This window comes from Sabethes cyaneus, chromosome 1, assembly GCF_943734655.1.
Source record: "Sabethes cyaneus chromosome 1, idSabCyanKW18_F2, whole genome shotgun sequence".
In the NCBI taxonomy this organism is placed as follows: domain Eukaryota; kingdom Metazoa; phylum Arthropoda; class Insecta; order Diptera; family Culicidae; genus Sabethes; species Sabethes cyaneus.
In genome coordinates this window covers 107,858,962-107,999,923 of record NC_071353.1, presented here as the reverse complement: position 1 = coordinate 107,999,923, position 140,962 = coordinate 107,858,962, and the positions used below count along the sequence as shown (strand labels likewise).

General features: G+C 41.2%; 15 protein-coding genes across 20 annotated transcripts; 7 read left to right on the top strand and 8 right to left on the bottom strand.

Moving 5' to 3' along the window:
- The first annotated feature begins 7,229 nt into the window (after positions 1-7,229).
- On the top strand, positions 7,230-8,421 carry LOC128746074 (uncharacterized). Its single transcript, XM_053843125.1, has 4 exons — positions 7,230-7,505; positions 7,570-7,627; positions 7,687-8,157; positions 8,213-8,421. The coding sequence occupies exons 1-4, from the start codon at positions 7,230-7,232 to the stop codon at positions 8,419-8,421; spliced, it is 1,014 nt and encodes a 337-aa protein (XP_053699100.1).
- Positions 8,422-16,146: 7,725 nt separating this feature from the next.
- LOC128735995 (activin receptor type-2B) lies at positions 16,147-24,063 on the bottom strand. The gene is made up of 7 exons (XM_053830484.1): positions 23,369-24,063; positions 18,649-18,813; positions 18,273-18,586; positions 18,028-18,213; positions 17,626-17,965; positions 17,187-17,485; positions 16,147-17,128 (listed from the first exon to the last, which is right to left on the bottom strand). Exons 1-7 carry the CDS (start codon positions 23,406-23,408, stop codon positions 16,943-16,945), a joined length of 1,530 nt encoding a protein of 509 aa, XP_053686459.1. The 5' UTR covers positions 23,409-24,063; the 3' UTR covers positions 16,147-16,942.
- Positions 24,064-36,800: 12,737 nt separating this feature from the next.
- On the bottom strand, positions 36,801-43,115 carry LOC128740725 (uncharacterized). Of its 2 annotated transcripts, none has more exons than XM_053836324.1 (4): positions 42,386-43,115; positions 39,560-39,642; positions 37,771-39,468; positions 36,801-37,710 (listed from the first exon to the last, which is right to left on the bottom strand). In XM_053836324.1, exons 3-4 carry the CDS (start codon positions 39,178-39,180, stop codon positions 37,108-37,110), a joined length of 2,013 nt encoding a protein of 670 aa, XP_053692299.1. In that variant the 5' UTR covers positions 39,181-39,468; positions 39,560-39,642; positions 42,386-43,115; the 3' UTR covers positions 36,801-37,107. The 2 variants fall into 2 exon arrangements, with proteins under 2 accessions (XP_053692299.1, XP_053692366.1); XM_053836391.1 differs by lacking the exon at positions 42,386-43,115 and adding an exon at positions 41,749-42,045.
- Positions 43,116-51,579: 8,464 nt separating this feature from the next.
- Positions 51,580-59,201, bottom strand: LOC128740721 (eukaryotic translation initiation factor 4B-like). 2 transcript variants are annotated; one of them, XM_053836289.1, is made up of 5 exons: positions 59,159-59,201; positions 54,049-55,470; positions 53,675-53,777; positions 53,094-53,322; positions 51,580-53,007 (listed from the first exon to the last, which is right to left on the bottom strand). In XM_053836289.1, the coding sequence occupies exons 1-5, from the start codon at positions 59,172-59,174 to the stop codon at positions 52,951-52,953; spliced, it is 1,827 nt and encodes a 608-aa protein (XP_053692264.1). In that variant the 5' UTR covers positions 59,175-59,201; the 3' UTR covers positions 51,580-52,950. The 2 variants fall into 2 exon arrangements, with proteins under 2 accessions (XP_053692264.1, XP_053692271.1); XM_053836296.1 differs by having other exon boundaries at positions 53,675-53,759.
- A 7,409-nt stretch (positions 59,202-66,610) lies between these two features.
- Positions 66,611-68,205, top strand: LOC128745140 (uncharacterized). The gene is made up of 2 exons (XM_053842134.1): positions 66,611-67,048; positions 67,103-68,205. Exons 1-2 carry the CDS (start codon positions 66,893-66,895, stop codon positions 67,613-67,615), a joined length of 669 nt encoding a protein of 222 aa, XP_053698109.1. The 5' UTR covers positions 66,611-66,892; the 3' UTR covers positions 67,616-68,205.
- A 9,889-nt stretch (positions 68,206-78,094) lies between these two features.
- LOC128742178 (kinesin-associated protein 3) lies at positions 78,095-93,841 on the bottom strand. Of its 2 annotated transcripts, XM_053838478.1 has the most exons (10): positions 93,576-93,841; positions 93,335-93,452; positions 92,733-93,120; positions 91,563-91,699; positions 90,351-91,487; positions 90,124-90,289; positions 82,591-82,934; positions 82,292-82,530; positions 79,507-79,546; positions 78,095-79,448 (listed from the first exon to the last, which is right to left on the bottom strand). In XM_053838478.1, the coding sequence occupies exons 1-9, from the start codon at positions 93,728-93,730 to the stop codon at positions 79,507-79,509; spliced, it is 2,724 nt and encodes a 907-aa protein (XP_053694453.1). In that variant the 5' UTR covers positions 93,731-93,841; the 3' UTR covers positions 78,095-79,448. The 2 variants fall into 2 exon arrangements, with proteins under 2 accessions (XP_053694453.1, XP_053694535.1); XM_053838560.1 differs by lacking the exons at positions 78,095-79,448; positions 79,507-79,546 and adding an exon at positions 82,182-82,221.
- A 7,769-nt stretch (positions 93,842-101,610) lies between these two features.
- LOC128741446 (soma ferritin-like) lies at positions 101,611-103,175 on the bottom strand. The gene is made up of 3 exons (XM_053837273.1): positions 103,006-103,175; positions 102,809-102,911; positions 101,611-102,715 (listed from the first exon to the last, which is right to left on the bottom strand). Exons 2-3 carry the CDS (start codon positions 102,897-102,899, stop codon positions 102,153-102,155), a joined length of 654 nt encoding a protein of 217 aa, XP_053693248.1. The 5' UTR covers positions 102,900-102,911; positions 103,006-103,175; the 3' UTR covers positions 101,611-102,152.
- Positions 103,176-105,886: 2,711 nt separating this feature from the next.
- On the top strand, positions 105,887-106,843 carry LOC128745351 (uncharacterized). The gene has a single exon (XM_053842396.1). The coding sequence runs from the start codon at positions 105,893-105,895 to the stop codon at positions 106,841-106,843; it is 951 nt and encodes a 316-aa protein (XP_053698371.1). The 5' UTR covers positions 105,887-105,892.
- A 237-nt stretch (positions 106,844-107,080) lies between these two features.
- On the top strand, positions 107,081-108,145 carry LOC128745029 (pyrimidine-specific ribonucleoside hydrolase RihA-like). The gene has a single exon (XM_053842038.1). The coding sequence runs from the start codon at positions 107,086-107,088 to the stop codon at positions 108,037-108,039; it is 954 nt and encodes a 317-aa protein (XP_053698013.1). The 5' UTR covers positions 107,081-107,085; the 3' UTR covers positions 108,040-108,145.
- A 67-nt stretch (positions 108,146-108,212) lies between these two features.
- LOC128745045 (UPF0184 protein AAEL002161) lies at positions 108,213-108,857 on the bottom strand. The gene is made up of 2 exons (XM_053842040.1): positions 108,659-108,857; positions 108,213-108,593 (listed from the first exon to the last, which is right to left on the bottom strand). The coding sequence occupies exons 1-2, from the start codon at positions 108,789-108,791 to the stop codon at positions 108,382-108,384; spliced, it is 345 nt and encodes a 114-aa protein (XP_053698015.1). The 5' UTR covers positions 108,792-108,857; the 3' UTR covers positions 108,213-108,381.
- A 3,798-nt stretch (positions 108,858-112,655) lies between these two features.
- LOC128742245 (ribonuclease P protein subunit p40-like) lies at positions 112,656-117,465 on the bottom strand. 3 transcript variants are annotated; one of them, XM_053838552.1, is made up of 5 exons: positions 117,335-117,465; positions 116,679-117,027; positions 115,973-116,114; positions 115,742-115,906; positions 112,656-113,569 (listed from the first exon to the last, which is right to left on the bottom strand). In XM_053838552.1, the coding sequence occupies exons 2-5, from the start codon at positions 116,811-116,813 to the stop codon at positions 112,896-112,898; spliced, it is 1,116 nt and encodes a 371-aa protein (XP_053694527.1). In that variant the 5' UTR covers positions 116,814-117,027; positions 117,335-117,465; the 3' UTR covers positions 112,656-112,895. The 3 variants fall into 3 exon arrangements, 2 of the variants coding, with proteins under 2 accessions (XP_053694527.1, XP_053694519.1); XM_053838544.1 differs by lacking the exons at positions 112,656-113,569; positions 115,973-116,114; positions 116,679-117,027; positions 117,335-117,465 and adding an exon at positions 113,779-115,448 and having other exon boundaries at positions 115,742-115,814; XR_008412253.1 differs by lacking the exons at positions 112,656-113,569; positions 115,742-115,906; positions 116,679-117,027 and having other exon boundaries at positions 116,007-116,114.
- A 97-nt stretch (positions 117,466-117,562) lies between these two features.
- Positions 117,563-118,593, top strand: LOC128737113 (NFU1 iron-sulfur cluster scaffold homolog, mitochondrial-like). The gene is made up of 2 exons (XM_053831681.1): positions 117,563-117,676; positions 117,738-118,593. Exons 1-2 carry the CDS (start codon positions 117,609-117,611, stop codon positions 118,471-118,473), a joined length of 804 nt encoding a protein of 267 aa, XP_053687656.1. The 5' UTR covers positions 117,563-117,608; the 3' UTR covers positions 118,474-118,593.
- LOC128737124 (tubulin-folding cofactor B) lies at positions 118,572-119,579 on the bottom strand. The gene is made up of 2 exons (XM_053831692.1): positions 119,347-119,579; positions 118,572-119,288 (listed from the first exon to the last, which is right to left on the bottom strand). The coding sequence occupies exons 1-2, from the start codon at positions 119,470-119,472 to the stop codon at positions 118,686-118,688; spliced, it is 729 nt and encodes a 242-aa protein (XP_053687667.1). The 5' UTR covers positions 119,473-119,579; the 3' UTR covers positions 118,572-118,685.
- Positions 119,580-121,613: 2,034 nt separating this feature from the next.
- Positions 121,614-128,215, top strand: LOC128738958 (cell cycle control protein 50A). The gene is made up of 6 exons (XM_053834465.1): positions 121,614-121,805; positions 122,032-122,165; positions 122,229-122,768; positions 122,833-122,968; positions 123,037-123,202; positions 123,266-128,215. Exons 1-6 carry the CDS (start codon positions 121,754-121,756, stop codon positions 123,309-123,311), a joined length of 1,074 nt encoding a protein of 357 aa, XP_053690440.1. The 5' UTR covers positions 121,614-121,753; the 3' UTR covers positions 123,312-128,215.
- A 1,987-nt stretch (positions 128,216-130,202) lies between these two features.
- On the top strand, positions 130,203-131,065 carry LOC128746073 (uncharacterized). Its single transcript, XM_053843123.1, has 2 exons — positions 130,203-130,318; positions 130,528-131,065. The coding sequence occupies exons 1-2, from the start codon at positions 130,203-130,205 to the stop codon at positions 131,063-131,065; spliced, it is 654 nt and encodes a 217-aa protein (XP_053699098.1).
- The last annotated feature ends 9,897 nt before the right edge of the window (positions 131,066-140,962 follow it).

Below are 140,962 nucleotides of genomic sequence, written 5' to 3'. Positions count from 1 at the left end.
CCTTCGTCTAATATGCCGCCAAGAATTGATCGCAGGATCTTACAATCAAAAACGTCAAGAGCTCGTCGCTCGCTCTCTTTCAACGTCCACACTTTGTGGCCATATGGTACCACCGGACGTCTTATAGAGTGCGAGTTTTTTACGGAGTTGCAGGCTACGGGACGTCAGCTATCTACGTAATTCGCAGAATGCCCTGTTGGAAGTCGTTATCCGCATTTTTACTTCACGACTCACATCGTTGCCACATGTCACTAACGTACCAAGGTAAACAAATTCGTCGACCACTTCAGAAGTATCTCCATCCATCACCAGTGCAGTTCCAACACCCGAAGGGCTACCACGATCTCTACTAGCCATCATATAGGGTAACCAACCTATTTTGGACTCCATCAGCAGCTGTACATAATTTGGACACTTCCATTTGATTTTGCTGTAAGTGTCCAAATTATGCACAGCTGCTGATGGGGTCCAAAATACGTTGGTTAGCCAACCTTGTTTTGGTAGAATTTTTGATAAGCCCTATGCTCGCAGCTTCCTCTTTAAAATGCGTGCACGCTTCTTCCACAGCTCTACGGTTAACACCGATGATATCAATGTCGAAAGTCGTACGCAAACCCTAGGAGCATATGAGATTTCAAGCTGATGATACCATTTTTCTGCACGCCTGCCCTTCAAATAGCACCTTCCAATGTAATGTTGAACGCAAATTCGATAGTCTGTCACCTTGCTTCAAACCAGCTAACGTCACAAACGAGTCCGATGTCTCACCTGCTATCCTAACGCTTGAGTATGAACCATCAAGTGTAGTACGTATCAGCCTGATCAATTCTGTTGGAAAATGATGTTCAAGCATAATCTGCCACACCTCACAGTTTGACTGAATCGTACGCCGCATGGAAGTCTATAAACAAATGGTGAGTCTACAAGTTGAATTCCGGTAATTTATAGAGCATTTATCTCAAGGTGAACATTTGGTCCGTCGTGAAGCGTCCCTCTCGAAAACCACACTGGTATTCGCCAACATAGGTTTTCTGCAAGCGCCTCAGTCTGAGAAACAGGATGCGGGAGAGAATTTTGTATGCAGAATTGAGGAGAATAATGCCTCGGTAATTGCTGCATTGCACAGTGGTCCAGAAACGAAAGTTAAGTGGAAACTTACTTTTGCGGCTAAGCGATTTATAATAGCTCCCTACAATATTCAGCAAAGTTGTACAACTCTAAAAGACAATTAATGCGAAGTCAACGACTAAGTTCCAGTTTGGCTTGTAAACTCATAATCCATAATAACTTTTTATAAGAAAGAGATAGAAAGATAATTTCTTTGACAAAGTTGTAGCTAAAGATTATATAAGTAACTTTGCCAAAGACATAGTAGGCGTATTTTTAGGCGTTTCTAACTTACAGGGTGTTTTACAACCAGACCTCTCAAAAATCATTTTTTCGCTGATTTCTTCAAATGCAGTGGTTTTATTGCATCGTAATGTTTTACAAAGTTGGTAATCTTATCAAAAGACATATTTTTGTAGAACATTGTATGTTGAAAACTCATACGTATAACGAGTTCTAACGTTTTTCCTGTATTTTTTAGTCTATTTTGGAATAGAATATCTCAAAAAGGGCAAACGAAAAAAATCAAACTTGGCCGTTTCTGAAAGCTTAGAGTTTTATCTCAAACATATGTGAAAATAAAAAACTGGTTTTTTCTCTAACTCGAGTAATTTCAGTTTAATTATTTCATGTTTGACCATTTTCTACTATGCAGTATTTTTCAATATCTTCTTGAAGACGATTAAAGTCAATATGTCAATAGTAAAAAAGAAATTTATCGTACCTTGACACAATTTCTTCTGATTGTCACGTAAAATAGCCTTCGAACTCCGAATATGACATCAGTTTTCTATCAGCACCAACTGTTTTTGATAAATATCTATTTTTCAATTTTCATTATTTTGCAAATATGCTCAATCTACCATCTACCAATCCACCAAAAAAAATATTGGCTATTTCATACGTAATATTGTTAACTGTTATTTTAGTTATGTCATTTTTTAATCGCAGGTAAGTATATCAAAACAGGCAAAGAGGTAAAAGAGAAAAAAACCTTTAGATCCTTTTCGCAAACTTCAACCACCTTATATTAGAATATCGTTGATTTGGAAAACAAAAAGGGTAGTCATTTATTTGAGAGATTCAAAAAATGTTTTGTTTTCGAAATATTTTATTATTGTTAGCAATATAATAATTTATTATATTATTAATTGGTTTGCGCTTGGTGGAAGCTCCAGAGTATGTGTACAATACGTACGATTTTGTATTGCAATGACTGGATCGGACGACAGCAGGAGGCGTTTGAATACATCCTCCAAATTGGCAATCCGGTTAAATTTTCTGGCGTGAAATTCCCTGAACTTACGAATGTATTTATTTCGCGTTTCCTGTACTTCTTCGCTTAATAACCCTATGGGTAGTGCCGTAGCCTTAATAATATCTGCGCCGTGTACTAGCATTTTATGAACAATTGGCGATATAGCTAATATAGAATTAAATGGGAAAGAATCTCCTAAACTACCGAATTACTTTCACGAACATTTTAGATACTAATTTAAAATAACAGTAACGGTACCCTCAAATCTTTTGACGAAAAACTCCAGGATTCTAATAGGATTTGCTTGAAAACGTGCCTCCTTTTTTACTACGATTATAGTCATGTTCCTGTTCCTGAATACGTATAAGACATCAATTTTAAGACTTCTCAGCTTTCTGACACTAAAGTAATTTAAAAGATTACTTTAGACTAGAATCAGAAATATCAATATAAAATTTAATTTCATGTGCATATATGCAAGTGAAGATTTCCATGACTATTTGTAAAATAATGAAAATTGTAAGATAGATATTTATCAAAAACAGCTGGTGCTGAGCTCCATTTGCAGAGAGGACGATACGACAGTGATTATTTGAAATCCAGGATAACTGCTAACCAGAGTACAGTAGTTCTGTGGAGACCAAGGCCCTTCACTCTAAACCACCGTCGAACTAACTACGCGCGCAATGAACCAGCCTGCCGCTGTATGCAGCTAATGAACAATTTTAGAAACATACTAAACTTAAACATGTCGACTGATACTACTAAGAAAAAACTTTCTGACTATTTCTGAGAGGTCAATTACATGTACACTAAAACCTCTGCATTTTATATTATTTTGTATTTGGTATTATAATTTTTATATTTATGTAGGGATTGGATGATGGGCGAAGCCCATATATCTTGACAAAAAACAATTGTAAAAACTACCGTTATAAAAACTTATATAATGAATATTTTAGCAGTGGTTCGAAAACTAGCACATGGTCGAAAAACTAGATCGCTTAACTTATCCGGAGTTCGAATTGTGTCATGGTACGACAAATTTCCTTTTTGCTATTGACATGTTGACTTTAATCGTCTTCAAGAAGATATTGGAAAATACTGCATAGTAGAAAATGGTCAAACATGAAATAATTAAACTGAAATTACTCGAGTTATAGAAAAAACCAGTTTTTTATTTTCACATATATTTGAGATAAAACTCTAAGCTTTCAGAAACGGCCAAGTTTGATTTTTTTCGTTTGCCCCTTTTTGAGATATTCTATTCCAAAAAAGACTAAAAAAACACAGGAAAAACGTTATAACTCGTTATACGTATGAGTTTTCAACCTACAATGTTCTACAAAAATATGTCTTTTGATAAGATAACCAACTTTGTAAAACATTATGATACAATAAAATCATTGCATTTGAAGTAATCAGCGAAAAAGTGATTTTTGAGAGGTCTTTTTATAAAACACCCTGTAAGTTAGAAACGCCTAAAAATACGCCTACTATGTCTTTGGCAAAGTTACTTGTATGATCTTTAGCTACAACTTTATAGAAAGAATTATCCTTCTATCTCTTTCTTCTAAAAAGTTATTATGTGTTATGTGTTTACAAGCCAAACTGGAACTTAGTCGTTGATTTCGCATTGATTGTTTTTTAGAGTTGTACAACTTTGCTGAACATTGTGGGGAGCTATTTTGAACCACAAAAAACTTTCCACTTAATTTTCGCTGCTGGACCACTGTGCATTGGAATCGATGGTCCTTTTTGTAAATAGGGCGTATGCGACCTTCCAACCAGTCCGTAGGTAGTTCCTTCTCAGCCCATACCTTTAGTATAACCACAATACAGCCGTACGCTATCGACTTTCAAAAATTCAGCGGGGATACCGTCCTTTCCACCTGCTTTGCCATTTTTCAGCTCTCTCGCTGCTTTTCTGACTTCGTCCAGAGTTGGTGGATCCACTGCTTGTCCATCATCCTCAATTGTTATCCTATTTCTGTTAACCGCTCCATCTTGTGCACCATTCAACGCATCGAAATGTTGTTTCCAACGTCTAGCCACCTCTGGTCTTTCGGTAATCAGGTTCCCCTCCTTGTCGTTGCACATTACAGTAGTTGGCACTGTCTGGTTCCTGATTCCATTGAACGAATTGAAGAATCTTCTCGTATCGTGCTTCTCGTATCGTGCCTCTCTAAGCAATTCTCCGCCCCTGCAAGAACGCGATCCCAGTGCTGGTGTTTCTTACGACGGTGATATCTCCTTTCGGCAGCTCTAGCATCTCGGTATCTCTCTCTGCTCTGGCGTGTCACCGTTGCAGCCAATATGTGACTACTGGCTCAATTCTGCTCATGAGTCACTCTGCGTCAAACCACTCACTGGAAGTGGCTGCAGCAGTAGTACCGAACACTTCTTGCGCTGCAGCGTTGCACTGACCGCGTCGTGAATGTGCCTCCACTGCTCGTTCAGGTTCTCTCCAAGTTGCTTACCGATCCGCTCATCAGTCTTCCGAGAGTGATCTGCAGCAACCCCTTCCGCTGATAACCGCTGAATGTTCAACCGTATCTTCATCGTTGGTTTCGATTTGAATATATTGGACAACCAGGCACGGATCTTCCTTACTACGAGATCCCCGGAAAGATCGTACGTCTGCGGCATCAAAAAAGTGCCGGCCATCGTTCGTTCAGATACGAACAGTTTTGCGAACTATTTTTGGCAGAGCGCAAACGGAAAACGATGCGACTGGCAGCTGGAAGGCTAAGGTCCACTAATTGGGAACTGTATTGCGCCTGAGGTCCAGTTATTCGCTTTCCATTGCTATAAACTATGAAATACTTACTTACTGGGCCATGTCCGCCGGCCAGGCAGAACAAATCGATGAAATCAGAGATCTCCACTGCCGACGGTTTTTTTTTTGAATGCCAGAAGGTCATTGAGTTAAAAGGCCACTGCGACAGTCTTAATGATCGTCTTTTGTGGCAAAAACTGCCGACGGTTACCCGTCATGGCTATCACCTGTCGCCAGAACAGGTTCACGTCAACAACCCGGATATCGTTGGTTACGCTGCATTAGCCTCAGGGTCTACCTCGTTTTCGTTGTCCTTGCGGATTTCAGTGGAGAGTTTCTTTGCAGATCCCGTTCGCCCCTTTCCTCAAGGTGTGTCTGCTCCACTTCCACCTACGTTCTCAAATTTCTGTTACTATCGGCCGTTGATAATATCAGCGATGGAGTTCCTCGTTGAAGGGTTTCTCGCTGGCAGCGATTTTTGTCTCCGCTGAGACGCACAACGTTTCGCAGGCGTACAGCAATACGCATTTAATGTTTGAGTTGAAAACTCGGTGTTTCGTATGTTGAATGATCTGGTTTGTGCGCCAAACTTGCACTTGCACAGTCACCCCTGGTCTTTATGATTCGAGTGTGTATATCAGTCTTGGTATCTCCATCGGGTGTTGTCTGGCGACTAACACCAATGGTGTTCACCTGCTCAACCTGTTGTCACGCTACTGTAAAGTGGGCGGAATTGTGGCGGTTCACTATCTTAGACTTAATCTTTGCTATATTGGCTGTGAGACCCGCTATCTGGCAGTTCTCTGAGAGGTCATCTAACTTGCACTGCATATTGATTCAGCGTTGTGTGAGTAAGACAATGTCGTCGGCTACATTCAGCTACTCCATGGTTAGAGGATTCCAAGGCGATCCTCGATTGGGTCTGCTGTCAATCGTTCCAACGCTTCCATCCATAGCGATGAGAAACAGTCACGGCAATAAGATGCAGCTCTGTCTCACATCATCAGTTATCCTGGTAGAGTCGTACAAGACGCCGTTGTGCAAAACCTTGCACAGGAACGCCTCGTACTTAGCTTCCATAAGATGGGCTAGCTTTTTCTCATGGATTCAGTTAATTACCTTAATTACCTTAGAGTACTTCAAGAATAATACAAAGCAACATGGTGCCATGCCGGTTACTGAATTCAGTTGGGTCTCCTCTTTTAGGGACCTTGACCCTGCATCCATTCTACCGGAAAAGTTGCGGTTTCCCATATATCGCTGAATAGCTGATGCATCATCTGGGCTGACAAAGATAGGTCAGCTTTGAGCACCTCGCGATTAATGCGACAAACTATTGGCGTTATGCCTTGGTTTTGTTGGTCTCTGGCGAGAAATATCGTACAACAAACGGATATCACTATTGGTGGCGACGGTTTGTTTTTCTTTGACCAGGGAGGTAGTTCAGACCCACTTGTTTCGCCTACAAGCTATCCAGTTCGGCGTATCATTGATGGGCAGCTGTCTCAGTCACTCTGACTCGCATTCGCTCAATGCCGACGTTCGCCTCTCTCCGATCGTCGATCATCTTCCAAGTTTCATCCGAAATCCACTCCCTCCAACCGCTGCACACTTTGCCAATAGTTTCGTTACTGGCGAAAAAATAAATTATGATTTAGTAACATGGAATTTGGCATCAACATTTGGATTTGTTCTGTAGATGTAGTCGAACCCGTACATGTCGAGATTTCTAGAAATAAATGTCAAACTTGTTTGCATGCAATGTAGCTGAACCAAAAATATCATAGCTACTTTTATTCCAGCATTGCGTATATTATGTTCGGTATGCCACATGTATTTAACAAAACGCATGGGTAAAATCTAAGATTTTATTAAAAATATACAAATGTCGACACTTGCGGCTTTCGTCCAAAGTTACGCCATCTTAGCATAACAGTTGTTTCGAGTTTTCATTCTGAAAATTTTGGCACTTAGGGAATAACTGCTTCGTAAACGTAAACCTCAGTAGTTACACTCTTATCGCGATATATGTATGTTGGAAACCATTATCATTAGTGGCATAAGTGTTTCCAAAGACTTTCCAGAATGAAGAAAAAATGTTCTAAAGTCATTTACCTCTACCTTCTTCCTCACTATCCAATTCAGCAGGACTACCTGGACGAAGCAAACGGCAACACGCTACTGTCCAGCAGCAATCCAGCAGCGTCACCTGGACTAACGGTAGCGGAACCAATTGCGGCAACGGTAGACAACGAAACACTAATCATTCAATCACCCTCGAACGATGACCTCAGCCAGAGCCTTTCCGAGTATACGGATGCCGACGAAAGCATTTCTGCCCCAACGGAGCTGCTGGCGGAGGTAAACCACACTAATTGGTATGCATTTTATCGATTAAAATTTTATAACCAATCTATTCCCGTAGTTCTTGTCGGCGGTGATGTTGCGTGATTACATCAATGCACTTAAATATTGCAAACTGAGTAGGTCAACCACTATACAGGCGAGCTTGTGGCGATCGATAATTTGTACTTTTTTTCAGTTTTGCAATATGAGCCTAACAACAGTACGGCCAGAGATTTTTACCCACATATCCTGTCGAAGATTGCTTCGGAAACAGTGGAACTGGAACAGACCTCAGGCGAAAGTGATGAAAATTACAACTTCAACTATAACACATCATCTTCCAACTCGGATGATATAAACATCGACGAGGTGGTCATGGTGTGTAGCAGCGACAGTGATCAATCCTCCGATTGCAGCTCGTTTCTTGATTATTCGAACACGAGTAGCAGCGCCGTTAGCGACGATGATTTAATGGACGAAAAGGTGCTGAACCAAATAAACTGCAACAGTGCATCGGACCAATCGGATCAACTGCCACCGTCACAGTCTGTTACCGACAACAACACCTCTCATTCGTACTCTAGTCTTCTTTTGGAGGAGGAAGAGAAGGATTTGACGCTGTCCGATATCTCCAATTTGAACATCGAAGATGACGAAAATGGAGATGGTAAAATGATTCGTACACTGGTTCAGCAGGATTCACATAACTTATTCTCTTACAGATTCCGGGGACGGAGTAGTACACTCGCATCTGTCTACAAAGGTTGAAAATAATCTTTCTGCTCAACAGTTGAAGCTTCAAAATGCATCTCAACAGGCATCGTTGACCAAACAGACTCCGCCTCAAACGAGCAGTGCACCGCTTGCATCCAAACTAGTCGCTTTGCTTCGAGCCAGAGTTATACCTTCTAAGTCTTCTGGCAACGACTAAGAGGAGACATTGGCGTATACAAGTTCTTTATTGTACCTTTCGCCTTGTTATAAATGGAGTGAGCAGGAAGGAAAAAATTTTCAGCTATTGTTCGGCTCAATGTTCGATAATTGTTTTGCAATATTAATTTCAGTAAATTTTTGGCAGATTTGAAATTGTTCCAACTTCGGAAGAAAGATGCAAAAACTGAAAATATGGACGAAACCTTTTTCTTTCTCGAAACTGCTATACTTTCATATATAATCATTCTACTATGAACAAGACGAACGTTGGTTTGACGTCTCTCTCTAAACCTGAATATCGTAGCTGTAGTCATTATGTACCTTAACGATCCTTATTATATTCGCTCTTTGCTACAAATAGTATTTTAACAATTTCTGCAACCGGATGGACTGGGTATGCTATCTACCTTTCTGTAGCAAAATTCGAAGAGATAATCATAGGGAGACCAACATCATCTTACGCAGACCATTGTAGAACCACTTTTAGGTGCATTTTACAGAAACTATATAGCGGTGTACTGAAAGAGAAAACAACAACCTGACTGAATGACCCCAATATTGCAATTGTCCCCGGGGAAGAAACCAAATACAAACAAATATTAAACATAAACGTAACACAACTCAGATTCGCTAGGATCGAATCATTGGCTGTAGATTCCGCAATCCTTATTCGGAGCTATTTATTGTAGGACTCTTTAGACGAAAATATAAGAGCGTAACTTAAAAAAGCAACATTAAAATTTGTACTCGTTTTGTAGGTAGGATTACTAGAGTGTAAAAGAATGATGAGTTTTATCTTTCGGTCGCACATATCTAGAGAGTAACTGGTTCCTTGTGTGTAAGAAAATAATTATACATCATCTATATTTACATGCATAGAGAATAGGCTCATGTCAAACATCAGAAATCGGATCGCTTAGTTTGATAGAGGGAACAGTATAACTATTTAAATGGTTTTTTCCTATTAATTTTATATTAGTAGGTTTGAAGCTTGAAAGTAATTTATACTGCAAATTTATCAACTTACAAATGACGAAATTACACTAGTCAGCAATGGGTTCAATAACATGCAAACATGCACAATACACAATTGTTTGAAACAGTCATTCGGCCTATCGAATGGACTAAAAGTGCAAATTGTTTTATGTTTCTAAGGTTATGCATCAACAATAAGCAGTTAAGTGCGATTGAAAACTTATGTAGAATATATAATACCAGTTAGGCATTGGATCTCGCAACAAGTTCTATGATATAATCATTGTGTGTAAGAAGAAGAGTGTGTAATAAAATATATGACTACTATCTCACATTGAAATTTTGCTTTTTGTCACAACACTCTTATTGGCGTAATCGTATTCGAACTTCGAAGGTGACTTATATCGGGTTACAGCAATCGCCAACCCTTGCTCAACTCTGCCTCAAACCTAACAAAAATTTATTCTATTCAATTTTTAGCTTTCCACACGATAAGTTCAATACGTTTTTATAGTTCCTGTTTCCGCTGATAGTTTTTTAGTCCTCTCAAACTACAAATTACAAGAGATTATGGGTGACTCACGGAAGGAATCTGCCCACGGAATAATTCCGTTTTCCGGGACTGAATACGAAAATGGGAAACCGCGTGGAGAGATACCTGTACAGGCTATCGAACTGTTGGATGCGGTAACCAAGGACGCACCGAGCGTTGCCGTTGAATCGGAAAAAATCCACAAAATGGACGACAAGGCATCGAACGTGATCATTTTTTTTAAGCACGATGACCTGTTAGACCTAACCCGGGAGAAGTATTCTGTGAAGGAAATCTGAACCGTGCTGGAACACGTCTACGCAAATGTTTTATTCAATGCAGACAGGAGGACACTCGGATTTAGATTAATAAAAATCACTTATTAGAACGAGTACATTTATTAAGTCCGCTCACATACGCGCTCGGTTAGACACTGGTCTCCAGCCACGTAGCCAGAAGGGGGGGTGGGACGGGGGCCCAATTTTGATTTTAACTGTTTTATATGCATACTAGCTGACCCGACAAACTTCGTATTGCCACAAATTAACGTGTGTTATACATAAATCATGAATCTCGGATGATCTTTGTCACAACCTCGAGTTTTGCAAGTTTCTGAGGAGTTCAACCTTAGATGATTCATTTGGGCAGTTACGTAACTAAGAAAGCATCCCAGGTAACCAATAAGCATCACCAATGCTATTCAAATGTAGGCCAATAAGCATTTAAGTCGCCTTAAATGCTAATTAAATGCAATTTTGGCAAAATATACAGCTACTTTACTGATAACCTTCTTATAGTGCTGACAATGCTAATTTACAGCTAATTACCGACACGAAGAATTTGAATACAATTTTGGATGCCAATTTACAACACCTATGCAGTCAAAAAGCTAATATGCAACAACGTGCAGTATAAAATGCCAGATATGCTGATTTGCTGCTTATGTTAATGCTTATTAGTTACCAGGAATGGGTAGTTTAATATACAAATTTGCAATTTTTCCTCACAGTAAAGTAGAAAACAACTCCCCTGTCCCCTCATTGCATAGCCAGAAAGCGGATAGTAATATTCGCCATGATTGTACACCATTTTGCCGAATATCATTTTGCGAAAAACCTTAAGCGGGATGTACCATTTCACGGAAAACTTTTTTGTGGAAAGTACCATTTTGCGATCCTCTCCTTACTCGCTGTCGCTCGTTCCAGGCAACCCAGGTAGACCTAGGAAAATAAATAAACCTAGACAGTAGTGATTTCTGCGGGGAGTTGCCTCCCCACAGTGGGCGGCGCTTCCGACGGCGGGTCGCCGGAAATACTCGCGGCCGTCTCGTCCTGAATGATCTAGTGTTACTATAGATAGTTTTTGTGGTCTTGTTATTGATTAATGTTTTATGGAAGAGTCTCGAATTTCTCGAGTTCGATTAGTTTTTAAGTTTCGCAAAAATTTCTGTTTTATTTGTATGAGAGTCCATATCCCTCTACCACAGGGGTATCATAAAATCATAAAACTATCATAAAATAAATTCAAGACTCAAAAATCTCCTACATGCCAAATTTGGTTCCATTGGCTTGATTACTACACAAATAATACGGAAATTTGTATTTCATTTGTATGGTAGCTCCCCGTCTTAAAAGGGGAAGAGGTCGTAATTCACCATAGAAAGAAATTCTACCTTCTAAAACTCCCACATGCCAAATTTGGTTCCATTTGCTTGATTAGTTCTCGAGTTATGTGGAAATTTGTATGGAAGCCCCTCCTCTTAAAGGGAAGATGGGTCATAACTCGCTTTCTAAAGCGGAGAGGGGTCTCAATTCACCATAGAAAAAACTTGCCTCCAAAACCACTTACATGTCAAATTTGGTTCCATTTGCTTGTTTAGTTCTCGAGTTATGAGGAAATTTGGTTTTCATTTGTATAGGAGCCCCCCTCCTAAAGTGGGGAGGGGTCCTAATTCACCATAGAAAGTTTTATTGCCCTCGAAAACCTTCACATGCCAAATTTGGTTCCATTTGCTTAATTAGTTCTCGAGATATGAGGAAATTTGTATGGAAGCCCTTCCTCTTAAAGGGGAGAGGAGTTATAATTCCCCTTATAAAGAGGGGAGGGGTCTCAATTTACTATAGAATAAATTCTTGTCAACAGAACATCCACATGCCAAATTTTGTTCTATTTGCTTGATTAGTTCTCGAGTTATGCAGAAATTTGTGTTTCATTTGTATGGGAGCCCCCCCCCCCCTCTTAGTGGGGGGAGGGGTCTCTAACCATCACTAAAACCTTTCCTGGCCCCAAAAACCTCTACATGCAAATTTTCACACCGATCGGTTCAGTAGTTTTCGATTCTATAAGGAACATACGGACAGACAGACAGACAGACACAGAAATCCTTTTTTATAGGTATAGATTTTATCGTTTAGAACTACAATACATTTAATGTATTATAATGTATTATAGTTATAAGCAATATGATATGCATATAATGTATTTGGAGCCAAGATGGGACTCCTGGCCCCCACCTCTGGCTGCGTGGCTGCTAGTCTCGGTGGTTTTCTAAAGATTGCGTAATACAATATTGCCGGGGGATAACTAATAGTAATTACTACAACATTGCAACATCTTCCCTTTTTTCGAATAACTAATATTATGCACTACAGAGTGTTTGTATTTAGTTGGTAAACGGGATTCTCTCTTCGGACGGGTTTTATCTGATGATGTAGATGACGATGGTTTCGGTGTTCTGGTAGCAGAAGCAGAAACTAGCTCCTGAGGAAATGATTTTGTTTGTTTGGAGCTTCGCTGGTAATGGTGAACTGTATACAGCATCTGCCTGATCGAGTGAAGTTTGTGATGTCTTTGGTACCTCCAATAGTACAGCTGTTTCGGGATTGTTTGAAGGAACTGCTTGAACAACTGGTTCTGTAGTAGTTTGCGCACCGGCATCATAATGCCCTTCTGGAATGACTTGTTTATGAAATAGCGGTGACGATGGTTCTTTACGCAACTTGACGTTAACAGCATCACGACGGTACTTAGCACCATCTACATTGAAGAGATATGATCTGTCACTCAAACGATCGGAGACGAAACCAGGTGTCCACAGCTTAGACGTATCGGGCCTCAGTTGGACGTACTCAGGTGAGCCTATGTCTAATTGCGGAAGCTCCCGCGATTGTTTGTCATAATGGAACGAATTGACTCGGGAACTGATTCTACCACCTTGGGAATCAGGTTTGTAGCTGGCATCGGAATTCCACACCTTATGTTTCGGAATAGTAATCGGAACGATGGAGAACTGCCGATTTTATTTGGAGTATTTCTCCAATGCTCCAGCATGAACCAGAAATCCTCACCGCACTGCTCTGATTTCTTAATTAATTGTTTCGCGATTTTCACCGCTGCCTCCGGTTTGCCATTGGATTGTTGGTGGTGTGGAGCAGATGTAGAGTGCTTAAATCCCCAAGACTTGGCAAAACGCGTCATTTGTTCATTGACAAAATTTGAGCCATTGTCTGTAACCAGCAGTTGAGGGGTTCCGTGGCAGGAAAAATGACGCTTGCATGCCTCTATTACAGAGTTGGGTGTCATATCCTTCAGCAGGTTCACTTCAAAATAATCTGAATAGTGGTCTACCATTATAAGAAATTTTCGCTGCTTTCCTTTGTACCAAACATAAAAAACGTCCATCGAAACCAGCTGAAATGGATAGGATGAGACTTCATTGGCGGGTTCTGCTGAGAAGATGAAAATTTGGTACAAACGGAACATTCTTGAACAAGATGTTTAATTTGATTATTCATCCCAGGCCAAAACACATTTTTTCTGACCAACTTCCAGGTGATTCTATACCAGTATGACCTAAGAATCGCGATTTTATCATTTCGGAAAATTAACCCATCTTGCGCAGATAGTTCGTGACGATATTTGTAGAAGGGTTTGACTTCCATTGGAACTTGATCAATTTTATCTGGCCAACCTTGACGAATGTATAGCAGCACTGTTTGGAGCACATTATCTTCCTCAGTCTTCTCGATGATATCGTTAATTCACTCATCGCTTATATTCAGGAAGCTACTAATATGGATGTTTTCCACTTCGCCGAAGATACCGTAGATGTTCGTATTACAGAATTTGTCCGATCCGGTTGTAGAGGGACTGACAGCTCTAGACAGCGCATCCGCTACCACGTTGTTTTTACCAACGACGAATTGCAAGTGAATGTAATAGCGCTGTAAATTGAGAAGCATATGCTGAAGCCTTTTCGGCGCCTTCAAGAGCGGTTTTTTGAACACATTGATCAGAGGTTTATCATCAGTCTTCAGAGTAGTCTTTTTATTTCCGATGATAAGTTGGTCGAATTTCACACAGGCAAAGAGGACCGCCAGTAGCTTCTTTTTAATTTGGGCATAGTTCTTCTCGGTTTGAGTGAGTGTTCGAGAAGCATATCCTATGACACCGTTTTCCTGATAGACGACGGCTCCCAAACCGAACGAGCTTGCGTCACACTCTATCCATAAAGGCTGATGTCTGTTGTAGTATCGTAAAGTATTTACATCAGCGACCAACGCTTTACCTTTCTCGAACTCGGCGTTTTCTGTTGGTCCCCAATTCCAATCGATCTTGTCAGAGATCAAACGGCGAATAACGTGTAGGTTACAGCTAAGATTGGGTATAAACCAGCTTATATAGTTAACCATTCCTACAAATCTGTAAAGCTCTTTGCGGTTTTTTGGTGTAGGATAGCTTCTGATTACTTCGATCTTTGATTCGTCTGCTCTGAGACCACCATTGGTGAGAGTATGTCCAAAAAATTTCACTGAAGATTGAAAGAGGACCATTTTCGTTTCATTGGGCTTAACATTACATCGATCCAGATGAGCCAGCAACTTTTCTAGGCAGCGATTATAATCCTTCATATCTTCCTTTAACGAATTACCTCTACCAGATACGAGCATGTCATCGGCTAAACACTCCACCCCTTCCCAACCGTCGATGACTTCACGCAGCTTCGCCTGGAAAATTTCGAGCGCCGATGATATTCCAAATGATAATCTGACCCATCTGTATCTTCCGAATGGTGTCCAGAAGGTCGTTAAGAGGTTGCTTTTTTCGTCTAGCACTATATGCCAGAAGCACTTTCTGGCATCGACGGTGGAAAACACTTTTGCATTGCCCAGTTCGGGAAGAATCTCATCGACAGTATTGAATTGAAGATGGGGACGTTTGATGGCTTTGTTCAGTGTTATAGGATCTAGGCATATTCTGACTGACTCACCTGAGGTCGACCGGTTGACGAGAAGGATATTGCTTACCCAGTCCGTGTGCCGCTACTCCTTTACTACGATTCCATCCTTTTCCATTTTGTTCAATTCATTCCGTAACTTGTCACGTTGTTCGTAGCTTGGCAGCTGGAAAGGGTTATTCCACGGAAGTCTCCGAAGAGCAAAACGAATGAATCTCCGCTGCACTGACTCGATTCGGCTAACTCAATTTTGATAGTATGGACTCCAAACTGAAGCACAGTATTCAAGATTGGAGCGGACTAATGCACAATAAAGAGCTTTCAAGCAGTAAACATCGTTGAAGTTCTTGCCGATGCGCCTAATGAAGCCAAGGTTTCTGCAAGCTCTGTCCACGATGAACGCGATGTGCTGTTTGAATGTAAGTTTAGAGTCGAGCAGTATCCCCAGATCCTTGACGCAGTTTTCACGACATAACGGCGTATTTGACAGCTTGTAGTCGAAAGCGAACGGGCTCAGCTCTCTGGAAAATGTGATGACTTCACACTTGTTGGGGTTAAGCAGCATGCGGTTGTCGACACACCATTTGTCAAAGGTCGATAGTTCCTCCTGAAGGACAGCGGCGTCGGATAGATTTTCGACTTTTGAGTATAACTTGAGGTCGTCAGCAAACAAGAGTCGCGGACCTTTAAGCAGGTAGTTGACGTCATTGAAGTAGATAAGGAGTATTAAAGGACCAAGATAGCTGCCTTGTGGTATTCCAGAATGAGTAGTGAACGATCCAGAACAATGCTTTATTAATTTTCAGTTTTTTAGTAGTGTGTGCTTTGAAATCAATAGGTTTCTTTGCTGAAGTTGATGCGTAGAAGATTATCTGATCAATCGACGCAAAACTATTGATAATTGATCTAGAAACCCGAAAATCATTCACCGCAGAATTGGTCATTCGAAGTAATTTTAATATATATTTTTAAGTCTACTATTAAGATATTTATTATAACCTAATCATGGCATATAACTACTATATTGGAGGAAAGTTCTTATAAAAATATACCTTATTACGCAACCTGCAGACGCTTTGCGGTTTTTTAAAACCTACCTTACACACTGGTTTGTTTTGTGAATGATGCGGCAAATAGATCCGCAATTGCCGAGTTATGCCCAATAAATGTTTTACGTTTTTTTCCTCAAGTAATTGCATATTTAAACAATAAATGTTACTGCTGATTCGACAATCTCTTTGAAATTATAAATATGTTATTTTTTTAGTCCTTACAGGATATACCTTCACATCAGTCCAAACTATATTATCAATCGCTTGCGATTGCAAAGGCCTCAATCAGAAAGAAAATTTCTGCATATCAAAAGATTATTTTTTAAGTCAGATGAAAGTCAGTTAATAAAAAAACAAGTTCAAACAAACAATATTACAATTACTCCAGTTTGAATTGTAACATTTAATCCTAAAATAGCATCCCTGAGCGACAAGTTCGTTATGTACTTCTCCGTGGATTCGTCTATACTCAGTCGCAATATTTTTGATCTACGTTATCGTATTTTCATCGATCTAAGGAAGAAGGCTTGTATCTCTTTTTTACTAAACAAATGGATAAACTCATCGCTGTTGTACAAGTACCGAGTACTGGAGCACAAGCTCAGTAATAAGTATGTACCAATAAATAGTAATAATCATATCGTCTTACATATTTCCAGCGCTATATCTGGCTCCCCTGAGAAAAAAGGGAGCACGTCGTTTGTAAAAGGGTAAGAGTGCTTCCTTACACACTTTCGGAAACGACCTTCGGCGGCAGGTCGTTGGTAGTATTGGTTTCTATGAGCAGCGGCGTGGTCGGCTGGTAACGACCGTGATGAGAAATGCGCTCCATTACGCATGAAGAAGAAAGTCGCGCTTCAGCGTCGTGATCCCAGCATTCCTCCATTGTGTCACACAGCGCGTTAAGACCCTAATGAGAGATAATTATTACTTGAGGTGAATGAGTGACTCTTTGAGATAACCCTTACATTGTGGTTTCGCCAATGGTCGCAGATGCGCGGACGTAGCTTTTTTGTTACCACATTCTCTTGCATTTCCTCCAAAGTAGGATGTGAGCCAAGCTCCGCCTCAAACGGCAGCCGATATTCCTCAACTGCACCACCATGCGCTGTGCAGCGTGAAACTAATTCCCACAGTACCAAGCCGCAAGCGTAAACATCAATCCGCAAAAATGCATCGCGTGTAAAGTTGATGGCCCCTTCTAGAATTTCTGGAGCCATATAGCGACGTGTTCCAACCTGTCCGTGAGTATCTCCACAAGGTTTTCCTATAAAAAGCGAAAAACATAAGGTTAGTAATGATGTTTTAATCATCTAATCTCTTAGCTTCTGTTTCGGTACTAAACGTATTACGACCAGTCAATTACTATTAGTTTCATAATCGCAATCAGCAAGCGCAGCATTTTACCTGGTGTAAAAATAAGCGCCAGTCCGAAATCGGCGATGCATGCTGTCAAGTCGTCCTTTAGCAATACATTTTTACTCTTAAAATCGCGATGTGCAATCGACGGTTTCAATCCCTCGGTTTTACTGCCTTGAATCTCCTCGTGCAAATGCATCAGTCCACGGGACATACTTTCGGCAATGATACGTAGCTCCTGCCAGGTAACAGTATGTGATTTGAGATAGTCGCACAATGACCCATGTTGACAATAAGCCGTGATCAACCAAAAATCTGTACTCATTGGTGAAACCCGTTTTTCACATCCAATGAATTGAAGTATGTTGGGATGGTTCATGCGTGGCAACTGTTGAGGGTAATAGTTCAATTATGTTTTCATCACACGTGTATAACTTTTATCACACTTACTCTGAAAATTTCTTGTTCAGTAATCCAGGATTGCTTCTCTTGTGTTTGAAAAATTTTCACGGCAACCTCCTGTGACATCAACTGCGCCTTCCAAACTACTCCAAATCGACCACGCGCCTTGATTTCAATCATCTGAATTGGTCTCAATGCTATATTTGGAGAAGAGCTTGTAATTTCTGGCTCAGTCTGAAAAAAAAAACTTAAAATCAGAAACTATGGTTTTGCTTGTTAAATCTCATAACAACCGTCGGTACTTCGTTAAACATCGATTGCTTGTGATGACGATAAAATAGTCCGATACCAATAAAAACAACGAGTAAAATAATTGACACGACCGTTGCAATGTTAAAGAAGATATTTGAGTCATTAGCGGCTTGGTGAATTACATCCGGGGGCTTGGTGACCACCGGGACCCACTTGTGCTCACGGTTGCACATGTTCGCCCGACAGCAGCAGTAGTTTAAGTTATTTTTGGTACCTAACGACGTATCAACGCACTCGGTGTTGTTGCAATCGGTTGGGTTCAGAAAACATCCTTTCATTGTCACCTTTACCTCATCTGCAATGGAGCGGCATAAACAATAGAATCAAATTTTAACAACTTTTAAAATAGGTACTTACTCGTAACGTTGTTGGTGCTCCAAACCACAAAACATCCAACAGGTTTATCCGCGTCGCCTTCCTCGCAGGATTCGATTCCAATCGAACATTCGCCATCCTTACAGTCGTACGTTTCACACACTAATCCACTTGGTTCGGCTAGAGAGGCTTCCAATTCGGCGGCCGCTGTGAATGGAATAACAGAAGGCCATATACAGATTGTGGCTGGATTGTCTTTATACGCGTTTTGTGCATATTATTCTGTGCGTTGAGCAACATCTTTAAACATACATTTAACTTAACAGTACATAAATCAGAAAATCAATTGTTGCCCAAGTCACCAAACAGCGTCAAATAGCTGTGCTGGTAAAAAATAATGGAAATCATCTACCCATGCATACCCAACGCAAATACCTAAAAACATCGCTATAAACTTATTTTTCCATGCTGGAAAAACTATAAATATGAAACATCATCAGAATCATAATCGTCTGCAAAGAGCGTAAAGAAAGAAAAGCAAGATGAAAACCAGTCACGGACGAACAACCGATGTCGTCGCCACCACAGACGAAATCAATGGAAAACATTGAATTGCACTACCCTGCCAAACCTACAAACCGTATACGGATTAGGTGGAAAACAGACAAGCTCAGCAAACTAGGGATGTCAGCTCTGTCAGCTAAGCTTAAAACAAGGACAATATATTACACGATAACCCAGCGCTGATCATTCTGAATGGACGCGTCCCGCATCACTAAAATCCAGGTGTTTTTAGAAAAAGCCTAGCAGAACAGTAAAGCAAAGCCTTGGGCGTAACCGTCTTTAAACATTAGCCTTCTTTATCGACAGACTTCGCAGCCGGTTGGTAGAGTACAGAACAGTTACGGGGCTAATGTAAGAATCCTACTGACTCTATCTAGCAGCACCGCCTAGCCGAGATTCAAACATACGACGACTGGCTTGTTAGACCAGCATCGTATCTCGAAGCTAACTGGGCGGTTACTAGCAGAATAGTATATGAGTCTCCATAGGGTCCATCTCCAATGTGAGAGAAAAGTTTCTAAAAAACCTTGCAAAAATTGTGCCGGTCAGTGACATCGGCGGCCTTCAGGGAGAGGGATTCACACTTTCGTATGCCATCAATGGGTTTAAAAACCGGGTGTCTATCGTTTCAACAGCTTCAACTCTGACCTTGATGAGCCTCCTTGCTTTCGCTTCAAAGATACCGGACAAATTGTGCCCCGATCGCAAGGCGCTGGGGTAGACGTTTGCAGCATGGAGATAAATTGTGCTCCGGTAAAAACGGTTGACCTGATCGGTTTCAATGGTCCCAACACAGACTAGTCTAAGGTCCCAATCTTGCTGTTTCCCATTAAAAAGACCTCTGCTCTACGGTTGATTCCGATTATATCGACGTCATCCGCAAAACTAAGAAGCATGTGAGATGATAGTCTCGTTCCTTTTTACGTTTGCTCTTCGTATTGCACCTTTCAAGGTAATGCTGAATAGCAGGTTAAATAGTGCATTCCCTTGATTCAGTTCATCCAACGTTACGAAAGCGGCTCAAAATAGAGCAATACTTAGTTCAGTAATCTTGTGGATAATAATTGGATCTCAAAATGCCCCATACATAACTTTTTCGAATAACACTTGGCTGAGATGTTAGAGTTAAATAAGCGAAATCCGTGCTCTAAGTGCATCACGTGTCCTGATGCAATTAGAGCACGGATTTTGCTTATTTGAATACATATGCTATATATGCCTTTTCCTATAAAGGCATCATCCCAACATAGTAGTATGTTGTGAATAAATTGTGCTACTTTTTGAGGAGAATTAGCCTCCATCTATCATCATCATCATTATTATTATTATCATTAAGCTTTCCCATTAAAAATCAAAGCCTATGTGCTACACTCCGTTATCAAAACTTGACCTTCTGTTTTTATTCGACAGACTTCGCAACCAGCTGTTAGAGTGCAGGACAATCGCAGGGCCAGTTGCTACGATCCTATTGACTCTAACAGCCTCTCTCAGTCGAGATTCAAACATACGACGACTGGCTTATTAGGCCAGCGTCATACCTCGAAGCCAAACTGGGAGCCAACAATTCTGGCTTTAGTTTTCAGAAGGTCGCATAATGCATGCAAAAGGGTTGATTATGCGACCTTTTGAAAACTAAAGCCAGAATTGTGGTCTTACTAGAATCTATATTTGGTCCTTCTTTTTGCACCATGAAACTGTTGTATCAAATTTGCCACGGACTATAATGACTACAGCATCTGCAAAACCGATCACTTCCTTGCCTTGCAATTCACGGTTGTTTAAAAGGTCATCTACCGTTAGCGACCAAAGCAGTGGATAAAACCTCCTGTGGACCACCTTTGACAGCTATACTGCCGGTGGAAGCATATCTGTCCCATGTTACAAAACACGAAAATGAGAAAATCGCACTCAACAAAAGCTGATTTTTCTAAAATTATTTAGTTTTGATGTTATTATTTTTCTAATAAAGATTCGCCAATATTGGAAAGTATCTCTCGTTTCGACAGCATTTCAAGAATCCACTCAACCAAGCAGTTTACAAAACCATGTCTTTTCATTGCATTTTCCATTCAGATATAGGTAGCATTATCAAACTGCACCTTGTCGTGGTGTAGGGAATTTTAGCTAATGTTAGTATAATATTGTAAATTCAAGTGGGATTCGGACTAAAAATTACCAAATGTGATTGTTGCGTTGTTCAGAAAGTGCCTTCATTCTGAATAAGGATAAGGCCAGGGATCTGCGAAAACTAATAGTTCTAAATTAATCGAACACATGAATATTCATAAATCTCATAAAAATCTCTTAATTAAATTTTATATGCAGAAGGCGGCTAGGAATTTAATGTTACTAAGCAATAATGAACAAAGTCTCTAGATATCTGGTTGGATTATGAAGCAGCCGCTAATTGACTGAACATATTCATAACTTTTGGTAAAATTGCTAGGCAACCTGTGAAAAGCAAGTAAGCGAAGGGCGAAGTAGGCCCGATGTCCTGCTTGAATACGCCGCTGGATTTCCTTATTTGTGTTGCTATCCGCGGCCACTAACGATCCATACACGAACTCATCCACCACTTCTGGTTCGTCACTGTCAACGATTGTCGACCGCGAAAAGCGCACGTTGATCTCGTTTGAGCCTATTCCATACATGCGAGCGATTTTGAGAAGCATGCAGGATAAGTTGTCAGCTTGTCTCGACCTTCACCGAGTGCCGATACCAACTGGGCGGCAACAGCACATTTGTTTTGTTTCATTTCGATTTTTTGTTAAATGAAGAGCACTCAATTTTAACCTAAATAACTTTTAGTTGGGAATAATTTTCCATTTTCCATTCCCATGAGTAAACAACTGCTTAAGGTTAGGCTGTCATTTTTTTTTGTTAACAAGAAACTTTTCTGGCTACGCTCCTGGTGAATAGTATCAACAGATAGGTGAAAACAAAACAAAGAAGCCAGTTGTCATGTCTCGTCTTAGGTGTTAGGTGGACCTGACAAAATCTCCACTTCTTCACTATACTTTATTTTACAACTCAATAGTACAAGATGTCCAGGGTAAAGCACATTTACAAATTCGCTATCTATCTTTTTTCCTTTACACCTCTTTCCATCGTTTACCTGGCAAAGTTGGGAGACTACGGTCGGTCGGCCACGTCACAAGGATGCCGAACGAGTGTGCAGTGAAATCCGTTTTCTTCAAAACCCCCCGCCGACTTACGAGTGTCGAGACGCGCAACGATTTGGCAACGAGTAGCCCAAGACCGAGTACAATGGAGAGGAATTCTTGATACGGCAAGAGTCACCCCGGCTCTCGGCAGGTAAAGTAAGTGCCATTTTTACTCTAACCAACATCATCATATTTACAATATGACATCTTGGCCTTTGGTAGAGATCTCAGAGTCAGTTCGCGGAGTCCGCACAGGGCCAGGCGAGCTTAGGCGCTCCTGCGAGCACAGGCGTCACGGCCATGCTTTGAATTCTACCTGTGTTTTAGCGGGCGACTTTGCTTGTCTCGTCAGGTAGAACTAACATTTGAGGTTTTCCTGATACTTTGAATATGACAACACAAAAGGGCAAAGAGTTTTATATGCTATTAAGCGACCAACTGGATAACTCGAACAAACTGTGGCGACACCATGTTCCAAACAGTGCCTAATTCTGGACAGTTGCAGATTTGACTTACATATTAACAAAATTCTAGCTATTTTAATAAGTACATGTGATGATTTTGTATTACTAAAATGGTTTTAATAGCTAGAATGTTGTCAAATCAGCAACTGTTCAGAATTAGGCGCTGTCTTGAATATGGTGTTGGCACGGTACTTATTCAGCAGGTAGATTATATGACACGTTACAATTGAATTCAATCACACACCTGAACCTAGCATCAAACAGACATCAAATGATTGGAAAATAAATGTTTGTCTAATTTTGGAATATTTCCTATCGACACGTAAACAAACTGCGTGAAACTTTATTTCCCTTCGCTATCTGGTAAAGAATAATTCTCACATGGTTAGTTTACGTTTTTCGATAGAAACTATTCAAAAATCAAGCCAAAAAGGTCCGGGCAACCCAGAAATTTGATTTCAAACTATAATCACAGACTATAATGCTACTGAAACACTGTGTGATTTTGAACATCCCAAGCTAGCCCACACTAATACATACATTTGAGAAGTAAGCAAACAGTATACTCACATAATGCCAGACCGATTGCTATGAATAGAATGATACGCATTCTTGCTAACAGGCTATGTTTGCTGCCGCTCGGAACACACGCCTATCTTGCGGTACCACGATTGCTTCAGTTAATGCCAAGCTGGACCATACTATTCCGCTAGCCGATGGCAGCCACCCACATCCGTACGGGCACAAATAACCCACAGCTGTTGTAGAAAGTCACAGGCTCGGAGCGATTACTGGCATGGCCTTAAGCTGCGCCACAGTCTCGTTGTTTTGTTACACTTGTGATGCCAAAACATAGAACTTTCACTGCACTGAGTGAACGTTAAATCCGCTTTCTGCTAGCTGGATAAGTAGGTATTTCACGCCGCCCAAGTACAATACAAAAAGATCCACAATTTTTTCCAAGCCGCACTATTCACAGTTTGAAATTTTATGCTTTTATTTCTTGGAGTTCACTTGTGATGGTGTAGCCTTTTCAGAGGATCTGTTTAGATCTGTCTAGCTACTTGTCTGGACTCGAAAATTTTAAAAGTGGCAATAAACTGAATGTTTTTGATTTTTTTTCCTGGATTGCACTTCACACTTCTAGCACAGAACAAGTGTTAACTATGGACTATGAAAAGAAAACTGAAAAACACTGCAATAATAATTCAAAAGCAAGCTGCGTAGAGGAAAAAATTCAACATTTTGCTGCCTGGAAAATTATTTCGTTTGAAGTCTTCCTTCAGATCCATCCAGCGCAGCCAGTTTTCACTTTTCATTGTATTCATACACTCTTAAAGTATTCACCTAAAAATTTGATATCGATCTAACCCAAGCCCCTGGCAGACAACCATGTTCTCGCCGCCAACATCTCGTGCGTGCGAAAATGAGATAGCAATTCAGCACTGCGTTTCACTCAACTGCCAGCAGTCTGATGTGGGCCCGCTGTCAAATTTTGAGCCCCGGACATGCTGTCGCTGACGTTTACTGCAGCTCGATCACCCCATCGACATCTTTATATCGAGCTACAGTAAACGTCAGCGACAGCATGTCCGGGGCTCAAAATTTGACAGCGGGCCCAAATCAGACTGCTGGCAGATGAGTGAAACGCAGTGCTGAATTGCTATCTCATTTTCGCACGTACGAGATGTTGGCGGCGAGAACATGGTTGTCTGCCAGGGGCTTGAGCTCGATATAACTCGTCAACGCAACGCAAATGAGATAAAGGTGCCAGTTAGCTGTCGATGGGGTGGTCCAAGGGGTTTCCAGCAAGGCGTATCCGTGCGTTGTAACCAGAGATTATTTTTGTAATCATTTACGAATTAATTAGGTAATCAATGGTAATCAGTATAGTAATCAATGATAATCTTAAGTAATCATTGGTAATCATGATTAATTTTTAGTAATCACAAGAGATTGATTACTGGTAATCAGAGGTAATCAGTAAAGTAATCAAAAGTAACTTTTTTCTAAGGTGCGTAGTAATCACTGCTGTTGGAAACCCCTAGGGGTGATCTAACCGCTGCACCACAGAGAACAGACATCCAAGCGAAAGGTTCCCACTTGGATAAAACTTATGTCAAATTAGTTGAGAGACTATAGTGATGGTGTCGCTGAAGGCACATGAAATTCTACACTAAACTCTCAACAGCTAGCTTCTGGCGCTAGCATAACGCATATAGTCCATATATACTAGCGCCAGAGGAGCCAAAGGTTGTCAGTGTGCAAATCAAATGAATCATAATCATAAGTGTCATTCAAGTTATTGGTGTTATTGGCTGCCATCAAGCACCTTTTATTCCACACCGGCTCTTGGAGGTGCTACTGATACGTTTGTACGATGATTATTCGACACATATTCCACAATTCCTCTTAGCAATGCAGCTGATGCATTTGGGCAACTTTCATTCCAATTTTATTCCCCGCTCGCTCTCAGTAATGCTGCTGATACGTTTGCGTAATGCTCATTCCACTCTTATTCCACTTTTACTCCACAATTGCTCTTGACTGACACGTTTGCACCACGTCTATTCGACATGCATTTTCATGGTAGCTTTTAAACGACCATTATTCCACACCTACTCTTAAGGCCCAGACACAATGCATACGGATTTTATTACGTTGCGGATATTTGACAGAAACCCCATGCACGCTCAACCTCGGCTACTCAAAATTGAGTAAAGAACTACTCAGTTTCGGAAAAACCGTGGGTACGCAAAAATGAGTAAATGAGTAAAGTGACAGCACTCAAAAATGAGTAGCCATACATTTTCTCCAAAATGAGTAGTTTTTGCTCAGTTTTTTTTTACTTGGATAAATGGGTGGAAACTACTCATTTTTGAGTAACCGGGCATTTTGTCAAAACAGAGTAGTTTCTACTCAGTTTAATTAACTAGATTAATGAGTGGAAACTACTCATTTTATTGAGAGGAATGGTTAGAAACTACTCATTTCGAATATGATTTTATGATTGTGAATTTTATGATGTATTCTTCTGAATATTTATTTGTAATTAATAAAAAAAACAATTGTAACGACGTATAATGATACGAAACCCTTATCAGACCGGTATTTTGTTATGGACTTGAAACTGTGACGCTGCTTACCAAGGGCCTAAGCACCCTTGCCGTGTTCGAGCGAAATGTGCTGCGGACAATATTCGGCGAAGCACAAACTGAAAGCGAGTGGGGGAAAGAGTGGGGGAGGCGTATGAATCATGATGTGCTTCAGACACTGCTTGAAGAGGTTCCCATCGTACATCTCGCGAAAGTCGGTAGGCTGCGGTGGGCAGGACACGTCGTAAAGATGCCGGACGACAGTGCGACAAAAACAGTTCTCTTCAACAACCCCACCGGCATCGGGAAACAGGAAGGCTCGAGGTGCGAGGTGGTTCGACCAGGTCGAAAGTAATATGACGATTTCACAAGGGTAAACTGTATTTGATGCAATTCTGCTGTATAAATTTGATCAAATTCGCCTCGATGATAAATACTATAATTATTGCAGCTTACTTCATCCAGTGCTAAATGTTTGAAGAGGGTATCTTTCAACTTGGGAAACGATCATTTTAGAACGATCATTTTTGCGAGCTTCCGTTGCTCCTCGGATGTTGAGTATCTATAAAAACATAAAATAAATTAACAAATAAATGATATAACATGTTAAATTTACTCTAATATTATTCTTTTCCATTCCGAAAATTCGAACTATATTGCTGATTGCAAGAAAAATTGTCCGAAGTGCACAATCCCTCATAAACGTTATATTGTACATTAAATCGTTTCGGTATCTTCGGTGCACTTTTGACGTAGGACTACGTCTTACGGAAAGGTTTGGGATAGGGTGTCATTTCAAAAAATCTTTCTCGAAAAGTGGTATGGTTTTGAACGCTAATAGTTCAGCGGTTTCCCGATCGATTTCCAATATTCTTACACCAATCGCTCGGAAAATCTTCTAAGAATTAACCCAAATGAGGAAAAGTGTGGATTCTTGATGTTGAACTATTGAAAAATTGAAAATAATGAACCTATGTTTAACCAGAATTCTCGCTTCGTGATTACTTACTTATTTAGGTGGCTTGTCGTCCTAAGACAAACCCTATTGAACAAAGTTTCTCCATGTAACTCGGTTGAGGGCTATCGCTCTCCCATTCCTCGGACACCGAGTACTCTCCGCCAGATCTCGCTCCACCTGGTCTAACCATCTTCCTCGCTGCACTCCTGGTCGTCTTGTTCCTACCGGATTTGAGGCGAGCACCATCTTTGCAGGGTAGTTGTCCGGCATTCTTGCAACATGCCCTGCCCGTCGTATCCGTCCAGCTTTAGTCGGTACATAACACCTTGTAGCGCTATGTTGAACAGCAGGCATGAAAGACCATCACCTTGACGAAGCCCTCTGTGTGATTCGAATGAACTTGACAATCCACCCGAAATCCGAACACAGCACTGTGTACCATCAATCGTAGATTTAATCAGTTTGATGAGCTTCCTGGGGAAGCTGTTCTCGTCCATGATTTTCCATAGCTCTTTTCGGTCGATGGTATCATATGCGGCTTTGAAGTCAACGAACAGATGGTGCGTGGGAACTCGGTATTCACGGCCCTTTTGGAGGATTTGCCGCAGTGTAAATATTTGATCCGTTGCAGACCGACCTTCGACGAAGCCGGTTTATCAATTCCCACAAATCTGTTCGCAATTGGTGATAGTCGGCGGAAAATGATTCAGGACAGCACTTTATAGGCGGCATTGAGAACAGTGATCGCTCGATAGTTCTCACAGTCCAACTTGTCGCTCTTTTTATAGATCGGGTTCTTTTTCCAGAGCGGTGGAGCGGCCAACGAGCTGGGAACGGGCTTTGTAGTGTTGGGCAAAATGCAGGATCGCGTAATGGACTGGAAAGCGATCAACGGGAGGATGTGCGTATTAAGGATAAAAGGTTGTTTCTTCAACTACACCATCATAAACGCAAGGAGCGATAAAATATTTTTATAACAACCTGAAAATATTGTTTCAAAACGAAATTCTATTTGAATCAAGAAAATAACAATTTTGAATTAAAAGTAAAGTATTTTCAAATTTGAATTTAAAATTGATATAACAATAAATATTTTCATTTCAATCAAACATTCCAGTTTGAAACCACATGAAGTTCCTGTTTGTGCGTAAAACAATCATAAATATGGTTGAAACTACATTTTTATTCTCCGTGCGTACATTGCATTGTCCACACGAAGGTAGACCCGACAACGAGACGGAGGCGTTCTATGACAGCTGCTCACGATGGACATCAAGATCGTCTTCGGGGATATGAACGCCCAGGTCGGCAGGGAAGCAACCCAAGTAACACACTTGGTTTTAAATAAGAATTGACAGCGGATTTAAAACAAATCGAATTGCTAACCTTTCGTTTCCACATACTTAATTACGACCGGATTAACACTGAAACAGCGCAAGAAACGAGCTAAAATGTAACATGTTTGTGAAATATTTCAAAGTGACGCCTATGCGTTGCATGGTTTTTGTACTACCAACTGAAAAGCTTAATCGCGCTGTTGACAGGAATTTTTTTTTTTTCTGATATTTCCCTGAAGTTATATTTACATTTACAAGCAAATAATGACAGACATTTTTCGCAAGATAAAATGGCTAAAGTTAGATTTCGGTAATTCATCAATCACTCAAAGCAACATTGTATAGCCTTCAAATAACCCAAACTAAAGTGCAATTTTAAATTTATCGTGAACTTTGCCATGCTACTTCCGAAAAATTGATGCGCTCAAGATTTACTTTTATAAGCAAAAGTTGAGTGGAATCGAAATAAATATCATTTTTTGACAATCTCACAAAACATGCTAATCTCTTTGAAAACTGGTGGGATATTTTATTTTAATTATGTTATATGTCCCTTGTATATATAAAATCATTCTACGACACAAAAATAATGATCTATTACATTATATTTTGGCGCAGTCATCGGCCATGTTTATACAAGATTGCGTTCAAATGAGCACACCGATAACTGAAAAATTCGAAACCAATAAAAAGCTTTACTGTATGCATTTTGTTTCGCGTTAACTTACAACTGATTCACAGTTAATTTTTATTTGTGAAAGAACTTAAATTGCGCTCAAAAAATACCCAGAATACTCATAAATTGGAGCATTTAGGCTCAATAAAATATTGCAATGTTGCGAAAATGTGTCAAAGTTATGGATCTGTGCTGTACTCATTGTCATCGCTTCGCCGCTGTTCAATGCCGGCAATTCGCCACTACGAAGTTGCTGATATTGGTTTGATTTTTGTGTGAGAAAAAAAGAGAAGGAAGTATTTTTGCTTTTGTTTTCACGTAAGTTTTTGACAATTCGGCATGGGGTTTCGTGTGAGTGCGAACAGACTTAGAAATCTCTTTTACTTTCGTAGTCGCGAATACTCAGTTGTAAATGTTCAATAAAAACTTAGCTTTACAACCGAAATGCAACTTTAACCTGTCATTCTGGCTGAAAACATCGGCGTTAGAAATAAAACATTTTTATAACATCTTGTTTTCCATGAAACTTATTTATAATTTAAATGCAACTGTTTTCTGAATATTTTTCTAAAAAACATGTTGCAAGTGTTACTTGGGAATGTATAGACCGGTGACCGGGCTCCATAGCCTGCACACCAACATGAACGATAACAGCCAGCGATGCATCAGCTTTGCAGCTTCCCGAGGCTTGGTGGTCAGAAGCACTTTCTTTCCCCACAGTCAGAAGCACTTTCTTTCCGCCACAAAGCCAGTTGGAGATCACTTGATCAACGAACTTCGAACCAAATCAACCATATTCTCATAGTGTGCTCTAACATCACCAACTTACGAGGTGCGTATATCGACTCGGACCACTACCTAGTAGCAGTACATGTGCGTTCAAAACTATCGACGGTTTATACCTTGCGACAAAGCCGCCCTCCTCGGTTATATATTCGGCAGTTAAACAACCCACCAGTTGCCGAAAACTACGCGCGTGTACTGAATGAAGCTCTGTCTTCCTCTGTGAAGCTAGATGCTTCGACCCTCGAAAACGGATGGAGTATGATTCGCTCGGCCGTCAACGAGGCCGCAAGCGCGGTGCTAGGAAGAGAAACCTCGAGTGCATGAAGTGATTGGCTTGACAGAGAATGCCAACATGCGATAGAGGGAGAAAAAGAGCTTGGAAAAACTATCTAAGCATATCCACGAGTGAGAATTTGGTCAAGTACCGACGAGCGCGGAATGAGTTGACCACGACCATGAGGAGGAAAAAGCGCCAGAAGGAGGACAGAGATCGTGAGGAGCTGGAACAACCATTCCGGGCTAATGACACGTGCTGGCCTGGCAAAGGTGAACATGTGCATTCCATAACTTTTGTTCACCAACTCCTCTCCCTACATCCACGTGGTGCCGGCTGGGGTTCGCAACCTCGGTTGTCGTACGCTAACAGGGAAGGGGTCACAGTGGCTCCCACCCACCTTAAGATGGCAGCCCCGTCAGTGGGATAAGGACCTTAGGTTTACAGCCTACTGTACCAGCAAACAAAAAGTTAATGAAAATGGAAGAAGAAATTTATCTGAATTATTGACAACGACCTTTAGCGTGAAAACACGGACAGGAATCGGAACATGGAATATACTGACCCTTGCCCAGCAGGGCAAACTGGCTCATCTTGCAGGGAAGCTGGCCGCCTGAAGCTTGAAATCCTGGGGCTGAGCGAGGTCCGCTGGCCGGGTACTGGCGAACACAAGACATCATCCGGGAAAGTCTTGCTTTATTCTGGTATACGAGGTGAAATTGCTACTCGAGAAAGAGGAGGAGTCCTACTGAGCCCAAGGGCACATGCAGCCCTAATGCAGTGAGAATCGTTGAACAAAAGAATAATCGTTGCCAGATTTAGAACACGGGTTAGGAACCTTACAGCAATCCAGTGCTTTGCGCTAACAGATGATGCCGACATGCAGGAGAAAGAGAGTTTCTACAGCCAGCTGAACAGTGTGGTTGAGAAAATCCCAAAAGGGGACATCCAATTCCACATGGGCGACTTCAATGCGAAGATTGGCTCAAACAATGCGGATCTTGAACGTGTAATGGGACGCCATGGCCTAGGCGGAACAAGAGAGCCTGGACTAACTCCCTAGCCGAACAAGGTGAAACCGACGCCGCCAATAGTGATATCCGTTTGTTGTACGATATTTCTTGCCGCCTTAGTGGTACCAGGATGAATACGACATCATTTGCTTATGCAGACAATGCACATAATCACGGGTTGTTTGTACTAACCTAGCGTGTTTATTTTGTTTCACATTCCGTTTTCCCAACGATTATGACCGAAATCCGATCGAAGAATGAAATAGTCACTGCTTGCAAGTGCGAACTAAATCAAACCACCAAAACAATAACAAAGAGCAGGGCGGCCAATTCCTACAAGTTTTAACATATTTAGGGTTGCCAGTTGTTCAAATTAAAAACTAACCCCGTTAGTTTGCATGAGCAATTGTTCAAACGAACGGGGGTCCACTGTAGCAGTATAGCAAGAGAATTCGTAGGGCAGTATCAGGCGGGCTTTATGGGGGCCCGTGCTACTACGGATCAAATTTTTACTCCCCGACAAATCCTGCAGAAACTTCGGGGAGAACGTCCAAATACGCAACTAAAAGTTTCTTATCGAACCGAGACGCTGTTCGAGAGCAAATATGACCACGGCTCGACCAATATGAAGTTAATGTTAGCCACTAAGTGCACTGGAGTGTTAAATTCGTACGATTATAAAAAATATTTTGAGCGGGTGATTTCAGAAAATTATGACCACAAAAGTTTGAATTCGTTCAATTATGTTCCTCTTCAGCTGATCGGCAAAACTAAACAATGTTTACATTTTTACACTCGAACAGCATGGATGTTTCCATAGTAACTCCATCAGAGCAAACCCGACGTACCTGCTATGAATGTATGTCAAAAGACTGTGCCCACTTGTGCCCAATACCCGCCAGTATCGCTCGTGGAAAGCTGGATAGAGGTCAGTAGACCTAGAAAAATAAATAAATCTAGACAGATTTCTGTTGAGGGCTGCATCCTCATCCTCGCAGTGGCCTGCGGCTGTCTCACTCTTAATCATCTAGTGTTACTAAAGGTAGTTTTTGGTGGTATTGTTATTGACTAATGTCTTATGGAGTCTTAAATTTCTCGAATTGGATTAGTTTCTGAGTTACGCAAAAAACCTGTTTTATTTGTATGAGAGCCCCCTCTTCCAGAAGGGGAGTGGTCTCAAACCACCATAGAAAAGTCTTGCCTCCAAATGTTCGCATATGCCAAATATGGTTCTATTTGCTTGATTAGTTCTTGAGTTATGTGGAAATTTGTGTTGCATTTGTATGGGAGCCCCCCTCTTAAAAGGGTAGGGGTCTTAATTCACCATAGAAAAAATTCTTGCCTCCAAAAACACTCACATGTAAAATTTGGTTCCATTTACTAGGTTAGTTCGCGATTTACGAGGAAATTTGTATTTTATTTGTACCCCTCTTAGAGGGAGAGGGGTCTCAATTCACCAATGAAATAATCATGTCTCGTTAAACCCTCACGTTCCAAACTTGGTTCCATTTACTTGATTAGTTCTCCAGATATGACGGAATTTGTATTAGGTCCCCTCCCCCCTCCTAAAGAGGGGAGTGGTCTCAATTCATCATACCAACAATTCTTGCCCGCAAAAACCCCCACATGTCAAAATTGATTCAATTTGCTTGATTAGTTCTCGAGATATGCGGAAATTTCTATTTCATTTGTATGGGAGCTCCCCCTCCTAAGGAATGGCCGGGGGGTCCTAATTCATCATAGAAAAAAAATTGCCTCCAAAAACCCTCACATGCCAAATTTGGTTGGAAGTATTTTTGCTTATAAAAGTTAAGTGACACTCCGGACCATTGGGGATGAACTTATGGCATTAACCACAGTTAGGCTACAATAGGCTTAAGCAGCTTATTTCCCTCTCTGAAAATAGAAAGAAACACTATCTACCTAACTACTAAAGATATGTTGACTGGACATGGATTATTTGCTTAGATGAATAACAATGATCATAATTATAAGGAATAATAAAATGTTGGTATAAATGCAAATAGATAGGAATAGGAAAAGCAAATAGATAACCGGTGAAGTTGAAAACGATCTCACCGGTATTTAATTCTTCGTCATTAATCTGCCGTCATCCGAGGCCGTGAATATGTCCTGCACAACATTATCACCAGCAGCTTCGTCGACAGGTTTCCCACCGTGATCTGTAGGTTGTCTGCAATAGCGGATTCCATAAGAGAAGCTGATACAGCAGCCAATGACGAAAGCCTCTTCGATGCTAATTGGCCTAACGATTTTCATCCATAACTGGAAGGGCGTGATGAGGCTCCGTAACTAAGTACGACAGGTCGGAAAAAAAATCAGGATTCTGAGACTGTCGAGTGGCATCCGCTGTTGGCAATGGAAACAATTTGCACTTCAATAATTATTCCTTATTATTACGTGGAATACTTGATCAGTACCTTTTTCCGTATCGGCTACCGCTGGCACAGTCGTAAAAAATACACAATTGCACTCGACTTGCCTAAATTTTTCCATTTTTGCACAAAAAACATAAACACACGAAAAACCACAGCGAACCAGCTACAAATTTTTGCGAAAAAAAAACTGATAGCGGAAAAATCAATTTTGAGTAGTTTTTGCACAGTGACAACATTCAATTCTACTCATTTTTTGACAGCTCCATACAACGGTTTAATAATGAGTAGTTTCAACTCAGACACTGAGTAGCCCTGTCTAAGCGTGGAAAAACTGTCAAATTGCCGCAACGTAGTAAAATCCGTATGCATTGTGTTTGGACCTTTAGCCGCACTGCCGATACGTTTGCATAACGTTTATTCGACTCTTATTCCGCACTTATATAACAACGAATAGATGTTGATTAGAAGCTAGAAAAAATATAGGATATGACGTTTAAACAACAGACAATTCAACAAATTCGCTTATTCAGCACCGAATGCTACCACACAACTCTTATTCCACACCTGCTTGTTTAGGGGCTGCCGTTTTGTTCCTTGGGAGGCGAAAACCGGCATTGAACGAGCGCGAACTAGATCGGTCATCAACGATACGCCGAACGTGAGAGGACTGTTAAGTGAGCTAGTAGGCGGGACAAGAGAGCCTGGACTAACTTTCTAGCCAAACAAGCGGAAACCGCCGCCGATAATGATGATATCCGTTTGTTGTACGGTATTTCTCGCCGCCTTAGTGGTGCCAGGCAGAATACAAAGATGCCACTAAAGGACAGAGCTGGTCAGCTACCTACTGGTCGTACAGAACAGCTTAAGCGATGGACTGCACATTTTGAACAACTATTCCGCGTTTAAAATGTCAGAGAACAACAAGACCAGTAGCGTACGACGTACGTCAACTCGGAGGCGCCGTCACTGAATGAGATTGAATGAGAATAGAACGCCAGGGATAGACTGTATTTCAGCCGAGATGCTCAAAGCTGACCCGTCTCTGTCAGCCAGATGATGCATCAGCTTTTCAGCAATATGAATATGAATATATGGTACTACCTGAACCTGAGAGAGAGGAACCAGCGCAGTGACAGATTGATTGTTTTTGTTTTCTTCTTCTCATTATATACGATGCAAAAAATTGAAATAGCACCATTTAGATCAAATCAGCATGCTCGGGTTTGCGAGGGGTTTGAAATTTCATCGCAAATAAATTCTTCCCCTGTTTTATTCAATCAAGCAAGCCCGGTTCACAGTGACAGTTCTTACCCGGTTTCACCCGACAGTTCAATGCACAAAAACAATCCCAGCTGGCTCCTCTCTCTCTCAGGGTACTACAACTTGCCTTAGCAGAATATCCGTTTATAGCAATGAGCCTATCATGTCAAAAAGAGTTGTTACATATTCAACGATTGGTGATTGGTCGTGCTTCCCAACTCTTGTATGAAGGGCCAAAAGGGAATTGTTCGATAAGCAACATCACTTACACTTACCAGGGATTTAGAGAATCTCCTTCCCAGGGCTAAGTCGCCTGAGGTAATCGTTGAATAAACCGTCCTAATGCAGAATGACGCCAGCAGGTGGGGAGAAGAGCCCGCTCAAAGCTCCACAATGTGTTGTTAATCGGGCCAAGATTAACCCTAGAAAGTTGACTGTTTCACTCTCCCTAGAAACCCCGCTTCAAACAAGTGCTCTGATGGTCCCTCCCTCTTCCCAGTTCTAGTTTATTTATGAAATGTGGTATATATGGGCAAAAATAGAACAATCTCACCAGCAGTCCTTCGAATGGAGTATAGAGTTGTGTCCTTTGAGTTTCCATAAAAGTGCTTCTAATAATTAATTTAATTTTTTCTTCTGGTATCCATGTGCAGTATTAACACTCGTATTGGCCAAAGGTCTCACTATATAGCAGGGGGTGCTTCATAAGCTAAAACGAAAAAAAATAATTAAAATAACTAATATTATGCTTACCTATTAGCAAGGTCGTGTGGCTCCACCGTCTGCACAAAACCGTGGTTTTGAGACCAGGCAGCCGGGAACCAACCAGTATCGCACCTCCTAGTTTGGCTACTCAGTAGAGCATTACCGGGTATGGCCACGAGGAGATGCTAGGGAGGGGCTTGGGATAGCTAGAGCTATATTGGACGCTCCTCATTTGCCTTCCCCATTTCATACCCGATGCATCAGCTTTTCAGCAATATGAAGGAAATCGCAACTTTTTCGGTGGACTGGTCATATTGATCAAAGTCCCTAAAAAAGGAGACCTAACTGAATGCTGTAACTGGCGTGACATATCACGTTGCTCTATATTACCCAACCGGATCCAGGAGAAGATCGACGCTACTCTTCGGCGGCAGCAAGCTGGATTGCGTGCTGACCGATCATGTTTAGACCATATCACAACGCTCCGCATTATATTGGAGCAGATCAACGAATTCCAGGACTCCCTTCTGCTGGTATTCGTTGACATCGAAAAGGCGTTCGACTGACTCAACCACAAAAACATCTGGGGCGTACTTTCGGCGTAGAGGAGTTCCAGATAAGCTAGTCCATCTCATCGAGGCTCAGTACGAGGCATTCTCGTGCAGGATTTTGCACAACGGCGTCTCCGACCCTTTATGGATTACTGCTGGCGTGGGACAGGGCTGCATTTTATCACCGCTTCTGTTTTACATCGTTATGGTTGAGATATTAGTAGGAGTAATTAACAGTAGACCAAATCGAGGATTGTCTTGGAATCTTCTAACGATGGAGCAGCTAAATGACCTCAACCTAGCCGACAAAATTGTCTTGCTCGTACAACGCCGAAACAATATGCAGAGCAAGTTAGATAATCTCTCCGAGAGCTCCCAGGCAGCAGGTCTCACAGTCAATGTAGCAAAAACAAAGTCTATAGTAGTGGACACTGACAATCCCACCAATTTCACAGTAGCGAGACAATAGGTTGAGCAGTTACACGCCTTTCAAAATCTTGGTAGCCAGACAACGCCTGGTGGTGGTACCAACACTGATAGCCACACGGATCAGAAAGGCCAGGGGTGCCTTTGAGGTCTGCAAAACATTTGGCACTTAAACCAGATCACTAAACATACCAAAACCCGGAGACAACGCAAAAACTGCCTGCAATATAACGTTCGTACCTGGTGACCTCGCAACTGGATATCCTTCATTATCGATGCCATCAACGGCCGATGGTAACGGAAATTCGAGAACGTAGGTGAGAGTGGATCGGACACACCTTGAGGAAAGGAGCGAAGAGAAGCAATCGATTTCAATCCGGGAGTAGATCTCTGATTTCATCCCTTTGTTCTGCCGGATCAGCGGTCATATAGGCCGGTAAGTAAGTCAAGTCAAGACGAAAACACGAGTTTGAGTCTTTTCGGATGTTTAATTGGAAAAAATAGCTATATCCGCTAAACGGAATCTTTATTGTAATATAAATGAATATAAAATCAAGTTACAAATTTACAGCAAATGAAATACATCCTTCGACTACGAATGTTTCTAGCAGCATGTTTTTATCATAATCATTTCTGCTTTCAAGTACAGTATATTTTCTGAATAATTTTTATGGTTTTGTATTATTTTCGAATTAATTTTCTATACAACATAGTAAATTTTTCAATGCTTTTAGAGCAAGTTGTACGTTAAGTTATAAAAATTAAAATTGTAATTCTCGTAATTGATAAAAGAGAGAGAGAGAGACGTACTGCTTAATTCATATACCTTTTACAGAAGCGCCAACCGCATAACAGCTTTTCGCCAGCGATCACATTCTTTAATCAGTTGCTGCTCCTCTTTGACTAGCAACTCGTGTTGTCGATTCAGCTGTTGCGCTTCATCTTCAAGCTTATGTTCTCGATCCTTTCGGTTGATTCGCGATTTGCGCGATGCTTCGTTATTCTTGTCGCGTTGTTCGCGATAGCGCATATCTGCTTCACTCAGATGTTGATACTCGGATCGATCCCGGATGGAGCTGGACGTTTTCGGCGGACGACCGCGGCGCTTAACGGGGCGCACCGAAGAAGAAGCCTCCGATGCGTTATCTCCACACACCGATGAAGCAGCCGATGTCGCAGCACTCCTTCCCCGGAAACGTTTGTTGCTATTGTTGGTAGATATCGTCAGCTGGTCAATATCGTTGATCGTAATTGTCGGCAGCTTGCGTTTCGCTGGGTTGAAAAGATCGCTTAGTGTTGCATCGCAAATGGTTGACCGTGGCTTTGGCTCGACTGATGTCGTTGGAAGTGGTTCGTCAACGTTGTCTTCGGATTCGTGAAACAAAACGGCTGGTTTTTCTTCAGCTGGAGATTTTGCTATGACGTCGTAGTCCTGTGAAAGAAAAACAGTTGTGAAATGACAAAATATAGGGTGGTGTGGTTTTTGACTTACCGTTCCAGAATTGATGTAAGTCAGAAGATCGAATTCATCCTCTTTCTTTAGGACTTCAGCTTCCAGGTCGAGCAGGTCGTTGGTAAGCTCCGGGGTGTTAACTATCATCTGCGTTGTGGCAATCATGTTCATGCCACCCGCAGGCTGTATGATCAATTTTAGTTCAGGAATATGGTGCTTACGGTTATCCTCGGACATTTTATTGTTTATCCGTTGGAACAGATTTCGCCTAACGGCTGGCGGTTTCTGAGGTATTGATGCTTGTGGCCCTCTCGCTTTAAAAAGTTGTGATAGATTTTCTTCCTTCACCGTAGTTTTGCTCAGTAAATGGTGGCTCTTGCCATTTTCAAATGGTAGCTTAATAGTATAATTGTGTTCTAGTTGCGTTTGCGTTGTAGTAATATTAAAGGTTTTATCTCCGTTAGAGATGTCATACAGTGCAGCTTGCGGCCTCGCTTCTGCGACTGTTAAATTTTGCATTTGCTTATCTTGCTCCTTGTTTTCCAGCTCAGGATTATGTTTTTCTAGATCATCATCATCATCATCGTAAGAGTCACTGAAGAAAGCGTTGACAATTGAAGGTTGTATCTTGAATAAATTTTTATCCGCAACGGGAGATGTTTTTTCGTTGTTGACGGTTCCACTGGTTACACTAGGGTTACCTTCCGAAACAGAAAAGATGGATTCCTTTTCTAGCAATTGAAGAAAACTGGGCGATACGGCATCAGCTCCGTTAGCAGAGTTGACTTTTACGGAAACCAGATTATTTGATTTGCAGTAGAAAGAATTTGAAAGTTGTTCGATTTCTTCGTGAAGAGGGATGCTTAATTCGTCCTCGCTGCCGCCTGCAATTGTGTTGAAATCGATGCAAGTTTCTAATTCGTCGGTTTGTTTCTGTTCCGTATCGCCCGAGACGCTACCCGGAGATGCCACACCAATACTTCCGAGCGGTGTATTGATGTAGCTCGCTGGACTTAGAAGAACTTCTTCAAGACATGATTCGAGTTCCCAACACTTGAATTCATGTGACATAGACGGTTCTTTTTTTACAGATGATGGTGGGGTCATTGGATTGTTACCGTTACTATATTCCATTTCGAATGGATACTCCTTCATTTTGTCGTGCATACACGTATCGCTGCTGCTGTTGTTGCAATCTTCTTCGTTCCTCTTAGTGATGCTGGTACTAAATACGTTTGTTAAATTAACTTTCGCTTCGGTTGTTCCGAGGTTTTCGAAACGTCCATACTCAAAATTGCAAACCTTCTCTGGTCCAGGGGTATTCAGCTGTTCACCTATTGTAACGCTTTCGTTGCTGAAGCCACTCGGCAAGGGCTCCGTAGCGACCATGAACATGCTGCAATTTTGCCACTGGATCAGCGGAGATGACGGCAAATCGGTTCTCTCCATGGCCTCTATTTCTGTCCAGATAGGCTCTCCTAACGCACCACAGTTTGTGGTACTGCCTTGTGGTATTGTCGATATCTGCTGATAGACTTGCGTATCTGAGTTTGTCGCACTGTTGTACTCTGGTGCTGGATTTGCGTAGACGAATGAAAATTCGTTTCTTCGATGATGGGTTAGCTGCTGCTGCTGCGTCGGTTGCTCTAAGTTGCTGTGCACTGTGGACAAGCTGAATCTCTCGCCATGAACGGGACTCGCTTGCGTTTCCAGTTGCCTTTGCCATTGTGATAGAGACTACCAGGAGGACATAAACGGAAACAGAGAGGTACGAACAGGACAGTTAGTTTCGATCGTGCCAATGGTACAGCATGTTGAGGGTACTTACAATTAGTTCTCCGTTGAGTTGTATTGAAATTTTAACGCTTTAAGCTTCACCAATGGATGAGCTGAGAGTTGTGAGCCCCCAACCTGGAAAAAAGAACAAGAAAGTAAATTGTTTGTTACTGTGTTTCAATAAATCAAATAAATATTAACATTTTTTGTTCATTTTATTTTAATCCGGTCTAAAATCATGTTGTGCTCACATCGTAGTTTTCCGTCACATAAAACAGTTTCCCCAAAAAGAAATAAATACGCTTTGCGGTTTGGATTGATTATACTAATTCACATGTAGCGACATTTGGTAGGGTGAACTATTCGCAAGCGCTAAAAGAAAATTGTCGAATCACGCTCTCCCTTAACCGATGCGCAGTTTTCTCGAATTGTGCTGTGTCACTGTGATCAGGCGATTTAAGTTAGTAAGTAATAGCCGACTAACTAGCTTTGGAACGTATAAAGCTTTGGCTAGGTACTATCATGGGCATACCAAAAATGGTTTTAGCAGTGTTTAACGAACAAATATCTCGCAATTTTCTATAACTTAAATATTAATTCTTTTCGAAATAGCGAATTGGTTTTGAATTTTTTTTTGTATCGAAAAAGCTCTAAACTTACGAGTATCCATACAATTCAATAGAATTGTTTAAACGTTTGAAACGACTAATTTATCAAATACCCTCGTTTATCTAGCATGGACAAGGCACGTGTTAGTCTTTTAGCACCTTTTTTAAAAATTGGGGAATGTTGGCTAAGATTTTAATTTTACAGATTATACTAAGTAGGAGGAGTGAAACTTTCACAGCAGCGCTGTACCTAGCATTGCATACATAATTGCCGTTAGTGTAGTAGTAGATGAAAAAAGGCAATCGACTGGGTCCCAAATTCTGTTCTTCTCAATTGGGTATTATGTAAACGGAAGTACTCTTCCAGTTTTCGTTGTACAATTATGATCACCGAGCATGTTGCTTCATTGGCACACTTGTTATCATCCATCACTGATAAAATAGGTGACATCATGAAAGGTACACAGCGTTATCAATGTTTGCTCCAATTTTGCCTTTGTTTCCAAGTTGGAACTACAGATAACCGGTAATTACAACCTCAGCCATCGCAATGCGTCTACTTAAACATAAATGATTTTTTTCGAGCACACCAATTATTTGTGATATTATACGAATCACAATCTACTAATTTATTTTATGCGTTTACATTAGTTCTAGTACAATCAATGTGACGTCGTTTACTTGCGTTGTCTTTATTTAATGCAATTAGCATATTGTAAAACATTTTTAAAGCGGTTAGCCGTAGAAAAAATGAGTGTCGTTGTCGTGTTCTTAAGTTATAGTTACATAAGGTATAACCAAATACACATCTGCCCCCGTCCTGATTCTAGTACGATCTATGTGACGTCAGTATGTAAGCATGGTAAGCATAGACTTATGAACTGAAACAAAACGCAAACCCAACTGGATTCCGGTAACCCTTTCGTTCACCGGTATTAAACCAATCAATCTATGTTCATGTTGACGTAACCAGTCAAACAAACAGCAGGTACGATGACTAATGGTGAAAGCGGGAGCTCAGCAGCAATCAACGATAGCTTAGCAACTATACTGCGGCGAAAAATTAAAGCACGGTTATTGGTTCTTGCTGGGAAAGGTGTGAAATTTCTGAGCTGTTTATTCAGCGAGGATTTTGACCTATGAGATCATTTTTGCGTATTTGTTGAAAAAATACACTGCACCAACTCGCCGGGTGCTACAGAATGGCAATGACCTTCAGTTGAATTAGTGTTCAACTGCCACGTGCAATCGTATATTTCCTTCCTCTGACAATAGAAAATATCATAAATTACGTCGCTTCTAGTGCGATTTTCTTTGTGCCAAACTGCTGGCAATTAAATCTATTGCGTAGCAAAAATACATTGTTCGCCGCTTAAATGATTTCTCAGCGGCGGGACTAAAAATATCACATGGCGTGGCACATCATCTGACCGATCGATATAGCGCTGGTAAATTAGTGGGAATTTCCCGCACGAAATGGAACGTGATCAAACTTGTTCGTACATGTTTCACCTTGTAATTTCTTGTTCCACCCTGGTACGAACATGTAATTACAATTTTGTCAACTTACATTTCCATAGGCAGAATACCTTTACCAACCCAAAAAATTTACATTAGATATTTCAATACATACTCAACGAAATTGCCTGCTGGATCCTTCGATTCAGTTTCGTGGCTGTTGTCCACCTTTAAACGTAAACGTCCCGTTTTACTGTTTCCCGATAAAAGACGCCAACAGTCTTGGTAACAGAAAACACAAACTCGACCGGTCAAAGTTTCTTTGAACTTTCCGGATTAAAAAGCGCTTTTTTCTTGATTTATACTAAATAAACACCCACACACTTTCTAGAATGTACTTCTGTATTCGACAAAAATAAACACGACCGCGCACAACAATCGCTTGACTGTGAATGAAGCGCTACACAGGCATGAATGAAGACGTAGGTACCGTCGTCTAGTACAGCGGGCCATTTTCATAAAGATTTTTAGTTGTGCAACATCTACGAACTGTGATTGGCCATCGCGATGACATCATCGCCGGCTTCCGATTGGTCAACGCTGGTGGAGCAAGCAAAACTCGCTTGAAAACTCCCTTCATGTCTTGAATTTATTTTATCTGAAGGCGCAAATTCTAGTACTGCAAATTGATTGTGGTACTAAAACAACAAATTGACAACAAACTCTCTAGAATTCTAGAATATTTCTCTCAATTTGCGTCGATGGCAATTAACTTTTTCAATAAAACTTTTCTGTTTAAAACTGCTACTTACATTCTATTGACGATGCCATTCATTTGTAACTGCTGCAAAAAGTCCAAGCGGTCCATGAAATCAATCGTACTTGTTCTCGTAACGCCAGTAGTAGTGGAACCACAAACACAATTGCTCGAACAGGTAAATGACGAAAACATTCGCTTAAACGAGCGTTTGATAAACTTTCGATTGTTCTTGTGCTTAATGATACAGCCAATAATGTGCTTAGGTTTCACGACAATGTTGCTGCAACAGTTGCCAATAGGTTGCATGATAATCACTTTTTTACGGAACTGCGTTCTGCAGAAGTCAACTGGATGTTTAATTTCTTGTTGGAGACAGGTAGCTTGAATCACGTTAACCACGATATCGTCGTTAGTACACTTTAGCTAACCAGCCGCGTGTTGTTCTTACGGTAAAAAACTTAGATTAACACACTACACTGTGACCACCAATGGCCCACTTTACAAAAACCACAAACGTACAAGTTTTCCCGTTAGTAAGCAATCAACCCCTTTAAAATCAACAAATTATCGAACTAATTCACTTTGTGCGTAGTTATTCTATTTTTGTTTCGGAATTTTCTTCCATATTTTAAATTCACTGGAACTTTAAAACTTTGTATACTTAAATTGTGACACCAAACAGCGTTTGAGCGATTTCTGCAGGATTTCTCAGTTGTAAAATACTTTCAGGATTAACCTTTATAGCTAGACTGATAATACGTGTACGTCTTCGTTCGCGGATGAAATAAAAGTGATGCAATTTCATTCGAGCAACCATCAGCTTCAGCTTTCAGCAGATCGCAGCGCACAGAGGTGCCAGATTTTCCTTAAAACATTACTGTAACTGCTCGAAAACTAGTCCTAGCTCGAAAACCGCTTGAAGACGGCTGTTCGAGTTTTGCTGTTTGAAAAATCTAGATAGAATTAACAAAAGGGCGAATGTTACTAAGGGAAACAAACTTACTTAAGCGGCTTTTACCGTCCAAAGACAAAGCGTGTGGAACAAGGTTTTTCCATTTAACTTGATTGCGGGCTATTCGCAATGACGGCATTGAAAAAGATTTCGTAGGCTGCTCGCACTTCCAGAAAATCTCATGCCGAACTGTCAACGTGTGCGTGATGACAAAAGCAAAAATTCTTCCCTTTCTTTTGTTCTCACGCAAAACCTTAAACAGCTTAAACAATATCAGCAACGCCGTCATAGCGAATCGCTCTCCAATTTCTGGGATACCGATGTCAAGGCTTTCCAGTAGTCGCGATGACGACATTGAAGCACAGAGAACAGATCAACAGGCTCGAAGGAAGTAATCGATTTTTTATGTGTAAAATCTGCCGGTGGCGCCCTCCAGAAATAGTTTGCCAAACGCATAAAAAAATATCCATGTATTGTCAATTGCAAGGAAAATTGTACCATCCAAAGTGCGATATCGCTCATAAAAGTGCTATTTTGCATTAAATCGTTTCGGTCTCTTCGGCGCACTTATTGCTTGAAATATAATGAAAAAATGCGCCGAAGATACCGAAACGATTTAATGCAAAATAACACTTTTATGAGCGATATCGCACTTTGGATGGTACAATTTTCCTTGCAATCAGCAATACCTTCATCAATATTACTTTGTGCTGGAGTTACATAGCAGCGCTGGCAGCGACATCAAGTTTTAGTTTGCCACTTACTGGTCGAGGGGTGCTCTATTGAAGGATTACTCGTAGATTACATAAAAACCTTTTACACACTTTTTGTCAATTACCTGGTAGTCTGTTCTCTGTGATTGTTACTTACGCATCTTAATTAGAAAATTTATTAACATTTAGTTAGAATCAATATTTAAATTCAATTCATTTATTTCCTATAGCTAAAGAAGGTTCTTAAAATAGATTCATGAGTCATGTATTTTTTGGTACCTGCCCGTACAAATTATAGAAAGATTAGAAGAAAGGATCAACAGAACCATCCATAAACCAAAACCAGGTATTTGAGCAAGACCCCTTTTTGGTGATTAGGCTGCACAGGCAGTTATATGCACTTATCATGTTTATCAGGCAGGGTCCGAACACACTTCACACTCGCCTCAGGTAGCGTCAAAGATAAGCCGGAAAAAGTAACCTTTGTTTTGACTAGCGGAAGGAACAGGCAGAGTAAATCATTCGTATTGTCCATTAGGTCAGATTGTCTACGCCCTTTAAGAATAAATGCACGAAAATGGAAATACCAGCCAACCAGGTACAGTTAGGGAATCAGGCCGTAAATAATTTCCCACTTTTCTATCTCTTTTCACCACACCTGGATCAAATGATTTGAATTTGTATCGAAAGATAGGAAAAACCAAAGTTATCACTTTCACTCCAATTAGCCATAAGGATTTAGAATAATTGAATTTACCTGTAACAACGTATAAATAGATCAGTTTTACGAAGAAATAAACCAGTGCAAACTCAACCAGCAGTAAAGCTTCTCATCCGAACGATCCTTTTGGATATTTTCCACTTTCCTACTGAGCCTTCCGAATAGGAGAAGGACCTCGGTTTGAAGGTTTAACGAAAATATTTCAAGGGTGCATCCTTTCAAAGAAGTAGGTTTGATTGCACTCATTGCTTTACCCCCATCGGTAACATTTTGGTGGCTCCAGAGAGGAGTTTTTTGACATTTTTTAAAAAGACCAGGAAGGACGAAAGATTCCCCTGGCAAGATCAGCACGATTTTTAAGGAAGAGCTCACATTTTTTAAAAAAGACCAGGAAGGACGAAAGACTCCCCTGGCAAGATCAGCACGATTTCGAGTGTCAGCGATTTTGAACAACCCAGATAACACAAAATCGTAATAGAAAGTTCATAATAAATCGTTTTCATGTCAATTTCACATTGGAATTGTATAATAATTAGAGTATGTCAAATCGAAGTGAACAATAAGTTGTTTTGCAGTCGTGCGTGCCTTCATATACAATTCATGACTGTGAATTATAAAGCAGTATAGACGATTGCAATATTTGATTATATCTTAATCATATATTCAGGAGTATTTAGTTGCGTGTTATAAAAACTACGCAAAAAAGAATTACAAATAATTGTCAAAGCTTTCGCACGTATATCGCCTCCACTTTGGTACATATATGTTCTTATATGGCGTGAAATATAACTTTTTCGTTCAGATATGATTTCGTATATCTCAGTTGCAATCGAGATATACAAACCAAATGGTTTACTGGGAAACGTCCATTGACACATATTCCTATTGAGACAATCGAGGATAAGGTATTGACACCTTTTCACTTCCTCATTTTAAGATCTGGAGAAGAAGTACCGCCGCAAGAACATAATTTGACCCAGTACGATAGAGAGCATTGGAAACAAGCGCTAAAAGCATCAAAGCAGTTTTGGAATACCTGGAAGACTCAATATGTTGCAACTCTATGCAAAAGGAATAAATGGACGAAATTGGAAGAACCCTTGGCGGTAGACGATATCGTTTTAATAACCGATGATAATGCGCCCCCTAATACTTGGCTAAAAGGAAGAATAATAGTAGTATACCCAGGCGCAGATAAACAAGTAAGATCTGTAAAGATACAAACCGCTAAAGGAGTTCTTACGAGACCTTCAAACAAGGTTGCTTATCTAGATGTGAGAAATAAAGCGGAGGATAAAAACAAAGCGAGTGTTATGATACATCATCAAGAACCCGGACCGTCAAACCCGCCAGTTGCCAGCACATCATTTTCGAATTGGGGAAAAAGAAAGCAAATCGACATTGAAACAGTTAAAAGAAAGGCCGAAGAGCTCAATTCACCTCGGCCATCAAAACGAGCGAACTCCCATCGAATAACAACATCCCCAGGGGCATTTGCACGAATGGTAGTGACCGCTTCAGCATTATTATCTTTCACCGATGCACTTCTGGTAAAGCCGATTGAGGATGACGGTTTGATGTTCGATCACCAAGGCACCTGCTTGGTTAAAAGAGGAACATGGAGAACGAATATCGCTACAAATATATCTATTTCCGAGGATATATACTTCATTAAATATATCCACCAAAAACTCTTGGACACGTTACAAGCTACAGAGAATCATTCATCTACGAACTCTGCTAGCCAAATTGCTCGATCCATAGAACACGAGTGCGACAATGCGATCGACGAAATACTACGGTCTTCTCGGGTCAAAAGAAGTAAAGGAATTTTTGGCTTTCTCAAGGATCTCTTTTTTGGATCAAACGATATCGAAGACACCATCGAGGCGATACGTGTAAATGAGGACACAAAGATCCACCATTTGTCCGAGACGATTGGGAAAATAAACGAAAAAACGGCAAACATGAGCAGCGATCTGAGTGGCAAGGTGTACTGGGTATTGAAGGGCGTCGATACTCTTAAGCATAAATATTCTCAGGTCGAACAAGAATCACTTCATAGAAGAATGCTGGAAGCGGAAATGCTTGCGAAACAGATGATCAGTGAAATACTAGGAAAATACAGAAAAATTCGCTTATTTCCGCTGACTTCGGAAGATTTAAAAACAATCAGAACCAATATTACGCGTTCCCTACCCAATGGATATGAGATTCTGGACCATTCAACAGCAATTCAGTACGAAACCAGAACTTTAAATGATACAATAATAATAACAATGAAGACTACGATCATTGCTAAGGAAACGTTCGAATTGTTCCATATAATACCGATTCCGCATCCGAAGGACAAATCTTTAATTATCGTAGACAATCATCATATCGCAGTAAACGAGCATGGACGATATTTCTACCCGATGAAGGAAGTAATACGAATCAATGGTAGCCACTCTATCACATCACATTCTGAAATAATGACGACACCGGATTGTTTAGCAGCGGCGATTCTTCAAAAAAACCCGAAGAGAAAATGTTCATCCATGCAATTAGATACGATTCCGACGAAAATATTCAAACTGTTCGACTCAAACTCGTTTCTGTATTACACAAGCAAACCAGGACAAGTCGTCATACACTGTGAAAATTCTGTGACTTCTCCCCCATATCTGGCCGCGATATTACATCTGGAGCAGGACTGTGTGATAAGAACGGACGAACAAACGTTTTATGCGGATATAAATGGAGAAAATAAAAAGGCAATTACTTTTTTTAAGCCAAGAGCGGATATACAAATAAGCTTTAACATCACCAACGTGACCTCAACGACAATGCTTCCAGATCAATCGGATCGATTTTATTTGTTCAAACCAGAACTCGACGAATTCGATTATTCAGTCACGGTCCATAAAATTCATCCGTTTGTTTGGATCGGATTTCCAATTCTATTGCTGATCGTGATACTGGCGATAGGAACATGTTTTTACGTTAAATGGAGGCGCGGTAGAAAGCCAAGACGAATGCGGCGACCACCATCATCATCCCGGCGCAGAATTGTTTCTGCATTTCCAACAGCGGAATTAGCTGAAGTTAGTGTTTAAGAATAGTGAAAATAAGATGCGATAATTTCGATTTATTGATAAAACAGAAGTTTTATGAGGCCTGGAATGTTACTTACGCATCTTAATTAGAAAATTTATTAACATTTAGTTAGAATCAATATTTAAATTCAATTCATTTATTTCCTATAGCTAAAGAAGGTTCTTAAAATAGATTCATGAGTCATGTATTTTTTGGTACCTGCGCGTACAAATTATAGAAAGATTAGAAGAAAGGATCAACAGAACCATCCATAAACCAAAACCAGGTATTTGAGCAAGACCCCTTTTTGGTGATTAGGCTGCACAGGCAGTTATATGCACTTATCATGTTTATCAGGCAGGGTCCGAACACACTTCACACTCGCCTCAGGTAGCGTCAAAGATAAGCCGGAAAAAGTAACCTTTGTTTTGACTAGCGGAAGGAACAGGCAGAGTAAATCATTCGTATTGTCCATTAGGTCAGATTGTCTACGCCCTTTAAAAATAAATGCACGAAAATGGAAATACCAGCCAACCAGGTACAGTTAGGGAATCAGGCCGTAAATAATTTCCCACTTTTCTATCTCTTTTCACCACACCTGGATCAAATGATTTGAATTTGTATCGAAAGATAGGAAAAACCAAAGTTATCACTTTCACTCCAATTAGCCATAAGGATTTAGAATAATTGAATTTACCTGTAACAACGTATAAATAGATCAGTTTTACGAAGAAATAAACCAGTGCAAACTCAACCAGCAGTAAAGCTTCTCATCCGAACGATCCTTTTGGATATTTTCCACTTTCCTACTGAGCCTTCCGAATAGGAGAAGGACCTCGGTTTGAAGGTTTAACGAAAATATTTCAAGGGTGCATCCTTTCAAAGAAGTAGGTTTGATTGCACTCATTGCTTTACCCCCATCGGTAACAGTGATTGAAGAAGATTTCGTAGGCTGCTCGCACTTACTGAAAATCTCATACCGAACTGTCAACGTGTGCGTGATGACAAAAACAAAAATACTTCTATTTCTTTTTTTCTCACGCAAGACCGTGAACAATATCAGCAACGCCATCATAGTAACGTCAACGGGAATACGCGGTTGCCAGTTTATCCATTTTAGTGTGGCGTTCAGGCTGTATTGTGTTCGTGCTTATCTGCCATAGCCGATCTCGATCGACTGTTTCGTATGCTGCTTTGAAGTCAGTAATGTGATGTGCGGGTGCGTTGTACTCTTACCAATCCAGCAAGGTATGTCGGACGGTGAAACTCGTCTGATCATCCCATGCGAAGTTTATGTTATCGGAGGCAGCCGGCGTAACAGGATCTAGGAGTACCTTGCAAGCGGCATATGCCAGCATTATGCCGCGATAGCTGCAGCAGTTGAACCGATCACCCGTTTAATAGATGAGACAAACAACATCTTCCATCCGGTAGCTTCTTCCCGGCAAATTTCTTGGTAGTAGTAGTAGTACTAGTAGGGAAAAGCCACCATCATTTCAAGGTCTTGCCAGTGTATGTGGGTATAATTACAGTAGATCCAAATTTGATTATCAAATGAATTTCACACTAATGCTGTTACAGAAGGGCCAAAAGGGATTGGGCGGACCCACAAGCAGAAACACTTGTGCGTCCTGTCCTGTCCTGGGTTGTAAGAGTCGCCTTCCAGCATTAGGATCCTTCCATGTAATAATCAATTTCGCTGTGCCAACTTTAACCCACGTGATGATTTGTTTGTGAGAATTGAGAACTGCCATATTTGCTTCAGACCTTAGGGATTCAGGTTGGCAATCTACTCCACCTTCCACATATGATATCAATAATACTATTAATATGATAGTAGGATAAAATGTGGTATATACGGGCAAAAATAGAACAATCTCACCTGCAGTCCTTCGAATGGAATGGATTTGCGTCCTTTGAGGTTCCATAAGTGCTTCTAATGATTAATTTAATTTTTTCATCTGGTATCCATGTGCAGTATTAAAACTCTTTTTGGCCAAAGTTTTTACTACATAACAGGAGATGCTTCATAAACTAAAACGAAAAAAATAATTAAAGTAACTTCTACTATGCTTACCTATTAGCACCTATTAGCAAGGTCGTGTTGCTCCGCCGTCTGCCCGAAACCGCGGCTTTGAAAACAAGCAGCCGGGAACCACCCAGCATCGCACCTCCTAGCTTAGCTACTCAATAGAGATAGAGCATTACCAGGTATGGGCACGTGGAGGCGCTAGGTAGGGGCTTGGGATGGCTAGAGCTAAATTGGACGCTCCTCATTTGCCTTCCACATTTCATACCCTCTTACCGGCAAATTTGTTGGTCGTCAGAAACCCGATTTCACGTTTGACTTCTTGGAGATCACGTGCTGGGACATTACTATCTCCCATGAGCATTCCTATAAGTTTGCTTCCGTTCCACCGCCTTTTGCAACTTCGCCGTTGAGCTGTTCGAAGAGCTCATTCCATCTATTGACAGAGCATTGTTAAGCAGATCAACAAGTCCTAAAGGACATCGTACTAGGATAAGTAAGACAAACTGATACTAGATGATGGCCAGAGTCAATAGCTGCCCTTCGTAGGCAATACATGCTTGTGATATTAGTGAAGAATCGGCCATCTATGAGAACTATGAGTAATCTATGATCTATGAGTGATCAATCTAGTTCATCGTACGTTGGTCAAATGTCCAGGTAGCTTTGCAGATATATTTTAAATTTTCTAATGGTAGTTTTTTACAATTAACGTAGGGGACGGCAGAAAGTAATGAAACAAAAATAGTGTTAGAGTGCCATACAGAACAGAAACAAGGCGTAAAGAAGAAAGTGCGGAAAATTAGGTAAGGGAGAGTCATTGAAGCAATGCTTAAAAAGTTGTGTACTTCGATCTTTTATCCGAGCTGGGGGACCCGCGGATCGAATCAAGCTATAATTGGAGCTAATTATAACCGGATTCGAATCCACGTCTCCTCACAGGCCCTGCGGATCACGGGTAGTGATGAACCTTTGAATTACAGCGGACTGGACAAAAAAGAGATTCCACAACCCCCTTATTAAGCGTGCGATGTACTTAAAATTCCACCTACGCTGGCGGATTAAATTATTTTTAGACAAAAATTGTGCCTCTTCCTCTGTTTATTGCAGTCAAACCACTTGTTTATTAACTGATGGGACGATAAAACTATGCAGACACTTGCTACTTTGTGAATATCTTTGCGTGAAACGAAGGTGCTTCAGATTTAAATGGATGGCCGTTATCGTTTGTGTCGGTTTGCAGGCAATGGAACCTATCAGCGGTCTATACATTGTTCCCCTACTGATCCGGACGTTCATATCCCCGATAACGATCGGACTGCAACACGAATTTTCAATTTAAAGTTGAAAACTGCAAGTGTTTCGGGCTTGGTGGCCTCATTTCTGGATCTCCAGTTTGTTACTCCGTTGCCGATGTCTGTCACCAACGCCCGATAAAAATGGAGATTTAAGAGCATGTGGAGATGGATTGGACACACATAGAATAGAGCAGTGAACGAAATTTGCAAGGAGGCACTCAACTGGATTCCTCAGAGGCAGCGCAGAAGACCCGCAAGGAAGCTCGCCTACTCAATGCGAACCACTCTTGCTTGAAGGTGAAAATCATGGAATGTGACCCATGACAAAACTTGACTTTATGTTCTGCCGAACCGGCCGACATGGTCACATAAGTAAAGTAAAGTTTGTACGTGATATCTCACAACGATTTGCCGTCATCTTCTAGAGCAATGCAAAGGACAATCCCGTTGCACGGTAAGCATTCAGTTTGTTGTATTTTGTCTTAACGTTTTCCGTTTTTAGGTTCTACATATGTGTTGCAATAGTTTAAATAATTCCATTTTGCGCCGTCCAGATTTTTCCTATATAAACGAAGATTAGCATCGTAAGAGATATTACAGTTTAGTCTATTTTCCCATCTCTTTTCTTAAACAGTAAATTAACTATTTGCTTCTTGATTATCTATGAAAAAAGTATATGTATAAAGAAACATGGTTTTGATGTATATTTGCAAGAATTTGGTAGATAATTGAGAAGCCACCTTATTAGCATTTCCATTATACAATAAAAAATAACTAAGCATACTTATATTCATTTGATAGTTTGCAACAGTTTACTGAGTAACTCAGGTGTCAAGTAAACATATAGCATAATATTCTTACAAAAGAAATAATTTCGAACAAACGCGAAAAACAAAAACTATACCAAAACGAAAATGTTAAGCAAATTTTGGAATCATTTGGATTTCATAATTATTCAAATCGATACTCTCTAGCCACACACATTTTGTTAAGCTCCATATTCTAGGAAATAAAAGCTCACATCGTAACGCACACATTGAAAGAAATCAACGTCAAGAACTCAGAAAACAGTCAGAACAAGCGAACGTCCAGGGTACACACTCCTCGAAGGGACTATTATTCTAAATTTGCTTCTCACCTACTTCTCACTTCAGCAAACGAGTATTCCTCTGTGGTATGTAAAAATGTCTTATCAAAATGTGAATGCTCATAGGTAACGCCGCAAAGCATCAAAACGCTGATTTTGATTTGTTATAAATAAAAGTTCTACATTCACCATATACACATTCGGACATCAGCATTGTATCATCCTTCGCATTGAAGGTAGTCATTTAGTACAAGTTACATTGATTAGAATATATTATACAGACTTTTCTCGGTCGGGTCAGGAAGAACGTCCGTCTCGACCGCCGAACAGGTTGTAAGCGACCGTTCTCTTCGTTTCTTCACTCGAAGGCTGCTCAAGCACTAGTGCTGAAAATTGGTGCTGGGCGATGAAAATGCAGCAGCGCGCAAACGAGAATATAACCAGCATAAAACACAGCACATTTTCATCGCCCTTTCAGCAGCTAGAGGGCAGCATTTTGTTGTTACTACTACTTCTAATAATAAGTGCCTACTCAAAACCTGCCGGTCGTTGTCCGCATCCAATGTGTCTTGCAATCTTCTCCTATGTTTTGTATTTTATATATTAGCTTTTATTGTTTGTCTGACGCTGCTACCGTTGTTACGCTTTTGATCTCTATCTCCAGTGTCGCCTCCCAAAATAAGATTTGTGTTTCAAACGTTTAGTTACAATTGCGGTTTCTATCCTGTTATCCCCGGATTTAATCGTCAATCTCGTCCGCAGACAGGCCATCATACGTATTTTGCACCGATAGATTCTAGTTTATTCAAAACGAAAATCAACAGAAGGTATCAAATATCAGTAGTAAACAGACAATTGAGGCTAGGCATGAACTACACCTACCGGTCCGGCTGGTTCTTGGAATTTTGGCATTCGCTCCTCGATTGGCTTTTGCTCGCGGTCCCGTTCACGATCGGCAGCTGGCCGCGCGTTTTCCCGACGTTCCCGGTTATCAGCTGCGCGATAGTAGTCGCCGCGTTGATCACCGCGACCACCGCGATTCACATCACCGTCCCGGTCGCGGTCGCGATCCCCCATCCGATAATCACGCCGATCGCCACGATCATTCATCCTGGAAATAAAATTGATGACATTCCGTTTTACATATTGAGGCGCACTATTATAGCAATGCTGCGTCATTTAAGAAATATCCTATTATATTAGTTACTGTATAATGTTTGAAATATCTTTCGATATAGGTAAACTGCTCAAAAAAAAATGATAAGCACAGGGCGCATAAAGTGCGCCACAGCTGCCAACATGTTTTTAAAAAAGTCAAATCACGGTATATGCTCAACAAACTTTTTTAAGTAACTTATTAAACTATTGTGTAGCTAATTTCCATGGAACAAGTGCTTGATATGCTATTATGCAAGAAAATAATTCCTTTAGAAGCTCTTCAGTCGACTGGTTGTTGCACTTACCGGTTATAGTCTCGACGGTTGTCCCGCATATTCCGATTGTCCCTGCTCATATTTCTGTCCCGAATGTCGCGCGAATCACGATTATCTGAGTAATCATAATCATCTGAAATATGTAAGCAAAACGCCCCTTTTCAACAACTCGGGTGATACCATAAAAAAGAGCCGTTCGTCGTTCGCACATTTCAATTCAATAATGGCGAATGATAGGCTTCCTTTTTATTCGTACATTTTTCGTTTGTATTTTAGGAAAAAGAACAAATCTTTCCGATAATGATCCGATCACGTCAGTTGCAATACGAAGGCTCTTTTGAATGGTAGCACTCAAACCTCGATTGAACTTCGTTTCTGGAAGCGGATGCTACAGTGTCACTTACCGTTTCTTTTGTTGAACTTTCTGGTCGGACTGTACCGTCGCGAAGGCGACTGCCCGCCACGGCGCTCACCTTCCTTATCATCATTGCGCACCCTCCAGTTGATCACTTCGGCAGGTTTCTTTTCGGTTTTCTCCTCAGAACGATTTTCGCTTTCATCTTTGCTGGGGTCGGTTTTTTCTTTACCGTCTTCATCACCGGAAGTAGAACCAGCTACTGCAGATGAGGCGGTAGCGGCGGCAGCAGCAGCAACAGCAGCAGCAGCTTCCGCAGCCTTTTTTTGCCGTTCTTCCCGTTCTTGACGCTGTTTTTCCTGCATTCTTTCTTCAATCTCTTTCAAACGGGCAGCAGTATCTACTGGTTTGGCATCGCCAAATACTTTTGCGGCTGGCACCGGAGTGGGCTTCGGACGAGACTCTACTTCTACTTTTCGATTTTCTTTATCATCTGAGGTCTCACTTCCCGAGTGATATCTACGTTCTTGACTGGCGTCTCTATCGGAACCCTCCATATCAGGTTCGGGCTTAGGTTTCTCTGGCAGAGGCAAGGTTCGCGGTTGCAGTACTAATTTTGGTCTCTCCATTGGGGGCTCCATTTCCCGTCTTCCGCCACGATCACCAGATCGATCACCTCCTCGACGAAAACCACGATCTCCACCGCGATCATTACCACGATCATATCCACGCCGGTTCGATGGTGGAGAATCTGGCGCCGGTTGCACTGGCCGATCGCCTAAACGCCAGTTTCCATCCGCACCACTATCTGGATAGCGCTCCCTGTCGGAATCGCCACGATCGCCACGGTCGCGGTTGTAGTTATTATACGGCCTGCGTTGACCCTGTTCACGATCATTAACTCGGGGACCATCCCGCCAGTTTCCCATAGGCCGATCCGGGTCACCCCCATAGTTATCATTGTAGCGATTATTGTTGCGCTGTTGCCGATTATCCTTTTCACTTGACAAATCGATCTTAATGCGACGACCGTGAATCACTGGCTCGGGAATTGAAAGTGCATCAATCAAATCTTGGCGCTTGGCAAACTCTATGTATCCGAAACCGCGCAACCTCCCGGTATCGTTATCATCCCGTGGCAGCCGAAGGGACGCAATTTCCATGCCATCAAAAAAGTCATGCAATTCATTCTCGTTCATGTCATAGGGTAGATTCGAGATGAAAGCCTGAAACGGCGGATGGTGCGGCACGGTGTCATCGCTAAGCAACCGGGTTGCTCGCGGTGCCGTCGGCAGAGCGATCAACTGAGTGCGCACTGGACGATCGTCTTCATCTTCATCGGCCTCGTCCGCCCAGTCGCGTAATTTCAGCGGCACGGCGACCTTCACCTGCGCCGGCGTTGAGTTACCGTCGGTAAGAAACTCTCCGAGGGAAAGCTTGTTCTTCTTGGAAGTTTTCTTCCCCTTTTTGCCTGTAGAATAGATAGTAAAACAGTAAGATACATGGTAAACATATCACTATGATTTATTGTAATACATTAAAGTACTGGAATGAATTATTAGAATAGAGCTGCAGTTGTAAAGTGTTAGCTTTAACAAAAGACAGCATAATGTTGTTTAATATTTTTTAGTGAATGAAAAAGGGGTTTAACTGTCATTCATAACAGTACCGCTTCAAAGCAAAAATCTGTAAGCTGATAAAATACAAAGTTTGCTGTTACTCCGGAGTAGGGTCTATCATTGTGCTTATTCCACACTGTGCAAACGATATCCAAGGAACGATTGAAATCTCTGTTTAAGTCCCTAAAAGTAGCAGATGCAGAAATTGTCGAATGAATTGTCTCATTTACCTCAAGTTGTGACTTTACCTTTCACCTGAGTTCTTTCCAAAATTTTATTTACAGAGCAAAATTTCATTACATAAAGTTGAATATGAAGCCGACAACTAGGCATCACAAGTTCAAGAAAGTTGTAATAAATTTAATTCGTGTCGTAGTCATATTTACTCTGTGGGCAATCTTGAGCGTAGTTGCAGTCGGAAGACAGTTGACACCGACAGTTATGCCTTCCTAGATATTCATATTTTGGTGGACATATTCGGTCTAAACAACTTAGCAGCCATTAACCCATTATGTCCTAGGGTATGATATATCATACCTCGTCTTCAAAACCTCTTTACTGCTGAATTTCAATAGTTGGCATTGTTAATATATCACTACAAGAGAGATAAGATATCAATCTGATAATCTGATGTGATGTGTGAGATAATCTGTCAGTTTTTGTCATTTCATCTGTATTTTCAACAGTGCAAAGTTGTGATAGATGACGGAAAAAAACTTCGTCTCCAAAACGCATGAAAAAGTCTATATTTAACGAAACATTACCTGACATGTAAATTGGTATTTATATGTAAAATCTATCACAAAATTCGATAAGAAATCTGTAAACAACTTTGTAATTTGTTTTGCTTGAATTTGAGCCTATGTAATATTAAACTTGCGATATTTTAGCCTTGAAAGCATTCCAAATGACGAGTTTGCGTTTCCTGACACATTCGAGCCATAATATAATAGATTACAGAGTTTCACTTCATTTGGTCCAAATTTAGGTATACCCGGGTCATAATGGGTTAAGAAATGAGTCGTCATTGGTTCTGTAAATTTCAAAAGCAGTTTTCTTGTTTGAAACAAAAATTCAGTTTATGAAAATATATTCGCTGTATTCAGATTGGCAAGAAGAATGCAGTGAATACATTTTAAAAAACAGAGTCCCTGTTTAGGGCTCAAAAACTGCTCCCGAAATTGGGCATTCTGACGAAAAGTGAATGACTGCTCATTTCCCCTTGACGTATCGCATTCTACAAGTTGTTCATTCCAGACCGAGCCAAATGGAAATAGTTCCCGTTGCATCAAATTCTAAAAATCAAACAAATATTCAACTACACTAAAGTCGCTTTTTACGCGAATTTCAGAATTTACGCGGCTTTTTTTCGGAATTTATGCGGATATGCTCAATTAGTCTATTTTTAACGTAGTGTTGAAATCCACGAAGTTTTTTACGCGAATTTTGGAATATACGCGGTTTTTTACGCGAATTTCTGAATTTACGCGATTTTGATTTACGCGGAACGTATCCTTCGCGTAAAAAGCGACTTGAGTGTACAATCTGAGACAGCGGCAGTAGAACCGAGTGATCTGTATACCAACCCAAGTAAACAGATGCAGATCAGCGCCACTAGTTTTATTTATTCAAAATGAAGATGTAGGTTCCAGTTACAATTACAAAGGACGACCAGAAAAACGACAGAACTGAAAGTCCGAACAATTCGGAGATCAAAAATGGTACTGTCTCTTTTGCTCTTATTTTTCTTTGGGAAATTTCGCATAGAAAAGAGTAACGGAAGGAGATGTAATGCTTTCATCATATGCTTTCGTGTGCATTCGTATGCGTTCGTCTTTCCGTTGAAAAGTCGCCCGCTTCCGCCAGGTTCGCTAGACTAGAATGGATGGTAGCATGCTACCTGTAGAAGGTAGTATGAAGTGTTTGGAATTCAACTGCCACTTCTGTTCTGTGCTTTGGGCTTAAGGTTCAAACACGCGTCATTGATTCCTGGGATTTCAAAAGCAGTTTTCATGTTAAAAACAAGAGATAAGTTCACGAAAATTTATCTTGTGTTCTGACAGACGCAGTCAATTATAAATTGAGGCAACTTCTTTTGCTGAGTTTATTTCACATTAACTATACTTTTATCAAACGTTAAAGGGTTAAATAATGTTCTTGAACGCTGTTTTCGAATATACTGATGCATTCTAGAGCATTGTTATGTAGAAGATATGCCCAAGAGATAAATAGATGCAAATACCTGTGTTTCCCCTATGTAGTGCTGCGAAACTAATATTTCTAATTGTTAAAAAGTTTATTCTATTTTTTCATTATCTTAATAAACAGAAATGCACGTAATATGAGTTAATTTTTATAATAGAAAAAATGGGTTGTGATTTTGCGGATTCCTAAACAATTTTTACCATTTCGTGTCCGACTTTCAGCCATTACTAACCCAATTTTACACATGGATTGCCAAATTTAATGTTTTAAGAAAATCCGTGCATCCTCTGAATTGAAATCGAGAACTTCAATCAAATATAATATCAAGCTGCATGTTAACAATCAGTTTTAATTGGTAAATAATTTGGCTTAAAATTGATTAAATTAGGATGAGCAACTAACATGTTCGGGGAACAACCGTTTTAACAAAAACAAGATCGCAGGTAGGTAGTTGATATCTTATTCTACGCGCATTAGGCATTACCTATGACCACAAAACTATTTGAAAATAGTCTCTAGAATTCCATCAGCTTTTAAACTAAGAAACTAATAAAACAGTTACAATTAGAATTCCGGTTTCGAGAAGGGGTAGAAATACCAGAAATACTGAAGCGACCGAGGTGTATGTTGATCGTCAAACAAATAATATCGGTAAACCGCCTAAGTCTTGCTTAATTGTAGAACCCTGTTTTCAAATTTTCTGTATCTTTTCCCACAATCAGCTCACTTGATAGCACACGGCACTAGAAAAAGAATAAGAGTAGGCGCTTGGCGACTGCGCGCGCCTTTCGCACCAAGCAGTTTTTTTTCTTCTTGGACCTGCGTTTCAGCTGCAGCCTGCCTTTATAATTGTTTGTGCCGAACTTTCTTCCATAATAAGCTGCACGCCGCACGGCGCACGTAAAGAGGACCTTCGACAGCCAATTTCCAATGGCAATCGTAGAATCTAAATCTACTGCCGGAACCTCGGCCAGTATATTTTTATCACTTTACTCTTCTTTTCTGGAATTCCGTATCCTGTGTTCGAAAGATATGGGGGAAAGAGAGCGAGACCCCATTAGCTAGCTACAAGCCACGCACAAGATGTGGGAGAAACTCATGCATGAGGGAAAAAGCACTATATGGAAAAGATTTCGCCACGCGGTTATTTTTGTCACTCTTTTCCTACTGGTACCATGGAAAATGGGTAGGCATTCGAAAGCTAATTTCCTGCTAGGAAACGTTTCTAGGCTGCAATTTTCTAGCAATCCATTTGCGGGCTATGATGAACTATCACTTGTTTGCACTTTCAACCACTTTAATCACACGATTTACAGCAAAAAATACAACTATTACCTGACGACGTAGCCATAATGGTAAACTTTGCTCACAGAAACTGTAATGAAAGGGCGAGCTTTTTCTCTTTTTCCTCCGTCATCGTATGCAGGTAGTAATTGCAGTGGTGGAAATGAGAGAGAAAGTCTATACCGATGACGTCTGTCACTGTCAGATAGTTGGGTTCACAGGGTTGATTCATAAAAACTTTGAAGGTTTTGAATGACCCACCGGCACGTCGCCATTTTTCTGTGGCTGGAATCTGAAACGTCAAAAACACTGGCCGGAAAATCACTCCATATAGAAAATCAATGCGACGGCCATTTTTTTTGGTGTACAATCAAGTAGCTGGCAGGCAGCCATGTTTTCGATGCCAACCAGGGGTGTGAAATTGTCAAAATTTTGCGGGCTAAACATCCATGGACGGCGACAACTTGGAACCAGCCAGTTTACCGAAAATAACAGCTAATATTACTTAAATTATAGCTAAAAGGCTGTGTTTAACTGCTTTCTAATCAATTTCGGTAGTCTGAAAATGAATAAACCTTTAAGTAGGCACCAGAACCAAAAGTACCAAAATCAATGAGTGGGACATGTATAATGTATGTAGTTTGACAGCCACACCACCCCGCTGATGCCAACATGTTAGCGTTAGCGTAAACGAGATATCATATATTCGCCACTCTTCACACAAGTTAGCTCTTCATATATCGGTGGGGCGCACGACTCCTGAGCCCGCAGTGATGTTAGCCCACGGGGCGAATCACTTCAAATTTAATAAATGAAGATAGAATTAACAAAAGGGCGAATGTCGCAAGCGTAAACAAACCGAATGAGGGTTGATTTTCCTATGCTGGTCCAGCAAAAAGTAACTCTCACTCGTTTTGTTTACATTTGCGACATTCGCCCTTTTGTTAATTCTATCTAGAAATATGTCGACTAACAGTTGAAATGGGCGGATAAGTCAACTGTCAAACAGAATGAGTGAGAGTTCATTTTCCTATGCTGCTCCAGCAAAAAATAACTCTCACTCGTTCTGTTTGACGGTTGGTTTATCCGCCCCTTTCAAATGTTGGTCGACATATATTAAATATATTTATCAAGGGGTCGGTCATTCGGCACAGCCGTTTTTATGTTAGGCGACTTGAAACGAGCCGAGCTGTGCCGATGCTGTACCGAAAGTGCCGAACTGCAAGATTTGTTAAATTCGTTGTAATCTGACCCAAGCAGCACCATTTGTTGCATGAAGGGTTACGCAAATATAATTGAAACATTCAAGTATGGTAAAAGTTCGCATCAGGTACCTTTATCGAACTGTTATGTGATTGAAAAAGCGCAAGAGGTGGAGCCTACATGCAACCAATTGTTACATAGATGTTTTATGAAACATCAATGCGCGTTATCTATCCTTTCGCGACTACGATACTAAAAGAGATTTTAAGCCTGTTCGCACTCCCACGAAATCCTATGCCGCGTTGTCAAAACTTGCGTGAAAACAAAAACAAAAATACTTCTTTCTCTTTTTTCTCGCACAAAAACCAATGCGCGTTATCTAAATACCGTGGACCCCCGTTCGTTTGACCGTTTTTAATCCCCAGTAAACCATTTGGTTTGTATATCTCGATTGCAACTGAGGTATACGAAATCATATCTGAACGAAAAAGTTATATTTCACGCCATATAAGAGCATATATGTACCAAAGTGGAGGCGATATACATGCGAAAATTTTGACAACTATTTCCCAAGTAACAATTTCAGGCTGATCAAACGCTTTTATAGCTGATTTTATTCAACCTGTGGCTGATCTATGGTTTACGTTTAGAAATGAAAACCTTTTTTCAGCTCTTAAACATCTAAATCTGGTGATTTTATCAAGCTTCAGGCTAATTAATAGCTGCTTTCGAAGCTGCGATGAAGCTTAATAGAAACTTTTTTGCACTTTTAAATAGCCAATTTGCGCAATGCTGTCAATTCTATTTTTAGAACGAGAAATAGTTTTGCAATCTACTTTTCCAGTCTCTTAATCAACGCTTCATCAACCTTTATGCAGCCAAAAAAATCTATTTTTAAATTTAAAAAAATGGAACGCGTAATTTTTATTTCTCCCGTCAACGCGATATTTTTAGTTTCGAATAACTTTAATTCGTATAAGTAAGCTAAATAATTAAAAATGCATGTCTTTTTCTCCGAGAATTGAACCCGCCATCTTTTGATCCATAAGCACTCACCATATGATCCGCCCCATTTGTATCTACAGAACAGACAGTGAGAACATCTTTACATCTGAAGCCTAGCCCGCCTAGCATGCAGCAGTCGATAATGTCGATAACTGACAAACTTTTGCTGTCAGCCGAATTGCGAAATTCTATGATCTGACATTATGTGTGCTGTGACCCGAAAGAAAACTTGGTGGAAGTTTGTAAAGCCACTTTAACACCCTTAAGCAGCCTTAAAGTAGTTTGAAAGCTGTGAGCCCAATGAAAGCTTCCACTCTACACTTTAACACCTTTAAGCAGCCGTAAAACGGTTTGACGTTTATGGCTGTTTGGAAGCAGATTGTTTAGCAGAAAAATCCGCTATTAAGCTTGTTTATCAGCTTTTGGGAGAGAACTGGTTTGAAAAACTTAAGGTAGCTTAAACATCGCTTATTCAAACACCATTTAAGTACTTGCTTTAAGCAGCTTTGATCGCCTTTAAACGGGTTGGTCAGTCATTGCTCTTGCAATTCAGCTACCGTTGTTACTTGGGTTGTAATTCTATTTTGCGCAGTTTTTATAACACGCAACTAAATACTCCTGAATATATGATATAGATATAATCAAATATTGCAATTGTCTATCCTGCTTTATAATTCACAGTCATGAATTGTATATGAAGACACGCACGACTGCAAAACAACTTATTGTTCACTTCGATTTGACATACTCTAATCATTATACAACTCCAATATGAAATTGATATGAAAACGATTTAATGTGAACTTTCTATTACGATTTTGTGTTATCTGGGTCTGAACACTTTTTAATTTGAAACCCGTTGGTTTGCACGACGTGCAAATTAAAAATGGTTCAAATGTCATTCTCAATATGACATCATTTGCTTATGCCGACAATGCACATAAACGCGATTTGTTTGTACTGATTTAGCGTGTTCAATCTGTTTCACAATACGTTTTCCCAACGATTATGGTAGAAATCTGATCGGAGAATAAAATATTCGCTGCTTGCAACTGCCAACTAAATCAAACCACCAAAACAATAACAAAGAACAGGGCAGCCAGTTCACACAAGCTCCAGGATATTTAGGGTTACCAGTTGTTCAAATTAAAAGCTAACCCCGTTAGTTTGCATGAGGAATCGTTCAAACGAACGGGGGTCCACTGTACAAGCAAGTATTCGCGACTACGATACTAAAAGAGATTTTAAGCCTGTTCGCACTCACACGAAATCCTATGTCGCGTTGTCAAAACTTGCGACTACGATACTAAAAGAGATTTTAAGTCTGTTCACACTCACACGAAATCCTATATGTCGCGTTGTCAAAACTTGCGTGAAAACAAAAACAAAAATACTTTCTTCTCTTTGTGTGTGTGTTGCTATCTCTTTCTCATGTAGGAGTGAAGAGAGCAACTTTCAAATGGTCCTCGGTAAAGGGAAATTCCCAGCAATTTTTTTGGTTCCTATCAAAATTAACATTTTGGTACCTATGCGTGGGACATCGAAAATGTATGAATTTGACAGCCACTTCACCCCGTAGCAAAAACCAAACAATTATGAGCAACTTTGTAATCGCAAATTATGTTTAGCGGGAACCGGGAAACAAATTTCCTCTCTGGTCTCCAAGACGAAAATTATTTACATTAATATCCAACCCATCGACATCTCTATGTCGAAATGCAGTAAACGTCAGCGACAGCATGTCCGCACGCTTAAAAAATTTGACTCACTTTCACGAAAAGTGGAACAGCTCAAAACATGCGTATATTTTACACACTATTTTGAGTAACTCTTACTCCTTTTATGAGTTCCACCGTAGAAGCTCATTAATGAGCAATATTTACTCAAAAATGAGTGCCATTTCACCCAAAACTGAGTAGTACTTACACAAATTACGAGTAAATTTAACTCAGTTATGAGGTCGACCTAAACTACTCAGAATTGAGAAAATGCCATTACTCAAATTTTTGGGCTGTTCCACTTTTTGTCATGGTGAGTCGGTTTTTACTCATTTTTGTGTTGAAAGTCACTCATTTCTGAGTTAATCTTATTCATTCGCGGGTTAAATTTTTTAAGCGTGCGGGGCTCAAAATTTGACAGCGGGCCCAAATCAGACTGCTGGCCGTTGAGTGAAACGCAGTGCTGACATGCTATCTCATTTTCGCACACACGAGATGTTGGCGGCGAAAACATGGTTGTCTGCCGATGGGGTGTTAATATCCTTAATGCGAAACAAAACTTTAGTTTTTTGGGCGTATTATGAGCTAATCTTCATGCGATTCAAAATTTATAGTGCAAAATATAATTTTGCTTTGTATTATTTGATGCACCTCGTGAAAGTTATTAATTTGTCTTGTGGATTCCTGATGAATGTTTGTGTAATTATTGTTAAAATAAAAGCATTACGTCGTTGAAAAATATTTTTTCATAAAAATATGGCGGAATACATTGATTGTATTTGTTTGGTTACATTTTATTTAAAAATATGCCGTAATCAACATGATGCAACATCATGTGACATTATTGTTTAGCAATGACATTATAATAACACGATGTTGCGATGAAGTTTTACGTTACTAGATATAGACTAATATATTTGTGACAGCTATAAGTTACAGCCTGAATTCGTTAATTGGGCCATGACTGCACTCCAGCTGATTAGCTAATTGGGCCGACTGACAGTTGTTAGAAATTTCTAAACTCGAAAATTCCATACAATTTAGACATTCAAGTTGTCACATAGCCCAATTAGCGAACACCCAATTAACAAACCACCAAATAACGAAACTTTGCTGTATTGGATAACCTGAATCTAACGTATTAATAACATGAAGTTGCTTATTTGTTGCGTGTTTCAATACTGTAACCGGTGAAGTTTTTTGCAATTTAAACAAGACTTAATAGCAACATGGAAGATGTTGCAAGTGCTGCTTGGGTTACTCTGTACGGGGCATAAGGGTGTCTACAGAGTGCACGCGACAGCGACGCGATCCGACTTCGCTCACATTCATTTAGATACGCAGCTCTTTTTCGCCGGAAGCAGGGCTACGCATTTAAAACAATGTGAGCGAAGTCGCGTCGCGTCGCTGTCGCGTGCACTCTGTACGGGGCCTATTAATCGACGTGCGACATTCGGTATTATTCTTGTTCTGTGTGTCGCAACTACGTCGCACGTAGTGCGCTGTGTTCGCACATTCCCGCTTAGGAAAAATTCGGATGCCCGGCAGAAATCGAACAGAATCAATATGGCGCCGGCAAAATTTGACATTCAGAACCGGTTCGTCTTCTTCGTTTTTCGCTCGCTTTTCTGTATGTCAAAAATGACATTTTAAAACGGGAGAAACGTGCTTCACACGATGCTGCCTAATGTTGCAGTTCTGCAGTACAGGTAAGAAAATAATATTCAACAAGTTTCTGCGGGATTTAGTTCCTGTTTTTAAAGCCTCACGAAACATTTTAAATGGTCGATTCCAATAACGTGCGTGCTCCATGCATTCTTTTTGTTTTCAGACCAAAGGTCCCGCTCATCTGGTTTCAGCTTCTGAAATGCACCAAAAACTAACAAAAATAAGCTGAACGTAAGAATGAACAATAAAGTAGTGTAAAATGCGCAAATGTATGTATTGTATTTATTTTTGATGACAGCTTTTTTTAATTAAAAAGTTACGCAAAAAACACAAACCGGTTGAATCGGTTTCGGTATCGGTTCTGTTCGACATGGCTGACAGAAATCGAACAGAAATCTGGCAGACAAAACCGTTAGGCGAAATTTCTGCCAGAATCGGTTGTTGCATTTCTGCTAGTTTTCACGGGTGACGGCGGCCAGAAATCCGGCAGAATGCCTGGCAGAAAAAGTTTTTCGCTGCCAGATTTTTGTTCGATTTCTGCCGGACGCGCCTAAGCGGGTTCCCGCTAACGAAAAAGCCGGATGCCTGGCAGAAATCGAACAGAACCAGTCTTCATTTTTCGCTTGATTCTCTTTATGTCAAATGTGACACTTTGAGGCAGGAGAAAAGTGGTTCATCAGTTTTGCGGTTTCGGACAAAAGGTAAAAAAATAATATGGAATATATGTCAAAGCAGGTATAATTTAATTGTTAACCTGTTTATTGCACGCTTTTTGCTGCTACAGTCCGCTGTTGCTATACCATCCAAAAAAGGAGGGAAAGCTGAATCGGTACAAAACCGGTTTTTATTCGAAACCTCTGGCAGAAATCGAGCAGAAATCCGGCAGAAAAACCTTAAGGCGAAATTTCTGCCCGAATCGAATGTGTCATTTCTGCTAGTTTTCACGGGTGACGGCGGCCAGAAATCCAGCAGAATGTCTGGCAAAAAAAGTTTTTCGCTGCCACACTGAGAAAACTTTTCGTATAGTTTCTATGTGTCCCACACATAGATTTTTGCAATGTGCCTAGTCAATGAACTTTATATGCCACACAGTTATAATTTATGGGTACGCGAAACTTTTGCACATACTATTCATATGCGTATATTTTTTATGTGTATAATTGCACATACTATTCATATCCGTATAATTTCTATGTGTATTTCTAGGCGTATTGTGTTTATATGCGGCACATGATAATCATCTAGAATTTCATATGGAAATTTACCATTAGTTATGTGCAGAATATTTTGAGTGCAGATTTTTGTTCGATTTCTGCAGGACGCGCGTAAGCGGGATATGGTTGAATTCGACGCTGAGGCTGTGAACCATTTCGCGAAATTTTTAACTTTTTAGTTAAAATTTGACAGTTTGATGGTTATTTCTCCTCGAGTGGTTAAAATCAGTTCAGAATGCGAACCATTTCATATTTGACGTATTGATAGTTTTTTTTTGTTCAATGAGAGCCTATAAGGTGAGGAGGAAAATATTGTTTATTCTGTTCGAGTTAAAATTGGATGAATTTTAGATGTTGATTTGCTTTTATTTGGTAGATAAAATTCATCTCATTTCAACCCGGGTTGTTTGAACAAATTTATTATGCAAAACAATGCAAAAAAATTCCAACGAAAAATCAGTGAAACACGTCGAAGCTCTCTTCCTCACCTGTGCATATCTCATTGGCTCTGAAGCGAACCATCGAACTGTCAAAACCTTGGTCAAAACTAACCATGCTCCCGAGCAGGGTTATTTTCGAAAAACCATCGAACTGTCAAATTTTAACCAAAAAGTTAAAAATTTCGCGAAATGGTTCACAGCCTGAATACGACTCTGTACTCAAATGTCAATTGAGGCAAATAGGGCAAAAATAATAGTGCTGCTCATTCGGTGCGTATTGCTTACTGCCCACGGAAATCGAAATTTATTTATTAGGTTGGGCATTTTCGTCTCTTGTTATCACAACAAATTACGGTGGCCAGTTTGTTGATAAGATAACAAGAGGCGTCGTTTGAAAAAGTTTAATCGAAAAGAAATTCCTTCTGATTGCCACTCTAGTATTGAAAGCTATGAGTCAGCGAACGTCGTAAGACGATAGTGTAAAAGTCAGTCGTGTTTTCAATTAGCTTGCATCATTACTGCTGGTAATCGTAGCATATGGAAATGGAACCAGCCGCTGTAAATCCTACCGATCTGGCTTCTCTAAAGGAGCGAATGAAGATTATCGCCGATGCTGATCCAAAGCAGTATCATAATGAGTTTTCGCTAAAGCGATATCTACGAGCATTCAAAACTGTAGATGCAGCGTTCCAGGTAAGAATAAATAATGCTTAACTTTATGATCCATAATGAAACATTTTCCTTCAGGCCATACTTAAAACTAACAAATGGCGCGAGGATTACGGTGTCGAAAAATTGGTGAACGATCCTGCCATTGAAGCTAATGCCAATAAGGCACGGGTTCTGAAACATCGGGATTGCATCGGAAGGCCAGTTATCTATATCCCAGCTAAAAACCATTCATCTGAGCGAGATATCGACCAACTGACTAAATTCATCGTACACTGTCTGGATGAAGCCTGCAAACGGTGCTTCGAGGAGGTCACGGACAATCTTTGCATTGTATTTGATCTCGCTAACTTTAGTACCTCTTGTATGGATTATCAGCTGATCAAGAATATGATTTGGTTGCTCAGCAAACACTATCCAGAACGGCTGGGCGCATGCCTGATTCTGAATGCTCCGCTGGTGTTCTCCACCATCTGGCCGGTAATTCGTGCTTGGCTTGACGAGAATACATCCAGCAAGGTATTTTTCGTATCAGGCGAGGAGGAACTGTGCAAGTACCTTATCCCGGACATTCTTCCAACAGATATGTAAGAAGTAGAGTACGCTATTATGAACAAAAGTATGGCAAAACAAGGTATTGTTCTATTAAAAGCTATTTCAAATGAGATTACCTAATTTCAAACATAAAATTTATGCGCCACGTTTTCGCAATGGTGTAAAATATTTTATGTTAGAAATTTATAGGCATCTTATCAAGTGAGTGAAGTTAGATGAGCTCACAATTACACTCTAGCTCAGATCAAAAGTGAGCTTAATGTGAACAGATAGAACTTTGTATAGTGCAATTATTTGAAAAACTATTTACACTGTAGTCTCCCTACAAAAGGTTGATTTATGTTTAAGCAAATGCAGTTACTACAATGTCAAATAGAGCATGATTTACTCTCATACCCAGACCAACTTTCCACTTTTGTTCACTGTTCAACGATATTGTTGATATCTTATACATTCCGGGGTTAATAGCAAACTTTTATAGTAAATGAACTGTAACCGTACTAATCCACCTTAGGCACTACGTAATAATATCGATACTTAAGTAGTAGCAACCCTAAATGATTGTGCAAGCGAGCTCTGAACTGAGTGGTCGTATGATAGGATTAAAATGAATAAAACTGTATGTACGTGATAACTGCAGATAACCTGTTTTTAGTATGTCATATAGTTCTTCTACTCTTGTGGATCGCTTTAATCTTTTACGTCTGTTTGTTTTTCGGTGAAAAATGATTATGAAACTTTCCGGAACCAACTTCTCTATTGATTGTTTGATAATATTGTCAATGACTAGCACAGCACAGTCGCCTTGCCTGTCGCCGATACAGCAAACTAAGGAAAACCAACCTGATGATGTTCTCATTGACGGATGGTTTTTCTCAGACATCACTAAGGTATGCACTTATTGATACATGGACTCGGACCACTACTAGATGGTGGTATGAATGCGCTCCTGTATACGCGTGGAAGTCTAGCCCCGTGACCAATGCAGCTATGGAACCCCCAAGATGCACGGTCTACGAATAGCGGCTTGAAATGTTCTAACCCCAGCAGCGGAGTTCGGGTCCGCAACTCTCTTATCTACATTTGCTTCAGCAATCTCTTGAACTAGCGCACAATACAAATGTAGCGTAATTTTTCAAAAAGACCTAAATAATAATGAGATATTCCCTTTGCGGCTCTTTTCTTTCGCTAGCTTGCTTAACCAAGGACATGTTATAGACCAACCTTAAGTTTTAAGATTGCCCTAATCCAGTGATAGCCAAACTGCGGCCCTTCGGAATGATTGGAGCGGCCCGCGGACTGATTGGAGGGATGGCGGACTTCTGAATAATTTTTTTGATGACAGGGGTCACTCAGTTCAGTCGTAATACCTCGTGTATTGTTGATCTGATTGGTTTCCAGTTTAAATCTTGTGGTGATTCCTAAAAATTGGTTTTTGCTGCCGCCAATTTTACATTTTGTTATGCGCAAAAATGACCAGAGGTCATTGCGGCCAGCGGACTCATGGGGCGGTTTGATTTGGTCCGCACCACGCCTATGTCTGGGCACCATTGTCCTAATTCATATAAAAAGGTCTGACATTAATTACGCTTTACAAACTTAATAAGCGTTGCTTCAATGACCCACTCCCACCTAGTTTTCCGCTCTTTCCCCTTCTCGTCTTGTCTGGTCTATCAACACCTTTGTTTCATTACTTTCTTCTACCGTTCCATTCGACTGTTCGGCGACACAGTTGATGGGCTGACTATAGCCGAGCTTTAAGTCAAGGGAAACTCCTAGGTCCTTGATGCAGGACTCTCTTTTAATTAGTTCACCGCCGAGATGATAGTTGAAAAAGATAATAATGCATAAGTAGTGAATAAAAGAAAATTTGTTATAGGTGATTGACGAGGCATGAATCCATGTTGAGAATCGTTGATCGTTCCTCTTTCGACATTGTCTCTGTTTCATATCCGTAGAGAACAACCGGTCTAAAAACGTCTTGTAGAGGATACACTTTGTATGGGGGCTTAGTCTACTCGACCGCAATTGCTAGTAAGCACGACTTCTGTTGGTAATACACCTCCGAATCTCACGGCTGGTATCATTGTCCGCCGTTACCAAATTTGTCGACTACCTCATACTCATCGCCGTCGATCATTGTACTACTACCCAAGCGGCGTCGGTCGGCCTCGGTTCCGCTGGCCATCATGTACTTTGTTTTAGACGAATGTACCTTTAACCCAATCTTTTCTGCTTCGCGATTTAGTCTGGTGTACTGTTCACCCAACTAGCATTTTCATATGTATAAAAAAAAATAGAAATCAGCATTACGTACACATATATATGTTAATAAATCTTATTTGATGCGCAAAATTGGCATATCCGTACTATTTTGGAGGCGATATACGTGATTACGAATAACTTTGAGCGTTACGACTATATAAGTATTTATATACGATAATATCCGATTAAGCACGAGTTGCTTCGTACTACTATACGATTTTGGGCAGAAAATCGTATGTATGTGAGTTATTATCATTATATACGATAGAAAATCAACTTGGTCCCACTTTATCCAGCCTTAGCTACGATTTCGAGTTTGTTAGGAGATATTTACGATAATTTCCGTACATTGATATACAAGTTGGTGCTAGTTGGGCAGCCACCGCCACAGATGTTCTGCCAATAATATCATCGGCAAAGCAGACGAATTGACTAGATTTGTTGAAGATTGTGCCCCACGTGTTGATACCCGCTCAGTTCATAACACCTTGTAGCGCTATGTTGAACAGCAGGCTTGAGAAACCATCATCTTGACGAAACCCTCTGTATGATTCAAATGAACTTGACAATCCACCCGAAATTCGAACATAGTACTGTGTACCATCTATCATAGATTAAATCAGTTTAATGAGCTTTTCCATAGCTCTTTTCGGTCGATGGTGTCATATGCGGCCTTAAAGTCAAAAAAAAAAACAAGTGGTGCGAGGGTTTTTTTTTATTATAGACGCTTTAACCCTAATGGTCATTCGCGTCTCACCTGCTTGATAAATTCCCACGAATCTGTTCGCAATTGGTGATAATCGGCGGAAAAAGATTTAGGACAGCACTTTTTAGGCGACATTGAGAACGGTGATCACACGATAGTTCTCACAACCCAACTTGTCGCTCTTTTTGTAGATCGGGCAGAAAACACCATCTGCCATTTTTATAAACTCTGCTCCGATGCCATCTTTCCCAGGAGATGTATTGTATTGTATTGTATTGCATTGCGCGATGGCCTCCTTTACTTTGCCAATTGTTGGAGCTGCCACCTCTTCCCAGTTTGTTGACCGCTGAGAAATTGCTTTTCTCACTACCATGATTCTCTGCTTCGGCGCCATTCAGGAGTTCATCGAACGTAAAAATACTATCATTCTATTTCCGACACATTTCGGCTCGCGGTTTCTGGTAGAACATTTGTGTGTCCTGAGAACGATGCATATTCCTGCTCTTCCAAGTAGCGCTTCTCTCCTGGAAGATGTGGTTTCGCTGCATCTTCTTCTGTTTGAGGCTTTTCACGGTCTGACGTGCGGGCTGCCCGCGCAGCGTTATACTTGATCCGTCACCCTCCTACGTTCATCGTCAAACCAATCGTTCCGCTAATTCCGTGCCACATGCCCGATTAGGCTCTCTGGTACACTGTTGATGGCTGTTATGGTGGTGAGTCCTCGAGATGGCCTTCGTCCAGCACGTACTCTGCCGGCAGCGCAGCTTAGAGTGAGCGCGCGTACTTTGCGCCGACATCTGGCTGCTCGGGCGTGCGAGAACTAACCGAAGTTGGCGTCGGTACCGAATGTTATTCACAACGGAGAGTTTTGAGTGCATCATAACCGTCACTAGGTAGTAGTACGAGTAAGTGTTAGCGCTTCGATAGGCCACCATCCAATCACCCATTTCCGTATCGGCTATTACTATAAAAGCTGTATCCAGCTCGTGTGTGTTGCCGCCGCTCTAGTAGATGGTATGTCCATCTCTGAACGTACGTACCGTTGAGCTCTTCCAGCACACCTCCTGCGTGGTGCACCCTCTTGAGGCGGAAGTTGGGCTTCCTCCAGCCAGTAGCAAGCTGGAGGAAGCCAAAAGGTTAGTGGACGAGTGGTATTCGTTCATCAACTCTAGGTCAAATGTCCACCTCGACATTAAAAAGCTGGCGGTGAGCCTCCGCTCTACCGTCTTAGCTGCCGAGGTGGAGAGGCAGGAGCTTCTGCAGCGATGCGAAATCACCGAAGCTCTGGTCATAGTCGCTAAGGCTGTGGCCATGCCTAGTCAGGCGCGTACGCCGCTTGCCAAGCGCAAGGCGGCTACGCCCGACCATGGACCAACATTGGTGGCAAAGAGGCAGCGGACCCTGGCTCGCGCCTCTACCAGTGAACGTGCGGAGGCGGTCCCGGATGGTGTTGCCGGGACCGGTTAAGAGGAATGGCGGGTAGTTAGGCGTAAACCGCCCAAACCGCCTAGGCCGAAACCGAGCGAGGCTGCGGCTGCAAAGCCAAAGCCAAGGCGTGTCCATAAGGGCGACGCCTTAGTAGTGAAGCTGACAGGTAAGCTGCCTTATGCTGACCTACTGCGTAAGGTTCAGGTGGACCCCAAGCTGCAGGAGCTTGGGGCCAATGTAGTGAAGACCCACCGAACCCAGGCCGGGGAAATGCTCTTCGAACTCAAAAAGGACCCAACGGTCCAGAGTTCGAATTACAGGGAAGTGGTTGAGCAGTCCCTGGGCGAAGCGGGCAAGTAAAGACGCTGTCTCAGCGTGTTCTTGTCGAGTGTAAAAACCTCGACGAGATTACGACGGCAGTTGACCTGAGGGATGCTCTGCGGGATCAGCTTAAAGTTGATGCGGCACCCACAGACATCCGGTTGCGGAAGGCATATGGAAATATGCAAACCGCAACCTTAAACGTGCCGGAGGAAATCGCCAACAAAATGTTGGCGTCTGGCAAAATAAAGGTGGGGTGGTCAGTATGTACACTGGTGTCGAAACGGCGTATCGAACGCTGTTTCAGGTGTATGGGCTTTGGCCATCGGGCGGCCAAGTGTAAGGCCCCCGATCGGTCTAAGCGGTGCAGGCGGTGCGGCGAAGATGGCCGCTTCGCCAGGGGATGTAGCAAACCCCCCAGGTGCTTGCTTTGCACAGTAGAAGCGGATAATAAGCATGCCACAGGTGGCCCACTGTGTGCGGCTTATCGGCGGGCCTTGCAACGATAATGGTGCAGGTTATACAGATTAACCTAAACCACTGTGAAACGGCACAGGAGTTGCTTTGGCAAACGGCAGCCGAAACGGGGTGCGATATTGCCATTGTCGCGGATCCCTACCGGGTTCCACGGGGCGGCGCAAACTGGGTAATCGACAAGGGTCGGATGGCAGCGATTGCCGTGATGGGTAGATACCCGATCCAGGAGGTGGTTTCGTCCAACCAAGAAGGGTTCGTGACTGTTGTGGTCGATGGCGTCTGCAGCTACAGATGCTGCACCACCTAGCTACAGCTACGCTCCACCCAGGTGGTGCACTACCCCGAGGGGACAAAGCTTGCTGGAAGCTCTGTCCAAGCTGGATGTAAGTCTGGCTAACGTGGGATCCGTCAGTACCTTTTGTAGGGGGGTACAACAATCGATCATCGACATCACCTTCTGCAGCCTAACGTTGCTTGCCAACATGGGCTGGAGGGTGTCAGATGAGTACACGCATAGCGATCACCAAGCTATACGGCACACGATTGAACGACGGACGCTACGGCCACGCGGGTTGAAGTCGACAGGGAGGAGGTGGAAAGTGAAGTCCTTCGACAAAGACCTGTTCGTTGAAGCACTCAGTGCAGAGAGCACCCGCTCGAACCTGAGTGCTCGTGAGCTGACCAACGTCCTAGTACGGGCATGTGATACCACTATGCCCAGGACGGGGCAGCCAATGAACGGTCGTCGCTCGGTATACTGGTGGAGTGATACCACTGCCCAGCTCCATTCCAGGTGCCACAGAGCGAGAAGGCTAGCCGATGCAGATGCTGAAGCTCGGGGAGGCGAGCTTAGAGCAGCCAGGTCGGCGCTTAAGAAGGAGGTTTGGCGTAGCAAGAAATCCTGTTTCCAGGAGCTATGCCGCGATGCGGACTCAAACCCCTGGGGCGGTGCATACCAGGTGGTGATGAAAAAGATGAAGGGTACATCCGCGCCGCAGGAAACCTGCCCCCAAAAGCTGAAAGTTATCGTGGAAGGGCTCTTTCCGCAACACGATCCAGTTTGGTGGCCTCCGACCCCGTACGGTCAATCGAATGATGTCCTCACTCCGGTTACGAATGAGGAACTCATCGTAATTGCCAGGGGTTTGAAAACGAAGAAAGCGCCCGGTCCTGACAGGATTCCGAACGAGGCACTAAAAGTGGCGATTCAAGCATATCCCGATATGTTTAGAGAGACGCTTCAGAATTGCCTAGAGGTATGCGAATTTTCAGACAAATGGAAAGTCCAAAGATTGGTACTGCTGCCAAAGCCGGGGAAACCGCCTGGTGATCCCTCGTCGTACAGGCCAATTTGCCTATTGGACACGCTAGGCAAATTGCTAGAGCGGGTAATCCTAAACAGGCTGACGCCTGTGGTGGAAAGCGTTGTCGGACTGGCAAACACGCAGTTTGGCTTCCGTAAGGGGAAGTCCACTGTAGATGCCATAAAGTCCGTGGTGGAGAGGGCCGAGAAGCCTATGAAACAGAAAAGGCGTGGCGACAGGTATTGTGCCATAGTCACAATCGATGTCAAAAACGCCTTTAACAGCGCTAACTGGGGTGCAATCGCGTTAGCGCTGCATAGGATGAGGGTACCGGATCATCTATGCAGGTTCCTTAAAAGTTACTTCGAGAACCGGACGCTAGTGTACGACACGGCGGATGGGGCGAAGAGGTACAAAGTGACAGCGGGTGTTCCACAGGGTTCGATTCTCGGCCCGACGCTTTGGAATGCCATGTACGATGGGGTGCTGAGGCTCGAACTACCCACTGGGGTCGAGATCACTGGCTTCGCCGATGATATCGTCCTTACAGTGGTAGGCGAGTTTCTAGAGGAGGTGGAAATGCTGGCATCAGACGCCATAAGCATAATAGAGGGTTGGATGGCGGGCGTCAATCTACGATTGGCCCACCATAAGACGGAAGCGGTGATGATCAGTAACCGCAAGTCGGCCCTAGAGGCCAAAATAATCGTCGGGGGACAGGTGATTGTCTCCAAACGAAGTGTGAAGTACCTGGGTGTCATGGCAGACAACAGGCTGAACTTCACCAGCCATGTGGATTATGCTTGTGGTAAAGCGTAAACGGCGGTTACTGCGCTGTCCAAAATCATGCCGAACGGCTACGGTCCTAGCAGCACTAAGAGACGCCTGAAGGCCAGCGTTGCCATGTCGGTGCTACGATACGGTGCACCGGCGTGGGCCCCGGCTTTGGAGAGTAAGCGCAATCAGGCATGTCTTAACAAGGTGTTCAGGCTGTTAGCATTGCGCGTTGCGTGCGGCTACCGTACCATATCGTTGGATGCGATTGGGGTTATTGCAGCCATGATCCCTATATGCATACTCCTAGGTGAGGATATCGAGTGCCACAGGCAGAGGAACGTCAGGGGCGCTAGGGACAGAGTTAGGCTGGACTCTATTAGGCGTTGGCAGGCGGAATGGGATCGCACCGACTATGTTAGGTGGACCCATAGGCTGATCCAGAACATATCGTCCTGGATCGGTAGAGGACATGGTGAGGTAAACTTTTTCCTTACCCAGTTTCTGTCGGGACATGGATGCTTCAAGAAGTATCTACATACGCGTGGGCGGCTAGACTCACTCTTTTACCCCGTTTGCACGGTAGCCGAGGAAACGGCGGAGCATGTGATTTTCACTGCCCGCGGTTACGTCCACTCGGCGGGTGATGCTTGCGGTCGTTGGGGAAGACACCAACGCCGACAACATTGTGCAGAGAATGTGCGCTGAGCAGCGCGCATGGGGTGCCGTCGACAGGACGGCAACGGTGGTGATAACGGAGTTGCAACGGCTAGAACGTTTGTAACGACAGGGCCTGACATAGCTTGCTAGGGTCAGTAATGGGCTGATTGGGCAGCCCAGGCCCTAGGAGAAGGGTAGTGGCGGTATGAAATGACAAGGGTGTTGTGTGAACCCACGCACGCAACGGACAAGTCGGAGTGCTTAGGCACGGTAGTTCCGGGAGGGGTTCAGGAACGGGCAGCAGGATAGTTTTTAGCAGGTAGGCGCATGTTGGCACCCTGTGAATCCTATTCGGCACCGTGAAGGTGTTGTCTATGAAGATTTTCTCCCTGCATAAACTATACAAAAAAGCACACCTCCTGCAGCGCTACGACGTGACGTCGGACCTGCGGCTCAATACGTCGGAGAGTACTCGCTCCCTTGGAAGTTGAGAAATCAGCAGTTCCACTACGTTCACGCCGCAGTCGTAGAGTATTAGTGTGCAACACATACGTTTCGGTTGATAACTACCGCGAGAGAGCCATTTGCTCATTGTAAGGCCCAAAAAGGGGAGAAAAGACAGCCTAAGGCTCCGAAAGATCTCCGCATAGGGCATCCACGTGGGCAAATCGACAAAACGTCGTCATTCCACTGGCTGTGGTCTGTGAAGGAATCTGGAAGAAACGTGAAATCGCTCCGCGGTGATCAAGAACCGGGTGAAACTAAATCGCACCACGACAATTAACGCCCGGGTGCGAGCGCGTAGTGATTCACAGTTGGGAAATCAGGGTCGAACACTCGTATAAGTGCACGGTGCATATTAACACTCGCTAACGACTACGATTAATTCTCGCATGCTCTCTGTACGGTAAAACAGTGGCGGCATATCGCAGTCAGTGTCGGTTTTTACGCTTCGGCAGCCGGCTTTGTCGAGTCGGAACACCTGCGATGACTCATCGAAGAGTGGACAGCCATAACTCGGCCAGACGAAGCAGCCAAGCAGAACCTCGGCGTTCGGGGCGAGTCATCTACGGGAACGCGGAGAGCAGGTAAGGTCAGTAAAAACCACGTAAAACAAAACTTATTTACACTGCAAGTGCGCAAGGCACCGACGGTAGGCATTTTCAGCCGTTTACCAGCCTGCAAATGAATTTATGGATCTCATCATGGGCTTCGGATTGCGAATAATCGACGCAAACGTTGAACCCTTTTTGATTGGCAGTATCTGGCCACATTCTTGAATCGCTGCTCGGAGGTAGCACCAAGTAGTTAGCATGTAGCACAGTAAACGTGCAAATATCTCGAGTGGTGAACTGAGCGATAGAAAGCAAAACCTTGGACTTAAACGTATTCCAAAGACTTGACACTTCCTTACTGACAGACTTCCAACCGGCAAAGAAGTTAGAGTACAGAACAATTACGGCGTTAGTGTAACAATCCACCTGACTCTATCTAGCAACACCGCCCAGCCGAGATTCGAACATCGTACCTCAAAGCCAACTGGGTCGGCAGACTGAGTGTTTGTGACTACAACGATCCACCCAATCATACAACCCTGGACATCATCACGGACCAATATCACAATTCGGCGATCACACTCTCGACTGACTGGCTCGGCTGATAACGTCGTGTGAGAAACACTGGGACGTTTCCTCTCGGCTGCGACACACTCGTCGATCTCTATTTGTGGCGGACCATCGTGGGGATCTGTCATCAACATGAAACTCACCATCAGTGGCACCCAAGCAGCAACTGATAGCAACGATAAGACCATGAGTTGCTCTCTCACGCATCTCGGGAGTGGTCCGTCTCCGATCTTCGAAATTGAGCGACTTTGGCGCGAACTGGATGCCGGGTCGCAGTGCATGCCGATGCATTTCATTGCTAATTGGAAACTGGGTCACCGTCGGGATCAGACGCAATTCCCGTATCATTTTATTACCTGATTGTTTAAGATTTATCAAAGTGAATATCCGTTGTTCGTTAGTTAATATAGTTAATATACGTGTCATCATTAAACGCTTGGTTTTTGTAACTATGTGATAATATACACGCCTGAGGTTTCAAACGAGACTCCTGAACCATAATAATGGTAGCAGCGCCAATAAAATAAGCGCATATACAAATATGTGGTAAAAATAATGATAGTTACCACCTTTTGCCGTGCAGAAAATGACTTTTTTTTATAACGGTAGGCTTTCGAATTGATGAAATCAATGGTGTTTTAGAGTATTCCTAGAGTGGGACAAGAGCAGAAAAGCGAAGCAGATTAATATAATAAGAACGAATTAACCTGATTTGGACTGTTTTTCCACTAGGCCCTTTAATTCGTCGGTTTTGCGTGACTCTTAACTATAGAAGAACAGCGATAGAGGATTTTTGGTTTCATTGTTTTCTTCTGCCATTCCCTCCATCTGCTGGAAAGACGTTCGTTATTAACCATAAAAAATACCCAACTTCATTGTAGGTTAATCCGAAAAAAACATGAGTTTGAGTCAAGTTTTAATTTATTTTTTACTTTTATTTATTTTTAGTTTTCTGTTGTGTGTCATGCACTTTCTATCATAGTAAACGCATTTGTTAAAATATTATAATACAATAATTTTAAGCACTTAATGCGAACCTATAGACGTCTCAGTTTAGCTCAATCACCAAAATAAAAAGAAAACAAGTGTTCAAATATTAGAAAATAGTAAAGCATTAAGCATATCGAAAGCGTGACCAACAGAATTAGGCTGTCATATTTCTGGAGAGTTGAACAATCATATCACAAATGATAAAAGACTAGAAATCACGAATAACTTGTTCCCATTCAACAAGTCTTGTTAGCAAACATTGTTATTTCCTACAAGAAATGTGAACTGACTCGTTATCTAAAAATGCTTATTATATAGCATTGCTTTTTGGCTCACACAAACATAAGTTTCAATCTTGCAAAGCGTATTTGCGAATTTTTTTTTCTATAATTGCATTTTAAAATACGTTCGTTTGTTCTCTTAAAATAAAATAGGGTGGGAACAGGTGCATATAAGGAATCACACATCTCTATAATCGTATAGGAAATCATTCAAAGCTACCTGTGCGTGTGTGATATTGTTTTTGTAATTAAGCGGTGTTTGTTCATCTTTAATTGTTCTTTGGTAAAGTCAAACTAGTGGAGTTAAATCAATATTCGCATTCGGAGTAAGTCACAGTCAAATATATAAGGTGTTATAAAAATTTCTTCCAATTTTGTTCTAACAATAAATACTGCTTTCTATTGAGCAAAAAATATGTACGACTTATTTTCCGTTCGCACCAAGAATGTTTAGAGAAGCTGACAAGTATAAATAATGTACATACCAATTTATGTTTGAAATTTGGAAAAGAATTCTGTATCTTTATCCTCGAAATGGTAACATTGTTCGAGATGTAACTAGGTACCAAAACCATCATCACCGATTTTACTATATATGTTACAGAAAATTATTTTTCTGTGAAACATGTGATTATTTTAAGCGCTCTTTTTAAATACGGATGCTATAAATATTTATATTTGTTTGATTGCTCGAGTGTTAAAATGTTTTCGTGGATATTTTCTTTTGAATGTAACATAGTTACTGTTAATCTTTATCTCAAACTTTAAATATAATCCCAATTCAACGGGCGCAAAGCACATTCAATAGCAGCCAGCAGATATTTTTGTGGTTAGTTTCTTTGTCATGTCGTCATTGATGATATCTATTTGTATTTGAACAATCTGTTTTTACAAAAGAATGTGTATGTAGGAAAGATGGGGCAAAGTCTGCATGCAAAGTTCAAAGGATTTTACTTGACTTATACCATTTGGTGACAACGGCAACAGGAATTGAAAAATGGTCTAATTGCCCTGTTACAAACCTTGCTCCGCCCCACTCTATAAATTGATATTAACAAATTCAGTAAGGTTAAAGTTAAGGTTTCGGTTCATTCACCTAGGAAATTACTTCAAAATCTTCCAGATCACGGCTATAGCTGCAAGAAAGAAAAAGAAAAAGATAAGGTTTTGTTATGATCAGTTAATGTCATCGATATGAAGTAGTTTTTAAACTAACTAAGGGAGAGTGTTGTAGATTTTCAGAACACTGTTCTAGGGGTGACAAAATTAACAATTAAAAAATTGTTGTTTGTGCTTAGAAATAATCGACAAGTCATCGCAATTTGGATGTGATATATACAATAATCTCGAAGAATATGTTGCTTTTTCATAGTTAGGCATTGAGTTTTGTTTTGTTATTTTAATATGGCATTCGAAAACCACTTTCGTTACCATCATACTGGAGAATCAGAAGAGAAACGTTCTTTTGTGGAGATCTGTAAATCACCACCGCGTGTCGCGGGGACTCTCTAGTACCTTCTAGTTAACAGCGCCCTGGCTCCTGATCTCAACGAGATTCACCGAAAAATCGAACAACTGCAGACTAACAGATCCGCCGGAAGGACCGATTCGCGGTAGAACTCTACAATAAGCGTAAGGAACCACTAGTAATGACATTTCACTGGATAATTGCAAGCTTTTGGAAGGAGGGCACCCGAGGATTGGATGGAAGCTCTACAAAGATGGCGGTCGGTTTGATTGCTGTACAGTAAAATTTCGTTATTTGCACCAAGCTTATCGTCGATTTTGAGAAAAACCTTCGTTAGTTGGACTGACCTGATTAGGCCAAAAGATGACCTGAACAACACTTGAGCTGGCTTCTATGAAATTAACGTAGTGATGGATTTTAAAACAAATAGTTAAATTTTTTGAATGGAAACTTTTTTTAACATATATGTGTGAACAAGACTCATTTATTCTATGAGTATGAACTCTCCATTAAGGCTTTACAGAATATGCTGTACCACTAAAAGAGCTCCTTGAGTACCGTCCAGCCTAAAAGATTTTTGCAACCGCAAATAGCAGTCATACAAACTCCTGAGGGGCTACGAGGTGCTACCAGAGATCAATGGCAATGTTTTGCCCTAATATTCGTGCTGAACTCAGTCGATGAACATAAACTCATACCAAAGTTCCACGGCTGCTTTTAAGGGGTTTCGGTATAATTTACACTGCCCTTCATTCAAAAGCTCCCTGAAGGATAGTGTTTATGCCACTTACGGATTAAATTTCGCATCCAAGGTAGTGTTGAATGATTGAATGAATACAGAAAATGACGAAATCCGTTAGAAAAGTTCTTTCAAGGCGTGTTGCTGCAAGACGTCAGCAGAAAGTCCTGATGCTTTCAACTAGATCAGACGAATTGAGTGGATGTAGGTAAATGTATGGGGGGAGGGGGGTTCGAATTTGGTTAAAATTTGCGTGACGTACTAAATGAATGTCGCCTTAGTGAAAACAGATCAGCTGAATTAATTAAGACCCTTGTCAAAATCGGCGATAAGCCTAGTGCAATTAACGAAATTTGACTGTAAATGCCACGGCATTACGTGCTCTACAAGGTGCTCTTCCAGATCTTAATGTCGTTTATCTTCAATAGTAAGAGTTCCGTGCTATCTAGACACTTTACACTTCAACAAAACCTCCAGAAATGTCGGGAGTAGAGCGTACCCATAGTTTTGTAAATTTTAGGGCAGCACACGATACAGTCAAACGCGAACAGCTATGGTAAGCAATGCACGAAAACGGTTTTCCAAATAAACTGACGCGGTTAACAATGAGTCAAAGACGCTCCAGAGAAAACAAGAGTTGTCTCTCACGGACAGTGACTATTGATGGCGATGAACTCGATGTGGTTGACGCGTTCAAATATTTGAGCTTTGGTAAACGTCGACAATCCGACAATGCGCAACGAGGCTTTCAAACTGGAAGTCTATTTTTCTCTCCGAAAAACGTTTCAATCAAGTAACATAAATTCCCCGTACAAAGCTGATGATGTAAAAAACGCTCTTCAGACCGGTGGGCCGGCCACGTTCCAACTGCAAGGATGTCGAACACTTCCGCAGTAAAATCTATTTTCTTCAATAACCCGCCGGCACCTGGAATAGAGGCATCCACAGTGCTAGATGGCTCGACCAGATTGAAGCTGTTTAGCGAGTTTCGAAGTCAGTCGTCGTAAGTTCGAATCACGGCTGTTGATAAAGAATGGTCAAGTCTTAAAGACGGTTATAACCCAAGGCTTTGGTTTTTTACATTCAAACTACTGGGGTTCAGGTTCAAAATGTTCAGATTAAAGAAGGTAACATTAGTAGAGCTTTATGGTCGTTCAGTGGGTTGAACACGTGGTTACTATGCCTTACGAAAGAACTTCGAAAACTTCTTCAACAGAGAAGCAGAATGTTGGCGACCGAAAGCGTTACGTTGGGCAGCCACACGATCAGCGGTTGAAGTGATTTGAGAGGGGTCACCTAAGATTGATGTAACTTGCTGAACGATTAAAATCTGTATGGTATTGGATCGGTAAGGGTCCATTGCTACGAATGTAGATTGAAATAAAAATATTTGTCGATTATTCCTAAGTCCAATACGGAACAAAATTAGGTTGGAAATTTCAGAATCTACTACCATTTAGCAGTACTTAAGATTTTTGCGTTATTTACTCTATCAAAAAGCAACGACTGTTATTTGAAAAACAGCATTATTCGCGTCAATCTTACCCCGATAAAAAAATGTTACACCGCTAGTACGCTAATATGGAATACCTTAACAACGTCAACTGAAATATATGTGTAGTCTTTAAAATATGTAATGGCAAAAGAAAACTCTCTGTCGAGATTACTACTTACCGACTTGTTGGTCTGCTATAGTTCGACATGGCGGAAGTTGACCGATTATTTGCTTCTCCATCGTCATTCGATTCTCCTGATTGGTACAGCATGCACTGATCTAAATAGTCAGACGTTAGATATGCTGGCAGATCTCCATCGTCATCATCCATTGGTCCATAGTCCTGAATGTCATCGATTTCCTCCTGCGTTTCTACCATACTCAACCACTGGGAGTTGTGATTGCGAAATTTTTCCAGCTAAAATCAAAACCATTAGTTATAATTAAGAAAAAAACTGCAGACAAACATCATATTCACCTTTATGCGTGAGGCCCACTCGTTATCACTAATGGCAATAATGTCCAGACAGAAATCGCACACCTTTCGTATTTCGGCATTCTTGTCGTGCATTAGATCGATCAAATAGGCCGGAGACTCAGTCTCCTTGATCATGTAAATCCTGGTGCTTTCGTTGCGCAGCACCTGCTGGAAGACGAATACGATCTGCAGCACCATTTCGTCGTCCTCCTGTTTGGCCTTGAGCAGCTCAATAAGTGACAGAATGACGTCCGCTTTGCACAGTAGCATAGCGCAGGATTCATCTGACGCACAGGTGCCAAGAAAAACGACTGTTTCCAGGACCAGGTCATCCTTATATTTACCTGAAAACAATTTACAATTTACAGCTACCCTACTAACACAAAGTTATTACAAACTAGTTATGGCAACCTATATATGACTAGTGCTGGTCATATATAGGATTATGCGACCAAAATTGCGAAAATTGTGCTGCTTGGGTAGGAATCAAAAAACTAATATACAGCAATATACAGTCTTCAAGGTACTCGAGTGTCGCCGTGATGCATACGAAACACATCACTCGATCCAACGTAGCTCTGATCAATCGCGTCTGTTTATCCGAAAAATTGTGTTCAAGCAATATCTGTCATAGCTGAACTCGATCGACTGTATCGTATGCTGCTTTAAATTCAATAAAGATGTGATGCGTGGACGTTGTACTCCCGACACTTCTGTAAGATCTATTGGATGGTAAAAATGGTTTGGTTTGTCCATACTGGCGTGAGGTTCTAAGAAGCCCGCCTAATAATTCCATACGAAACCTTGTGCTATCGGTGACAACCGGCTCAACAGGATCTGAGGGAATATCTTGTAGGCGGCGTTTACCAGCGCTACGCCGCGATAGTTACAGCAGCCAAGCCGATCAACCTTTTTGCAGATAGGTCAAACAGCTGCTTCCATCCGTTCCTTCGGTAGTTTCTCCTCCTCCCAAATCTTAGAAATAATCCAGTAGAGCCGTTGACAGCGATTCTAGGACATGCTTTTAAAGTTCTGTTGTAAAGCGTTTTGCGACGGCTTTGTTGGTTTTCAGTAACCCGATTTCTCGTTTGGAGCTGCTGGGAGATCAAGTGTTAGGACATTACTATCTTACATAGTGTAGAATACAGGTAATTATAACTTACATTGACTTGCCCCCATCAGTCGAATAAATCATACAAATGAACTGGTAATAAATAACATTGACACTTCCCTCGAAGAATACGCAAACGAAACAGACGGTGAGATAGAGGGAGACATTTGGATGTGCAGGGAGACGAACGACAACCGTGAACGAGGGTAAACGCCGATACAGGAGCGGACAGTTTTTAAGAAGATTCTTAGTTAAGTCAGGCAAATAGTCGAACGATTGGGATACGGGACCGAACACGACACATAGGTACACTTAGATTAAGTTCCGTTTCGCCTCCTTTTACAACTTCGTCATTAAAGTGTTCATCGAAGAACCTGTTTCCATCTGTCGACCACCTCACGCTCGTTTGCTATCAGACCCTCCTTCGTCTCTGCACTTGTCAGGTTTCGGTGTGTAACCCTTATGAGATGAGTTCCCCTTCTCGTCAAGCTTGTGCGTGTCATTAGATCGGAATAGTTGTTCTAATTCTTCACGATCACTGTCCTTCTTCTGTCGCTTTTTACTCCTTAAGATCGTGGTAAACTGGTTTCTTGCTCGTCGGTATTTGGTCAAGTTCTCCCTAGTGACCATGCTCAGATAATTTTTCCAAGCCATTTTTTCTCTCCATCGCTTTTTGGTATTTCCCAAAAAAAACAATCATTCCGATTACTCCGGGATCTAGATCCTCATCATCTAGATATAGCCTCTGCGATGGCCGAACATATTCTGTCTTCGAGGGTTGAAACACCTAACTTCTCGGAAGAAGGTAGTGCCTCATCCAGTATTCGCGCGTAGTTCTCGGCGGATTCCTGCCTAATGTTCAGGTGAGGACGGATTGACAGTTTAAAGCGCATATATACTGTAACTCTGTGGTGGTCAGAGGCAATATCCGCGGTTTGTAGGAAACGTAACTGCGTGATAGCGGAGAAGAACTGGCCATGTATGAGAACGTGGTCAATTTGTTTCTTTGTACGTTAGTCAGATGATCCCCAGGTGGTTTTGTGCATGTTGGCGGGGGAAAAAGGTCCATACTTCGGTTCACCAGGCCACCAGGGAAGCACGAAGTTTAACATCGTTAGCCCCTACCATTCATGTAGGCTATGAGATTCTATTACCGATGTCATTTCCTCCCCACCGATCCGGGCGTTTATTCCTCCGATGATGTCTTGATATCCCGTGGAGAACAGTATTCGTATGTTGCCTTCAGCCGCGCTTAGAACGCTTCTTTATCATTGTCGGGTCTACCTTCGTGAGATGCATGTTTGCTTCAATGTCCGTAGTAATCGTAGTAATCAGGTAGGTTTTCTTACTTACGCCGAGACACCACGTTTCTTAATTCATTCGGATTAGACGCAGTCGTGAGCCGCTCTTATATTGAGGAATTTAAACCCGCCCCTGACATGTGGAAAGACGCTTATGACTGGCGAAGTTACTCCTCGTGCTGACACTCAGCATTTACATGAGTGCCTCCTTTCCTGTTTCCATTGGGGTAGGTTATCCCATCTAGTGGAGATTGGATTCCGGTTGGTACCACGAGAAGGCAGGTGTAGGAGTTATAAGCTGGATAAGACGCTTAGGACCTTTGTAGACTTAGGACTTAGGCACTTCCTACTATAACATTCCCCGTTCACGGCCAGTCCGGAGTGAAAGAAGATCGTCTTTGACATGCACTTCTCGCAGATTGTCAGCCACAGCAGCACCTTCTTGGGGAACTTGGTGTGTGAAATGAACTTCATCGCGGAGCTCACTTCCTTCGTAGGGGAAGTAAAATACGAAATGCTGTGTCAGTCGTTGCCATCCAGGGTGAGATAGGTCTCGTCGTCCATCACGCCACGTCGCGATTCGCCGGGAAAGTCTTGACCATCTTATTCAACAGCTGCCGCTGCATCATTGCCTGCAGCTCCGAGACCAGTGGACGGGGCATGTCGCTTCATGATATGTATGTCCATGTTCACCAGGTACTTTTTCACTGTCTGGCTGATTGCACCGACCTCCCGACCAAGCGCACGCAGCGAGGTAGCCACTTTTCCCTCGGCCTTCCACTTCAGCATCCATTAGAACTTCTTGTCGCTCAGGGTCGTCGGCCGTCCGGAACCAGGCTTTCTTTTGATGCTTTCTTTTGTTGTCCAATAGTGCCAAGATGTTGTAGATGCCGGAACAGACGTATCCGGCGTCCACAAAGTGCCGCACGATGCCCGTTTTCGACGCAGCGGGGTACCGTTCTTTGAACATACCCACTTCGGAACGGAGAAGCTTCACTGCTTTCACCATCACGGTTAGAGTTCGACATAGAGCTGTAGAATTTTTTGGCAAGTAAACTAATATAATAACCTTCCATGGGAAATTTATCACACTCAATTAGCTGTTTTAGTTTTTTTATCACCATCCGAAAAAGTCCATTTTTTAATGCAAAAGTTACAGCCTCTTCTAGTCAAGGTTCGAACATACAATGACTGACTTGTTGGACCAGTATCATACCTTGAGGTCCACTGGAAAGACTACCATAGATTTTTATCACAGCGGAATATTATGAATCTACACGTTGATTTTTCATTGACAATTGTTATAAAGAATACTACACTGTATGTCGTCGTCCCGTGAATAATAACGAGTTAGATTAAAACCTCTCAATTCGGCGGTTCGATTGCAATAAATCGAGGAAGAGGCACAATTTGTGTCTATAAATGACCCAACCCACAAGATGGTGGAGTTTGAAGATGCATCGCTCGCTTAATAAGGGCGTTGTGCAGTCTCCTTTTGTCTAGCGCCTCTAGGGTTCAAAGATGCAGCGACCCACAAGAGTCAATAAATATCTTCTCGGAATATTCGGCATGGACCAAGGCGACGAAATAAGGACATGGAATGGAGACTTGGTACCTGGAACTGCAGATCGCTAAATTTCGCTGGTGGCGACAGGGTGCTGCTCGATTAGCTAGAACCCCGAAGTTTGGCATCGTGGGACTGCAGGAGATCTGTCGCAAAGGCGAGAAGGTGTGGAGGATCCGTGGCGGCAGAGTCCGATTTTTCCAGAGTGGTGGAGCGACTAACGAGCTGGGAACGGGCTTCGTAGTGTTGGGCAAAATGCAGGATCGCGTAATGGACTGTAAAGCGATCAACGAGAGGATGTGCGTGTTGAGGATAAAACGCCGTTTCTTCAACTATACCATCATAAACGTGCATTGCCCACACGAAGGTATACCCGACGACGAGGAAGAAGGATGCGCAGCTGGAGGCAACGTACGACAGCTGCTCACCACGGGACATCAAGATCGTCATCGGGGATATGAACGCCCAAAAAGGCAGGGAAGCAATGTATAGACCGGTGATCGGGCCCCATAACCTGCACACCGACACGAACGATAACGGCCAGCGATGCATCAATTTTGCGGCTTCCCGAGGCTTGGTGATCAGAAGCATCTTCTTTCCTCACAAAGATATCCACAAGGCCACCTGGAGATCACCTGACCAACGAACCTCGAACCAAATTGACCATATTCTCATCGAGAGGCGGTTCTTCTCGAACATCACCAATCACGGACTGCGGATATTGACTCGGACCACCACCTAGTAGCAGTACATGTGCGCTCAAAACTATCGACGGTGTAAGCCTCGCGACAAAGTCATCCTCCTCGGCTAAACATGCGGCAACTAGACAACCCGCGAACTGCCGAAAACTACGCGCGCGTACTGGATGAAGCTCTGCCTTCCTCTGTGGAGCTACCCAGCAAACCACAAATCGTATATCAATATATGAAAATCATCTTTAATGTCGTTAAACAAAATCGAAATCGTACACAAAGCTTATTAAACCGCACCCTAGTTTATATTCAATCGTACAAAATGATGCCGACTGAATTACATACGATTTTCATCACAGAATTGTATAGGATTATGGAACTAATCATGTTGAGTCGAATCTCATCGTATACAAATACTTATGAATGTGAATTGTTTACGAATATCGCCTCCAAAACAGTACGCATATGCTGGTGCATCTAGCACGACTTTTCAAGATATATATCGGTACATATTTCTCATTTTTCACTTTGATATACGAACGAAAATGTTAGCTGGGTAGATGCTTCGACCCTCGAAAACGGATGGAGTAGGATACGCTCGGCCGTCAACGAGGCCGCAACCGCGGTGCTAGGTGTGGAAACCGAAAAAAAGAGCCTGGGAAAACTATCTGAGCATATCCACGAGAGAAAATTTGGCCAAGTATCGACGAGCGAGGAATGAGTTGACTACGATCCTGAGAAGGAAAAAGCGCCAGAAGGAGGACAGAGATCGTGAGGAGCTTGGACAACTATTCCGGGCTAATGATTCCCGCAAGTTTCACGAGAAGGTGAACCAAACTCGCAAGGCCCACACACCAAATCCTGACATGTGTAGGGACGAGGGAGGGGATCTAATCACAAACGAGCGCGAGGTGATCGACAGGCGGAAGCAGTTCTTCGATGAACACCTCAACGGCGATATAGCAGCAGGAGACGCAATGGAAGTTAACCTCGGAGTACCTATAACGACAACAGCGTACCGGCGTCCCGATCTCGAAGAGATCCGACGAGAAATCGGTCTGCTGAAGAATAATAGAGCCGCCGGAAAGGACCGACTCCCGGCAGAACACTTCAAAAATGGCCAAGAACCGCTAGTAACGGCACTTCACTGGCTGATTTCAAGGATTTGGGAAGAAGAGAAACTACCGGAGGAGTGGATGGAAGGCGTAGTCTGTCCCATCTACAAAAAGGGCGACCGGCTAGACTGCTGTAACTACCGCGGCATTACGCTGGTCAACGCCGCCTACAAGGTGCTCTCCCAGATTTTGTTGCGTCGTCTATTTCCAATAGCAAGAGAATTTGTAGGGCAGTATCAGGCGGGCTTTATGGGGGCCCGTGCTACTACGGATCAAATTTTTATTCTCCGACAAATCCTTCAGAAATGTCGAGAGTACAACGTGCCCACGCATCATATTTTCGTGGATTTCAGAGCAGCATACTCACACTACACACTACATACAGTTTTCCGGACAAACTGACGCGGCTGATCAAAGCTACTCTGCAACGAGTGATGTGCTACGTGCGCGTTTCGGTCGGGGACACTCTCAAGCCCTTTCGAATCGCGCAGAGGGTTACGGCAAGGGGATGGACTGTCCTGTATGTTATTCAATATCGCTATTGAAGGTGTGATCCGGCGAGCGGGCATCGAAACGAGGGAAACGATCTTCAGGAGTAGCCAACTTCTAGCCTTTGCAGACGACCTCGACATCATTACTAGAAACCGTGGGACTGCGGACGTAATCTACGCCAGACTAAAAACGAAGGCTAGGAGGATAGGGTTACAAATTAATACGTAGAAAACCAAATATATGGTAGGAAGAGACTCCCGAGAAAGTAACGTTTGCCTCCCACGGTCAGTGACTATTGACGGCGATGAACTGGAAGTGGTCACCGCCGACAATAATACGAGTAAGGAGATCCAACGACGCATTCAAGCTGAAAATCGAGCCTACTTTTCCCTTCGCAAGACGTTTCGATCAAGGAGCATACGCCGCCGCACTAAGCTGACGATGTACAAAACGCTAATCAGACCGGTAGTCCTCTACGAACTTGAGACAGTAACTTTACTTACGGAAGACATACGTGCACTTGCCATTTTTGAACGAAAGGTGTTGCGGACTATTTTTGGCGGAGTACAGACGGAAAGCGGAGAGTGGCGGAGACGTATGAATCACGAGCTACAGGTACTGCTTGGAGAGATTCCCATCGTACACCTGGCGAAAATTGGGAAACTACGGTGGGCCGGCCACGTCGCAAGGATGCCGGACGACTGTGTAGTGAAATCCGTTCTCTTCAAGAACCCTACCGGCACCAGGAATAGAGGGGCTCAACGTGCTAGATGGCTCGACCAGGTTGAAGCCGACTTGCGTGTGTCGAGACGCGCAACGAATTGGCGACGAGTAGCCCAGGACCGAGTACAATGGAGAGGAATTCTTGATGCGGCAAGAGCCACCCCGGCTCTCGGCTCAATAAGTAAGTAAGTAATTGTTATGACACATTCCAGCGTTACGGGACACAATTAGCAACAATTTTACTTTATAAATAGGTTTTTGTTTCACCAAATTTTTGGCAAATAGCTCGAAAAATTAGTGAACTAAGGGAACTTTACTTTCGAGTTATATGGCAGAGATTTGGTAAAATAAGGGAGCTGATTTGCGTGGTGGGCATGGTGTCCCGTAACGCTGGAATATGTCTTATTGGTCCGTCAAAGGGTGAAATATTCAGGTAAAACAATCTAGATGCAATTTTGTTGTATTGAGGTAATTTAAGTGTATCAAACTAAATAGTTAACTACGTAAGTTTTTGGTAAAAACCGTAGAACATTACCTGGTACTAGCATATTTCGAATGAGTGGAATGAGGTTGAAGTTGTGGATAATCTGTGAGTAATCCAGATCAGGCAGAGCAAGGTTTCCCAGTATTCCAAGACATTCCACAGTAAACTCTTCGTCATCACATTCGGTCAATATCTTGGCCAGATCACCGACGAAATCCTGTAACGAGAAATACAAGCTGAAGAGTTAGTATTCAATACAGGATCTCAGCCGTTCATACCACGAAGTGCATGCGCAGTGATTCGTGTAGTGAAATGTTTCGTATCAACTTCATCATCAGAGTGTCTTGATATTTGAACGCCCGGGACATCATGTTGTGAAGTCGGTTGTTCTCTATCATCAGTGCTGCATTCCGTTTGTTTAGGGCTAGATTTATTCCAAGTGCAATCAAATCCGGATCGGACTTTTGGTTTAGATTTAACAACAGCATATCGGTCACAACCGGAATGCAGTCTGTATAAGTGAACATTGACTTTATCTTGTCGTCCAAACTCATGTGGTAGAGAATTCTAGTAACTATTTCATGATGCTTGTCGTCGCTCAAAAATGTGACTAGTTTTGGTAGGAAACCGACTCGTATCATTTTCGCTCGCAACCGTGCGTCGAATGAGAGATTGAACAGTAGTTTAAGCGTCACTTGCACCAAGTCTTTTTGAGACTGCAAAAGACGAGGCAGTTTGTCCACTATGTTCAGTTCGTACATTTCGTCTTTGTTATCACGAACAATCGAAAGTTTCTTAAGGAATGTAACGACCAGCACTAGCAGGTCAAAGTTTTGTCGCTCCAATGCTTTCAGTAACATTTTAACAATGTTCTTTTTGCGCATCTTTTCCTCTAGTTTAACATTTTCAGCAATATTCAACAATAAATAGAATGCCACCCTCAGTAACTGCTCCTGCTTTTTGGCGAATATCTTAAATTGTTTATTAATCTTATCATAATCATCCTTCTGTTTCTTCGGATCGGGTTTCTCGCTATCCGGTGACTGGTTTGAGTTAAGGCTGTCATTCGAAGCCGTTGTTTCTCTCGACAATTGCTCATGATAGCTGTTATTTAGATTGTGCGCTTTTACTAGCGGCGAGCTCATATTTCCGTGATAACTGGACCAATTGCCGGACTTCGGCCGCTGTTTGAGCTCCGGTATTCGTCGCCGCGGTGGTTCCATTTCTTTGGGCTTTTCTTGATCAACGATTGTATCCAAATATTCGGTACTCTTATTGACCTCCTTTTCCTTTTCTTTGGCTCCCTTTTCTCCGCTACTGCTGCCGCTGGGCCCTCTACGAGCATCCAAATCATTTTTCATTTGATCGTACCGACGCAACTCGTAGTCGATCACGTCCATGCATAATGAACCGATCTGTAATAATGTAATATGTAATGCATTACCGACTGGTAAAGTGTTGTTTACAAATATGATAAAATGTCGGCTTACCTTATAGTTCACAATTACCGAATGGAAATTGGTGTATGTGGAGAAACAGAAAAAGATATAGATTATGTTGGTTGATAGATCCAACGAACGGCGCCAATCTTCTCGTAGTACGCGGGATAAAGCACTAAGCACGGCTTCTGAAAAGAAAATGACAAAAGAAAATTCAAATCGGTTACTCAATGCGATGATCGTTGCATGCTATCTGGTCAAGTTCAAGCATTGAGTGCTGCTTATATGCTTCGACCGATCAATTATCATCATTATCCTATTGGTGTATTGCATTTTGCTTTCGCCGCTCGATCCACCTGCCAAACTTTTGATCCAGGTTAAAAGCGTATCATTGACTGGTACCGTTACACATATGTCCATCGTTTCATTCATTTCGATAGTTTACGTAATCGAGGTTTATACCTAGTATTGTTTTGTTATTCCGTTTTTCAATCTTGCTTTTGCCTTTCTCTTTGCCATTTTTTGCGACTCTGATAGGTTTTCAGTTTCCTTCCCACTATTCACTGTTAAATTTTTAGTTTTTGTTTTGAAAAATGTAACTGCTGATCCTATGTAGTAACGAAAAAATTGTTCGTGTAATCACCTTGAGACGAATAAAAAACATTGACTCTTCCGATGCGTTCGAGTTCAAGTTTTGACCAGAATGTGACCAAAATTGAGTTTTGTAACAACCTTTCATACTGCCAATATGGGATTTAAGACGAAGAAAAGCACGTAAAAAATCACTTAAAAATATTCAAAAGTGATTATGTGTTTCTAAACCAAATTTTGTTCAATTCCTAAAATATCGACATATTTTTACACAAGATTTAAAAAATTGTAGGTACATTGCAACGTAGATAAAAGCATTCCTGTTCTATATAGTCACGTTTTTGAATGATCAAGTTAAAAAAAATATTGTTCTTAAAATAGTTTTTAAAATAGCAAACAACTACCTAGAAGAGTTAACATTTGCTGATCAAACAGGTACATATAAATCCATTCCAAGCAAACGATAGGTTTTGTTTGCTTATGTGTAATGAAAGGCGCATAAATTAGCAATTCTCTTCTTTCGCTCAATGCGCGCACACAAAACTATCGTAGGTAATCTAAATCATAGCTATTTTTTCCGTTCCGTTTTTCATTCAATGTTTTATAATCGAACAAAAAAAAAACACTCACCATTCTTTTCCAGTTCGCCCAAATTATCTGGATCGCGGGCCAACTGTAGAATAAGCCGCGAGCCCCTGATCTTCTCCGGTAGGTCCTCGTACAGTAGCTCAATGTACTCGTCGATGTTACGGATCGTGGCTTTCTCTGTTTCGTGTGGACTTACCTTGCCGGAAGCAGAGCGGGACGATACACGCAAACCGGAAGCACCATTCGATGCATTACTACCGGCCGTTGAAGTTTCCACATTTTTACGATTCTTTAGGTAGTAGATTATTTGTTCAATATCGGAGAGTTGCGACTTGTGAATGAGATCGCATTTTTCCACCACTTCCCGAGCCAAAACAGCTGGGTCAGTTCTGGCATTTAGTGATTTAAGCCGTATTATCCGCTGGCAGTCCTGAAGAATATTTATGTAAATGTTAACGTCACTGCAGTATAGAGGTCAAATGCTGTGCACACATTTCCTTAATTTGTATAACGAGACCTTGATTCGGCTCAGTCACCTAGGAGTTTTTCATTTGCACATACACAACACACCTGCTTCCATTCATTCGTTCTCTTCTTACACACGAATTATGAGTCATTCATAGTTGCAAAAGATTGTTTGATACCTTTTTATCTTCAAGCATTGGGTCTCCTGGTTCACCGAAAACAGCGGCCTCCAATTTGTAGTTGACGATGAGGGCCTTTTCTGTAGGATGCGGTTCGATGGTTCCACCCTTCCATCGTCTATTAGTTTTATATTTAAACATTACCAATAAACACATGCAAGACAAGTAGAAAAAAAATCAATAAAACCCTCGATGAGGTTTGTCGATTTTGAAGTCGTATAAAATGAAATCGAAAACTTACTTTTTGATGTACTTTGCGTCCTCGGATTGCATCCTGCTGTGGCCACCGCCGCTGCTGGACGGGGTTCGTAACGCGGTCACGATGTAATACAGATAGTGGACCGTAAATAAAAATAGTGTCAAACCTGCTAGCCAATGGAAAATGCTGGTCAGCATACACAACACATCACCGTGAGCACCAGTGCCAAACTTGACGCTCTCTTTTCGTTTCGAACTGCTTATAGCGCATACCTAGCATGATGTGGGTTTGAGTTTGACGGCTGATGGTCTCATGCTCTTCATTGCCTATGGCAATGTTGAGCTTGAGAGTTATGTTTTGTATTTTGTTGGGGGCCATCGAGCTTTTTTGACAACCAACCCAACCAACATAACTATACGAAAGCTACAAAAGAAGTTTACGCTATTTTCCGCATGAAAGCTTTGAAAGTGATAGAAAAGGTATCCTACTGTACAACCGACGACAGAGTTAAGGGGAATTCGAAGACAAGCAATTTGGAATGAGTTCGCCGTCGAAACAACCAATTTTTTGTTTGCTGCTAGACTTCCGTTTATTTTGATCATTCTGATAAATACCAATCTGATCAAGGCAAAAGTATGAAAAAACATACACCCGTCGCACATTAGGATAAATTAAAAAAAGTAACACACTAGTAATGCACTCAAGTCGCTACGCGAAGGATACGAGGCACAGAGAACAGACTACCAGGTAATTGACAAAAAGTGTGTAAAAGGTTTTTATGTAATCTACGAGTAATTCTTCAATAGAGCACCCCTCGAGCTGTAAGTGGCAAACTAAATCTTGATGTCGCTGCCATCGCTGCTATGTAACTCCAGCACAAAGAAATATTGATAAAGGTACATGAATATTTTTTGATGCGTTTGGCAAACTATTTCTGGAGGGCGCTACCGACAGATTTTACACACAAAAAATCGATTACTTCCTTCGAGCCTGTTAATCTGTTCTCTGTGTACGAGGTGCGTAAAACAAACCGCGGAAATTCCAAAATTCACGTAAATTCCGAAATTCGCGTAAAAAAAACCGCGTAAATTCAGAAATTCGCGTGAAAAACAAACCGCGTAAAAAGCGATTACATGTATTGTTAAACCCTGGAAGACATTTTCCAGTTTTGGTTAAGTACTTGTTGAGTATTACAGAGTCCCTACACCCCTATGGAAAAAATATATTTTTTATGTCAAACATAGTTAATAGTTATAGCATAAATTATTCAAAAAATTTCCGTCTCGTAATAGAAAAATATATACAACAATAACAGAAAGTTCCCAATAAAAGCAGTTTCTATGATTTAAGCTCTTAATTCACGCTTAAAAGGACGTAAGCGAAATTGAGGGAGTCTTTTTGGTGTTTCTCTGTCTTTCTTCACTTTTTCGGCGACATTCCGCTTATCGAATCAGTGCCAAATTCAGGAGTTGTTTCCACGTTTCTCGGACTTGGGCTGCCGCTCACCAGTCGTTCCTAACACGAGGCACTACGGGGTCTGCCTCGAAGTCGTCGGCCTCTGTCGGATTCTCTGCTAAAAATTGTTTTTGCTGGTCTTTCATCCGGCAAAAAAATAAATGACTTATATAGCAAATATAGCGCGGATTTATTTGGTCTCTCTTCTGGTTATTCTACACGTACATCTACATCTCTGCCGCATTTCTACACCTCGCCTTTGGTAAACACTACAAGTCAATTAAGCTTAAGCTTATCACCGGTCCGGGACGCCTACCACAACGCGATATGGAAACCCCTGATCCGCCTAGCTCAGTCGAGCCCGCCGTAGACACCGAATTACAATCGCAATTGACTCGTTCCTGCCGTCCAAGTCGTCCCGGCCCTGAGTTTAGTGCTGGTGAAGGGGTTTTCCAAGCCGCGGCTAACTAGTGATATCGGCAACCGATCCATGCAAAGCTGAAGTGTTGAAGTGCGTTGGTATCTTATCTTATCTTCTTATCTAATCTCACACTAACGCAGCCAATACTTGAAGGCATCCTTGAAAATGACGATTCCTTTAGTCGATAAATTTTCTTCTCAACGGCCAGGCCTAATGTGCAGCATGTACCGCAGAGAATTCCAAAGAATCAAGTGGAATTAGAAATGATACCTAATTCCATTCAACTCTTTGAAATATAGGGGAAGAAAGGAAGCGTTGACCTCCCGTACCAAATGCTTTCCTTGAAGATATTGATCAATTTACAGACTACATTATGCCTTCCATAGCAATTATCCTATCAGTAACGGTATCCATCGCTGTGACGCATCCTCAATTCCCAGGACATCAACCGTAACAACCCAACAAACACTTTTGTTGAATAACAGCTTATTAAGCGATTGTTGCCCGGTAATTGGCTATACAATGGTTGAATAAGCTCCTATTCAAAAAAATGTTTGTTGGGAAGTAATGCTGCATCTGCTACCTCGAATGTCCTGGTATACTATCAAAACGTTGGAGGAATGAACAGCTCTCTCGCTGAATACCAGTTAGCCTTCAGCAATTGCTGTTATGATGTATACGTCCTCACCGAAACCTGGTTGAATCAAAATACGACGACAAGCCAGCTGTTTAACGACACTTACTCCGTTTACCGACAGGATCGGTCGCGTTCAAATAGTTGTAAAAGTACTGCAGGTGGCGTTTTGTGAGCTTTTCGCTCAAGTCCTGCACAGTTAATCCTCCCAACAGTTCGGCAGTTGAACAATTATGGGTCGCGATTACCACTGTTGACGATACTCTTTCTCTGCGTAGTTTACAGCCCTTCCGACCGAGTCAACGACGAAAACTTGATGGGCAACCATCTTGAAGCTATCAATTGGGTTGTGTCGCAATTAAAGCCTAGAAATAAAATTGTTATTTCTTCGCCATTTCCTGTTTGTTCTGGTGTTTCACAAGGAAGCCACCTAGGACCGTTTTTATTCCTGCTGTATATGAACGACGTTAATTACATTTTGAAATGCGTGAAACTATCATACGCTGACGATCTAAAGCTATACCATACGATAAAGCAACCACAGGATATGAGTTTTCTGCAGGAGCAGTTGGAAAACTTCGCTAAATGGTGTCAAATTAACCGATTGTCGCTGAATGTGTCTAGTGCTCGGTAATTTCATTTGGACGAAAACATTCACTATTCCACTATGACTATGCCTTGGCAGACGTACGTTTACTGCACAAATCCACAGTTAAGAATTTGGAAGTTTTAATCGATGCAAAATTAACATTCAAGGATCCCATTTCATACGTGGTGGCAAAAGCTTCTTCACAGCTGGGCTTTTTATTTCGTTTCGCGAAAAAATTTAAAGACATCTACTGCCTGAAAACACTCTATTGTTCAATTGTGCGACCTGTACTGGCTGGAATACGCGTCTCCCGTCTGGTCTCCTTATAACCAGAACGAAATTCAACGTATCGAAGCTATTCAGCGAAAGTTCATCCGCTTCGCTTTACGTCATTTCAGATGGACGGATCCACGGAACTTACCCAGCTATAAAAACCGTTGCATGCTGATCGGCCTGGAATTACTAGAGGAAAGACGCAATGTGGCAAAAGTATGCTTTATTGGCGATCTTCCGCAAGAAGAAGAATGCTCAGAATGCTGGATATCAATATACGACGCCGCAATCTACGATATAACTCGTTTCTCAGTATTACTCCAGCTAGGACGAATTGCCATCAGGAATTGATTGCAGCATCTTACGTTCAAAAACGTCAAGAGCTCGTCGGTCGCTCTCTTTCAACGTCCACGCTTCGAGGCCGTATAGAGTACCACCGGAAAAATTAGTGTCTTGTGGAGCGCAAGTTTTGTACGGAGTTGCAGTCTCAGCTGGTAATCCGTAATCCGTAGAAGGCCGTTACTTCACAACTCACGCCGTTGTCACGTCACTAACGTTCCAAGGTAAACAAATTCGCCGACCACTTCAAAAGTATTCCATCTATCACCACCACAGTTTCAACACCCGAAGGGCTGTCACGATTTCTACCAGCCATAATAAGCCTTACCCAGCAGCTCCCTTCTTAAAATGTGTGTACGCTTCTTCCACAGCTCTAAGGTTAACACCGATGATAATGATGTCATCCGCAAACCCTAGGAGCATATGAGAATTCGTGATGATGGCACCGCTTCTCTATGCGCCTGGCTTTCGAATAGTACTTTCTTTCCAATGCAATGTTGAACAGCAAATTCGCTAGTCCTTCAGCTTGCTTCAAAGTATCTAACGTCACAAACGAGTCCGATATGTCTCACTCGCTATCCTGACGCTTCATTTTGAACCATCAAGGGTAGCACGCACCCCATCGACATCTGTATATCGAGCTGCAGTGAGCGTCATTGCTATTTCATTTTCGCTCACGCTGAGATGTTGGCTGCAAAAGCATGGTTGCCTGTCGATGGGGTGGTAGCACGTATCCATAGCCTGATCCAGTTTTGTCGGAAAACCATGTTCAAGCATAATCTGCCCAGCTCATTTCATTTAACTGAATCGTACACTGCTTTAAAGTCTATAAACAAATGGTGAGTCAGCAAGTTAAATTTCCGGAATTTACCGAGGATTTGTCGCAAGGAGAACATTTGGTCCGTCGTGGAGCGTCCCTATAGAAAACCACATCACTGGTATTCGCCAAAAAAGGTTTGTTGTAATGGCCTCAGTCTGAGAAACTGATGCGCAGCTAACTAGTGATATCGGCAACCGATCCATGCAAAGCTGAAGTGTTGAAGTGCGTTGGTATCTTATCTTATCTTCTTATCTAATCTCACACTAACGCAGCCAATACTTGAAGGCATCCTTGAAAATGACGATTCCTTTAGTCGATCATTTTTCTTGTCAACGGCCAGGCCTAATGTGCAGCATGTACCGCAGAGAATTCCAAAGAATCAAGTGGAATTAGAAATGATACCTAATTCCATTCAACTCTTTGAAATCTAGGGGAAGAAAGGAAGCGTGGACCTCCCGTACCAAATGCTTTCCTTGAAGATATTGATTAATTTACAGACTACATTATGCAGCTTTGCTAATAAAGGTTAAATGATACTCGGGACCCTCGGGGATGAACTCATGGTTTTTAGACCAAAAGCCAGGCTGCAATAGGCCAAGGTTATAGCGCCTTACTTCGCTCTCTGAAAATCAAATGAATGAATAAAAGAGAAAGCAGATACTTAAATTATCCATTCAATACCAAATGCAGCCATCCTCGGAGCCACGAATCTACTTACTTAGAACAAAATCTTGATTCGTCGTCAAATCTATTCCCCACTCATTTCAAGTTTCCTGATCCTGCCAGAAGCTTGGCTTGTGCAATGTTAATTCCATTCCGCTGAGTTTTTTTGACCGTGGTCTTGAAGTTCTTCCCACACTACACGTATCAGCACTCGATTGGTTATCTGGTAGCAAGTATATCAAGTATCACTAAAAGTAACTTTTTGCACTCGTGTCGCCGAATCTGTTAGCAAAACCGACCAGCAGGACGGTTTGACTCTACACCCAAAATACTGAATCACTTTATTTTATCCAAAACTAAACACTAATTTTGAATGCGAAATGTTATTTTTCTCGAAAAATAAATTTAAAAAATCGGACGTGAAAATTTTCGACGTCCATTCACGGCCACGGCTTAGTTCGATCTTCGAAGTGTTGAAGAGCATTGGTATCGCCGACAAAAGCGGACTAGAGGAAATCTGTTTCTGTTTCTGTTTGCAGCACAAGGTGGGGCAGTTAGAGCAAAGTCTGTCCAGGGCTGAGATAAGGTGGTTGTGATAATGATAAAAGAATCCGTGCGGATTACGCTAGCGCCATAATGTGTTGGTGATTATGGATTAATGGGCGGAAGAAGAGTGACAGAACTTGGCTCGTTATAATTGTGTGCTTGGTCAATATAGCATAAGATGGCTTGTACTTATCTTGTTTTCTCCTTCCTTTGTTTGTTTCCTCATCTTGTTCGTAGTCAATCTTAATTAAACCTAAAGCAGGCTCCACGCCGGCCGTCCTCTCCATCGTTGTCACCAGTGCAATCATCTGTGGCTGATCTCTTGCCTCCCCTCACGACAACATTGTTGCCGTGAGAAGAAGCGATAGAGATCAGGCAGAGAAAGAAAAGGAAAGAAAAGAAGAAATTTTTAGTCAACATGTTGATCGCAGTTTTCGAGTTAGTAATATCACGAGAATTCTATGTCTGTCCATCACCTATGCTACTACCGACTAACTACTCGCTAGGCTGGACGCTACTCATCTCCCAAATACCCATGTCATCACGATTGACCCAGCGCTGTTCAACAACCTATGCTCATTAAAAGCCACAGCCGCCTCTTTATCTACCATCTTTGCAGTATTGTAGCTGATGGCGTAAATTTTCGAATATTTTGTGCGGAATATTATTCAAGAGCAATATTATCGCTCAGAACTATCGAAAAACTACTTGAACTTCCGAAAAATAGAGCAGATGCGATATAATGGGGACTGGTACTCGCTCGTATTATTCCCGGTGGCATTAATTGCATATTTGTAGCGGTAGTCAACCGATTTGTCGGTATGCTCTTCAGACCGTGGTCAATTGAAATGATTCTGTAACTAAGAAGGGATGAGGTGGATCAAAAAGAACTTCACTTGGAGATATGTATATATGCCGTGTTAAGTCTTAAGTGCAAGCTGTCACTGAAGCAAGACTTAATAGGATGTTACGACGTTGATAATTCTGTGAGGATGGTATTGAAAAAAAAAAAAAAAAAAAAAAATCCTCATACCATGGCCATATATTATGTACTATGACCCCATTTTAGGAAGTGGGAATGATGGTATATTGAGGACAGCCCTTCGCTATCGCTTGAATCAGCCAGAGAATCGAATACCTGTTTTTACTTGAAGAAGTTTTAACTCTAAAAAGATTTAGTTAGAAATGGAATTTCAGTTGAAGTCTGCCAGCATTGGGCAATGGATAGAACAAAATATATATCGAGGCTATAAAGCTTTTCGAGAGATCCACTAAGTCCGACCGCGACGACAGCCGCAAGAATGGAGAGGAGCAGGCCGCCGGTGAGTTGCCACCGTTCGACTTGATGGACTCTCCGACAGAGGCTCATCAGCATTAGGAGGGCCCTTGGGAGACAAACAGCGTCATTCATGATCATTTTATGTTGTTAGTTGAATACCGTTAACGCGGTTAGTCACAAGACATGCAAATCATTCTAATAAGGAGGGAAATAAGAAAAAAATAATTATAATTAATTACATCCAAAACAATACAATAGAGGTGACAGTAACAGTAACGATAGCAATATTAGTAATAATAGTAATAACATAGGAAACTGACACAGGAAACACAGCTACTGACTATAACTTCCTGCCCATTAATAATTGTAGTTTGGCAGCATAGGTATAAAAAGAATTTCCGACTCATCATAGAACACTCAAACATATATTCATTCGTACCTATACACCCATGCACACTCATACATGCATACACATGTATACATGTACGTGTGTATATTTTTCAGTGCTGTGCTGTCCATAATCGCATAACAGCCACAAATTCTATGGCAATCTCATAGAAAATGTCTCGATTACGCAAATAAAGACATCACATCATTTTTGAACACTCGTTCGTTCTAACTAGCGATAAATTTTAATTTTCATGAGAAGTCAAAATCTCATGAATGGTGGGTAGGATTTGGTTTCAGTTTTCTAGAGAAATTTCTGTGCATACCAGCAATTCATCTAGGGAACTGAGTAAGCCCTCCCGGTGCTTCGGCCCAAACGGATTGAATTTAAAATCAAATCCGTTCGATTTCGCTCCATTCCGCTTTACGAGACACATGCTACAGGTAAAGGTAAATTATGCAATACTACATACTACACATATATCCAACTTAAACTATATTACATTCTTCTTGCGGAACTAAGATTTTTAGGTCGTTTAGCCGAAGTTCGCGTCAAACCACCTACCCATGGGAGGGCCGACAAAAGCGGACTAGAGGAAATACGAACAAAATCTTTCATTGTCATTCACGTTCTTTTGAAAAAGTACCCGAGAGTTCTTTTTTTATTGTTTGTTTGTTACATTATAGTCACTTTAACAGCTTGCGTCACTCGTAACTTCTACCGGGTTGGGAATGCTAACCGGTACACCGGGACTGACGACTGACCCCATCCGAGAATTCTGATATTCGTGTTCTCTAAATCAACACAGGCCGAACTAGGATCGATTCAATCTAAAACTTTTGCTGTCATAAAAAATCAATTTATAAATAAACTAGACTTAAAGAGTTTCTTCCAAGTCAAGAAATATAAATCTGCGAATCAATCCGAAGGTGCCTGAAAAATAAAGAAAATGATACGTACCATGACCATTCACCCTAGTTTTTTGCAAGTAGGCATTTTGGCTAAAATATTCAGTTTAAGATATTTATTTGGAACATAACTTCTGGCGCGTGATTTATCCAATTTATCGCCTTCTAGGTGAAACAACCCTATTTTTCTCTAATTAAAAAAACAGTTCTAAGATATTACTTATTTTTAAGTTACATTGAGCGATCAACCGATCATGTTGGAATTCTGCTATTTCTATGAAAGTAGATAGGTAATATTGTATTTTTACTCGACACTTTTCAAATAATCGTCGAATAATTGTACGCCCAAGTCTTTGGTGTTAGCTTCGTTCAAAATATCATCCAAGTTTGTGATGTAACCGGAAAGCTTCCGGATTGTGCCACTCTGGTATTCGATTAGTTTTTCATCCAAGTAGTGGGCTACATCCGGGTCGTAATGCTTGCCACTGTCGGCATGGGAAATCTTCTTATGAATATGGTGAGCCTCGGTAGCCAATAACTTCTCATAGTCAATTGCCAGCTTGAGTGAAGAAGCCTCGTTGCTCTCAACTAGGCTGGCGACGTCATGAACAGGATTATCGGTGCCCTTATTCAAAGTGACACTAGCACCTCGTTTGCTTTGGTACTTTATTAGCTCGATAGTATCCTCCCAGGCCTTATCAGAGATTTTGCGATATAGTTTTTCAAATCCCGGGCGATCCAGGGTATATGTATCGAACACCGACGACAAAAGCAGGAAGTCATACGACTTATCCAACATTTGTTTAGTATACTTATTGAGATCGCTTTGCACATGAGGGAAACCGGAAAAAAGTGAGGTACAGCTATCTGCAAGGAATATAATTTAGTGAGTTTTACTGGTACTGAATGTCTTTGACTAGGACATGTTCCAAATTCTAGATATAATAATACGAAATATACCCGTAGAAAATGTGCATCCTCCGCCACTAACAGCTCCATTGACGAGAACAACTCCCGCAACTATTCCGAATATTAGCATATATAGTTTCATGATGACTAACCACTAGTAAAACAAAGAACATGAAGAAAAATGGCGATTACGAAACGAAGAAATCACGACGAATTATTATTGTCATTATACTATAGATATTACTCACCTGCGATTTTGTGAGTTTTCTTTACCCGACAAAATCTTTGCGTTAGAAATATTGTTGATCAAAAATATATGATCAGCAATCCAATAATTTTTCACTACGTACAGCTGATACGATCTCAGGAAGTCAGGACAAAACACTCTGAAATTTAATCTGCGTCTTAGCTCTTAGCAAAATAGCAAGTCAAGTTAGTTCATAAAGTGTCATTAGTTGTGCACCTTTCACCAATACATAACCACAGAAAGTGCTCTGACTCAGGCACAGAACAGCACAGAATGTTTTGATTTTTTCTTATAGGGCTTTTGCTACACACACATGCAAGACATCTGTTGGGCACACATTGCATATTTTCCTATTAGATGCAGCAAAAACGTGCTGGATAGAATTATCATTTTTTCGGAAATTATTCATCATTTTAAAGCAATTAATAGTTAATGTAACCGACAAATGTTACCTGAAATATATGCTGACTGTTTGTAACTTGGGTTTCGGTGAATTCGCGTTAAATCGGTGTCCCAAATATACTGTTTTTCGAACCAGTGTACGGCATAGGCCAAGTTGAAAGTAACGGAATATAATATTGGTTTTATTAGCATAATAAATAATTTATTTCTTAGCCGAAAGCAACTGCTGGCTTTTAATATTTGTTTAGTTTTATCCCGCTAACATAGGTCATAGTTACATTTTTGATCATTGCTACCGCGTCTTAGCTTATTTGTTGAAAATAATTTTTTTATTTAGTAAACAGATATATTACTTTGCCATATGTATGAAGCAATTTGTAATTTCTGTTTTAAATGAAGAAAATATTGTCAATTGCAAGGAAAATTGTACCATCCAAAGTGCGATATCGCTCATAAAAGTGCTATTTTGCATTAAATCGTTTCGGTATCTTCGGCGCACTTTTTCGTTATCTTCCAAGTGATAAGTGCGCCGAAGATACCGAAACGATTTAATGTAAAATAGCACTTTTATGAGCGATATCGCACTTTGGATGGTACAATTTTCTTTGCAATTGACAATAAATCATTTAAAAAATTTTGCTCTTCCCAGCCCGTGTGTTTTATATGGAGCTGTCACTTTTGCCTGCCCAACAGATCACCAATGCATATGCACTCTGCAAACACCCTATTCGTAATAGGTAGAGTGACTATATACAGAGTGGCGACATGTCATCCCAAAAGTATGCAATGCTCTATAGCAATGCTAATTTTCTTTCTCTTTCCTGCATACGCGTTGGATTGGTCGTTTGCTCGATTGGAATGACACCAGGCGTATGAAACTGAAGGATAAAGATGCGGCTAACATCTTTTTACGCTTCCTACACTCAAAATATTCTGCACATAACTAATGGTAAATTTCCATATGAAATTCCAGATAATTATCATGTGTCACATATAAGCACAATCCGCCTAGAAATACACATAAAAATTATACGGATATCAATAGTATGTGCAATTATACATATAAAAAATATGCGCATATGAATAGTATGTGCAAAAGTTTCGCGTACCCATAAATTATAACTGTTTGGCATATAAAGTTCATTAATTGAGCACATTGCAAAAATCTTTGTGTGGGGCACATAGAAACTATACGAAAAGTTTTCTCAGTGTACCCTTCCTACACGTTCGACACAAAAAGAAAAAAAGTAAAAAAGTAACTTTTTCGAGCGCTTACCAATACACATTCATCCGAGGCTGAAGTTAGAGCGGGCTACTCACAAATACATTTGGTCCGAGGCAAAATTTGTTATGCACTCTTAAATGATTCTACCTGTAAATTGGTCGGATTTAGTTAAAGCTAGGTTGAAACTACTCAAAATGCCCTTAAAGTGTACAAACTCAGATTTTGAGTAGTTTTTTAACCAAAAAATTGGTAGTAGGAACTTACAAGTGCGTTATTTGTCATAGAGAATAATTCAATTATCGGTAGCAAGTAGCCAAAATTGGTTGAAATTTTTACCCAAAGTTTGAGTTTGTACACTTTAAGGGCATTTTGAGTAGTTTCAACCTAGCTTTAACTAAATCTGACCTATTTACAGGTAGAATCATTTAAGAGTGTGGGCTAGATGAGATGTTGGCTACATGAAAAATGTATATGGGAATGACATTTGTGACAGTGGGGTGAATGACACTGACAGATAATTATCATTCCAATTTTGACATTGTCGCCACTCTATATATATAGTCACTCTAGTAATAGGGATGGAAGAGTTCTATATAGAATTAACAAAAGGGCGAATGTCGCAAATGTAAACAAAACGAGTAAGAGTTATTTTTTGCTGGGCCAGCATAGGAAAATCAACCCTCACTCGGTTTGTTTACGCTTGCGACATTCGCCCTTTTGTTAATTCTATCTTCATTTGTCTGCAAATTCCAGATTTTTGGAACGGTCTTGCAGATCATTATAAATTTGCAGATATTTGCAGTTTTTCTGACTTTTATTGTTTTGGTGCAGATTTTTGTTCGAAGCTCTTTAAACTTTCACAGACTCCCTAAAAAAGTGTGCAGATTTTCGCAGATTATTTTTAAACCAGAAAATTCGAGTAGCCGGAAAACTGCTCGATTTTTTCGGTTTTCGAGCAGTTGCAGACATTTTTTTTAGAAAATATGGCATCTCTGATTGCGTGTTGAATGAAATGAATGCATAATTTTTGAATATTTGAATAAATTTTATTAGAATAGATAGGTACCTATTATATTTATGATTATCAGTAAAACAAACATGCTTTTACATATACCTATACATACTGGCGCGTTGGTAACCTTCAATTTGCTAACAAATATTTACAACGCAGACGTGGTTAGTCGAGGCTTGCGCTTAATCCTTAATGGACCACCTGAGTTCTTGTAGTCTCTTACTTGCCATGTCCGTAAATAGTTGCCTGATGCGAAGAGTAATCGTAGATGTCGATGTTGGAACAGACGACGCATGGGCGCTGCTGTTGCTACTAAAATGTGAACGGAAGTTCAACCTAAAAGTTGACGCAATAACCTGCACGCACGGAAATACGGATGTGTTGAATTCGTCACGCAATGTATTGCGAATTTTAAAAGCAATTGATAGAATGGACATTCCGGTTTACAGAGGAGCCAGTGACCCAATAATTACGCCGGCTCCAGAACGAGAGGAACACTTCCATGGAGTGGATGGGTTTGGAGATCTCGAATTTGAACAGCCAGACGACAGTTTAATACAGCCAGAACATGCCGTTAATGCATTGTTTCGTAGAATCGTTGCTTCACCGGGGGAAATTTCATTAATTTTCGTGGGCCCACTGACGAATCTAGCTTTGTGTTTAAAAATGTATCCAGAAGTGCGCGAGAAAATGCGTGATCTATATATAATGGGAGGAAACCGTCATGGAGTTGGTAATGCAACCAAAGCGGCTGAATTTAACTTTTGGGCGGACCCAGAAGCGGCGCACATTGCCTTTAACAACGTGCAGTGCCCTATAACACTGTTGCCGTGGGAGACGTGCGTATCTGAACACAGGGGACTGGATATGGGGTGGCGATTGGATGTCCTTGGAAACAGTACTAATCGGGCTGTTCAAATGCTAAATCTGGTGGAAGCAAAGTGTTACAGCGATTGGATGATGTGGATGCCGTGCGATGCATTTTTGGCGGCTGTTTTCATTAAACCCGACATCGTTCGTGACTCAGAGATTTTTCACGTCGATATTGAATTAACAGGCAAATTAACACGGGGACAAGTAGTTCCGGACCATTTAAAGACCAACAAAGAAAATACTCGAATCGTGAATAAGCTAGATATGGATCAATTTAAAATACTCATGATGTATGCTGCCGATCATGACGTTGAGCAGTCGCTGTAGAGTAAATGATAGTTCAAGATAAAGCGGTATTCTTCTGGAATAAGAAAAGAAATCCATAAAATGTAGCCATGTATTCTTCTGTATATATAGGTATAATGCCCAATCTAGCTAAAAGATGAAATGTGTTTGTAACCACAATTGTTATCAGTCCAAACTCATTTTATTTTGATAACGCTATTCATAAACGTTGTTCGTGAGAAGAGTTAATCAGTCACTATTAGGACACCAAGGCTATTTGTAAAATGAGACGAGTAATTGTCGACGTTGATGTTGGTACGGATGACGCTTGGGCGATATTGCTTTTATTAAAATGTGAGAAGAGATATAACTACAAAGTAGAGGCTATAACTTGTACCCATGGCAATACGGATGTCGAGCATGGAGCGCGAAATGTTCTTCGAGTACTAACAGCGATCAATCGTTTAGATATCCCTGTATACAAAGGGGCTACGGAACCAATCGTTACACCAACACCGGTTCGAGAGAAACCTTTCCACGGAGTCGACGGGTTTGCAGATTTAGTTTTGAAAGATGAAATTGATAAAAGTTTGATTCAACGAGACCACGCTGTAAATGAATTGCGTCGTAGAATCCTGGAAAACCCGGGTGGAATGTCGTTGATTTTTATAGGACCACTAACAAATTTGGCTCTTTGTGTAAAACTATATCCCGAGACGCGAGGTCAAATACGCGATTTGTACGTTATGGGTGGCAACCGCTACGGGATGGGCAATGTAACCAAGTCGGCCGAATTCAACTTTTGGGCAGATCCTGAAGCGGCTCACATTGTGTTCAACAATCTCCCATGTCCTATAACGTTACTTCCTTGGGAGACATGTTTGTCAGAGCAGAAGACTATTCCGATGGAGTGGAGAATGAAAATCGTTGGTGATACAAGTAACCGAGCAGTACAGTTACTAAATCAGGCAGAGGGTAAGATCTTTGCGGGGCGACCCTTCTGGAGACCGTGTGATGCATTTCTAGCGGCCGTCTTTATTGATCCAGATATAGTAGTAAAAGCGGAAAATTTTCATGTCGATATAGAACTGACCGGCAGTTTGACGAGAGGCCAAATGGTATTAGATCATTTAAAATCTAAGGTGGAGAATGTAAAGCTGGTGGATAAAATAAAAAATGAGCAGTTCAAATTACTGATGCTGTATGCAGCAGATCACGACGTAGAGCATCAACTTTAGCGTTTAAAAAATTAGTTATTCAGACCAATAAATTCTTGTAACGTTAAAAGTAACGTGGGCGTTACTTAGATGTAAAAAATTACAAATCGTTATTCTTGAATGGGATTCGACCTGATTCTTGTAGAGGAAATCAAGGCTTTTTAACTGATTGCGCAAGGTATAAATCATATTCTATCATGAATAGTAATTTCTTACCATGTTTGGTTACTGCATAATACAATGTAAATATATTCAACATGTATAGTCTATTTCAACATCAACATAATTTAATGCATGGGAATGAAGCAACACCCTTCAAAAATACACTAGCCGTCTAACTTACATTACAACACCCAAACCCCCTCAATGCTCCATCGCATCTCCATTGTCTTCTTGCCTTTCCGAGCTTTCGCTAGATCCGGTCCGTTTGGCGTGCTCCTCCTGCATTGATTGACGAATTTCCCGATTCGACTGAAGCAGATTTAACAATTGTGTCTTCAAATCATCATTTCGCTGTTCGATCGTATCCAACGCTGAGTTTAAGGAGTCCAAATAACTGTTTATTGAATCATACTCTATAATGGACAAGGATACGATTTTTCCTATGCCAATTTTTCCAAGTCATGGTGATATACTGTACCATCTAATGAAACCTCAATGTCCACCTCCTCACTTTCTTCGCCGGATGTCTGCTCATCCTGGCTGTTCCCAGCCGAGATATCTTCCGACGGAGGTTCGGGTTTTGGCTTATTTTCCTTCGGATCCGGCGTCATTATCGTTATGGTTTTATGAAATATTTTCTTCTCGCGTCACCTGACTTGTTCGGTTGTTTTTATTTTGTTAGCCTTAGTTATTTTTTATTATGTTTATAGGCTTATAGCCTTATAGCGTAGCAGAGATGCCAGATTTTAAAAAATGTCAGCAAGCACTCAAACACCGGAAATAAACTGCTCGAGATCCGGCTGATTTAATAAAAGTTTCTGGGAAAATCTAAGTAAACGTTTTTAGTATAGAGTGACTCATACTTTTTTTTAATTTTTTTTTTCTTCTAAACTAGCTGACTCGACAAACTTCGTATTGCCACAAATTAAACTGTGTTGTACATAAATCGTGAATCTCGGATGACCTTTGTCACAATCTCGAGTTTTGCAAGTTTTTGGGGAGTTCATGGGTGTTTTAATATACAAATTTTCCTCACAGTAAAGTAGAAAACAACTCCCCCCTTGCTTAGTCTGATAGAATAAAGCGGATAGCATTTAATTTCATTTTTATTTCATTTTTATAGGAGCCCCCCCCCCACTATTGAAGGGGGAGGGGCTATAATTCCCCTCCTAAAGAGGGGAGGGGTCTCAATTCACTATAAAAAAAATTGCCTATAGAAACAGTATGGGAGCCCCCCGTCCTAAAAAGATAAGGGGTCTTAATTCATCATAGAAAAAATTCTTGCCTCCAAAAACATTCACATGCCAAATTTGGTTCCATTTGCTTGATTAGTTCTCGAGATATGAGGAAATTTATATTTCATTTGTGTGGAAGCCCCCCTCCTAAAAAGGGAGAGGGGTCATAATTCCCCTTGTAAAAAGGGGAGGGTCTCAATTCACCATAGAAAAAATTCTTGTCTCCAAACGCATCCACATGTCAAATTCTGTTCCATTTGCTTGATTAGTTCTGGAGTTATGCAGAAATTTGTGTTTTATTTGTATGGGAGCCCCCGTCTTAGTGGAGAGGAGGGTCTCTAACCATCATAAGAACCTTCCCTGGCACCAAAAACCCCTACATGCAAATTTTCACGCCGATCGGTTCAGTAGTTTTCGATTCTATAAGGAACATACGGACAGACAGACAGATAGACAGACAGACAGACAGAAATCCGTTTTTATAGGTATATATTAGAGGTTTTCAGCCTGCGGCTGGTTTGCCTCTTTATATCCAGCTTTTTACGAGCCATAATGGCGGACGTGTTCGTAATATTTTAACAGCATTTTTGACATTTCTCTAATACATCGCACGTTTTCTTTCCGTACATTCCTTTAGTTTTACCGTGAACGCGCGGAAAGAAAACGTACGATGTATTAGAGAAATGTCAAAAATGCTGTTAAAATATTACGAACACATCCGCCATTATGGCTCGTAAAAAGCTGGATACTATATAGTCACTCTAGTTTTTAGTAATACCGTGGACCCCCGTTCGTTTGACCGTTTTTAATCTGAACACTTTTTAATTTGAACCCCGTTGGTTTGCACGACGTGCAAATTAAAAATGGTTCAAACGTCATACTCAATATGACATCATTTGCTTATGCAGACAATGCACATAAACATGATTTATTTGTGCTGATCTAGCGTGTTTAATCTGTTTCACATTGCGTTTTCCCAACGATTAAGGTAGAAATCTGATCGGAGAATGAATATTCGCTGCTTGAAACTGCCAACTGAATCAAACCACCAAAACAATAACAAAGAGCAGGGCAGCCAGTTCACACAAGTTCCAGCATATTTAGGGTTACCAGTTGTTCAAATTAAAAACTAACCCCGTTAGTTTGCATGAGGAATCGTTCAAACGAACGGGGGTCCACTGTATGTAAAAATCCAATAGCGAATTCATAAATTAACCTGGCTCAGGTCGATTATCACTCAGCTTTAATCGAAGTGCTGTCAAAGCGATCACAAATTAACCGAGATTGCATCTCGGTTAAACTGACAGCATTCAGTTTGAAGCGCAGTTTAAAACTGTCTAGCATTACACTAGCATTTACGGGTCGATCTGTCAAACTGCCCGTATCGTTCATAAATTTCGGGTTCGAGTTAGCACGAACCCAGGCTAATTTATGAATTCGCTATAAGTGTTTAGCAAAAAACTGAGCCAAATACAAGAAATATTCATAAACGTAAATATTTAAATGGATATTATTATCCGTCGCCGCAATCTTCGGTCAATTTGGCATATGACGGTTTTTTGAGGCAGGATTTTTTCTATGGTGGTTTGATCGTTTGATACCTCTTTCTCCTCTGAAAGAGGGGGGGGGACTATACGAATGAAACACAAATTTCTGTCTAACTCGAGAACTACAACTAATCAAACAAATGGAACCAAACTGTAAGATGTAAGAAGCACTGACGAACTGACATCCAAGCTACACTCTTAAATGAATTTACCCGTAATTTGGTTGGATTTAGCTAAAACTTGGGTAAAACTACTCAAAATGCCCTTAAAGTGTATAAACTCAGATTTTGAGTAATTTTTCAACCAAAAAATTGGTAGCAGAAACTTAAAAGTGCGTTAGCGTGAATAGAATTATTGTCAATTGCAAGGAAAATTGTACCATCCAAAGTGCGATATCGCTCATAAAAGTGCTATTTTGCATTAAATCGTTTCAGTATCTTTGGCGCACTTATTGCTGGACAGAGCTGTTTTGAAGAACTTAAATTAGCTTACATCACTTGTTCAAACACTATTTAGGTACTTACTTTATCTGTGATCTGTAATCGCAACATGTCCTTAATTTCTTTAATAACAACATATCCTGCACAGCGTATTTTTCCAGCTTTAACCACTTTCTGAATACATATTATGTTCGCCGCAGAGACGCGCGAGTTCGTGGTTCATTCTTCGCTTCCATACACAGTCCTCTTGCATGCCGCCCAAGATGATTCTTAGGCACCCCCCCCCCGTTCGAAAACTCTGAGTGTTCGCAGGTCCTCTTCTAGCAGTGTCTGCGTTTCATGCCCGTAGATGACAATCGGCAGTCTAATTAACGGTTTATCCCCGCCCCTTACCTAATGCAAGTCTTTATGGTAGGATAAAATGATGGTTGGTTTATGGTAGAATCTAACGAGACACTCGGTATTCTCCTCTCCCAAATGCATTATGCATCTTCTTAACGGTAGACCTATCTGTAGACCTGTCATCAATAAAAATGAAATAGTCGTTAATCGTCGTTGCCTTTTCGTTTTCCAAAATTATAATCTACATAATAATTTTGTCCACGTAAATTATTATTATTATATTTTATTTAAGAGGGCATACTACTTTTTCAACTTAAAAAATTGAAATTTTTTTATTGATTATTTCGAAAGATTAACATTTTGACCATATGTGTTTCAAGCCATTTCGATGAATTCCAAAACATGACAAAGTCTGGGGCGATTACACAGCGAATAAAAACTTCAACGGCGTTTTTCTTGAAACCAGGTTTTCAAAGTCGGTACCATTAATATCTCAAGAACGGCTCAATTCTCATGATTCTTTTTTTGTTTCAAAGCCAACAAAATTATCTAGTGTTTGACCCATCCTTTTTTCGATATTACAATTTTTGTATTTTTTAGAGATGTTTAAAGTCAATTTTTTCGACTAAAAACCTTACTTTTATGTTTGAATGTCCGCCACTTTGTTATGCGTTCGAATTTAAAAATAAGGATGGGTCAAACACGAGATAATTTGATATACTTTCATGTCGTTTTGCAATTTTTCAATTTGGGTAAGCCCCCCCAGCGCCAATCCATGGTACCGCAAATCATGTTTTTTTCGAATGATCATGTTCAAGGAGCCGTAGGGGAGAGGGGAAGAGGTTCACATATGCAAGCAAAATTGTAAATATTAGTATAAAGTGCAATGTTTGAAATGCAAAAAACCCGAATCGATACGCTTTTGGCGTTATCGAGAAAAAAATATTTGAAATAAGGCAAAAAATATGGTGTAAAAAGTACTATGCCCCCTTAGGACATTTTACCACTGTTGTGGCATTCTTGTCTAACGTGCACGAGAATGTCTTTGTTATTGTGTTCTGTTTTAAGATTAAAAACGGCTTTTAAAATTTAAAAAGTCAATGCAGACTATTCTAACTTTAAACGAAAACGAATTGGGTTGGCTTTTAATTTTATTTCGGCAGTTTGTTATTGCTAATCAACTGATACCACAGATATTCCCCTTTGGGATTTACAACTATAGAGTAGGAATTGTCCCCAATAGTGTGAAAATAATTCTCACGCATTCCAAAGCTGACTGGATTGTGTGAAAATCCGTGGACATATATTCCCATCCAAGGCACGTGACTTTCACTTGACAAAGCTGATATTATCTTTTTGAAAACAGTTCTCACATGTGCTGCCGTAAAGAAACCCTTCCAATGTACAATCTTTGCATTTCCAACTTCCACGCGCTGTCCGCAAAAATCGTACGAATTGAGATATTCTTCCTCTTCGGTACTACAGGAAAGCACTATCATACCCATGTACTCAATCAGTTCACCTATACTGCACAATTCCTGATTTGATTGATCACTCAGGTCAAACACGGGAACTTTTAAACCATACTCGGTTTGAGATTTGACTAACGTAGGCATTAGCTCTACTGTCAGCTCCGAATAATCCTCCTGTGTGGCAAGATCTGTAAAGTATTTTGCTACTGACGAAGGGCAAATATCACTGCTATCCGGCGGCGTCCATGTTATTTGTAGATTGAAACGCCCAAGCGTGTCACGGCTCAAGCATTCGCGAATGCGGGTGTAATGTTTTGTGTCTGTACGAAGCGTTTTTAAGTTTAACTGGACCACTGTAAAAAAACATAGGTAAATAGGGATTAAGATGTAGTAGTTGTTGAAAAACATGTTATAAAGGATCCCTTTGGCACAGAGAACATACATCCAGGCTAGCACTAATGTTTCTCAATCAATTTCAAAACCGGGTAAGTTTAACAGCAAGCATAACCATCGAATTTTTCTGATCCAGCATTAGTTTATTTTCATTACAAAATTACTCTAAGTGGCCGCTAATATAAATTAAATCGTGGTCTCATGACCGGAGTTAAATATAAAAACAGATATAAGTATATGTCCTTAATCCTGCTCCATTTACTCTTGTGCATACCTTCTAAGCGGTTCGGTACGGACAGCAAAATTCTTCTCGCGGATCATTTGTCGCAGCTGCAGAATCTCATATTCTTTGACCTTTTTCCAACATTCAATTTCGTTTAGCAGCACCAGGTTGGGACAACTTTCGACTAGTCGGTATGCCGTTTCGATCGTCAATTCTTCCGAATTAATAATCCGAATGTCTTCGAGATATTGTAACGGATTACGGAGAAAAATCTTTTCGAACATTTCGTCACTGGTGTGAACTTGAGTTCCCAATTGTATGAATTTAATCTTCAGAGCTGTAGCCAAGATAAATTCCAAATGTTTAGGAGGACATTGGCTAACGAACGACAGACGCTCCAGATTCATGAACGGAGGTATGGCGTATCGTCTTGTGTACAGAGAAGTGGACGAGATTAACACGCAGTTGTACAGTGATAAGGTCTTTAAATCTGGACAATATTGACTTATGTATATGAGAGCATTCATGTCGATTTGCTCTACGTGTTCAAGGTGTAAGTGTGTTAGATTGCAGCCCTTTACCTGAAGGACGTCACGAACTTGATCAGCGAAGAAATCACAAGACAATAAGTACAGCTCGGAAAGGTTATTGAGAGCTATCAACGCCATCAGGTCTATCAATAGGGCATTGTGGAAAATCGAGACGTAATGAACATCTGGACAAAGTTCTGCCAATAGCTGAATATGACGCGTAGTTGCAAAGCGAGTTTCAAACTTTCGTAGCTTCAGCCAGCTTATTTGTGGATGATTTTGGTCAATAAACTCAAGACAGCGACCAAGATCGTCATATCGACCGATGTCCGTAAGATTTTTAGCTTTTATAAGCAGTTCTATCATTCCAGAAATCGTAACTTGTGTTCTTAACAATATGACTACTTTCAGATTTTTCAGTTTAGCGATAATATCTATGCTCTCATTTGTCACACATTTAGAATTTGAAAAGTCGGCGTATTCCAAATTAGGGCAACTTTTAGTCAAGGCTCGCAAAACGCCATCCGTACAGTCGTAGTTTAATGTCAGCGCCTTAAGATTCTTCATTGTGGCCATCCCCTTGATAATGGTGCTTTCCATATCAGTTGTTTTCCATCCCCCGCTCATCGATCCCAAGCTTAGATACTGTAAACCCTTCAGATCGCTCATCCTCGAATAGAATACATGGCGCATCATCTTCGGCATTAGTTCTATTTGAAGTACACGAAGCTTTCGCGATAATAAAACTTCCGACATGGCAATAGCCACATTCACCTGACACAGGAACTTCGCCATCGATGCGCGAATATCCAGCGCCTGTTTGACGCGTTCGATCAGATCCATGATCTGGCGAACCAGTTCTGTTCCCATTTCGTCGAACAGGTGGCTAGGGATACAGTGATCGAACTGATCGCGCAACTCAAATATGATTGATTTAAGAAACTTCTGAGATTCATTGTTGTCCTGCTTGGTGACGAGCATCATCGGCATCAGCATTTCAGCAATTTGACACAGCCATGTGGCGCTCTGTTTTAAGGCTAGCAACTCCAAACGAACGGGCTGGCCAAGCTTAGGCATATTGTTAAGCTGTATAAAACAACCTTCGGTTACTCACAACTGGAGTGTCTGCTTTTCAAGGAAGTTAACTTCTTGAGGGGGTTTTGAGCACCTTCATGCACATTTCGACCAAACAAATTGTCTGAAGAAACAAAACAACTCTAATGGTAGACTCATGGAATGTTCAAATGGTTTCTTTACACATGTTACTGTATAATGCAGTAATCTAAATCTTGCAAGTTTATCTCCCCAAGTTTTTCCCAAAACCTCCTACGAATCACTTCCTTGCCACAATATCAACTTTGTTACGTTACGCCACTTACCGTATTTGCTATTCCGTTTTCGAGCGAACTGTGATATTTTTCCCTCGAGCCCTAGCGATTGATAGGTTTCCTTGTTCAAGTGCAATATCACGATTCCAGTGGGCAAGACAGCCACGCAATCATCCGTGTCTAGTTGCGTTTGAAAAGAAACTGCGTAGAAGCTTCCTGAAATGAAATGTAAGAAGTGTTTGCTCGAGTCAGTACCATACTTTTACCATATCAAAATTTTACCTCTCTTCACGAAAGCTTCTATAAAGGATTGCGTTACCAACGTCTGCAGCGGCAGATTTCGCACCAAATAGTGATCGCTATCGGAAAGGGCGGTCTCTAGGGAGTTTGGTATACTGCTGATGTCTGGAAGGATAATTGTTACCTGAGAAGTATCAAAATCAGTATTGTGTTGTGAGCAGTATCTCGCGGCGAACGAAATGCAGTTTGCAGACGATGAGAGTAGCTCTAGCCAAGCACAAGCCGGCGTTGCGCAATGACGACGGTAGGTTGAGGTTTGGTGCTCGCTAGAGAGCGAAGTTTATTTTCGTACGAGTGGCTAATAGCGTACGGCTAAAAAGCTAATCTATATTTAGATATATTTTGATTAAATACAATTCGTCGATGAACGGTCTGGAATATGACGACTTGCTCCAAGATAATGATAGTTCCAATAATTCGTTGAAACAAGTCTAGGAATAAACTACGATAAAGTATTGAATACTTTGTTGCAATATACGTGCGGATCAAACGGATCAAATGGTACAAAATGTTAAAATAAAATGTATCTTATCAAAGCTTTCGAAATAATTAAATAATAAACTTGATAATGTTAAAACTAATTGTCGAAAAGCTACTAAATACCTAGTAATTTGGATGCTCTGCCAGACATGAAGAAAAGTAACTTAATGCCGTATGTAAATCTACCATTAACTAGAAAGCAACTTACCAGTTGATTGAAATAGTGTGATTCTATTCCTTTTTCCAGTGCATCGCACCGTTCTTTGCTAAGATCAATTTGCCCGGTCCTTTTCGTGATTTCATGAGAAGGTGCCGGGAATCTCCACACTTCAGGGCACAACATTATTTAAAATGGAAATCAAAAATGAATAGTTTCGAGACTCCAAGTGCATGGACACTAACTTCACTTTACTATCGTAAACTACACCGCCTATTTATTGCAATTGCACGTGCGTTTTATCAACACTCAACAGTGAAATCATAAACAACGGGAGGAAAACGAAACCGTCGTTCTGCTTGTACCAGCCAGGCAGGGATTCCAGGATGTACAGATTTGTCTGCAAAGTGCAGATTTTTGTGCAAGTTAGCTGAGATTTTTAGAGTATAAAATAGTAAATTTGCAGTTTTTATAGATTTTATGCATTGCAGTTTTTATTTATTTTCTTTAGATTTTCAGATTTTCACAACTTTCCTGAAACTGTGCGCAGATTTTTTTTAATGAACAATTTCGAGTAGTTTTTCTGTTGGTTTCGAGCAGGCGTATGAAACTGAAGGGTAAAGAAGTAGCTAACATCTTTTTACGCTTCCTACACGTCCGACACAAAAAGAAAAAAAGCAAAAAAGTAATTTTGTTCGGGAGCTTACCAATACTGATTCATCCGAGGCTGAAGTTAGAGCGGGCTACTCACAAATACATTTTGTCCGAGGCAAAGTTTGTTGTGGGCTAGATGAGATGTTGGCTACACGAAAAATGTATGGGAATGACATTTGTGACAGCGGGGTGGTTTCGAGGAGTTTCCTGACAGTTCTTTACACAAATCTGGCATCTCTGACAAGCACAAGACAAGACGTAAACATTATTTTTTAAAGTCGGATAGTGAGGTATTGCTTTTTGCGATTCATTTTAGCAAAATCTAAAATGTTTAAAACCGCTCTCAGAAGCACAACCTCGCTGAGGTTTCTTGTGCTTGGCTCTCCCAAGATAATGTAAGTTTCAAAAACCATTTTTTTTTATTAATAAAAGAGTTAAAGCTTAATACCTATATAGTAACTTCACGGCGCAAAGAAACTTTAAATCTCTCGGCAAACAATCAATAAGCCAATCAATACTAGTTCCATTATGCTCTTCAACCCAAACGTTTCGATCGATGTTTATCCAAACACAGGACACCCCAAATCCGGACAGTTTGAAATTTCTCCCAGGAGTTTCAGTACTTGAAAAAGGACAAACCATGGATTTCCCTACACATACTTCGGCACTCTGTAGTCCATTGGCTAAATTGCTGTTTCGGATCGAGGGCGTCCGAGCTGTTTTCTTTGGTCCCGATTTCGTAACTATTTCGAAGCAGGAGGATGCCGAATGGCGCCTCATCAAGCCAGAGGTGTTTGCCGTAATAATGGATTTCTTTGCTTCTGGGCTGCCTGTGGTAACGGATGTAAAACCCACAGGCGATACTCAAATCAATGAAGATGACGACGAAACGGTGCAAATGATTAAAGAATTGTTGGATACCCGAATCAGACCAACTGTGCAAGAGGATGGCGGAGACATTATATTTATGGGTTTTGAAGAAGGAGTTGTGAAACTAAAAATGCAAGGTTCCTGTTCATCTTGTCCAAGCTCCATCGTAACACTCAAGAATGGTGTTCAGAACATGCTGCAGTTCTACATTCCGGAAGTCGTTGCGGTTGAACAGGTTACAGACCAAGTAGACGAGGTTACGGAAAAAGAGTTCGAGAAGCTGGAGAGTAAAATTCAGCAAAAGAAAGATAAAATCGAATAAAAATATTATTAAAGTGATAGTAAAATAGTTGGATTGATGCTTTGTAACAGCTACAGGGCCTTTTGAAAATTTATGAAAATATAGACTAGCTTATCAGAAGCATAAGCGATACATATATTGTGTCAGCAATTAAGTGATAAATACTTATAGGATTAAAGTTCGTTCGAGATTAATTTTAACGCAGATGGTTGGAATGACGAGGTGTATTACTCCTACAATTCATCATCCAAATCATAGTTTTCCGGTGGAAAATCTCCTATCTCGACTGATTTAACCGCAACAAAACTGCCATATTTGGGTGGACAATCAAAGTATCGTTTTCCGTTACAAGTTCCATCATTCACTCCTAATGGTTCGTCGAACTTAATGCCGAAAAACTGACCAGGCTTGCCGTCAAGCTCACCTTTGAACATGACTGTTCCCAAACGAGTCGGATTTCCTTTGGTCGTAACTTTGCATCGAGCGCCAACACTCGTTTGCTCCAACTTCTTATTGTCCTCTTCTTGCTGTTTTTTGCGTTCTTCCTCTAATTTACGCATTTCCTCCTCGTTATACTTACCCAGTTTGTTTTGCCGAAGGTAGTTCCTAACACTCTCTTGTTTCCGGTCGTATTCTTCCTGACTTAGTTCAAACTTTTGTACGTTTTCTTGAACAAAGGCGAAATTGTCTATCACATGCACCCGCATGCCGTCTTCAATCGAATAATATCCCAACGGTCGGTCATCATCATCCAGTCGACAGACCAGCCGTTCGCCTCGATAAAGTTCCAGCTTCATTGTGGCTGCTGATCCACCTGTAATTGGCTCCAATTTGGCCTAGAAAGCAAAAATGTTAATAAATTCAAGAAAAATTAACCTAAATCACACTCTGTACCTTAAATTCGCATATTTTAAGCGATTTACTATACTTCCGCTCAAATGAAATTGCATCGGTCTGTGAATTGGAAATGTTAATCTTCACAATATCGGAAGAGCCACTAAGAACGGTCGCTTCACTCATTTCGATTGAGTACTTTTAGAAATAACTTTATTTTTGTTTTAAGACCAGCAAAAAACTAGTTACTTTTGGGACAAATTGAATGAGAAATAATTGAGAAAAAGGAAAAAGCATCCAATTCTAGTAAACCGAGTAAAACACCACTAGTACAGTAAAGTACAGTTTAGTTACTAAACTCAGTAAACTACGTAAAACGTATAAGTAAACTACTAAAAAATGAGTCAGTGAGTAAGGTGCCGTTCAAATATTACATAACGCAGCAGTTGGTGGGGGTATGTTGAGTTTCTGTTACAAAATGTTACGCATTTTTTTGGGGGAGGGGGCTTGGAGCGATAATGTTACGCGTAATTTCATAAAAAAAAATTTAGAAAAAATAAATAAAAATACCTAAAAACTAATTACCCGACATTTGTGAGCTAAATTGCAATAAGCTACTGTGTCGCAATCATCGGCAGAGTGATCGAGTATACGTAGAGCTGTGAAAGCTACGCGTTGCGGGTATGGGTGGAGGTGTAAGAAACAATTCGCTATGTAAGCACAAATCGATCTCTTGTACTCTCATGGAACTGCCATATGGAAAGTTTGTGAAGATTTGGTGCAAAGTTTTGTCTATCCTTTTCACTCTTTAACAAACCTGTGCACAGACTTCACAAATAGATCAAACTTGGGAAGGTGGCAGCACCGTTTCGCGCACATAGCGAATTGTTACAAATTGTTACAGGATGGTGGGGAGCTCGTAAAAATGGCGTTTTTGACGTTACGTAATATTTTAACGGCTCCTAAAGGTAGCGCTGACCAGGGATGCCAGGTGATTTTTTGAAAAGACTTCACGAATCAAGAAAAAATGTCTTCATTTCTAGATAGAATTAACAAAAGGGCGAATGTCGCAAATGTAAACAAAACGAGTGAGAGTTATTTTTTGCTGGACCAGCATAGGGAAGACAACCCTCACTCGGTTTGTTTACGCTTGCGACATTCGCCCTTTTGTTAATTCTATCTTCATTTGTCTTCCTTCGGCTTTCCACCCATTTAAATTGCATGGTGAAGACCATTGGCGGAACTAGGGGGGGGGGCCAAGCCCCCCCTAGGGGAGACTTAGCCCCCACTAGAAAAATTGACTTGGACGACCAATATAACGGTCGAAAAAAATTCCGGGGCTATAGCCCCCCCTAGAAATGAGCGCTAGTTCCGCCAATGGTGTTATCAAAATTAATAAATTAATGTTGGTTTTCAGGTCGCGAAGCTGGTTCCAGCAGCGGTCAATCTGCCAACATGTATGATGATAGCCGTAGATCAGTATTATTTACCACCCGGAAGCATATTTTGGATATTTTGCGGAACGGACAGAGCTACGGTGTTTTTAAATTAAACGTATTTGCATTGTAATGTTTATTACATTAAATATACATTTAGAAAAATATATAATAAATCGCATAATTTTAGTTGATATGAATGACATTCTAATATTAAAACATAACGCATTAACAACGATACACACAACAATCACCATTGAAGTGATTCTCCATTGATTTCATCATGCTTTGTATTTTGATTCTTTTCAAAAAATTTGCATTTCACATTGAACTCTTTGGCAAGCAGTGCGAATTCAATAGCAAATCACATTACATCAGCGTGATATTTTTTTACCGTGTTGGCATTAGAGAAAATAATCTGGATTAATCCAGGTACAGCTGCAAAGCACAATATCATTTTTATCTGAGAGTTGCGGTAGAAAAGGATAGGGTTAGCACAAGGGGTTTCCAACAGCAATGATTACTACGCACTGCCGAAAAAAGTTACTTTTGATTACTTTACTGATTACCTCTGATTACCAGTAATCAATCTCTTGTGATTACTATAAATTAATCATGATTACCAATGATTACTTAAGATTATTATTGATTACTCTACAGATTACCATTGATTACCTAATTAATTCGTAAATGATTACAAAAGTAATCTCTGATTATTACGCACTTATACGCCTTACTGGAAACCCCTTGGGTTAGCAGTTCCCTGATTTTGACAGTTTAAATTTTCGAGCAGTTGAAATTTTTAATTTACAAAAAATTTCTGGCATCATTGGTTTGCACTGTGTTTGCACTTATTTGTCATTGAATTTTTTCATCAAAATCGAACAAAAGAGGCGAGTGTCCGCAGTGTCGTACTTTGCGGAAATTTTGAAAAAGTTTGGATCTGGACTTTTGAGCCTTATTTTGAATAAATTGAAGGCCGCAGATTAAGGTTTATTCGTGATTTCAGTGGAGAGCGTAGGGTTCCTGCGATGGCAGACACTGTGGATATTGGGGACATTCCCAAATCAAAACGGCCTTCGGGTGAGTTGATTTATTATTTCATTTTGTGTACATGTACAACAACGTCAAATTTAATAGAAAAATCGATTTTATTGGATGATGTGTCAAATTATACAAAAATAACTTTCTGAGTTTAACACTAGGACATTAAAAAAAGTTTTGTGTAGTCTTTGGCACTTACAAAAGTGTGACTCATACTTGGTTAATCAATCGATTGACATAAGAGTTGAAAATGTTTTGATTGTAGATTCGGCATTCAAGCAGCAGCGGCTGCCCGCTTGGCAACCTGTGCTGACGGCCGGTACAGTTCTTCCGGCTTTCTTCGTGATTGGAATCGCTTTCATTCCCGTAGGTGTTGCATTGCTGTATTTTTCAAACGCAGTAAGTAGTCGTTTTAAAATAGTAGACCAAGATGAAGATTTTTATAACGCATTTGTTTTTTAGATTACCGAGTTTGTGTACGATTATACCAATTGCGTTCAGGTAGGCAGCCTGAATCGAACCTGCGCCGAGGTGCTAAGCTCTAAGGAAGCCGACGATTGCCTGTGTTCGGTAAATTTTACCTTGGAGAAGGATTTCCTTGGCAAAGTCTACATGTACTACGGATTGACTAACTATTATCAAAATCACCGGCGTTATGTGAAGTCGCGGGATGACGATCAGCTTCTCGGCCGGTTGTCGACAACTCCTTCGAGCGATTGCGCTCCGTTTGCTTACAGCGACGATGCCAACACTCAACCGATCGCACCATGTGGTGCCATTGCCAACTCTCTCTTCAGCGACACTTTCGAACTTTCATCGGAAAAGTATGGGCAGGTTCCACTGTTACGCACCGGAATCGCTTGGCCATCGGATAAGAAAATAAAATTTCGCAATCCAGAAGGTGATCTCAGAGAAGCTCTGCAGGGATTCGCTCGCCCTAGGGATTGGCGAAAAGACCTCTGGGAATTGGATGTGGTTGATGTGGACAATAATGGCTTTCAGGTATGCGGTAAAACGCTTGGCTTTTCGTGTTTCGAGATGATTTAGCTATTGTGTTTTTCTGCAGAATGAAGATTTAATCGTTTGGATGCGAACGGCAGCTCTGCCCAGCTTCCGCAAGCTGCACAGGCGTATCGATCATACCAGAAAATTCTTCGAGGATGGTCTGGGAAAAGGCAATTATACGCTTAAAATCAATTATTGTAAATAATTGCTGAATAGTTGCGTCATTTGTAGCAAATTGATTCGAGTTATTCTTCTTTTGTTTCAGCTTATTCCGTTAGCGAATTCGATGGCACCAAAAAGATAATTCTGTCTACAACCTCCTTGCTAGGGGGCAAAAATCCCTTCCTGGGATTTGCCTATATCATTGTGGGAAGTGTCTGTTTGTTACTAGGAATTGTACTGCTGGTCATTCACATCAAATGCAGTAAAAAGTATGTATAATGTTGATTAGTTTGGTTGAATAATTGCTAAATATTGGTTGTTCTAACTTGCAGCACATCCGGAATCAATAGCGTAAGTCAGCGCACGCCGTATACATAGGAGTTACTATCGTTGAACAGCTAAATCATCCGATTTCCACCCTTTGGTTGATAGTTTAAGATTTTGTTTTCTATTGGTAAGTAAAACCAATGCTGTGAGAGGACTAACGAACAGGAGCCTAAACTTTTGAACCGCAAACAGATGTTTTAATCTTATTCAGTTAAGTTTGAAATTTCTTTACTCTATAGTGTTAAACTGTTGTTTCATTCATTCATGCGTGACAGTGAAAATTATTTTTAATGTGAATGGCAGCTGTACTAGAAGTATTGTTACTTTCCTCGAAAATTATTTCCTATTCAGCGAACAACTGTTGTTAACAATGAAGATTTGCCAAAACCGTAGTCGCCATGCAATTTGTGTGGAATATGACAAATTTTATATGACACCTAACAGAGCTCTTTTATTGAATTAGAAGCCTAAGGGGCTCTGTAGTTTTGACAAGCGAGTGGGCGTGAGTTCGCATCTTACTGGAGAGTCTGATCATACGTTGTCAAGAGATTTGAACACGAGCTTATTCTCAGATTGAAGCATCTTGTCCAAAAGCAAATTATAAACTGGTTTTCGTAGTCCCCTGGCTCTAGAAGCGAGATTGATATCGAACAGTAGCAAAAGCATGAAAGAAAATGCCCCAATGCTCAAAAGTACAGATGATAAGCTACTCAACAGCAATACTGAAAAAACAAAGTGCGGAATACAGTAACACACCTGAAAGATACGATTATTTATTTACTTATTTGGTTTTGCATCTTATGACTTTCCACAATTCTCTCGGTCGTTGGCTACGGCTTCATCTGGTTATGCTCCTAGTTGTCTTGTTTTTACCGGTTTTTAAGCAAAGATTATCCTGCTCACTGTACGTCCCATTTAAGTCACCTTTTGAATACTGGGTTCACCGCAGAGCTGCACTTGTTCATGGTTTTTTCTCCGCCTCCATACTCTATTCTCCTATACGCCACAGAGGACTTTTCTTAGCACTCGTCTTTCGAAAAAAACTCCGAGTAATGCAGGTTCTCCTCGAGCAATGTCTACATTTCGTGTCCGGAGAAAAAAGTCGCTCTAATAAGGGTCTTGTACAGAATATACTTTGTGTGTGACGAGCAGATTAGCTTTGCTTTTATTTGTGCTCTTTCTGCGCAAGATGAGTGGTTTTAAGAGAAAACAGTATTTTTGAATCATTCGGAAGGAGAGCTAACGCTTGAAGAGAAAACAAAAGCACTTGGTCGTTGTGAGAAACATATGTATCTGTCTCTTTACGGTTAAGATGAGCAAAAACAAGCCTGAACCCGACAGAGGTCGCCGACTCCGTAGCAGACCCTGGATACGGGCAGACCCTTGGATGACGAGGATAGGATATTAGGGGCGATTGGAAAGTTGCAGCCCAAGCCCGACAAGCGTGAAGCCGACTTCTAAATTCCGCCCAGATTCGATAAGCGAATTGTTACCGAAAAAGTGAAGTAAAAGTAAAAAAGTAGGAGTTCGAATGAACTCGACAATCCGTCCGAAATCGGCGCATAGCACTTAGCACTGCGTTGCATCCATCGTAGTCTTAATCAGTCCGATCCCGGGGAAGACGTCCATGATTTTTTTATAGCTCTATGCGGTCGATAGCATTATAAGCAGCTTTAAAATCGATGACCAGATGGTGCATGGAGTATCTGTGCATAATCGGAGCATAACGATTTATTCAGTCGTTGACTTTCCGACCCGACTGTTAATTGGTGTAAATCGCCGGAAGATGATTTGAAAATGCACGTTGTAGGCGACATTTAGAACGATTCTGGAAGTCTAACTTTTCGCCTTCTTGTAGATCTGGCAAATAGCTCTACCCTTCCACTTGTTCGGAAGTTATTCTGCATCCCAAATTCTTACGACACTCTGGACCCTGTTCTCACTGTCATCTCATCTGAACAGGGATGGTTCGATCACTTTGACTCAATTTTGATTCATTTGACAGTACCGTCTAAATGGGGTCAAATATGACAAAGTTATGTATGAGACATTTGTAGAACAGGTTATTATCTATAATTTGGCTGAATAAAGTTTTGCTGTATCTTTTGTAGTTACGGCGCTACAATGCTAGTATCTTATTAGTGACTAAATGAACGTTCATTTAGTCACTGATGAGTAGCACCGTAATTACAAATGATACAGCAAAACTTCGTTCAGAAAACTTGTAGATTAGAACTAGTTCTACAAATGTCCCATACATAACATTGTCATATCTGGCTCTGCTGAGACGGTACTGTCAAATGAATCAAAATTGAGTCAAAGTGATCGAACCATCCCTGCATCTGAAGTGAGAACTCAATTTGCGATTCGGTACAAATCAAATAGATGACTGTACAAATCAAATCGAAACTGTAAGGAGAGGTGAGGGTGAGTGAGGTGACTGAGAATAGGATCCTCTAATAAACCCCGTTCCGATGCCTTCGTTCCCAGGCGATTTATTGTTCTTGAGCTGATCGATGGCATCCTTAACTTCGCCTGTCTTTGCGACTGGCTGCCACGATTCGTAGCATCAAAGAAATTGTTTTCTCTACCGCCATGTTTTTGTTCTATCTAGGCGCTTTTCAGATGTTCGATGGAGGGTGCTACCTCTGCTCACCCCTCACGATCATCCGTCAAGATAGTATCATTCTTATCTCGATACTTTCCGACTCGCGGTACAAAGCCTTTGCAGAATGCAATAAATTTTTGGTACAACTATCGCGTTTCCTAAGAACGTTTCAGTTGTTTGTTGTTCTAACTTCGCACACTGCTCTTCCAGCTGACGCTTTTGCCTTTTGCTCTCGTTTCAGTTGCCTCCATATTCTTCTGTCTGTGTCTTTTCACGTTCTAACGGGTGGTACTGCGCAACTTTGACGTCTGCGTAGCGTTCTTCTCATTCATTAGCCTTCTATATTTTTCGTCATACCAGTCGTTCCGCAGATTCTGTTCAAGTGACCAAGGATGTTCGCTGCTACGCTGTCTATGACTGTTTCGATGGTGTCCCAACATTTCTTGAGAAAGGCTTCGTACAGTACGCTTTCTTGTGATATCACGGCTTCGCGCGAATGCGCGTAATTCTCGGTGACGTCAGGCTGTTTCTGTTGCGCAAGATTTAACCGACGCTGTTATCGATACCTAATGCCGCTTATAACGGAGAATTTTGAACTCATCTTAACCTGAGAGAGAGTCGCGGAGACGGTCTTCTTTTTCTTATGCTTTGGCTGTTCTTCTTCTTCCTATTACGTTTGCTTTCATTTTCGGGCAAATAAATGAAACTTGTGCGTGAACATCTCATTGGGCGTGTGAAGTGTGCATTTTATAATAACATATTTTGGTGTTAATTGTTACACGGGCATTTCAGTTTTTGCAAAAATGTTAATTTACAATTGAGACAAACAAGACTAATTCAATTCCGAATGTGTTTTTCACAAAAACACCGGCAGAAAACTTATGAGAATTAACAATACTTTTCCATTTTGGGACAACGATAACGACTGGCTGCATTTGACAGATCGTACTGGCTGCATTTGACGTTAGAATTTTTCCTCTTCGCGAATCTCTCTCAGATCTTAACCATTACCAAATAAAGGTTGGAGTCAGCGTTAACGCATCGATAGGATCTGACGTCCATGATGTCTAAAATGAAAAGTGCCGGCAGTTAATCAAAGCGAGGTCGATCCATTTTTCAATCTGATGTTGTGATCTCCGGTGTATTTTAGTTGGTGTTTTGATTGGAAGAAGGTATTACGTACGGGCATAAACTGGTTTGCACTAAACTTTCCAATCACCGGTTTGTATTCCTGCCTCTAGTCATTGAAATCCCTGATGACTATCCTGCTGTCATGTTTTGGGTCGATGCTTCTACTGTGCGTAGAATTCCTCCTTGTCATTGTCATTGTCAGTTGAGAAATCGGCAATTCATAGCGTTGGTCATTTTCTTTATTTTTCGTTGTTGAATGCTGGTGACTTACAGGGCGTTTAGTATCAAACGGGGGGCCATCGTATACAGCTTTATTTAAAATCCTGCACTGAGACTTAACTAACACAGAGTTAAAACGACATTTTGAGCTACTGTTAACATAGAGAACAGACTAACAAGCGTTCTCGGTTAACAACATACGATATCAAGTTCTTCCGCCCCCTTCTTACTCGCTCTTTTCTTGGTTAGTTATATCCTCGCTGAAGATTGACACAGAACAGATTTCGAAGGTTCCCGAGCTTACTAAAATTTAGTAATGTTGTTTTAAAGTACATTTTGACTTGAACTATAATTAAAAAAACGCAACAGACTTTGCGTCATTCTATTCCAAGTGGAATTCAACTTTTCGTTGCTGGATGGGTAAGATCAAAACAAGTTTTTCGAGGAAAGTTAACGACCATCACAGTACATAGCGGTATTCTTTACGTTTATGATTTTATGCTGCGTTCGTCGTTAGCTGTTCACACGTCGACCGTATTTATAGAGTAGGAAAACTATGAAAAAAAAATTAAAAGTTAATGGTAATTTGTAAATTTATGCAAAAACTATCTTCGATAAGTCACATCGATAGCACATCATTGTAGGATTAGTGTCCCAGTCAGTGTGAAGTATTAATAGTAATTACAAAAGAGAAAATTTATCACTGTTGAGCATCATTTTAGCATAGCCTAGGACAGAGAGCTATAAACATCGCAGCACTACCGAGCTAATTAAATATTCAAATCGGAATCACATCAATAAAGACTAGACTAGAAAGCCTTCTTCAAAAACGTTGTGCTATAACCGTAAAATTCTAGAAAACTATATCTAACCAATCACATTTTGCAGAACGAGGCCTTTGGTAGTGTTCGAACCCGTTAACGGTTATTTTCGAAAAGAAGAACCACATTCACATTCACAAAACTAAGAAAGAAAGAAAAAAACCGTGAAAATTTTGCCGTATAATAACTGATATTTGACTTCCGCCTATGGTATGATGACCACCAAAGAAGAGACAAAATTTCGCATATTATAGGACTGATTCTTTCTTGTGATCTTCGATGCGCGCGATGACACTACTGGACGGTGATGGACAGACGTAAGGATGGCAACGCCAGGCGAAGGTGAATGTCATTATGTATGTAAATTTGACAAAGTCGCATCTAATATCGCACCGATTGCGCGTGCGGTGTGGGGAAGACGAAAAGTGACTTAGCCGCTAGCTTATCGCTCAGGTTTTCATCGTTCCTACCTACCTACAGAGAAATGCGTCTCACTTGGAAACAGGTCGCCAGTTTGGCTGATCAGGTTAGCGAAATTTGAGAACTTTATTTACTATAGGAGTATGCGGATGATCTTCTCGCGTCACGCAGATCAGTTCTTTGCCTGTTTCTTTCCAGCATAACAGGTTGCTATTTTTGTGTCTAAAAGTATGGACAATGGAATGTCACTTTTTCGGTTCCGGCATCGCGTGGAAGCTTTGGTAGTGTCTTTCTGCATCGTTCGAGTGCTGTTGATAGGTATTCGCGAACCGTTACCAAATTGTACATTTAATCTCAGCATCAGCATTTGAACAATTTGTAAATTTATGATAAATTTACATTTACATCGAAAAAACTATTAGACTTAATTCTGGCTTTAGTTTTCAGAAGGTCGCATAATGCATGCAAAAGGGTTGATTATGCGTCCTTTTGAAAACTAAAGCCAGAATTGACCAACTAATCTAGAAACTATTTGCTAAAATTTAGAAATCAGTCTCTATCACATTACAAGTGCTATCATTTTTTTCTTATCAAAGAAAGATCAATATTTTATAGTTTTATTACTAAAAGCAACCATTTAACCATTTGAACTTTTCAATATTCGATATCTTGCTATCTTCTTCTTCAAAAAAAATCACAACTGATTGCGATCATTCCATTTCACATTGTCGCGAATTTGAGTAAATACAAAATACCGGAAGTTATCGAAAACTGCCGGCTTCGATTGAACGTGATGGAGAAGATTAAGGATTGTCCTCATTGAGAACACGACTCGGTGTAGTTCTGTATACTTGAAGGAATGTTTGATAGGTTTCACAGATAGCTTCTCCCTCGTTAAATATACACAATAACTTTTTCAAGTTGTCTACAAATTTTTTGGCCTGTCCGTTTGACTGCATACCTACCATTCTTCTTGCATGGTACCGCAGACTGTTCCGATGTGAACTGTGTACCGTTGTCGGAAACGCTAATGTTTGGAGAAGCGCAAATAATTCACTAAAAACAGCCATTAGGCCGTATGGATAAAAGAGTTAGAGCAAACTGTCCCATAAGATTTACACGAGAAAAGCAAAGCAAACTTTATTCATACGGTCATTTTATTCATACGGTCTATTGTTGGGGACCGTACGATGCGTATTGCTGGCCATTTTGAAAAAGCGTCCACAATCACTAAAAAGTGTAACCCATGAAAAGTATGCAAGTGGTCATGGGCATGGTTGTAGTGGAACTTTGGTCGGCGTCTTTGTACGAGTGATGCACTTTTTAACTAGCTCAACAATTATATTATCATCGGACGAGAACCGGTGTTTTCAACATGTGATAGAATAGTAAAGCCCCAAACACAATGCATACGGATTTCACTACGTTGCGGCAAATTGACAGTTTTTCCATGGGTTTTCTGTCAAATTTCCGCAACGTAGTAAAATCCGTATGCATTGTGTCTGGGCCTTAAGCGTTGACTTCTACTATGTTATAGTTAGTTCACAATATAATTGTCGTTCAACCTGATCAGTCGCACTTTTACTTTGCTGTCAGGTTATCGGCCCAGCATAAGTAAATATCTATAGTAACGGCTGATCAACAAGTCGAAGAAAATTTTTCAAGTCGAAGAAAATTTTTTCACTTCAAGAAAAGAAATGTTCCGGGAAGTAAGAAATCGAACCAGGCATTCTACCGGCGGCAATGAAGACGGAAATTCAGCTAGGACCGGCGGAAATGGTGGCGGAAGAACATTTAATGGCAGTATTCAATCCGAATCCAGTAGCGGCAATCGATCCGGAAGCGGGCATGCGGATGGCGTAACGCGACTTCCAGGTTCCAGGTTCGTCCCTGCTACAGATGGATAAATTGAAAGGCCGTGAAAATTATGTATCGTGGGCATTTGCTATGCGAATGGTCATGATTCGTGAGGGTACGTGGATCCTCCAGAAAACAGCCAGATAAGCGAGGACCTTTCAGAACGAGCACTAGCAACGATTTGCCTAAGTATCGAATCATACAATTACAGTTTGGTACAGAAGGCGAAAATGGCTACGGAAGCATGGAACAGCTTGAAGATGGCATTCCAGGAGTGCGGCAGGTATCGCAAGATCAATTTGCTACGGAAGCTGACTCGTTTGGAACTCGAAGATTGCTCGTCAGTGGAGGAGTACGTGAATGAAATAATGTCTACTAGTCATAAACTCGACGAAATCGGATTCAAGTTAGATGACGAATGGCTCTCATTGATTTTGTTAATGGGTCTACCAGAACGATATGAACCCATGATCATGAGCATGGACGCATCAGGAGTTAATTTGACGGCAGATATAGTCAAGTCAAAAATATTGCAGGACGTGACGCTAGAACGCAGTGGTGGTGCTTCCGGAAATTCATCTGGGGCGTTACTAACAGGCAATAACAAGAGCCAATCGAAGAAGAAGGACAAATCGAACGTAAAATGCTTCAAGTGCGACAAACTTGGTCATTATGCATCGGAGTGTCGACAGAAATCTAAGGTGAACGGAAATTCTGGTCGGCATAAGCAGGCGGCTTTGCTGGCATGACATGATGTAGCTCATCGAATGGAAGACTGGATTCTAGACCCAGGAGCTGGACGTCACATGTGTCGATCTAGAGGAGTATTAGAAGAAGCAGAGTCAACATCCGAATCGATATACGTGGCCAATGCAGTGGAAATCCCGGTGGAAGCAGTTGGAAACGTGAAACTGGTCGCCAACGTTGAAGGAGCGTTTACCGATTTAAACATTTCCAATGTTTTATGTGTTCCTGAGCTTGCTATCAATCTTCTGTCTGTCAGTGAAATATGCAGGAAAGGTTACCGGATTACGTTTACTGACAAATCGTGTGAGGTGGTGAATGAACCCACAGGAGATATAATCGCCGTTGGACAAGTAGAGGATGGACTGTACAAATTGGACCTCAGTTCACGAAACGTGTGTGCTACCAAATCAAGCAGTGATATTCAGCTATGGCATCGGCGATTAGGGCACCTCAACATTGATAGCATCAAACGGTTGACTACGATGGTAACTGGTGTCAAAATTGATAAATTTTCTATGCCTAGCTGTGAGTCTTGTGCAGCAGGCAAACATCGAAAACTTCCATTCAGGTCAAGCGGATTTCGAGCAAAGGATGCGTTGGAATTAATCCATTTGGACCTGTGTGGGCCTATGGAAAAGTCATCATTGGGTGGCAGCAGATATTGGATCACCTTCATCGATGATGCAACAAATATGACGTTTGCATATTTCCTCAAATCCAAGGCGGCTGCGTTCAGTGTTTTTCAAGAGTTTAAGGCTTATGTTGAAAACCAAACGGGAAGAAGGATAAAATATCTAAGGACAGACAATGGGACGGAATACGACTCGAAACAATTCCAGGATTTTCTGAAAAAAAGCGGAATACGACACGAGAGGACAGTACCGTATAACCCAGAGCAGAACGGGACATCGGAAAGGATGAACCGTACAATTGAGGAGAAGGCACGATGTTTACTGTACGATGCGGGACTCGATAAGCGTTTTTGGGCAGAGGCGGCATCTACAGCAGTTTATTTGATTAACCGGATTCCGAGCAAGGGACGTTCTACTACACCTTTGGAATTATTTTATGGCAAAAACCAAATTTATCTCATCTTCGAGTGTTTGAGTCTAAGGTAATGACTTATGTACCCAAGGCAAAGAGGAAGAAGTGGGATGTGAAGTCAATTCCGTGCATTCTGGTTGGATATGCGGAAAACTCCAAAGGCTACAGAGTGTTCAATTCGTCAAAAGGAGAAGTCTTCGTCAGCCGAGATGTCATAGTGCTAAGTGAAGAGGATTTAAATCAATGTTCGGAAACCGAAAATGTACCATACATCGTGGATGGTGGTATGTGTTCAAACAGTACTATAGAAGATAAACCTAGAAACAATGAAAGTGTAGAGGTCAACGATGAGATTCAACCGGAAGAATGTGTTACTCAAGAGAATCCGTGTTCATTTCAACCGTCTGCGCTCCCTTCGCATCTAACTCGAGAAAGTTTGCAACCTACAACGAGGCGCAGCGAGAGGGAGCGCCGTTTCAAAGGCAAGTATTCTGATTTTAAGGTCACATACAGTGTCCTCCTTCAGAATCTTGTCTCTTCACAGGATAGTTGCAGTCCAGTGCGGCGATGTCATCAGGTTACTACGAGCGCTGCGATTCGTCACACTTCAAAGAAGAAGATGTTGAACTGCAACAAATTTCTGGGCACAGTGACTGGGGGCGCTCAGTCAGAGGCAAGTTTGAATCAGCACACCTAAGCGATAACAATCTGTCGCAGTCATATTTTTCAGAGAATCAGACTGTACCAGCAACCGTTTAAGAAGTGCTAGAGCGACCCGATCGCAGTGAGTGAATCGAAGCAATGGAGAATGAATTCCATGCGCTGATGGATAACAAAACGTGGCGTCTAGTCGACCTACTCGCAGGACGGAAAGCTTTGAGGAATAAGTGGGTGTTTAAGGTGAAAACAAATCTAGATGGTTCTGTTGAACGATACAAGGCTCGGCTTGTGATTAAGGGTTATTCGCAAGTGAAAGGTGTGGACTTTCAAGAAACCTATTCGCCTGTCATTCGTTACGCAACCGTACGTTATCTTCTGGCATTAGCGGCCAAGCTCGATCTGGTTGTGCATCAGATGGATGCCGTAACTGCATTCTTGCAGGGCGATCTCGGTGAGGAAGAGATCTTCATGGAGCAACCAGAAGGATTCTGTGATGACCAAGCACCGACGAAAGTGTGCAAGTTGCAGAAAGCGCTTTACGGTCTTAAGCAGGCTAGCAGAGTCTGGAATCAAAAATTGGATACGAAACTTAATAGCATGAAATTCAAGAGATCACAATATGATACATGCGTCTATCACCAAGTTGTCGAAGGAAAACTAGTCATCGTTGCAATTTACGTCGACGATTTCTTGATTATTTCTGATGATCAGCAGTTGGTGAATCGGATTAAACAGCAGTTGTGCGTGGATTTCAAAATGAAAGACTTGGGACCAGCCAAGCAGGTACTCGGACTAAGAGTTAGCAGATCAAATGGGGTTATCACGATTGATCAAGAACAATACATCGATGAATTGTTATCTAAATTTCACATGAGCGATTGTAACGTTGCGCAGACTCCACTGGATGTGAACCAGCGTCTAACCAAGGAAATGTGTCCAGCGAATGAAGACGAACGAGAAAAGATGAGGAACATTCCGTACAAAGAGCTTGTTGGTGGACTTCAATTCATTGCTCAATGTACGAGGCCAGATGTTAGGCATGCGGTCAGCTTGGTCAGCAGCTACTTCAGCAACCCTGGACCAGCCCATTGGATTGCAGCTAAAAGAATTCTTCGGTATCTGAAGGGTACAAAACACGAAAAGCTGAAGTATTCACAAAACAAAGATAGCAATTTCTATGGCTACAGCGTTGCAGACTGGGCAAATGATCCAGACACACGACGATCTGTCAGTGGATATGTTTTCCTGCAGAGTGGTGGAGCAGTCAGTTGGAATTCGAAAAGGCAACCCACTGTTGCACTTTCTACTACCGAAGCTGAGTACATGGCTTTATCGACAGCGACACAGGAAGCAATGTGGTGGAGAGGATTTCTTTTCGAGCTTCATGGGACTAATCAAGCAGTAGTAATCAAATGTGATAACAAAAGTGCAATTAGTTTGGCGGAGCGTGATGTAGGCTACTCGGCACGAAGCAAACACATCGATATTAGACATCATTACGTCCGTGAACAAGTCGAAAGGAAATTGATTAAACTAGAGTATTTTTTTATCTCGTTTATTTGATTTGGCTCTTTTGTAGCAAAAACTAGAGTATGTTGCATCAAATCTTCAAGCGGTGGATATCCTTACCAAATCTTTACCTGGTCCGAAGCAAAATGAAGACAGAAAGATACTTGGGGTATCCTAGTTTAACGCTTAAGGGGGGATGATAGAATAGTAAGCGTTGACTTGTACTATGTTATAGTTAGTTCACAATATAATTGTCGTTCAACCTGATCAGTCGCACTTTTACTTTGCTATCAACATGGAATATCCTTGACATCAACGACACGTGACGGTGTCTATCGGAATGTGATCGGAATCTAGTCCGCCCAGTTAGCTCCGGGGTACGATGGTGGCTTAACAAGCCACTCGTCGTATGTTCGAATCTCGACTAGACGGTGCCCGTGGCTTTGCTTTTATATTATCATCGATTCCGGACCAGTACACATGGCAACAGCTTCCACTCTTTTACATCTTCCTGGATGTTCTCGATGAAGTTGCGTCATGATTCGTTTACGCAGATTTTCTGGAACTAATCGGTTAGACATCATAACACAATCCCTTACCCTTACCCATCTTGATGAACGAAAAACGGGCGTTCTGAGTATTGATAATATAGTCCAGCTTAGAGGGCCATCCACAATGGATATTCGCCACGACGGAGTTCGACTGTCTCTTTTATGTATACTCATGAACTTCTCATATAACGTATGAGTGCAAATCTGTGCATTTTTAATTCTGTCTTTTGCACTCTTTAACAAGTTCCTATCCTTGCTTCACTCATATCGTATCTACCTCTTAACGTTTATTTTTGCCTGAAGTTCTACTTATTTACTCGCTCGGTTGTGGTCACACATCCCCACAAGCCTGGCAAAATACGTCTCGTGTGGGATTCCGCAGCGACAGTTCGAGGAGTTTCGTTGAATTCTGAATTATTAAAGGGTCCTCACATGTTATCCTCGCTTCCGTCTGTTTTATGCCCCTTTCGAGAGCGTTGTGTGGGATTTGGGGGCGACGTGAAAGAAATGTATCACCAATTTAAGATACGAAAAGCAGATAGGTAGTCTCAGCCTTTTCTGTTCTTTGCAAATCCGGGAGACGCCGAGCCAGCAGTTTTCATTATGGACGTCGGGACCTTTGGGTCAACCTGCTCACTGTGTTATGCCCAGTTCATAAAGAACTTAAATGCCGAGGAGTTTGTCCACCTGAAAGATAAATCGAGCTTCTGGTCGAGTTCTGGGAATAACTTGGGATACGAAAGCTGATACTTTCCAGTTTGTTGCTCCGTCCCGAATAAATGATGCACGTTTGATCAAACGTGGGATCTTGAGCAGCGTGATGTTCAGCTGTTCAGCGTGAAGTGGAACTACTGGTGTTGACGCAGCGAAATGAAAGGCGTAGCTACCGCTATCGAAACTATATTTTACAGGTGTTTCAATCTATAAACATTTCGAATTAGATACTCACAATTCAGTGGCTTTTATTCTATTGTTAGCCTTCCTTCCGACCGCTCAACTGAGGTTAGATTCGTGTCCTAATTTAGTGAATATTAGATTAAGTTATTTATTTTAACCGTTCTACAATTTTGCATGTTTTACCTTTTCTATTTATAATGTTAGCTGGTAATTTAGGTTTAAGTAGTAAGTAACGTTAGACAATAAGTAATATTTTAATATAAATTTAACGAGACAATAGTTTTAATAATTTGCTCCGCACTATCACTTTCGACACGTGTCTTTCGATTGATCGTTGCTGACCGGTCCAGCATATGACGGATATCGAAGCGATTGGAATACCAAGAGCGCCGTACTTTGGAAAAGCCAAAACGGAAGAGCTGCGCGACATACAGCTTCATGTATTCACAGATGCCAGCGAAGCCACTTATGGCTGCGCTGTTTACTTTCGTGTTCTGGTTAACGGAGAGTTCGATGCTCGGACCAGGGGTGTGAAATTGTCAAAATTTTGTGGACTAAGCATCCATGGACGGCGACAACTTGGAACCAGCCAGTATACCGAAAATAACAGCTAATATTAGTTAAATTATAGCTAAAAGGCTGTGTTTAACTGCTCTCTAATTAGTTTCAGTAGTCTTAAAATAAATAAACCTTTAAGTAGGCACCAGAACCAAAAGTATCAAAACCAATGCGTGGGACATGGACAATGTATGTAGTTTGACAGCCACAGCACCCCGCTGGTTCGGACAGTGCTTTCGTTGGTCCATTCGGATCATCGTCGGTACAAGTCCTTTGTGGGATTCCGCATAGGTGAAATTTTGGAGCTTACAAGGCTGACAAATTGGCGATGGGTGTCGACGAAGCAAAACGTTGCAGATAAGCTGACGAAGAAAAGTCGTGATTGAGATTTCGAGTCGGGCAGTGCTTGGTTCGACGGACCACGGTTCTTGTATAAGGAATCCCAGTGGCCAAACCAGCCTAATGTGGCAACAAACGCAGAGGAGGAATTAAGAGCTGTCTATTTGTTCCATGATATCGTTGTATTACAACCGCTAGTAAATTTTCGACGTACACGGAAGTCTTTTTTTACACGGTTTATTTTTACGATTTACGAATTACCGCGGTTTTTTATGACGATTTTTGAATTAACGCGGTTTTTTCAGTGACCTTTATATTTGAGCGACGAGCGGCTTTTATGGTGATTTTGAATTAACGCGGTTTTTACGTCGATTTTTGAAATAACATGGTTTATTTTATGACGATTTTTGAATTAACGCGGTTTTTTTTACATTTTTCGAATTTACGCGGTTTTTTACACGGCACGTATCCCCCGTGTAAAAAAGACTTGTATTGCGAAGTGGACGTTGTTAGTGCGCATGTTATCCTGCATGCTTTGCTTCATTTCAAATTGCAGAAAGAAGAAAGAAGGTTTACCGATTGAGACCCTTACACCAACAGCAAGCCAAAGAGTAGTAACGGGTGACAACTAAAATTTTGGAATTTTTTCGAGGCCTCAATACTCAACAACAAACGAGCTTAGGGAAAATGAGAGTGTGTATGTGTTAGCTCTTTCTATCTTCTTTCTGTCAGTATTTTTTGTTTTGTTTATGCTTGCCAAGTTTTGCTTAAAACGGCGTCAAAACAAGAAGCATTCCGCGAGCGCGTTGTACACTTCTACGAATTTCCACAGAAATCTCGGGAAAAAGTTTACGGTACAACATTTAAAAAGCGAATATGTTGCGGCTTCGACTGTTTACCATATCCTAAGATGCCTAACAACTATTCACAAGCAATGTAGTGGAAGACCAGCGAAAATTATGGACGCAAAAGGACATCGTTCTCTTTCTCGTTTCTTCAACAACGTTTGGCTATCAATTAAGATGCACCAGACGAATGTTTGAACAAAATTTTGATCTCGTGTCTACAAAAACATCATGCAGATGGACAATACGTGTTTTGGCCGGATAGAGCATCATCGCATTACGCCAAAAAACACAATTGTTCCTGAATACCCACTCGATCCCATTTTTACCCAAAAACCATGACCCGTAAAATCTGTCTCAGTGCGCCCAATCGAAGATTTCTTCGGGATTTTGAGTTCCCTGGTGTACAAAAATAACTGGAGAGTCACGAATTGCAAACAGTTGATTGGTGGAATCACAAGATGGATTCGCAAAGTTGACATGACGGCCGTACAACGCTCCGGTTTCGACGTCAAACGAAAGCTTCGCCGAACAGTCGATTACGGACCGTTTTCAAATGTACACTTTTTTTTAACAATGGATAATGTATCTTTAATTTCGGTAAATCAGATTTTCTTCATGTATCTTTGTCTTTTTTTGACAGCTTGAGAAAAAAATTCCAAAATTTTAGTTGTTACCGTTATTGTGCCACCATGTGCTAGCCATTCTAACACCACTGAGGCAGGATGAATTTCGTAGCGCAGAGCGCCTGTTGATAAGAACTGCTCAGGCGGTGGCATTTGCAGATGAGCCGAAAGTACTACTGAAGAACCAAGGACAACCTTCGGATCAATGGTACCCACTGTATCCAGCCCTTTATACAAGATTACGCCTTTGATTGATAATGATGGAACTATTCGTATGGAATCCGAAAGGTCACGAAGTGACCTTGAAGCTTATCCAACATTATCACGAAAAATTTGGTCATGGCCTCCGCGAAACGGAGAAAAATGAGCTATAGTACGCCAACACTACTACATCGAGAATGTGAGTGCCGCTGTAAAGAAGGTATCCGTCAATTGTGTTTGGTGCAAGATAAACCGAAACAAACCTGAAACTCCGAGGATGGCTCCGTTGCCCATAGAGAGACTTACCCCTTATATTCCCTTTAGTGTCGGGGTCGACTATTTTGGACCCGTTGAGGTCATTGTTAACCGGAACCGGCAGAAAAGATGGATAGTTTTGTTCACCTGCTTGGTCATTTAAACGGTACATCTCGAGATTGCATACGATCTGTCAGCTGCCTCATGCCTGATGGCAATCCGAAAATTTGTGTGTCGCCGTGGACCTCCGTTGGAATTCATTTCCGATAATGGCACCAACCTGAAGGCAGCCAGCAAGGAAATCATCGAAAAGATTCGTGTCATCGAGGATGCATGCGCCGAAACAACTACTGATGCCCTGATGTCAAATGGCGATTTATCCCTCCCTCTACTCCTCACATGGGAGGCTCGTGGGAGCGCCTCGTTAGGACTGTGAGGGACTCTATGGGTGCTCGTCGATGGAAAGAAACTGATAGATGAAATCCTTCAAACGTCGATATTGGAACGGTTGCTAACAAAACGGCGTTAGCGGCCAGCTGAAAGCATCACTTCCAGACGCTGTGGAATGGAGAGGTAAACATGGAGAATATCCGGGATAGGATAAGTATTGTGGGCGATGGACAAGCTATAAAGCTACCAACACAGGAAGCTTAAGAAGGTAATTTGTTAGTTGGAAAACGGCGAAGGACGGAAGGACGGTATCCCAGGTAAATTTCTTAAAGCGGGGAGCGAGTGGAACGCAATCCACTCACGAAGAAGTCACACCGTTAAAATAAAATCTAAAGCGTTGTGCATACACACGGATTTACTAGTCACGGAAGATTAACGGCCAATCTACGGATCTTTAGAGCTACACATTTGGACAAGATGCAAAGAACCGGCACGTAAAGGTGACATTTTAGTACGCTACTAGACGAAGAACTCACTGGTAGCATTCATTCACACAGTAAACACCAAGATCCAGCGTGTGCACGTGCATTCGCTTCACGCTTCTGGAAGGATCCATATCGGAGTTCGACTCTAAGGTTAATTCTGAGTTCATTGGCTAAAATCATGGCCTAGAAACGCGTACGACAAACTGATAAAAATCCTCCGAGGAGGTAATACTTTTATGCTCACAGTGCACAGTGGTCCAGAAACGAAAGTTAAGTGGAAACTTACTTTTGCGGCTAAGCGTTTTATAATAGCTCCCTACAATGTTCAGCAAAGTTGTACAACTCTAATAGACAATTAATGCGAAATCAACGACTAAGCTCCAGTTTGGCTTGTGAACACATAATCCATAATAACTTTTTATAGGAAAGAGATAGAAGGATAACTTCTTCGACAAAGTTGTATCTAAAGATTATATAAGTAACTTTGCCAAAGACTTAGTAGGCGTATTTTTAGGCGTTTCTAACTTACAGGGTGTTTTACAACAAGACCTCTCAAAAATCACTTTTTCGCTGATTTCTTCAAATGCAGTGGTTTTATTGCATCATAATGTTTTACAAAGTTGGTTATCTTATCAAAAGACATATTTTTGTAGAACATTGTATGTTAAAAACTCATACGTATAACGAGTTCTAACGTTTTTCCTGTGTTTTTTTAGTCTTTTTTGGAATAGAATATCTCAAAAAGGGGCAAACGAAAAAAATCAAACTTGGCCGTTTCTGAAAGCTTGGAGTTTTATCTCAAGCATATGTGAAAATAAAAAACTGGTTTTTTCTCTAACTCGAGTAATTTCAATTTAATTATTTCATGTTTGACCATTTTCTACTATGCAGTATTTTCCAATATCTTCTTGAAGACGATTAAAGTCAACATTTCAATAGTAAAAAAGAAATTTGTCGTGTCTTGACACAATTTCTTCTGATTGTCACGTAAAATAGTCTTCGAACTCCAGATATGACATCAGTTTTCTATCAGCACCAGCTGTTTTTGATAAATATCTATCTTTCAATTTTTATTATTTTGCAAATATGCTCAATCTACCATCAATAATGTTTTAAAATTAATTTTCAATAAAAAAGCAAAAAATATTGGTTATTTCATACGTAATATTGTTAACTGTTATTTTAGTTTTATGTCATTTTTTAATCGCAGGTAAGTATATCAAAACAAGCAAAGAGGTAAAAGAGAAAAAAAACCTATAGATCCTTTTCGAACTTCAACCACCTTATATCAGTATATCGTTGATTTGGAAAACAAAAAGGGTAGTCATTTATTTGAGAGATTCAATAAATGTTTTGTTTTCGAAATATTTTATTATTGTTAGCAATATAATAATTTATGATATTAATAATTGGTTTGCGCTTGGTGAAAGCTCCAGAGTACGTGTACAATACGAACGATTTTGTATTGCAATGACTGGATCGGACGACAGCAGGAGGCGTTTGAACACATCCTTCAAATTGGCAATCCGGTTAAATTTT

Excerpts from the sequence above, each read along its gene's own strand:
- LOC128746074 (XM_053843125.1), top strand. The coding sequence starts at position 7,230 with ATGAAGAAAAAATGTTCTAAAGTCATTTACCTCTACCTTCTTCCTCAC. Across the intron at positions 7,506-7,569 it reads CAACGGAGCTGCTGGCGGAG|TTCTTGTCGGCGGTGATGTT; the intron begins GTAAACCACACT and ends CTATTCCCGTAG. Across the intron at positions 7,628-7,686 it reads ACTTAAATATTGCAAACTGA|TTTTGCAATATGAGCCTAAC; the intron begins GTAGGTCAACCA and ends ACTTTTTTTCAG.
- LOC128735995 (XM_053830484.1), bottom strand. The coding sequence starts at position 23,408 with ATGCGTATCATTCTATTCATAGCAATCGGTCTGGCATTAT. Across the intron at positions 18,814-23,368 it reads AGCAATCGGTCTGGCATTAT|CGGCCGCCGAATTGGAAGCC; the intron begins GTGAGTATACTG and ends TTCCATTCACAG. Across the intron at positions 18,214-18,272 it reads TGTTTAACGAAGTACCGACG|ACTGAGCCAGAAATTACAAG; the intron begins GTTGTTATGAGA and ends TTTTTTTTTCAG.
- LOC128740725 (XM_053836324.1), bottom strand. The coding sequence starts at position 39,180 with ATGGAGAGAACCGATTTGCCGTCATCTCCGCTGATCCAGTGGCAAAAT. Across the intron at positions 37,711-37,770 it reads CTTACATCAATTCTGGAACG|GACTACGACGTCATAGCAAA; the intron begins GTAAGTCAAAAA and ends TTTCTTTCACAG.
- LOC128740721 (XM_053836289.1), bottom strand. Across the intron at positions 53,778-54,048 it reads AAAGTTCAACAAAAGAAACG|ATGATTATGATTACTCAGAT; the intron begins GTAAGTGACACT and ends TACATATTTCAG. Across the intron at positions 53,008-53,093 it reads TCCAAGAACCAGCCGGACCG|AATCTATCGGTGCAAAATAC; the intron begins GTAGGTGTAGTT and ends TGAATAAACTAG.
- LOC128745140 (XM_053842134.1), top strand. The coding sequence starts at position 66,893 with ATGGAAATGGAACCAGCCGCTGTAAATCCTACCGATCTGGCTTCTCTA. Across the intron at positions 67,049-67,102 it reads CTGTAGATGCAGCGTTCCAG|GCCATACTTAAAACTAACAA; the intron begins GTAAGAATAAAT and ends ATTTTCCTTCAG.
- LOC128742178 (XM_053838478.1), bottom strand. The coding sequence starts at position 93,730 with ATGCTGACCAGCATTTTCCATTGGCTAGCAGGTTTGACACTATTTTTA. Across the intron at positions 93,121-93,334 it reads CAATGCTTGAAGATAAAAAG|GACTGCCAGCGGATAATACG; the intron begins GTATCAAACAAT and ends AATATTCTTCAG. Across the intron at positions 91,488-91,562 it reads CGGTAATTGTGAACTATAAG|ATCGGTTCATTATGCATGGA; the intron begins GTAAGCCGACAT and ends ACATTATTACAG.
- LOC128741446 (XM_053837273.1), bottom strand. The coding sequence starts at position 102,899 with ATGAAACTATATATGCTAATATTCGGAATAGTTGCGGGAGTTGTTCTC. Across the intron at positions 102,716-102,808 it reads AGGATGCACATTTTCTACGG|ATAGCTGTACCTCACTTTTT; the intron begins GTATATTTCGTA and ends TATTCCTTGCAG.
- LOC128745351 (XM_053842396.1), top strand. The coding sequence starts at position 105,893 with ATGCGAAGAGTAATCGTAGATGTCGATGTTGGAACAGACGACGCATGG.
- LOC128745029 (XM_053842038.1), top strand. The coding sequence starts at position 107,086 with ATGAGACGAGTAATTGTCGACGTTGATGTTGGTACGGATGACGCTTGG.
- LOC128745045 (XM_053842040.1), bottom strand. The coding sequence starts at position 108,791 with ATGACGCCGGATCCGAAGGAAAATAAGCCAAAACCCGAACCTCCGTCG. Across the intron at positions 108,594-108,658 it reads CATTGAGGTTTCATTAGATG|AGTATGATTCAATAAACAGT; the intron begins GTACAGTATATC and ends TGTCCATTATAG.
- LOC128742245 (XM_053838544.1), bottom strand. The coding sequence starts at position 115,439 with ATGCCTAAGCTTGGCCAGCCCGTTCGTTTGGAGTTGCTAGCCTTAAAA.
- LOC128737113 (XM_053831681.1), top strand. The coding sequence starts at position 117,609 with ATGTTTAAAACCGCTCTCAGAAGCACAACCTCGCTGAGGTTTCTTGTG. Across the intron at positions 117,677-117,737 it reads CTTGGCTCTCCCAAGATAAT|TAACTTCACGGCGCAAAGAA; the intron begins GTAAGTTTCAAA and ends ATACCTATATAG.
- LOC128737124 (XM_053831692.1), bottom strand. The coding sequence starts at position 119,472 with ATGAGTGAAGCGACCGTTCTTAGTGGCTCTTCCGATATTGTGAAGATT. Across the intron at positions 119,289-119,346 it reads TTAAAATATGCGAATTTAAG|GCCAAATTGGAGCCAATTAC; the intron begins GTACAGAGTGTG and ends TTTGCTTTCTAG.
- LOC128738958 (XM_053834465.1), top strand. The coding sequence starts at position 121,754 with ATGGCAGACACTGTGGATATTGGGGACATTCCCAAATCAAAACGGCCT. Across the intron at positions 122,769-122,832 it reads TGGACAATAATGGCTTTCAG|AATGAAGATTTAATCGTTTG; the intron begins GTATGCGGTAAA and ends GTTTTTCTGCAG. Across the intron at positions 123,203-123,265 it reads CACATCAAATGCAGTAAAAA|CACATCCGGAATCAATAGCG; the intron begins GTATGTATAATG and ends TCTAACTTGCAG.
- LOC128746073 (XM_053843123.1), top strand. The coding sequence starts at position 130,203 with ATGAAGACGGAAATTCAGCTAGGACCGGCGGAAATGGTGGCGGAAGAA. Across the intron at positions 130,319-130,527 it reads GAAGCGGGCATGCGGATGGC|TTTGGTACAGAAGGCGAAAA; the intron begins GTAACGCGACTT and ends ATACAATTACAG.